Source organism: Cyprinodon tularosa, unplaced genomic scaffold (genome assembly GCF_016077235.1).
Source record: "Cyprinodon tularosa strain WSP-4 unplaced genomic scaffold, ASM1607723v1 ctg484, whole genome shotgun sequence".
Lineage (NCBI taxonomy): Eukaryota > Metazoa > Chordata > Actinopteri > Cyprinodontiformes > Cyprinodontidae > Cyprinodon > Cyprinodon tularosa.
The window spans coordinates 395-144,573 of record NW_024039212.1 but is presented as its reverse complement, the minus strand read 5'-3'; the positions used below and the strand labels follow the sequence as shown (position 1 = coordinate 144,573).

At 39.0% G+C, this 144,179-nt stretch overlaps 5 protein-coding genes and 1 long non-coding RNA gene across 10 annotated transcripts; 4 read left to right on the top strand and 2 right to left on the bottom strand.

Moving 5' to 3' along the window:
- Positions 1-13,064: 13,064 nt before the first annotated feature.
- LOC119794596 (solute carrier family 22 member 5-like) lies at positions 13,065-35,811 on the bottom strand. 2 transcript variants are annotated; one of them, XR_005282232.1, is made up of 11 exons: positions 35,343-35,811; positions 25,354-25,457; positions 24,217-24,371; positions 23,954-24,125; positions 22,402-22,528; positions 21,448-21,545; positions 17,538-17,752; positions 17,260-17,442; positions 14,649-14,784; positions 13,234-13,393; positions 13,065-13,141 (listed from the first exon to the last, which is right to left on the bottom strand). XR_005282232.1 is itself a non-coding variant. In XM_038302218.1 (10 exons), exons 1-10 carry the CDS (start codon positions 35,772-35,774, stop codon positions 13,306-13,308), a joined length of 1,710 nt encoding a protein of 569 aa, XP_038158146.1. In that variant the 5' UTR covers positions 35,775-35,811; the 3' UTR covers positions 13,200-13,305. The 2 variants fall into 2 exon arrangements, 1 of the variants encoding a protein (XP_038158146.1); XM_038302218.1 differs by lacking the exon at positions 13,065-13,141 and having other exon boundaries at positions 13,200-13,393.
- A 5,604-nt stretch (positions 35,812-41,415) lies between these two features.
- LOC119794594 (solute carrier family 22 member 5-like) lies at positions 41,416-78,810 on the bottom strand. 2 transcript variants are annotated; one of them, XM_038302215.1, is made up of 10 exons: positions 78,327-78,810; positions 73,507-73,610; positions 71,441-71,595; positions 71,184-71,355; positions 69,842-69,968; positions 59,461-59,558; positions 57,787-58,001; positions 57,522-57,617; positions 53,973-54,108; positions 41,416-41,769 (listed from the first exon to the last, which is right to left on the bottom strand). In XM_038302215.1, exons 1-10 carry the CDS (start codon positions 78,756-78,758, stop codon positions 41,640-41,642), a joined length of 1,665 nt encoding a protein of 554 aa, XP_038158143.1. In that variant the 5' UTR covers positions 78,759-78,810; the 3' UTR covers positions 41,416-41,639. The 2 variants fall into 2 exon arrangements, with proteins under 2 accessions (XP_038158143.1, XP_038158142.1); XM_038302214.1 differs by having other exon boundaries at positions 57,522-57,704; positions 78,327-78,783.
- Positions 55,542-57,241, top strand: LOC119794608. Its single transcript, XR_005282237.1, has 3 exons — positions 55,542-55,586; positions 55,675-55,931; positions 57,175-57,241. It is a non-coding gene; the product is annotated as an uncharacterized LOC119794608 (long non-coding RNA).
- Positions 78,811-85,552: 6,742 nt separating the features above from the next.
- On the top strand, positions 85,553-97,655 carry LOC119794597 (solute carrier family 22 member 4-like). Its single transcript, XM_038302219.1, has 10 exons — positions 85,553-86,412; positions 86,511-86,614; positions 88,047-88,201; positions 88,361-88,532; positions 88,616-88,742; positions 92,523-92,617; positions 92,801-93,015; positions 93,921-94,103; positions 94,260-94,395; positions 97,350-97,655. Exons 1-10 carry the CDS (start codon positions 86,023-86,025, stop codon positions 97,453-97,455), a joined length of 1,683 nt encoding a protein of 560 aa, XP_038158147.1. The 5' UTR covers positions 85,553-86,022; the 3' UTR covers positions 97,456-97,655.
- A 12,610-nt stretch (positions 97,656-110,265) lies between these two features.
- LOC119794612 (solute carrier family 22 member 4-like) lies at positions 110,266-120,933 on the top strand. Its single transcript, XM_038302233.1, has 10 exons — positions 110,266-110,780; positions 113,608-113,711; positions 113,825-113,979; positions 114,615-114,786; positions 115,937-116,063; positions 116,761-116,861; positions 117,034-117,248; positions 117,553-117,735; positions 119,121-119,256; positions 119,389-120,933. The coding sequence occupies exons 1-10, from the start codon at positions 110,355-110,357 to the stop codon at positions 119,462-119,464; spliced, it is 1,695 nt and encodes a 564-aa protein (XP_038158161.1). The 5' UTR covers positions 110,266-110,354; the 3' UTR covers positions 119,465-120,933.
- Positions 120,934-121,830: 897 nt separating this feature from the next.
- Positions 121,831-134,084, top strand: LOC119794613 (solute carrier family 22 member 4-like). Of its 3 annotated transcripts, XM_038302236.1 has the most exons (12): positions 121,834-122,252; positions 124,044-124,467; positions 126,891-126,994; positions 127,082-127,236; positions 127,425-127,596; positions 130,285-130,411; positions 130,633-130,733; positions 130,824-131,029; positions 131,569-131,575; positions 132,994-133,178; positions 133,356-133,491; positions 133,675-134,084. In XM_038302236.1, the coding sequence occupies exons 2-12, from the start codon at positions 124,060-124,062 to the stop codon at positions 133,727-133,729; spliced, it is 1,656 nt and encodes a 551-aa protein (XP_038158164.1). In that variant the 5' UTR covers positions 121,834-122,252; positions 124,044-124,059; the 3' UTR covers positions 133,730-134,084. The 3 variants fall into 3 exon arrangements, with proteins under 3 accessions (XP_038158165.1, XP_038158163.1, XP_038158164.1); XM_038302237.1 differs by lacking the exon at positions 131,569-131,575 and having other exon boundaries at positions 121,831-122,252; positions 130,824-130,975; positions 132,996-133,178; XM_038302235.1 differs by having other exon boundaries at positions 121,831-122,252; positions 126,891-127,236.
- Positions 134,085-144,179: the final 10,095 nt, after the last annotated feature.

The window sequence follows — 144,179 nt, the reverse complement described above, 5'->3', positions numbered from 1 at the left end:
TATCAATCTACACCGGCCCACTTACTTATAGGGAAACATCCTAACCTGGCAACAATGCACGTAAGATGGGAAACATTAGCCTTTCGATGATAAACCCCATCATGCACCGCAACATATTTTTGCTAAATATTCAAATATAAATTTGTCAAATATAAGAGGAACATCGTAGTTTGGTTTAAAGAAAGCATTTTATTTTTATTACTATTTAGTTTGTTGCAGCCAGTGTACAAACCCCTGGTGCGCAGAGAACCAGTTGTGAAACAAACAGTGATGAGATGGTCTGTGGAAGTTTCTCCAATACTGTGTGGGAAGAGCTCTGTGCTCTTAATCAACAGGATATTAATAGTATCACAGACTGTATCAACCAGTACATTAACTTACCGGTATGTGTGGACAACACTGTGCCTTTCAGAAAGATTAATCACTTCTCCAATAACAAACCATGGATCAACCCTGAGATAAAGGTACTGCTGAAAGAAAAGAGGAGATCCTTTGGATCAGGGAACAAGGAGGAGTTGAGAGCAGTGCAGAATGAAACAAGGAAGAAAATCAGGGATGGGAATAACAGCTACAAGAAGAAAATGGAGGATCACCTGCAGCAGAACAACATTAGAGGGATCTGGAAAAGCCTGAAGACAATCTCAGGTCAAAATCAGAATACCCAGGCTGCTGGAGACTTGAAGTGGGTGAACAATCTGAACCAGTTTTTCAACAGCTTTGATCAACCACCCACTCCTCCCCCAGCCAGAACCCACTACTGTTACCTTCACCTTCTTCATAGGCTGACTACTTCACACCTCCCGGCTCCAAACCATCACCCAACCCCCCAATCCAAAGAATTCCATCACACAGCCCACCACCTCCCTCGCCATCTTGTCGTTTTCAACAAAACAGGTGAGGAATGAGCTGCAAAAGCTCAAGGTGCAAAAAGGCTACTAGTCCAGATGGCATCAGCTCCAGGCTTCTGAGATCAGACCCTGACTGGCCATAAGGAGAACCGGGAGTATTCTCGAAGCACCGGCCTGGGATTGGCCTGCATCTCTCCCTCTCTTATTTTTTTGGGGGGTATTTTACGTCCGCCGGTGCAGCCACAGCACGCCCCAACAGTCCGTATCAACCACACAGACAGCAGCGTGTGGAGGAAGGGGGGTTTGACATGTGTCGGATGCCGGCTGCTTTGATTTGTGTAGGTAGCGATCGGTGCAAGTAAGAATAAGGTAATGGACTCGGTCTACGAGTCTACTAGATATACATTAATGTTTTATATAAATATATTTTATTATATTTTAATATATTTTATTATATTTTATCTTTTTTTTTTTTTTTACAAAGGAACTCATTAACTGATGAATAGACCTCTTCTTAGCTACAGCTTCCAAGCAACATTTTTAACATAAAAAAACATTAAAACAAACAAACTTACCTACCAGAAAAGAGGGAGACAAACGCAACCTGCCAACATGAAGTGACTTGAAGCAAACTCCAGTTTCTCAAGAAGAATGCCAGCAGGGGTAGAAGCATGCAGCCCACAGCAAAGAACAAACACACCCCTGCAGTGGAAAATAATGTTCGGTCCATTAGGCCTAAAAGTTCTAGCCTGGGTGCCATTACGAACTTAGTCCCGCCCACAACGTTTGAGGTCGGGAAGTTCGGTCTGGCATTGCTCCATAGTAGCGCAAGTATGATCGCCCACTCTCTGGCGAGCCAATCAAATTATCAGGGCGGGCTTTATACGATGATGGACAGATGATCAACAGTAACGTAATCAACCACGTGACCAAAGCGCGTATGGGTGACAACAACAATGGCTGCCGCTGGAGAGTTTAGGTGAGTAGATTCTGCTATTAGGTCTGTTCTAGAAGATATTTTTCCTGATTCCTTCGAAACACGCCCCATAATCATAGCTCCATGGAGCAGTATCAGACTCATATTCTGACTAGAATTGAGTAGGACTACGTCAGGCTATAAAAGTTCTGCTCCTGAATAGTACATTTAAATTCATGTTACATTTATGCATATTTTGGGATAATGAAGACTAGACTGGAAATAATACAAAAGACATACTGTACCTAGAACAAATGCAACCAGATAGTTAGAAATTTGCTCTAGTCCAAGAAGAAAATATAAAGCAACAAACATGATCCAGCTTGAAAAGGAAATCTGAATCAGTGTGGTTACGACTTGTAGTGCTATGGTGGCAAACATTATTGGTTTCCTTCCAAATCTGAAATGAACAGAAAGTAGAATCAATTAACTTGTGGGTAAAACAATGATAGGCTGTATAGAGTGGCAATGTTGTGTAATGAAGATTAAAAGTACAAATTCCTTCATCTGTACTGCCACTTTTATTATATACAGACAGAAGAACACTCAGAAATATCCAGTTTTTTGGAAAAACCTGGTTACAAATAGGTTACTTCATGCAACCCACGATTCTGTCACCTGACATCCCAAAACACCTGGATTTAGCAATTATATGGTAAGACTAACAAATAATTTAATTTCAATCAAATTCATCTTTTGATCTAAATATTATAAAGTGCCAAACAGACAATAAAAAATAAGTTTATCAAGGCTTTTGGAAATATTTCTGTATCTGTAGAAGCATTTTTTATTTATTGTTTGGTGATGGTTTTTGGGACCGTTGGATTATTAAGTCAATTTCTGCAGCTCATCAAACTAAATCGAAAATTTTACCGGTTTACCTGGTCAGTGAATTCAAATAAGACCAGTTGTTTTGAATACACTAGTACCATCCCTGCCCTCTGATTTTAAATTGTGAAACTCATAGATTAAACCCAATACAAAGTGATGTGGAATACTTAAGATATAATTGTTAGGAATCCAATTTGTGCGGTCTGTTTTTGTGGTTGTTTGTGTGTTTTTCTCCCTCCACCACCAGGTGGTCCCCTGTCCTCGTTGGCCCTCCTGCATACCTGCGGCTCGTTGGATCATTATCTGGAGGAGTATTTTAGCAGTGGCTACCTCGAGGCCAGACTGTTTGCCAGTTTTGGTTAGCTTTCCTGTGTTACTGGATTCCTGGACCTTCTCTCCCCTGGAAGGAAAAACCGAGTTACACTGAGCAGGGGAAAACCTCCACATATTCTTTTCCGAGTGACAGTCCACTCCATTACTCCTCCTGGTCCAACGCGTGCCTCCAACGTGCGCAGTATTCTCTGGATTTACTACACAGTCTGGATTCAGGGACTAACAAGGCCCCCCTCAGATGTGAGTCCCATCCTTACAAAATCTAAGAGCCTCCAAGATTCCCACGGCACCTGATCCAGCCACACTCCCTCTCTAGTTCTCCTATTGCTGATCACTAACCTGTTGTCTCCGCCACAGGGGATTTCCTGACTGTCGGGTTCATTTTCTTAAGAAGAACTGAAATACAGACTTATCGATATTATTCCTGCAGGAAGGAGAGACAGTTGAACCCCAGACTCAAACATACTGTCTCCCACTGGACCTCCTCTGCAGAGCGTTTATTAACAGAACATGGCACATGGTTACAAAAAGAGTATTGTTCTGACAGAACAATTGATCAGTTCATGAAGACAGAATGCTCCATCAGAATGACAAGGCAGGATGGTCTCCTGACTGAATCAGTAGACAGGAGTGGAGCATCCCCTTGCACAAATGTTTCATAAGCACACATTAATTTTATAATCATCATTGAATAAACCTGACACTGACTAAGAGCCGCCTGCGCATTCCCTGTGCCTCAGTCATAAATAAAATCCGTTGCATTCCACTGACCTGTCTGAGTTGTTTCCTGGGTCCAATTTCCTGTACGTTACAGGTTATGCCCCATGATGCAGTTTCTTTGAAGTTTGTCAAGCTGCTATACTGGTTGTGACACAGGTGGAGACAGGAAAATACAGAACCTGAATCTTCCCCTCCTTACACAGTCAGGCAGCAGTCTGTCACTTTAAAATGAAGGGTACAGCTGCTCTCACCCCATAAGAAGCAGACTCAAGCCACATGAACAGCTTCACGCACTCACCTGCAAAAGCCTGAGAACGCAGTCATAGCTTGTAAGCACTCTGATGGAGTAGTTTCTGTCAAGGGTTTGTTCCCTGTCTTTGCAAATGAAGTTATAATTAAGATTGCACCAATGGGTATTGTTAAGAGGTGAGATGTTTGAATAAGACTGACGTGACTACATGGCACGTCCACAGCTACAAAGTGAAAGTTCTGGTTAAAGTGAACAAACAGACAACCCTACTGTACAGCCAGAAAGACTTTGATTTTGACCAGAACATTTTTGTTGTCCAATTTAAACATGTCACACAAGTAGAAATCACACTAAAAATCTATAAATGGGATCAAATGCGAATGGAGCAGGTATGGAAAGCCAAATGTGCCACATATTTTATAAATGGAAAAACTGGAAAAATCTCTATATGTAAATGTAAACATTGAAATCTTACTTGAGATGCATGCATTAAATAAATAAATATACTTTTTTAATAAACAATTTAATGTTTTTCACATTTAAATTAAATATGTTACTCTAGTCAGTTCTTTAGATTTTGTCCCGGGCCAAAATAAGCCTGTCAGCAGGCCTGGTTGTAACCTTTGTCTAATTTGTTTCACAACTCACAGGGCCTGATCTTCAAGAAAATTTGCATACTAAAAGGTGTCAAAATAGTTTGCATGCACAAAGCTGATCTTCATACACGGTAAATACTGTTACTAGTACTCAAAGTTATGAGGCAATCAGTTACATCAAAGTTTCTAAGCTGATCAAATTCAAATCACAGATTACCAGAAATTACTTTCTTCGTACTTCTCCATTAGATTTCACTTCATAAAATTGTTAATTACGGAAACTCAAAACATTTCAGTACTGCTATTTAAAGTTTTTTTTTTTTTTTTATGAAATCAAATGTGTTCATTTGCAAGGAGTTTTTTTTTATGTTAATGTTTGTTTTGTTTCTTTACCCTTAAAGCTGAAGTCTGTAAGTTTTTAAAATCACTTTTTTGTCATATTGGCTAAAACTGTCCCTATGCCCAGACAGCAGTACATGTGATATGTAACCTGTGAAAAAACTGCTTCAATTGGTCCCGCATACTGCCTGTATTTCAATCTGGAAAGAATAATTCGGGACGAGTCAAAACAACCAATCACAGCCAGGGGAGCGTCTGATGAAGTGTCAATCACAGCTCCCCCCCCCTCACCGCTTAACGTGCCGCAGCGCCCGGCTGCCGCAGTCAGGAGGACGCGTGTGGAAGTCATGGCGGAGCGACAGCCACCAGCAAAAGAGAAACTGCCCTTACTGCCCCTGCCGACAACTGCTTACACGGCAAACTTCGGTATAACCAGCATCTTATATCTAGCTGCTTGGAGGTGAGTGTTATCGCTCTTACCGGTTCACACTCCATGCCGCGTACGCTGCTTGGATGCTTGTGGTCGCTTGTGGTGTGAGAGGGGTGGAGCTTGGAGGTGGGGCATGAGTGAAGCAGAGAGGGTGGGGGAGTGACGTGAAACCTGTTTTTCTTCAAATTTTCAGTCGAAGTCTGCTCTCTTCTCAATGTTACAGACTGCTGCTTTAATTGGTGAAGATTCTCATTCATCCAGGTCACAGTCAGTCCAAAAAAGTTAAAAAACCATCCACTGGAAACAAAGTCCAGTGGATTGTTTTTTGACTTTTTTGGTTTACCCTTAAAGGAATAGTACACCCAAAACATGATTAGCCTTGATTTTCTACTCACCCCCATGCTGAACAACACTCTGGAGTACTTTTTTGATATCTCAAATGCATCTGGAGATCTGGGAGGCTTCTTGCTGTCTGCTGACATTCAAATAATGGAGGTCTATGGTGCCCGAGGCAGAAAGGTCCATAAAAGTCCACAAAAAACGTGTCAATATTCCTCCATACTGCTTGTCCAATGTATTCCAAGTGTCCTGAGTTGGTAGCGTCCAAAATTTACTGGAAACAAAGTCATTTAGAATGTTTTTAGAGCATAAACAGTAGTGTATAGGATTTCCTAAAAGCGCGCGCCTGCGAGTTCACGAGCCTACGGAAACTGCGGCAGACCAAGCCAGATGAAAGAAAAAAGTTATGCGTAGAGACAAATTTAAAAAAGACAACCAGTTTATGAATGCTGCTTTTTAAATGGGTGTAAAGCCAGTGACATTTTTTTGTTGTGAAATTTAATTAATAGTGCATTGATTTACGTGAGAACTGATTAATGTGGTTAAAGATGTCTGTAAGTTACAGACCCTGGTTGCATGCACTTAAGTATATATGACAATAAAGCAGTTAATTTCAATAAATTTATTTATTTATTGTATTTTAAATAGGCCTAGGCCTTTGTGAAAAAAAGAGCATCCCCTGATCAAAATTACTTCCAGCAGCCCTGGGTATTTTTCACCATTGCATATGATTTGTCTACAGTTCTGCTGCATTAAACTCAACCTGTGCAGATGTATCTCTTTCCATTACCATTCTGTTTATTATTCTGACAGAAGTTTACACAAATATCTTCAAGTGTTTAGATAGTCTCTCTCTATCAGCTGTCATAATGGTCTCAAAAACTAATTACCGATATAAACACTGCACCCGTGATCACAATGGTTTGGCCGTTTGAATGATCTGGGTTTTTTTTCACTAAGATACATGAAAAGAGAAAAACTGTCTGCTACTTGCAACCGAAGAACCTTTATTGCACCTAATGGGAAGATCTGCTGTGCATACACATTCTAATCCTACATGCAAACCTTGATGAGGTCAAAGACTCTTAAAGCAGACTAAATGACTGGTTAGTGCATTTGCCTTAAGTAAGTGTGATGCTGGGAGCCCCCTGTTTAGTAAGTAAGAGAGTCACCATTTTCTGTACTTTGAAACCCATGCTGAATTACAAAAACATAAAAATTTAAAATTGCTATAAAACACACAAAACTACATTGCAAATTTTAGTTTTAACTTTCATTAGGGGATTCTAAGGAAGTCAGAATCAATAAATAAATAATTAAATAAATAATAGATTAATAAATATTTAGGTTAAAAATATAAAGTTAATAAATAAATACATTTCTAGAAACAACTGAAACAACAATTTTAAAAGCATAATTTCATGTATTTCATGTATATTGTTTGTTTGATGTGGGGAAACGAGTCTTAATTAAGGGGGGAACCAAAAATTGGCTGCTGCGGGTTTACCTTTGAGGGTCGGTACCTTGGGATTAGTAACGTGGTTCTGGTCCAAGCTATCAGGCAGACACCTCGTTGATTCTTCTGCCTTAGTCACCAGCAAAAAGGAAATTGGATAAAGTGCATAGTGCAATAAAGGACTGAAGGTACTAATTTTCTCTCAAGGGAAAGCAGCCAATGAGGTACATTGTTCTTATTTTACTGTTATCTTTGTTTGACCGTTAAGACGTAACTGTTGGGATCCTCAGGCTTGCCCACCAGAGGGCGCCGAGGATCCTCTTCTGCTCTCTTTGTTTTTCCCTTAGGTTTGGAGTTACTGTGGGGATCTGGAGATTACCCTCTGTCTCCAGCAGGATGCGCTGTGGGTCTTCTGGAGCTGGAACTTTCCTGCACACCTGTTCCTAATCCTCTCATTAGAAGACCTCTCCTTTATAAGCTCCTGCCTGACCTTGATCCCACGCCGCAGTGTTGATCTTAGTTGGTTAGCAACCTGAGCCTCTGTTACTGGAAGAATCTTGGTTATCCCAAGCGAGAGATCTGATTCTAACTCTTCCCTGTTTCTGCCTCACAGGAATCCTGTCTCCTCGTGAAGCTCTGGATGAGCTTAACCCCCTGTCTCCTCGTGAAAGCTCTGGATGAGCTTAACCACCTGTCTCCTCGTGAAGGCTCTGGATGAGCTTAACCTCCTGTTTCCCTGTGAAGCTCTGGAAGAACTGTCTCTCTGGCAACCTGTCTCTGGCCTGCAGCTCTGGGAGAGTTGTATCATAGGAAGCCAGTCCCAAGCCTGACGCTCAAGGAAAGCTAACCTGCTAATCTGCCCTTGTGAGCCAACCCAAGAGGTCTACGTGGATGCTACCTGTCGACTCCCCTGTGGAGTTTCCCTAAGAGGTTCCCATGTGGATTTCCCCTGTTGTTTCCCTGCTGTGAGCTGGAAGCTCAAATCTAGCCATCTCCCTTTCCCTGCACAGACCCCAGCGAATCAGTCCCCTGCCTGAACTGTGATTCATATGCTTGTGCCTTAAAATAAACTCTTTGGACTTTTTACCAGTGCCTCTGTGTGTGTTCTGCATCTTGGGCTTTACTCTAAGAGAACCCATCATGACAGTAACGTGAAGAATTTCTGTTGAGTCATACCGGTATATTGTATGGTTGCGTTTTTCCAGGGAAAATATTTAGTTTTATTTGCTTTTTTGTCTGTATGTTTTAGCAGTTCTCATGGCACACTATCATGCTTCTTGTGTGATTAAAGCCAGTAACTAAAAGAACGACTTGGTTTCGTGATTTCGACTTGAGAGGGAATTAAAACCCTGGAAGGAAAACACAACAGAGCTCAATAATCCACGCACCTCAGTCACAATAGTAGATGTATACACGCTGTGGTCAAACTCCTATATGTCCAAGCAGGCTTCTTTCGGCACATTAGACAGATTAACGTCCACTCCAGGTAGCAAACCTGTTTCCAATAATTCATCAAATGCTCCAGATTGTATCTGAAGCATTTGCTGGGCACCAGATCCCCGCCGTGGCTCGCAATCTCCTTCAGAGGGATTTCGCTGTTACTCCATGCGACGCTGAGGTTCAGGGGCGCATGCAGCGATGGGGCGGCGTGTCCTCGAGAAACACCAGCGATGTGAGTCCGTTAGGGATGAAGCTCAGGCAGAGCAGGAAGAACACCGGCTGCTGGAAAGGTCCCCATTCTCCCAGAAATTAGGTTGCAGTCTCATAACAATTCTGCTGGCATCAGGAGTTAAGGTGAGCATTGTTAAGTTGTACATGAGTACAGAACAGGTGAACAGGTGGGGAACATCTCATATCTCTCAGGCCTGAATGTGGTGGTTGTGTTTCTGAAAAATCTGTAATCCTTTAGTCAACTCAAGCGGGCTGGCCTTGAATAATGAGTTTTTTTCCGTTTTCCCTGCTGGCGGTGTCTTTGGTTCGGATTACCATGTCTGGTGTTCTCCCGTTTGTTTCCGGGTGGTGAGTTTGGGCTGTAAGGACACCAAGCTGGAAAGTGTTCATGTTTCTGGACTCTCTAACTGAAACACTGGAGGTCTCATTCTGTGTTAAACATGAGCAGGGATACTGCATGGTGTATGATAGCTCCGATAACAAGAAGTGTATTGAGTGTGGAGATGTGGGCCACAAGCGGATGGCATTTCCCCAAAGACAATGTCCGGCAGGGCCCGCAGCAACCTCTGCAGCGGAGTACAGCAGGGAGGCGAGCAGTGGACAGCGGATGCTGCCCGAGGCTACTCCCCATGATAATGCTGAGAGAGACGGCTCTGTGGTAAGAGCTAACAGTGGCTCACTGGTTGGGGCTGACGGTGATGATGGTGGTGACAGTGGCTCCATGGCTGGGACTGATGGTGCCCCCCCCAGGTTAAAGACAGTGCTGTAGGTGACGAGGAGGCTGTGGTCAAGACAGGGTAGAGGGCGGATGACCAGGGGAGGCCAGGAAAAGATGCAGTTATGTCCCCAGTGAAGGCGAATACACCTCTGAACTTCCCTTCGGCTCCTTTTCTTGTATAATTATTCTTAACTCAAAACTGGGTAAAACTATATAAAAATGACTATAAAAAAATTTTTCAGGTTTATTCCAGTTTAGATCGTTACAGAACAGAGAAATAGTTTGGAGTCGGCACTGCTGTGGGCTCAAAACATTAGCAAGCATTGGCATCTGGCAAAATGAGCCCCAAACAAGGTTATCTTCTGTTTCTTATACCTCATGAGTCTTTGTGTAACATAAGGTGGATGTGTTGATTTTTATCTCTTGGGGAGAATATTTTTGGAAAAAAAGTAAATGTCAAAGAATATTTTCTTGATTTGGATAAATTTATAGAGTCAGTCACAACTTTGCAGAGAGTTGTAGGGTTCGATTAACTGGACAGCAAGAAATGTTTTCGTCTCAAAACGCATGTCACTGGTGTAAGGAAAACTCTTAAAACCAAAAAGAGCAAAATGTCAAAAAAATTTAACTAAAAAAAAGGAAAGAAGTACCATGATAATATAACACTGTGTGTTTCAACTCTGTTGGGTTTTCCTACTGGTCTGTCTCTACTTTCCTAACATGCGGGGTGTAAGGGTGGCCTCGTTAAACATAAATGGGTGTAGAGATGGAAAATAGAGGGCTATAATAACAGATGTAATCATACAGAAAAGACTGGATGTAGTTTTCTTACACTAAACACACACCAATAGCACGAACGAAATAGATTGGGGCTTATGGTGGGGAGGGCAGCATGTCCTTAGCCGTGTTTGAGTGCAGTTTGTTTTCCTCCAAGTTAAATATAACAGTTACATCCAGCACAGGGGTAGTGCAGGGCTGCATCTTTATGGTGAGAGCTGTAGTAAAGGGATTCAGCTTTATTTTCATTAATATATAAATATGCAACAAACCAAGGCCATAAGGAGGAAGAAACTTTAAAAATATTGAAAGATTAACTAAATAATATTGGTACAGGAGAGTATATTGTATTGGGTGGTGACTGGAACTGCTGCACTGATTTTACATTAGGAGGACACTGGAGAGGAGCCACATATTCAGTCCTCCTCATTTCTGTCTCATGCATTAAAAAAATTATTTGGTTGATGTGTGGAGAATGAAACACCCTAAAGATAGGCAGTACACCTGGGTCAAAATATTTTTTCTATTTTTTTTCTTTTGTTTTCAACATTCAGCTGTCTGATGGCGGTGGGGAACAAGCTGTCTCGGAATCTACTGGACCTGCATTGAATGTTGCGAAGCCTCATGCCATTTACAATTGGCATGATGCTATCAGGCTTGCAAAACTATACATTTTTTTGCAAAGTGTGTCTGTAAATTCGGCCAGATGCTTTTAGCTCCGGAATACAATAATAGAAATGGATTAAGCCATTTCTTTTCGTCTGCTCTGCATTTTCCTTCTGATTAGTTTGGCAAATTTCTTTTTCTTTTTTTGTGGTTTCCAAATCATTAGCATTGCTCATCTTAACTCATCTTGAATTTACCTATTAGATCCCTATAAATGAATGACCTAAACATCTCAGCTTTCTTAAGATGCTTAAAAGCATCTTAGTCTCTTATGTAAATTTAAGAATATAAAAACAAAAAAAAATATTTAAAGTTCTCTAAGTCATTCTACTGGCATTTAGCAAAAAGAAACTAATTTGCTAAAGATGAAGGTGAGAATATTTTTTTTCTAGAGTGTATTAAATATCCTCTTTTAATTGTATTAAGGTGATTCTGTCCAAAACAAGGAAACAATGAAAACTATCCACCCAAACGTTTTATTTATTTAATTTTTTTTTTTCAGTCTATGCTGATGAGAAATCCCAACCAGAAAAAACCTAATCATAATTGTATACATTGATGCTGTTTAGAGTAATGTATGATTCTACATAATACATACAGTAAATTAGCCTGGGTGCCATTCCGAACTTAGTCCCGCCCACAACGTTTGAGGTCAGGAAGTTCGGTCTGGCATTGCTTAATAGTAGCGCGAGTATGCTCGCACAATATCTGCCGGGCCAATCAAATTGTCAGGGCGGGCTTTATACAATGATGGACAGATGATCAACAGTAACGTAATCAACCACGTGACCAAAGCGCGCTTGGGTGACAACAACAATGGCTGCCGCTGGAGAGTTGAGGTGTGTAGATTCTGCTATTAGGTCTGTTCTAGAAGATATCGACAGCAAATTAATTTTAAAAGAGGAACAGAGAAACGCGATCAAGGCTCATCTTTTTATTCTAGGCGTGCAACTGCACGCTTTGATTTTTGTTGACAACAACTATGCGTCGCTTAACATACGTCACGCACTTATTGGTTGTAGGTCTATCCAATTGAGGCATTTTTTTTCCTCGTTCGTTTGAAACACGCCCCATAATCACAGCTCTATGGAGCAGTATCAGACTCATATTCTGACTAGAATTGAGTAGGACTACGTCAGGCTAACAGTAAATAGGTTGAGCAGTGCTTTCTTGTCTTTACAGAAATTTCTCTTATATGACTGTAGAGAAAAATTCTCCCTTATAAAACCTAAATCCTACGTTGTAAAAGAGCAAGTCTTTAGTCTTGGTCATCTTTACCTGGGGTATACATTTGTGAATTCTGTTTTTCTGTATTTTTGTTGTCATTTTTTAGTTAGTATACCAACTTTAAAATGTAAATTCCACATAATATTATCATCACTGCCACTCTACTTTAGAGGAGAACTGCTAGTTCCAGAGGTATTGAATTTACTCTGCATGGCACCTGTCTGCCTGTTTGTTTGTCTGTCTGTCTACTTTCCTGTCTGCCTACCTGACTGCTCAGGTCCTCTGAGCATGAGGATTTTGTGCAGTATTTTAGCTGCTTAGCTGTTCCTAGTACTGCAAACTTTTGCACTAAGATGTCCAATGTTTCTCCAGGTACCTGTTTACGCTACTTCCCCAGTATATGGGTTACTTTACCCTGATGACCATGTGCACTTTAGTTGTCTTCACCTTCAGGCTCTTTCTGGTTCTCCCCTGAATATTTGGTATTTCTTCAGTTGCTTGTGTTTTTTTTTTGTCCTGATGTTTCCATCATCTGGGAAGGCCACGTCAATCACCACAGCTGTCCAGCTTGTGTTCTACACAGATGTTTCTGTACATTTATCCAGCCATTTGGTTATGACATTCCATTTATTTCTTTCCTACTATCCTACACCCAATAGTTGTCGTGTGTTTCTGAAACCTCTTTGCTTAGTCTTATGATTGATATATTGCTGTTTATGTACCATATTTACAGAGTGTATGTTCAACAGATATCTTTACCTTAGAAAACATGTGCATTTTAAGTAACTTCATCATTAGCCCCACTGAATTTATTACTACAAAATACATATATATTTTTTATTCGTATAATTAAACTTAATACCCAAAAATATCCATGGGGTATAATATTGTTTACAAATCCATTATTTATTGGAGAATGGATGAAATCATACTGCATAAAAGGCAAGAGGACCATGCTTTTAAAATTTGAAGATGTTTTAGAAATGAACCTTTTGAGTATATAAACTGTCAAATCATAAAAAATTATATGTATATTTTACATATTGAGGGATTGGAGTTATTTATTGTCTTTCTGTGCAGTTTCTGTTTCAGAGATGTGAACAGAATTTATAGCCAGCAATAATCATGTTAGTTTTTAATGTCCAGAGAATTATCTTCATCTGCATTTTCCTCTTCTTTAGTATTGGTGAGGCCATAAGTTCTCTTCTGAAAGCATCTGGAAGGGAAAAGATGCATATTTAACAGGTTACTGACTTGTGATAGTAAAACACTGTCACCACTGCAAACACTATTTTAAATTTCTGTTATGGAATGGAAATTTTTTAAAATATGCTATAAGACTGAAAAATATATAAAAATATAAATCTGTGTATAAATTGTATACTTTGGTTAGATCTCTAACTTTTTTTCAGTGAACTTTTTTTTCTAATGCTATTTTTGTAAATTTGATACTAAGACTTATGCAATTACTGCAATGTTAGATAATTGCTGTTTGACTCATTTAATATACAGGTTTTATGTGAATCTTGACAGATTTTTGTTTATTGTAATTAGGTTTACCAAATTATATGAATAAGGCTCATTGCCACATTGAAGGCTGAGATGGCCTAAAGTATTTCTAAATGTTTATTTTCTACAGAAATACACTATGGGCAACCTACAGCCAAACATCATGGTGCAACAACGTTGATTGTTGCAATATTGTTAGGGGGTCAAATGATTATAGCTAAATGCTCCGCTTTGCTCCCTTATATTTTTTATTTTTTTTACTTTTCACAAATACCAGCCAATAATAATTAATTCATCTAATTGTTTTTAGTCTTTTTTTAACATTGGCTTTGTTGGAGCTCTAACGTCTTAGAGAGCCAATCTTTTACCTGTTTCCTTCTGTAACAATTACTGTAGTTTGGATAAATTCTAGAATATCACAAAAAAATTGAAACTGGGAAGATAAACCGTAAATTACCTATCAAATGTAATTATATTTTTCTGAGCTCTTTGCACTAACGTACCACACTGACTGGAATGTTTTTCAATCAGTTTGGTTGTGGGATGGATGGGTATGTATTTAAGAATGTTGCTAGTTAGTTATGAGACAACAGAGGTACTTGTGCAATAGTTCAGCCCGTGGCAGTTTTATCCTCAGGGTCTATTCTGACTGGTGATGTTAAACAGTAAAACATCTTCATGTAAATGTTGGCAAAAAATAGTGCTCAGACATTTTTTCGCATCAGTCAGAAAACATGTTGTAACATGTTTGCTGTAACAGGACATATATACTGTATATACCCCTGAGTCTAATTTTTAACTTTTGTCTTTGGGATTTGTTTTACCTAAACATTATTTAAAAATATCTGAGTACAATAACACGGATTTGGTGTTTTATTTAAATAATGCCCTAAAACATCTGACCTACTACTAAATTAATGGCAGCTAATCTAAAGAAGAAGTAAGAGGTGGTTTTCATTTACCCAGGAAAGCTTTGCATATGGCTGATGGTGTCCGGCAGAGGCATTCCAAAGCTCTCAGGGAGAAGGAGGCTAATCAGTCCAGTCAAAGCTGTGAGACTTCCAATAAGGATGTAAGGCAGGGAAACAGAATATGTTCCTGTGGTGGGACATAAAATAACAGATTTCACACAACAAAATTTTTCTACAGTCACAGAAAAAGAGTTTCTAAAAACCACTAAAAACAGAACATCTTTCATTTTGGGAGATAACATTTTTCTTTGTATTAAAGACCCAGGACAAAAAATGTAAAACCTGATGCTGTCCAGCATGTATGAGGCATCAAATGAATGTTCCAGGGGTGCTGAGTTTATCATTCCAGACTTTCAGACTGTTCCTGATCTTCTGGTCAGTAAAGTACTCAACCGCTGTCACAAATCACACCTGTTCTGTTACCCTGGGGTAACCAAAACTACTCAAGTTGTGCAGACAGTTTTTGTTGCCCACCCTAATCTCAGACATAAAGGTGTTTGTTGTAACCTGTACCCAGCGAAATCAAGCCAAGAGCTCTAGACCACCTCCCTCTGGATAGCTACGACTGCTTTCTGTACCCTTGGCCTTGGTCCACATCTCCATGGACTTCATCACTTGCTTGCCTGTCTCTGAATATAACTCTGTCATTTTCACCATGGACAGATTTTCGAAGATGGTTCACCGGTTCCTATAATGAAGCTTCCCACTGCCAAAGAAATGGTCAAATGGCCTGTACTTATATAGCGCTTTTTCAAGTCAAGAGACTTGACCAAAATGCTTTACACTACATTCAGTCATTCACCCATTCACACACACACTCAGACACTGATGGCGGCAAGCTACATTGTAGCCACAGCTGCCCTGGGGCTCACTGACAGAAGCGGGTCGCCGTACACTGGTGCCACCGGGCTCTCTGACCACCATCAGTAGACAATACAAGTGAAGTGTCTTGCCCAAGGACACAACAACACTGAAAGTCGGAGCCGGGGCTTGAACCGTCAATCCTTCGATTTCAGGGCAAACTCCTACATCCGACGCCACTGTCGCCCCTATATCCCCGAATTCAGCAATAGAAATGTACAATATTATCTCAAAAGAGGTTTTTAATTTACATGCAATCCCCACAGACATCATTTTGATGGGGGGTCCCTAATTCGTGGCTCAGGACTGGAAGGAGTTCTGTTCTCTGCTGGGGATCTCTGTTAGCTTGTCATCTGGTTTGCATCCTCAAACGGATGGAAAAACCGACAGGGCCAACCAGGAGCTCGAAACAAATCTCCCCTATTTCTTGAGTCAGATTTCACCAGATGGGAACAAAACTTACCCTGTGTCAAGCATGAGATTAACCCCCTGCCTTCTAGTACCACTGTTCTTTCTCCTTGCTATGTTGTTTTTGGATTTCAGCCACCAATGCTCACCTTACAAAAAAAGGATGCCAAAGTTTCTTCTGATTAGCAGGAACGAGGTGCCAATGAGTCTCGAGAAGAGCAAGAAGAACCACGTGCAGGATGTCAGAGGTTCAGTCTCATGCCATCAATCTTCATTGCCTGCCACCACCACATTACAGAGTAGGTCAGAAGGTGTGACCCTCCACCCAGGACCATAATCTTCACATTTTGGACAAAGAAAACAAGTGGTTTGAGAGGGGCGTGAAGGGAGCTATCTATGATAAGAGAGAAAAAAAAACTTAAACAGAGGGGAGGACTAAGATTTTTAGCTCCCATAAACCTATAATTCAGTGATAGAGTAGATCCCTTCAAGCTATCATTGCAACCCCACCCTGATACAGGGTTACAAAACACCTCGCCTGTTCAGCCAAGCCAACAATTCCCGCTAACAACCCTCATTTCAGGGACACAGACAGATATCGGACATTGCAGGCTAACAAAGCACCCAACGACTGCCCATTCCCAAGGGGCGGACCCGTTTGTCCTGTTCAATTTGCATGTTTTCTGAGCCAAACTAAGCCCTGGTTTTTGGTACACTCCATAAAGCTTTGAACTCAATGCTATTCCTGACATTTCAATTCTAAAAAGCTACCTGGATGGGAAGGGAAACGTCTTCAAACTTGGGAACAAAGTCAGTGGATCGTGGAATGATTATGACCTGGACGACTGAAAATCTACACCAGCTTACTGGGGAAGCTATGGAATGGAAGACGGAAATCCCAAGTGACACAAATTCAACAAATAAAAAGTGGTTATATTTATTTTAGTAATAGTGAAAGTTTTATTGTAACTAGATGCATTCATAAAATTTATCTGTATACATGATTTCTATTTTTTTTTTATTCAGTCTGGTATTTCATGATCCTGCACTGGAGATGTCACAAATTAAGTTAATCTATGTGCCTTACAAATCAAAGTCATTTGTCTTTTTAAGATTGTCATTATGTTCTTTAGCACAGTAAACCAAATAATTAAATTGGTTGATAGATTCCCCAAATTTGTTACTGTACTACTTTTACTGAGCAATCAAAACTTTCATTAATATATAATTACTTTAATTAAGAAAAAATATATAATTTGAATATAAATAGAATTTTTAAATCTGTGTTTTTTTTTTCTTTTTCTCAAGACTTGGGTAATATGATGGCACTAACCCAAGTAAATGAAGTATGGTGCTACAATACTGCCTATTCTGGAGGCCGTTGAGGAAGCACCAATAGCTGTGTTCCTAAGTACAGTTGGGTACAGCTCTGCTGTGTAAGCAAAAATGACAGCAAATGCAGTCGATACTGCAAACTTCCCCATCATCTCAAATGTTATGGAGAGAGCAGGCAAGTCTGGAAGAAATAAAATCAAACCAACAAGATTAGATATAAAATTCTGGTATTAAAAGTGTATAATAAAAACATAATCACAAGCATTGATGTCATACGTGGTGGTATTAGCTGTGTGATGAATATAAAGAATCCTCCTGCAAAAAGCGCTGAGCTAAGACTGAGCCGTCTGGAACACCAGCGGAACATAACCCATGACAAACCATAGGCCGGAACCTCTACCACAGCTGACAGGAAACAGTTGAAGAAAGGATTTCCATGCAGGTTTGCAGTGTTCAAAGAAAGAGCGTAGTAGGCAACAGTGAGGGTATTCCTGTTGGGGATACATTTGAAACACAAATGACAGAATGATTAGATGCAAATCAAAGTTTGATTCAAATAGTTTTGTTTGTATTATGCTTGCCAAAAGATCGATGTTTGGCCAATGCTATGATCTTATCTACCAATGTTGACTTCCCAATCCAAGATGGCAGCAAAGTCAGTTCCTGTGTCAGGTGTGCATTTTGTGAGCTTTGTGGCAAAACAAATGATTTTTCTCCAATGCAAACAAATAACCTGCTGTGTGGGATTTCTTTAGATTTTGTTTTGTCTGAAGAGACTTACAGATGGCCTACAGGTGACAATCAACTTTGCCTCAGTCATAAATATAATGATGGCCAAATGAAGCCTAACGAAGCAGTCCAACCAAATGCTGTGCCCAAATATCAATATTTGATGTACAAAATGTTAAATTTGTATGGATAAGTATTTGGAAGTTAGTTATTTTTATTAAAGAATTTAACTTTTTTACAGTGTCTGGTCGAATGTGGTTTCTTTGTCAACTATTTTAGACTATTTAAACAATTAATTTAATTAAGACCATTTACATTAGATAGATACAACTGGGGGAGTGTTGGCGTAGTGGTTAGAGCAGTGTGCTTGTGCTCTGAGAAGGTTGCAAGTACCTGGTTCCAAAGCCCCACAGCCTCCACTCTGGGTTCATGAGCAAAACCCTGCTCCCCAGGCACCACACAATGGCATCCCACTCCTCTCCAAGGGGATGCGTCAATTGCAGAGGTGAATTTCCCCATTGTGGGACAATTAAGGAATTAACATTTAACTATAGAGATCGTTTACCTAGCTATTATTAAAGCCTCCAAATGTGTAATCATACCTTATTCTAAATGGAAAATGGATTTAAAACACAGTAAAATGAAACCTGCATTTTTAGTAGGTTTATTACTATTGCTATCAGGAAATGCTGAGACTAATCAAGGCTCAGATACACCCACACAATGCTCTACTCCTGCTGAGTTTAAAGCTAGATCAGCTCTTGGCATGATTCATACCAATGTTCATTGTCTACTTCTTAAGTTAGATATTATTAAGGTTTTGATAAATTCATCATATGCTGATATCATAGTATTATCAGAAACTTGGCTCAAGCAATCTGTACATGAAAAATATATTCTTATTGATGGTTATAATATTTAAGAAAATGTTATAATACCTTAAGAAAAGGTGCTGAAGTAGCTATATATTTTGAGCGGAATTTGAGAGTAAAAATGGCACTTTTGCAGTCAGTAAGTAAAGAGCTTGAACTGCTAACACTTGAAGTGTAATTGCCCAGCGATCATTATGTCATGTTTGTTGGGTGTTATAGGCCTAAATCTCCCACTAGCAACTCACTAACTAGGCCTACTCTAATAAACCTTTAGGCAGAAGTCAAATATAATGAAAGAGTGTTGGTTGGTGATTTGAACTTGGATTGTTTTATGTCTGCTTTTGATCCTTTAAAGGCACATTGTGAATCCTTAAACCTTACATAATTATTAAGCTCTCCTACAAGACCCCATCCAAAATCTTTCAAAAATCCACTCGCTGAAAAAATTTCAACAAATATTCCTTTTAAATTTCTTGCATCTGGTGTTTTTCCCAATGATATAAGCGATCACTGTGTTATTGTGCAAGGCACCAGGATTCCCAATGGTGCATTCTAACTGAACATGTTTACGGCGTCAAAAATGCTTAAATGCTGAAATTTGAACACTGGGTCTAATTCTACACTGCAAAAACGATCTTGAAATAAGTAAAAAATTTCTTAAATTGAGTGTATTCACCCTTAATTTGAGCAGGTAAATGAGACAGTTTGCCAATGGAATGAGTAATTTTACTCTTAAAATAAGATAATTAGATAAAATGCACTTGAAATAAGACAATGCAATTGTGTTTTCTTATTTTAAGTGTAAATTGTCTTGTTCCACTGGCAAAATGTCTCTTTTACCTCCTCAATCCAAGAACAAATGCACTTATTTTGATAAAAAATGACTTATCTAGATTCAGATTTTTTGCAGTGTAGTTCTTTAAAACTTTGATGCTCTGGATGGTCTGTGCTCTGGTTGTTTTTGTTCTATTGTTACAAGCTAGAGAGCTGAAAGTCCACCTCAAAACATCATCAGGGAAGTCAGTTCATCAGGACTATGATCCCACTAAAATGTGCAGTAATTTTTCTGAGCTCCTGACCTCAAGAACTAGGAATCCACTGTGAAAGCTCTGTAAATGGCTCTGTGGGGCATTTGCTGTTGCCATTTATAGCTGCTGAAGCTGAATACAAAGAGTTTTTGGTAAAAACTGCAAGGACTGGAATATACAATCAAATATTTTTCATCGGCAGGTTTTAACACATTTAGCTAATTCAGGTATTTAGAAACTGTTCCGCCATAGTTCATAAAAAATGTTTTAGTGCTTTGATCATTATCAAAAATGTTTCTATAAAATAATTTTTAATAATGATTCTAGAAACCAATTTGATATAGGATTTAAATGATGTCTTGATCAAAAAATGAAGTGACTGTCTAATTAGCTTCTTTTTTTTTTCAAAGACTCTGGTCCAAAGACTATAACTTCTGTTTTTCTGCATTCAGAAGATGAAAGTTAAGAGTCATCCAGGTTTTTCTCTGTCTTGCCCTGTGACAGACTGGTGACCTGTCCAAGGTGTACCACACCTCTCACCCCTGCCAGAGATAGGCACCGGCCCCACAGTGACCCTGACAGGACTAAGCGGATGGATGGATGGATGGATGGATGGATGGATGGATGGATGGATGGATGGATGGATGGATGGATGGATGGATGGATGGATGGATGGATGGATGGATGGATGGATGGATGGATGGATGGATGGATGGATGGATGGATGGATGGATGGATGGATGGATGGATAAATGGATGGATAAATGGATGGATGGATGGATCTGACATGCTCAGTCAGGATATTGTTTTGAAACAGAACATATCATTCAGATTGGTCTTGGAAGTTGCCTCTGTAATCATTTTCAAAGTTGCAATCTAAAGAGTGACTCAAACATAGACAGCTGTATGGAGTTTGTATTACTTTACACCAGAACCCCTGCAATGGAAGAAATGAGGACTGAACATCTGTCTTTCTTTTTAAGTGTGTGGTGTCAGAGTCCTCGCCCTTAAAGGCACTGCCCTTACATTGGTTAAGAAAAAAAAACCAGAAAACTGTAGTATAAAGGACATAAAATTATGCTTGATCAGCATATACAAAAATAAAATCAGTCCGTATTTAAAGTAGAATAAAACAATTGGAGTAAGTATTATTCACACATCTACTAAATGTCTCTAAGAACAGTTCCATTTTTAAGTGCCCTAGAGTTATAAATAATTGGCCAGCGGCCTCTTCTTTTCAATCTGCTCCTCAGTCGTGTGCAATTCTTTCTTTTTTTTTTTATCAAGTTGAGCTACTGAGAGAGGCAAAGATTTTTCATTTTCTAAAATTCAGTTAAGATTACTTTACAGATGTTGACTCCTATACTGGCACCCATGCATTTGTATTCAATTTAATGAGTTTGTAACAGTAAGATATGAAAGTTTTTTTTATTTGTTTTTGTTTTAGGCCATTATAATATACTATTTATTATTTTATTGATCAAAATTATTATATTTATTGATCAAAGAACCAGTGGGTCTGTGTGCATAGTTGCTAAGAAACATCAGCAGACTTACCAGATGAGCCACATTGTGACAGAGAGCCATCGGATGTTTGGAAAACGAAGAAGGTCACAGATGTTGTGGGCCTTTTTTTTTTCATTCTTGCTTCCATCCTGTGGGAAAGCAGAGCATTAGGAACAAAACACACTTCTTAAGTAGAACTTAAATTAAATAATAAATTTGAGGGCTTAGCCCTATCTTGCCACCTGCACACACTGCACATCTGCAATGAGTATAGAACTGTCTCTTATAAGATGGTAGCAGAAAGTTGCCCGGAAGAAAAAATTACATATTTTTTAAACTCTACATTTATAGTTAGAGTCCTTTGCATCCTTTAAACTGATAATAGTGGCGATGTATGTAGAACAGGATCTTTGTAACCCTAATGAAGGTCTTGCAAAATTTCTCAGAAGGAGAAAAGTGCTGCATTCTAGTTTGGGGGGTATTGTTTAATTTTCACATATTTTTTAATTATTATGAGGCTGAGTCATATTAGGTGGAGAATGTTCCAACAATAAAATAAGTAAGTACAACAGATTGTCGACTGGTCTTAGTGCGTGCTTTGACTGGGCCATTCTCACACACAAATAAGGCTTTGATCCAACCCAAATCTGAATCTTTGGCAGTACATTAAGGGCTGTTACTTTTTAACAGTCAGTAGGAGATTAATGTCTAAGAATAACCTGATTTAGCTCCACCTCTCTTTTTAAAGCAAATCTTTACAACCTCTGGCCCCAGCTGATAAAAGCATCCCTATCATACTTTGGTAAACAGCTGTAACTAGAAAAAAACGATGTATAGCAATTGTTACAATATCCAAATAGTACAGCTGTAGGACAGGGAAATTTGATTCATATAACAAGACTATGAAGGGTCGAAAGTAATTTTAATTTTTTTTGGTTTACTTTGGTTATTGTATCTAATATTTTATTACACAGCTAATGGTTGGTAATACCTTTGTGCTCTTACCATTAGTGGGCTAAAGATGAGAGCTGGTGGTTCAATCTTGTTTAGTTTGGCGGCGTTTCTGATTATGGCCTCAGCTTCCTCTACTTTACCCTGGGAAAGCAACCACCGAGGAGACTCTGAAATGAACCTGTCTCATTTTGAAACAATGAGTGAGAGAGAAAAAAGCGTGAGAGAGAGAGAGAGAGAGAGAGAGAGAGAGAGAGAGAGAGAGAGAGAGACCATGAACTCCTTTTATTGGTCCAATATTTCATTATTATACAAACTCACAAGTGAATCATGTACATACACTCATCCTAACAGTCGGAAATCCCCCCCCAAAAAAATTAAAACCCTCCAAAACTGAGAGCAAGCAATTAATCACTTACAAAACATAAAGTATCTCTACCTCCCCATATAAAAATGAACTCTTTCAAGTCTGACACCATTTTATAATAGGCAAACTCTGTCCTAAGATGTGCAGCTACCAGCCCTCTGAACATCAGGTCAACATCTACAGAACCTTTCTCCTTCATTTTGTTTCTCCTGCTGAGCCAAATGCTCATCTTTGCTTGACCAAACAAAAAATTAACCAGACAAATAGAGAAAGAGAGAGAAAACGAAGATATCAGCAATGATATAAAAGTATTATAATCACAGTATGCGATCATGTTTGATCTGCCTCACTGCTTATGTGGCCGTTTTATTTTGTATCCATGGAAACTGAGAATTTGAATTAACAATAAACAAGTGAGGCAGTTGGAGACAGGAAAATACAGAACCTGAATCTTCCACTCCGTACACAGTCAGGCAGCAGCCTGTCACTTTAAAATGAAGGGTACAGCGGCTCTCTTCTGAAGAATCTGCCTCAAGCTATATGAACAGCCTTACTTTAGATCGCACACACCTGCAAAAGGCTGAGAAGGCAGTCATAACTTGTAACGACTCTGATGGAACAGTTTCTGTCAAGGGTTTTGTTCCCTGTCTTTGCCAGATGATTGTTAAGAGTTTCAGATGTTTTGAATATGTTTTGAAGAAAGATTTTGACCTAGAACATTTTGTAGTGCAATCTAAATATATCACACAGGTAGAAATCACACAGGTAAAATAAAAGGGATCAAATGTGACTGGAGCAGGTATGGAAAGACAAATCTGCGTATTTCATAAATAAAGATCTGGAAAGATCTCTATATTTCAAGGGCCCGTCTTCCTCCTGAGGAGTGTCAACGCCCTTTTAGGGAGGGATTGTGCCTGTAGAATGTTCTTATAAACCAAGACTTAGATCAGACTGGGGAAATGTTGCGAATGTAAATGTAGCCAATGTTCTTTTATAGGTGCCACGTGAAGTAAAGTTGTGCTTTATGAACTAATTGCAGGCCTAACTTTTGTATTAGTATTTTGGGTCAAGCTGCTGTTGTGGCAAGTTTTATAAAGAAGTAAAAAAATATACATAAAAAATATACATTTATATTGTTTTTACAAACAAACTTATTAACTGATTAATAGACATCTTAGCTACAGCCTCCAAACAACATTTTCAACCTACAAAATAATTCAGAAAAACAAATTTACCTACCAGAAAAGAGGGAGACAAACGCAACCTGCCAACATGAAGGTGACTTGAAGCAACCTCCAGTCTCTCAAGAAGAATGCCAGCAGGGGTAGAAGCATATAGCCCAAAGCAAAGAACAAACACACCCCTGCAGTGGAAAATAATGTTCGGACCATTGGGCCTAAAAGTTCTGATCCTGAAAATGAAAGGTAAAATTCATGTTACATTTATGTATATTTTGGGATGGTGAAGAACAGGTTGGAAATAATAGAAAAGACATACTGTACCTAGAACAAATGCAACCAGATAGTTGGAAATTTGCACTAGTCCAAGAAGAAAATATAAGGCAACAAACATGATCCAGCTTGAAGAGAAAATCTGGATCAGTGTGATCACGACTTGTAGTGCTATGGTGGCAAACATTATTGGTTTCCTTCCAAATCTGAAATTAATACGAAGCAGAATCAGTTAACTTGTGGGTAAAACAATGATAGTCTGCATAGAGTGGCATTGTTGTGTGATGAAGATAAAAAGTACTAATTCTGTACAGCTACTTTTATTCTATAAAGACAAAAGAACACTCGGAAAATATCCCTAAATGCACCAAGGAGCGTTATCACAGATAACGCTAGCAGCTGGAAGACTGTATAACCACCACCTTTCCCAACAACCTCAATAAGTTGTTACATTGATGCTGACTTTGCACATTTTCTATTTTAGTCAGTTAAATAACATGCTGCTGTCATTTTGCACATCTTTGATGTTGTTGCTATTTTCAAATATCCATTACTGTAAAAATTTCCATAGCTGTATGTGGGTTATTTATTTCCCAGGTGCATAGTTTTATATTACTAAAACACTTTACAGTAAAGTAATTTATTGTTTATCTTTTAACTCTCCACTTTTATTTTATTCTTATACAACAATAATAATACAAAGCATTATTATTATTTTTGGTGATGGTTTTTGGGACCATTGGATTATTAAGTACATTTCTGTGGCTCAAACTAAATTGAAAATTTTATTGGTTTACCTGATCAGTGAATCCAAATAAGACCAATTGTTTTGAGTAGACTAGTGCTAGCCCCACCTTCTGATTTTACATTGTGAAACTTAAGGATTAAACCCAATATGAAGTGATATAATTGAATGCCATTATAAATTTGATAACATATCTAATCAATCATCTTTGAATTAAATATGTGCACAGAGAAGTAATCATGACATTGGTTTTCATATTTTTGATCTCCATTAAGTTTTACATATACTGTAAATAAACCCTAACCAGACACTCCATTGAATTAAAATTAAAGTTGTTGTCAAGAATTAATTGGATGTGAAAAAAATATATCATGTAATTTTAAGAGTAGGCCACGGGTAAAGTCAGTCCATTATTGTTACCAACTAAATGTTTATTTTTCAACCTGTCAGAGAGTTGTCCAGAAATGAAGGAGCCTGCAAGAATACCACCGAAATACATAGAAGAACTGAATGGCTTCTTCCAGCTTTCACCACACACCAGGTTCCACTGCGAAAAGCAAACAAATCAATAAATAAAATCATGTATGAGGTCAAGACATAATAAAAGAAATAGTGACATCTAGTGGATCTATATTCTAAGATCGATATTCCAAGATTTTCCCATTATTACTTTCTTCCACTGCAGGATTGCGAAGCACATGACATTCATTGTAACTGCTTATGCCCGTTGATGATGCAGTTTGTCAAGCTGCTATACTGGCTGCGAGGCAGGTGGAGACAGGAAAATAAAGACACAGTCAGGCAGCAGTCTGTCACTTTAAAATGAAGGGTATAGTATCAGAATCAGAATCAGGAATTCACAAACTAGGAATTTTATGGTACAATCGTGCAACATGAAACATATAATATGGAATAGGTAAATAAAATTATAAAAATATCTAAAACACTGTGGGTATAAGGCATGCAATAAAATAGACTAATATATACACTTAAGACAAAAATATGGATATAAAATCTAAAAATTAAAATAGCATCTTATAAGGAGTGCAAATGAGTCTTATGGCAGAGGGGAAGAAGCTGTTTTTATGGCTGCTCTCAGCTGAAGAAGCCGCCTAAGGCAAATGAACAGCTTCACTTTAGATCGCACTCACCTGCAAAAGCCTGAGAAGGCAGTCATAACTTGTAAGCACTCTGAAGGAGCAGTTTCTGTCAAGGGTTTTATTCCCTGTCTTTGCTAGATGAAGATATGATTAAGACCACACCAATGGGTATTGTTGAGAGTTTGAGATGTTTTGAATTTGCTTTGAAGAAAGATTTTGACCAGAAAATTTTGTGGTGCAATCTAAACACACAGGTAGAAATCACACGGGTAAAATCAAAGGGATCCAATGTGACTGGAGCAGGTATGTAAAGCCAAATCTGCATACTTCATAAATTAAAATCTGGAAAGATCTCTATATTTCAGGGGCCCGTCTTCCTCCCGAGGAGCGTCAACGCCCTTTTAGGGAGGGATTGTGCCTGTATTGTGGTCAGTCGGGCCAGCTAGTCTCCAGCTGCCGAACAAATAGAAGCATCCCTCAAAAGAAAACAACCTAAGTGAGTTGTTCTCCCTTTCCTATCCCAAGCATGCACATCCCACTATTTTACTCTCCACTTCTACAAAGCATGTTCTTATTGACTGATACCAACCTGATTGATGTTCACTTTGCAGAACAATTAACTCTGAAACGTATCCCCCTTGAGGAACCTCTGCAGGCCACGGCTCTGGATTAACATCATTTTTGCTCAGTCTCTCATCACACTCAACCTGTCAAGATTACATTCCCTGAACATCATTCTGAGATGATTAAGTTTCTTCTAACAGACTTCCCTGAGCATACAGTAATCTTAGGTCATCCCTGGCTAGTTAAGCATAATCCAAATATTGATTGGACTACAGGTTCTATTTTGTCTTGGAGCTGTGTATGTCTCCAGAACCAGCTGAGTTCTGAAAATGTTTTTTCCACTTTATTAGCCACATCTGCCTTAAAGGAGATGGACTCTGATTGTCCTGATCTATCCAAGGTTGTTGCCATGATCTTAAAGAAGTGTTCAGCAAGTCATTCATTCACTACTTCATGGTCCCCTCGTCAGCCATATGACTGTGCCATTCATTTACTGCAGAGAAACGTTCCCCCCAAGGGACATCTTCATTCATTGTCCCTAACAGAACAGCACAGCAGGCCATGTAAGATTGCATAGACTCTGCTCTCCAGTCTGGCATCATTCGACCATCTCCATCCCAAGCGGGTGCTGGGTTCTTCTTTGTGACAAGTCCTTGTGGCCATGTATTGACTATCGGGGACTTTATGACTTCACCAAAAAGAATGGGTACCCACTCCCTCTGATCTCTTCTGCTTTTGAAATTTTGCAAGGTGCAAAGTTTTTTAGGAAGTTCGACTTAAGATTGCTTATCATCTGATTAGAATTAGAGAGGGAGATGAGTGGAAGACTGCTTTTAATTTCCTGAATTCCGCCCTTCACTTTCTGAGAAGTTTTCTGGAATCCAAAGTAAGTGCAGAGGATTTTTGTTTCAATACAAACTGATTTTTGAACATTCCCCGTCCAGTTTCCCAAATGACAGAAAGAAAATAGCCTTTATTCTATCTCAGTTATCCGGAACAGCCCTCGATGGGCGTAGGCCAGATTTCCTTCTGAATCCAGTTTTTCTTGCACTTTTGAACAGTTTTTCAAAGAATTCTCTCAAGTATTCAACCAAGACACAGATAAATCCACTGAATCTCGAGGTCTGTTGAATATTAAACAAGGAAATAGAACTGATTTTTCCATCGACTTCCGGGTCAAAGCTGCTGCTTTCGGATGGAATGAATCCGCGCTTAAAAGCGCTTACTTCCACGCCTTAAAGAAATTAAGGACGAACTGGCCACAATTGATGAGCCAGCAACCTTGCAGGAGTTTATCAGATTAACTATTCGCCTGGATAACAGATTAAGAGCCAGATTAAAGTCTAGAGTAAGAAGCCACGTTTTTTCTGTTCCTGCCCCAGCATCTAACTTTAACGACACCTCTGCCCTTTCAGTGTCCTCTGAAACTGATTTTAGACCAAGGAGCCGAAATAAACCTGTATCTGTTCCTGTTTCTAAGACACTTTTCGTCTCTCCCTCCACAGAAACCTCTGAAGTAGAGCCCATGCAGATTGGTTATACCAGACTCACAACCGAGGAGAGGCAAAGAAGAATTAAGGGGAATCTTTCTATGTATTTGTTTCTTCTCTCAGATTTAATGCTTCTTGCACAGATATTTTCTCCTCTCGCTTGCCTCCTTCTCTTCGCGCACAAACCACGCTCTGTTACACTCTCAAACCCGTAGGCTCTGCTTGCGGATTTGTTTTGCTCTCTCAGACTGCAGTTGGATCGTTGCCTAGCAACCTTTCCAGCCAATAGAACGACAGCCTCGGAAAGGGTGCGCTTGTTTAACCCTACTGAGTGCGCCTTAGCCGCCAGAATTATTCGGCCTTCCTCATCTCCTCTTGGGGCCGGTTTCTTCTTTGTGGGTAAGAAGGATGGATCTCTGCGGCCGTGTATTGACTACAGAGGTTTGAACCAAATAACCATTAAAAACAAGTACCCCTTACCTCTGTTAGCATCTGCTTTTGAACCCGTCCAAGGAGCCACAGTTTTCACCAAGTTGGATTTAAGAAACGCCTACCATCTCCTCAGAATCAGAGAAGGAGATGAGTGGAAGACTGCATTCAAAAGTCCTCTAGGGCAATTCGAGTATCTGGTAATGCCTTTTGGTCTGACTAACGCTCCTGCCTGTCTTCAAGCCCTAGTTAACGACGTTTTGAAAGATTTTCTCAACATCTTTGTCTATATTGACGACATCCTGATATATTCCAAGAACTTGTCTGCGCATAAGAAACATCTCCATTTGGTTCTCCAACGACTCCTCGAAAATAAACTTTTCGTCAAAGCTGAAAAGTGTGAATTTCACCGACCTTCTGTTACCTTTCTACGATTCGTGCTCAAAGGGCGGGCAGGTGAAGCCGTCCAAAGACAAGATCAAAGTGGTTCTGGACTGGCCTACCATCGAAAACCGCAAACAGCTACAAAGGTTTCTGGGTTTTGCTAATTTCTACAGAAGGTTCATCAGAAATTACAGTCAGACAGCTCAGCCCTCACTGCCCTGACATCTGTCAAAAGAACATTCCACTGGTCTGCAGAGGCTGAGGCTGCATTTAATAAACTCAAGGCTCTTTTTTCCAGTGCACCCATCCTGGTCCAACCTGACCCCTCCAAGCAGTTCATACTGGAGGTGGATGCCTCTGATTCTGGGGTGGGGGCAGTTTTGTCTCAAGTGTCAGATTCAGATCAAAAGACTCACCCATGCGCCTTTTTCTCCCGCAGACTTTCACCTGCAGAACAAAATTATGATGTTGGCAATAGAGAACTCCTGGCAATAAAACTGGCTCTGGAAGAGTGGCGGCATCGGCTGGAGGGCGCAGAGCATCCCTTTTGGTATGGACAGATCATAAGAACTTGTCATATATTCAGTTTGCCAAAAGATCCAATCCCTGTCAATCCCGTTGGTCACTGTTTTTCTCCCGCTTTAACCTGATTATTTCCTACCGACCTGGTTCCAAAAACATCAAACCTGACTCTCTCTCTCGCCTGTACTCACCCTACAAGCCTGAAACACCGGATTCAGTTCTCCCTGCCAGCTGCACAGTGGCTACCGTTTCCTGGGAGATCTCCGACCTGATCGAATTGGCCCAACCCGACCCAGGAAATGGACCACCCAACAGGACGTACGTACCCATTTCTGTCAGGTCCCGTCTCATCCACTGGATGCACTCAGCCAAATTCTCAGCTCATCCCGGTGTAAGTCGAACCATAGCCTTGATCTCTCACCATTTCTGGTGGCCATCCCTCCACAAGGATACCAAAGAGTATGTCTTAGCCTGTCCAGTCTGCGCTCGAAACAAACCCTCTCATCAGCCTCCCTCTGGTCTGCTCCATCCGTTACCTGCTCCATCTCGTCCCTGGTCCCACATTGCTGTGGATTTTGTTACTGGTTTGCCAATTTCCAAAGGTATGAAACCATCTTCATTATTATTGACCGATTTTATAAAGCCTGCCATCTTGTTCCCCTCAGAAAGCTTCCAACTGCCTTCCAAACAGCCCAACTTCTCGTCAAACATGTGTTCAGACTCCATGGCATCCCCCAGGAGATCCTGTCCGACAGAGGCCCTCAGTTCACTGCTCAGGCCTGGAAACACTTCTGCTCTGCTCTAGATACCAAGATTTTTCTCTCTTCAGGGTATAACCAACAATCCAATGGACAAACAGAGCGCATGAATCAAGAACTGGAATCCACCCTCCGCTGTTTTACATCTACCAACCCCATAGACTGGAGCCAATATCTTCCGTGGGTAGAATATGCACATAACTCTCACACCTCATCTGCAACCGGTCTGTCTCCCTTTGAAGTATCCTTAGGTTATCAGCCACCCCTGTTTCCCGCTGATGAAAAGGAGATCTCTGTCCCTACTGTCAACCATCACATCCGCCGCTGCCGAAAAGTTTGGAAGGGCACTGAACAGAACATCTGCACAAAACAAGAAATTCTCAGACCGCAGACGACGCCCTGCTCCCACCTACACTCCCGGTTAACAGGTTTGGCTTTCCACCCGAGACATTCCCCTCAAGTCCATGTCCCGTAAACTCTCTCGTAGGTTCATCGGCCCATACAAGATAGAGTCTGTTATCAACCCGTCTGCCGTCCGTCTGCATCTGCCATCTTCACTCGGAATCCACCCTACTTTCCACATTTCCCAGATCAAGCCTGTTCTGACTAGCCCTCTTTGCCCTCCGTCCAACTCCCCTCCACCCGCCCGGGACATTGACGGTCACCCTGCCTTCACTGTTCGCCGGATCGTGGACTCCTATCGCCGGGGCTGCAGTTGGCAGTACCTGGTCGACTGGGAGGGTACGGTCCGGAGGACCGCACTTGGGTTCCTGGATCCTTCATTTTGGACCCGTCCTTGATCGATGAATACCGTGAGTCTTTGCCATCTACTTCTTCTGGACCGCCAGGAGGCGGCGGTCGTTGTGGGGGGGTACTGTTGGGATCTGGAGGTCTGTCCACTTTTCTCCACCGAAGAGGGTGTTCTAGGTCTCCTGGGGCTGGAGCTGACTGCACCACCTGCGGCTCCTTTGCTCATCAGGAGACCAGTACTTAAGGAGGCGGAGAGCTACACCCCGACGCCAGAGTGTTTGCCAGTTATGGTTAGCAAGCCTTAGCCGACCTGCCTGTCTGAATCTCTAACTCCCAAAAAACCTGAACCTAACCTTTTTTGTCCTCTCTGCTTCCCAGGTTAAACCTGCCTGAAACCAGAAACCTGGAATAGTTTCCCAGTTGGAAATCTGTCAGTCTGATTTCTGAAGAACCCTGGAGAATAAAATCCGTCAAGACCTGCCTGCCCGCTCTCTGAAGAATCTGAAAGGGAAACTCAAACCTGTTGCCTGCAAACTCTCAAAACCAAACTCTGCCTCCGCCAAGCCCTCTGCCTGCCGACAGCCTCTGGACCCTCCTGGTTCCCCCTCTCTGTCGTTCTGCTCAAACTCTAGATCAGGTACAGACCTGCACACTCAAACTCTGCAAAATATCTGGACTTCAGCTAACCACTCTGTCCCCCTCTGCAGTGAACCCAGTAGTGACCAGTCCTGGATCAGATAACCCTTTGGATCTGTTCATATTTATTGTGTTGTTATCAATAAACCTTTGAACTTTTTCCCTTGAGTCCGTGTGTTCTGCGTGTGGGTTAGAAACCTTAAACCGAACATGACATTAATACCCCTAGAGGATATTATGAGTATCTTGTTATGCCTTTTGGGCTCACTAATGCCCCAGCTATTTTTCAGGCTCTAATAAATGATGTGCTCCGAGAAATGCTCAACACATTTGTTTTTGTGTACCCTGATGAGCAGTCCCACACTATGCCTGTTTGCAAGGTTCCACAGCATCTTCTTCAACACAAACTCTATGTGAAAGAAGAGAAGTGTCACTTCCATGTTCCCAAGGTGTCTTTCCTTGGCTTAATCGTGGGTCAGGAGGAGATGCAGATAGACCCGGCCAAGGTGGAGGCTGATTGGCCTGTCCCAGCTTCAAGAAAGGAGGTACAAAGGTTACTGGGGTTGGCAAATTTCTATGGGAAGTTCATAAGGGGTTTCAGCACTATTGCAGCACCTCTGCATGCCTTAACTTATCCTACTTCTAAGTTTCTGTGGTCTACTGGATAATGCTTTCCAGGAACCCGTTTTAGAAGGTAACACCACCATTCTCACTGTGGATGACAGATTTTCTAAAATGACTCACTTCATTCCTCTTGTTAAGTTGCCTGCAGCAAAGGAGACTTTTCAGGTTTTGATGTCTAATGTGTTCAAGATTTATGGTTTTCCTGCTAACATGGTGTCTTATACAGGTCCTCAGAGTTCCCTGTTAGGAGCTCTTGTCTCTTGTCAGGTTACCATCCTCAAACCAATGGGCAATCTGAATGAATAAACCAGGAATTAGAAACTGGTGTGCACATCCTGGCCTCTAGATGTCCTTCTGCATGGAGCAAGCAGGTTATGTGGGTGGAGTTTGCCCATAACACCCTACCCTGCTCCTTGACTGCCCTGTCTCTGTTTCACTCTGTTCATGGCTATTAACCTCCTCTGTTCCCGGCCCTTGAGAAAGAGGTTTGTGTGCCTTCTGCCCTTGCCCTTATCCACCACTGCCATAGGACCTGGGCCTTGGTGCGCCGCTCTCTCCTAAAAAAGATCTTGACCAACAAAAGGGCAGCCAATAGACGCAGGGCTCTGCCACCTGTCTACCGGGCCAAAAGACCAGAGAGTCTAGAGGATATTTTGATTTATTTTATTTTTTATTTTACCTTTATTTTATCAGGAAGTCCCTTGAGATAAAATCTCTTTTTCGAGGGAGACCTGGCTGTTCACTCAGAATCTTGCCCTTCGTACGGACGGACGTAAGCTATCTCCAAGATTTATTGGACCATTTCCTGTCCGTCTGGAGCCAGACTTTGTGAGAGGGGTAATGTCAGGGACAGTCCTGACTAGTTAAGTTTACATGTGTCACCAGTTGTTTTCACTTCCTATTTTATTTTGTTTTCATTTTCTATCTAATTTTAAGCCTCTTCACTTCCTCAGTTCCTCCCTACAATCGGGATCTACCACACCTTAATGTGAATTACCTGGAGTTTTTGTTCCTCCTTTGTTTGTTGCCCTATTTGTTTTTCAGTCAGGCAGCTTCCATTTGCCAGTTCATTTTTGTCCTTTGAGTCAAGCTTTCCAGCCTTTTGGATTTGAAATGAGCTTCTTTGCAATTTTTTTTGTGGACCTTTCCCTGCCTCTGTTTTTGCTACTTCTAGTTACTTCAGATTTTTGATGTTTGACCACAGTGTATTAAATAAATATTGAACTTTGTTCCACTGTGTCAAGACTTGCATTTGAGTCCTCTGTTCCTGAGCCGTAGGACACTACATGTAAATGTAAACATTGAAATGTTACTTGAGATGCATGTGTTAAATACTGTAAATAAATAAATTTAACCAATCAAGCCTGTCAGCAGGCCTGGTTGTAACCTTTGTCTAATTTGTTTCACAACTCACATGGCCTGATCTTCAAGAAAATTTGCATACTAAACGGTGTCAAAATAGTTTGCACGCATAAAGCTGATTTGGAAACAAAGTCCAGTGGATTGTTTTTTGACTTTTTTGTTTTACCCTTAACTTTTAACAGTTTACTCTGAGTTGCTGTGGGAAGAGGAGGATGCCGCAGCCCTCCCCTGTGGTCTTTGTTTTGCTCTATGTCTTTGGCTTCTTTTGGAGCCTCTTTTTGCATCTCTTCCAAAGTAAGTTAGAATATCCACGTTTAAGTACTTACATGTTTTACATGTTTCACATGTAAGTACTTAAACTTGGATGCTAGTCACATCCTTTGAAAATGGGATATTATTGTCAAAATAGAAGAGGAACTGACACTGAGCACTGAGCATTTAATATATTAACCTCAGCTTACATGTTGTACATCTAGGATGTAGTTACTGTGTTTAACCCATTTCATGTATTTTATTTGGGCTGAAACAATTAAATGGATTAATCAATTATTGAAATAATGTCAACAAATTCAGTAATCAATTAATCGTTAACTGGAGTATAAACTGGAGACTCTAAGTCTAAAAAATGTCTTTAGCTCACAGAGCGACCCACTTAGATCAGGAATTATACCACCATTGAAAAAAAATTAATAACTTTGCATTTTAGACAAAACATGTTTTCGTCTGTCGATATTCTCCATCCAGAACTCCTCTACTGCTGCAACAATGCTGTATTGTAAATTATAAACATGTTATTCACATGTAATTGTTGGTAGGGACAAGTAGACATGTCCAACATTTTTGTAGGGACATGTCCCTATGGTCCCTATGCAAACCTACGACCATGCTTTAACCCAGCTTTTAGTCACATTAAACAGTCCTCAACAAACCTAACAGCAATACCCATGGTGTTGCGACATCTGCACAAGTTAAGTTGCTCCTTAATAAATAATTTATGTAATGCATAATAAATACAGCAATTATGCTAAGTAATTCATTGGACTGAGAGGAGGTATGTGCACATGTAAACATATTTGGAGTGTAAGAAATAACAATAGTAGAATGATATCAGTGGGGAAAGCACCACAAAGTACTAGAGTGCTTAGAAATTACATGTGTGGTTAAACCAAAGTAATAATAACAATACCTGGACTTAAATTCTGCAGCATTAAAAAAAATTAACAGTTGTTAACAGCCACAAGAGAACGTCCATCATCACCCCACAAACTGCTCTGCGATATAATTTTCTCCCATAAATCTTCACATTTTCAGATAATCTCTCCCCGTCACCTGTCATATTGTCTTAAAAATGGCTAACTATGGATGTAAACACTGCACCCGCGATCACAAGGGTTAGGCAATTTTGGACGATGTACAATTTAATTAACACACAAGAAAAGTTGGGGAAAATGTCTTCTAATTTGCAACCGCAAGATCTGCTCTAAGCAAACACGTTTGCAAATGTTCCAATCCTACATGCAAATCTTTTAAAGGTCAGGTGAAAAGACTCCTGAATCACACAGCATGACTGGTTAGTGAATTTGCCTTACGTAAATTCTTTAATGAGTAAGGGATCAAGCAGATCTCATTTATTTTGGATTAGTGACCATTTATCTAGCTTTCTGCCAAAAAAATAATAATAACAAATTACTATAAAGCATACAAAAATGAATTCTATATTTTAGTTTTAATCTAATTATCGAATTCTTTTTTTTTTTTTTTTTTTGTTAAAAGTCTGGAAGGAAAACACAAGAGAGCTCAATAATCCACGCACCTCAGTCACAATAGTAGATGTATACAAGCTGTGGTCAAACTCCCATCCGTCCAAGCAGCCTTCTTTCGGCACATTAGAAAGGTTCACGTCCACTCCAGGTAGCAAACCTGTTTCCGAATAATTCATTAAATGCTCCAGTTTGTATCTGAAGCATTTGCTGGGCACTAGATCCCCGCCGCGGCTCGCATCCTCCTCCAGCGGGATGCTGCTGTTTCTCCATGCGGCGCTGAGGTTCAGGTGCGCAGGCAGCATGCAGCGGTGCGCCGGCGTGCCCCCCAGAAACACCATGGACAGCGCCGTGAGTCCGTTAGGGATGAAGCTCAGGCAGAGCAGGAAAAACACCCGCTGCTGGAAAGGTCCCCATTCTCCCAGAAATGAGGTTGCAGACTCATAATCAACAATTCTGCTGGCATCAGATGTTACGGCGGGCATGGTAAAGTTGATAATGAGTACAGGATATCAGAAGGTGTGGTTTAGTTCCAACTTTAGTCCCTAACTTATCCAATCCAACTGGTCTGATAGGATTTTTTTTTTTTTTTCCCTAGACTTCTGCCTTAGATAACATTTAGATCAGATTTCTTTATTTCTTTTTCCTTCTTACTAATGATATTGATAAATATATTATTTTTAATCCTACACAGCAAATCCAACATGCTCAAATCAGCACTGTCAGATTTGATTTTAACACCCTTGAAGTGTTTATATGGGTCCAGACCAGCAAATGTTAATTTGACTCTTTTTGGAGAGTTGGCATTGTAACTCTTATTTAGTATTAAATATTAAATCTTTTCTGGAGTTGATGATTTAACACTTAATTACACCAACTAGGTGTTAGAATTGGAATGTTAATACTCTCATGGAATGTTTTTCTAACTACATAGGAGTTATTCTATAAATATAAAACAATTTTACTTTTCTGAACATATAAAAATCCCTTTGGAAAAATAAATAAGTAAAGACGCAATGTTTGTTTTTTTTCAGCAAATATGTATTTCAAAAGTACATCACAATTGGGAAATATTTTTTCAAAACATGTAACAATGTGGAACCTTTGCCAATTTCAACTTTAATACTTTGCTTTGTAACAAAATTCTGAAGAGCACTAAATTTAAACCCAAAAATATTTTCATGCACTGCAGAGTAAGTTCATTTCTACAATTAAATCGCTGTTTGCTGCACCGATTTTTATAGGAGACAGTCTTCTGATAGATGGGGATTCACACAGCTCTATGTGTTCAAGATAACATTTCCCAAATAATTTTAGATGTATCGATGTTGATGAGTTTAGCCAAAAAATACATAAGATATTCGCCTATAAACCCTTTTTTCAACACTATAGTTAACTCAAAGCTGAGAAAAAAGGCAGAGGTTGAATCCTCGAGTAAAAAAACGAATATATATATATATAATAGCACTAATTTTACAGCAGAATATACTAAAGTATATCCACGTCTAGTGAAGGTGGGGAACAGTGGCGGATCTAGACCAAATCTACCAGGGGGGCAGCATATTTTCATGGGCGCACAGAAAAGCATGAGATAAAAAACAGGGCAAGGGATTCAAATATATTAAGAGAGCTGCATGAAGTGAATTTCTTTCCAATTAGGTTCAAAAGAAATTATATTTCTTATGTCAACATAAATTTATAATTTAGGAATTTTACATATTTTTGACTTAATTTAAGTTAAAACTACTGTGATCTATGAAATTTGAATTAGAACTCAAGAAAAACGGTTAAATTCATCTTTAAAAATTAGAGCATTTATTGTTGTGAAAAAAAAAAAAGTTTTAGATGAAAACTGTGATCCTATCTCAATCCCACTGAAGCTATCACTTTATTGTTTTTGAATAATTAGTAAAACAGAATTTGTAAAGAAAAAATGAAATAGATCCAAAGGACCTATCAGTAACCATGTCTGTTCCAGCTCATTTCATCATTAGAATTTCTTTTAAGTAACATGTCTTCAGTACAGGGGCCATAACAGGGGACAGAACATGATCTACAAGGGCACTGGCCCCCATTGGCCCCTGTCTAGAAACGGCCATGGTGAGGAACGCTGACATCGTGGTGAGGTGCACTGTATGCTGAAGTCCCATGAACAACAGAAAGCACAACTGATGTTCAAGGCTACAAGATTGAAAGTATTGAAAAAGTTGCTTGCCTTAAGTGTGTATGAAAGGGGCACGGTGCAGATCCGTTGTCCCCGGGGGGGCGGGGGGTTGGGCTATAAGCATCTCCCTGAAATAAGTTTTTGGAACTTGGGATGTCTGATAAACGCCATAGAATTAGAAAGCAAATAAAAAATGTAAACCATCTGAGAGAAATTATTTACCAGGCTCGGTTAAAGAGGTCTGTATGAGATTAAAGTTTTCCTCAGCTTTATTCAGTACTTGTAGCATTGGAGGCAGAGTCTGTGAATGTACTTTTTGGGTGTCAAATCCACTATAGGAGTTCAGAGTTGATAGAAAAAGAGTTACTTTTCCATTTAAACACCTCCAGATTTATATACCAAAGAGTTATATTTGTATAATATAACTCTATAAAGAGCTAAATTAACACTGTCTTTGTACAAAGTCTACTAACACCACATTATTTAACACTTTTCAATTTGCTGTGTAGCTTGGGGAACTTAATTAGGTCCTAATGCAGACCATGTTCATGTATCAGTCTAACATGGTCAGTTTTTCTGATAAATAATACGCCTGTTTTCTTAGGGTGTCATGCCTCATGCAACAGACACCAGTGCCTATAAGCAGCCTAATTTTCATCCATGACATATGACCTCATTCTCTAGGGACTTTGCAAAATCCATGTTTGTTTTTTGTGAACAGAAGTAATCTTAAAAAAAAAATAAAAAGCTCAAATGTGTGCTAACCCTGCTACACTGAAAACAATAATGCAACCACTTTTGGCATTTACTTAATCATATTTAGTTACTTTAGCACAATTGTTTCATGTTCAGAGGGTAGGATATAAAACAGTTGTGTTAAAGTAAGTTTTTTTCAGTGTACTAGCACTTTACCTAATGCTTTTGCTTCACCATTCACTGAAAACAGTAGTGCAACCACTATTGACATTTACTTAATCATCTTTATTTACTTTAAAGCCATTGTTTCATGTTAGCTGGATAGGACATAAAACAATTATGTTAAAGTAACTAAATATGATTAAGTAAATGCCAAAAGCGGATGCATGATTTTTTTTCAGTTTTCAGAGGTGAAGCTGAAATCCTTTTTGTGCTTCCTTGACAAAAGATGATTAAAGCTATTGTTTACAGGGTAAATAACCACATGGCTTGGAGTAGTTAGAGTTGAATTTCATCAAACAGCTCATCCCTAATGTATATCTCAAGCAAATAAATATTATGTTGAAGCAGTTCTGGGAAACAAAAAAACCCCAGTAAGTGCTATTTCTAAGAATTCCAGAGTATAGTAATGACATACTACCCATAAATCATAACATTTGTTAAAGTAGTCATTTAGCCTGACTTACATTTTAGCTGCCTTTTCTTTTCCCTATTTTTATGTCTTTAGTTTATTCCTACACTAGTTCAAACAAGTGTAAACCAGTAGTTCAGACAAATCTGCACCAGTTCTTGATGAATGACTTAATAAACAAGTTTTGCAAGTGCGCTTGCACTTAAAGGAAAGAAAGAAATTCTTCAGAAATTGTTCCAGAAATTCTTGGAATGTAATCTTTTCTTTAAACCCAAACTGATCAGAAATGCACAAAAAAATCCAGACTGAGGACACCTTTACTGATAGAAATGAGAATTTCCAGCTGCTAGTATGTTAGATAGAAATCAGATTTTATTAAACGGTTCATTGCTTAACATTGAGAAATAAAATCCATGTGCAAACCGGAGTATAAACAGAAATCAAGGAGCAGTTCTGTGTAAAAAAAAATACATGATGTGTCCTTGAACAGAAGATGCAGTTGACGGATAAATCTAGGATCAGTTGTGTCTACTTACAGCCTGTTTGTGGGGATTTGTTTTTTATGTTTGGGTTACAAAGCTGGCTGAAAATGGCAAGTAATAATACCTGTTTTTAGCATTCCCTGTTGAAGTTTAGAGACATTTTTCTAAGTCCTTTGAAACAAGAAGAGACTTTCTTTAACATTGTCATAGAAAACTTTTTTGATGTTTTTTTTTTCCCTTACTGACATAACACACCATGACCTCAATTTAAAACATCACATTTAAATGGATCCTTCCGTACAAACATAACATGTAAGAAAAACACACAAAAAAAAACAACTTACAACTGATTTATATTCTCCCTTGTCCCATTGTCCTTAATGAGTTACCAAAATATCAAACTTTTCTTCTTGAGGTCACTCTTTCTTCCATTCTAACTGTTGCTGGAGTGCAAGTGCAAGACAAGCAGATAGTTGCCACCTTACCAGTAATATCTTATAGTTTTAGTCTTCTTCAGTTCTAGATGAGGTTTATGTCAAAGGTAAAGGCTGAGGTCCAGTTGAGCTTTAATAATACATCATAATTTTTAATAATTAAGACAACAACCTACAGTATGTTACAGTTTAAGATTTGTCCCTCAGTGGATCACACTCTAGGCCTATTACAATGCAATAAAAAACAGCATTTATTTAACTAATTTCATTTAACTTCCTAAATAATATCGTAATATTACAACTGTTCTAAAATCCCATTCTTTGATAACTTAACATTCGCTGTACATTTCCTGTACTTGTTTGACAAGACAGTTAAGCTTTACCCCAGATAGTGCAGCTGACACTACTCTGTTTTTCATAACTCCTTACACATGCATTCGTTTCCCTATATCGCCCCCTGATGGTGATTTATATAAAACGTCTCTATTATTTATAATAATGGGCTTTAAAGAAAATGATGGTTTTAAATGATTTAGTCCTTTTTATTCTCATAGTGACTAAATGGAGCTAAAATACAGGCAACACGATGATGTTGCCATCAAGTATGTTTTGAACAACGAGGCTTTTAAATGTTTTTGGAAAATGTAAGTATGTGTGATAGACCATAGTTTTTTCATCAGTATTCATTAAAAAAAAAAAAAACCCTTCCGTTAAATATAGATTTTGATGGTTTGTTTTTTTTTTTTTTGGTGGTTTGTATTTTAATTCAAATGTATTGCCTTTCTGTGTTTAACATTTAAAAATACTTCAACTAGACTCCTGAAAGTACTTCTCTTCAGGGCTCTGCATGTAAACAGAAACTAGCTAAAAAAAACTGTAGAGTTGAAGGAGGTTCAAGCCACTGATGAAGGGATCTAGAAGAGGAATATATTTCTAGCTTGACATATAAATACAGTTGTATGCAGTTTTGGATATACCCTTTTGACATTAACTCATAACCTTTGTTGTAAATAGTTCCAAGAATGATGCAAATGTATATAAGAAAACAGATAACAGTTCCACCGTAATGTGGTTACTTTGCAATATTTCTCATCAGCTGATACAAGAAAGCTACCCAGCTAATTATCTATGTTTTTTCTTTGTTTCTTTGCTCAAATATTTTTTTTGCTTAGTGAAAAAAATCAGTTTGAAATTAATAAATTTTACAATAAAAGCTTTTTTCTCATTAAATGTGTGACAATAGTAATTTATATTACTCGTACAATCCGTACAATACATAAAATAAAATGTAAAAGATGAGTAGGAAGGAATGGTATCAAACTGAGATTGAAAGTAATGAGAATTGTCCCGTCTCCCATTAAGATACGATGCAATCATGCAAAATCCCCAAAAGGGGGGGGGGGGGGGGGGGGGGGGGGGGACATAAGGTGGTCAAGTTGAGAACTAAACATAAATTCTATGAAAGACCCTTATTAGAATAGTCCTCCTGGTTGGGCAGTATGCAGCACACCTACCACTACAAAAAAGTGTAAACATGAGTCATATTGGGGGGTTTTTCTAATCATGGTTTGGGATGGTAACCCTTAAAAGTGAACACAATTTTTATTACTATTTTACAAATGCATGTTCTACAATAGAAGAGTTAAAAAGTAAAGGTTTATTTACCCCACTCTATATTCAATCAGAAACAATGTAGAAAAAATATTGACAAGAAATGTGTGACAGTTGTACAGGTTTATATAACAAAAATTTAAGGTAAGTTGAAAAACTTTCCATGCTAACATTTGTTTATATTCCCGTACCATTTTGAGTCTATCAGTGCAATCAACTATGGCAGCGTTACATTAATGGAGAAAAAGGATGTGGACAAAAGAGAAAGCCCTTGTACTCATACAGTGGACGTATGATCCCTGTATGGTTTTTCAAATCAAAGAGGGATTTTCTCATACATGAGCTTCATCACCGCTCATTTGTTTGAAGTCAGATTTGCTCCGTCTGACTAGAGACCTCACTTCAACAGCTTTTCCCTCCTCCTTAGTGTGTGTTAGGATGTAAGGTGTCTTCTGACAACACCTGGAGAAATAAATGAATGCAAAGTTATCAAACAGCAGAAAAAGCAAAATTTCTCCATTCTTTAGTATCTAGTAGAATGGACCTAAACTGCATCACATGATTAAAACAATTTGGATTTGTCTCCACACATTTCTCAAATTAAAAAGAATTTTGAAGGTTACTTTGCTTACACACACCTTCTCAATTATGCCTAAATATTGTCAATCGGATGGACTCCTAAAACCCTGACTTATTGCCCTGTATCCACCTTGTGCTTTAATTCATATTTGTCAATTATGATTAGGGACACTGGTCATTCTGGAAGCCCCATCTGTACTTCTTTCCATATGAGGCCATATATTATGTAAAGTGCAACAGTTACTACTGCAACAAAACACCCAAATAATGTACTTTACTGCTGGGTCGGTGCTTTCAAGCTTTAAAACTTTTAATTTTTTCTCCCTAAAAGTAGTGATTCTTGTTAAACCTTATTATATCTTATATTATAAACACCTCAATATTTTGTTCATTGGAATTAGTCTCCTTGTACTTAAACAAGGGATGCATTGATCTGATGTTGATATCTGAAATCGGTCTGATATCAGCCAAAAAATGAAAATCAGAATAGATTAGTCTGCCTCTAAAATCTCCATTATTAGAAAGCTTATAGAAATATTTGACGTCTACCTGCTTTTATTTAAGGTTTATGTAACTCTTTGGAGAATAATAAATGGGTCAGTTCTGTTAAATGATGTTAACTATTCTTCTCTGTTTAAGTAATACCATGTGATCTAGCATTTTCTATTATTCCACACTATTGAATGGGAAATAAACATGTATGATTCATGCTGATTATTGGGTCAATATCAGCATTGGTCAATACTCAAAACTGCAATATCGGTATCGCATCGGAAAGAAAAGAGTTTAATCGGAACACCCCACCTGTAATCTGAATTAATTTTTTTTTTTTCAAGAAGTGGCTTCTTCTTTTCTGAGTGCACATTCAGTCTACAAATTAATTGTTTATGTGGACAAAAACTCTTAGCAATATCAGTTGGTAAAAGATAAATGGTTATTCATGCTCAAACTCAGTGTTAGGGTTTACAATTAAAAAGATGATACATTGAATAAAAATGAGAAAAACAGTGCATTTGCTTTGCATTCACTGTAAAAACTGAATTTAGTCATTTTAATCCTTTTTTTTTGCAAAAATATAGGGCAAACTGTTTTAGCTTTTTTAATCTGATTAAAAAATTAGGCTTCTGAAACATTTGATAAATTTTAGATTAGATTTGATTCAACTTTATTGTCATTACACATGTACAGGTGGTCTAACCAGAAGTGCAATAGCAGCAGGTGTTGGGAGCTGGAGTAGTACCATCTTTCTCCAGCAGAGTCCGCCGTGGATCCTCCTGAGCAGAGCCTCCTGCACAGCTGCTGCTCATTACCATCATCAGAGGACCCACTATATAAGCTGTCTTCAAACCTTGCCTCAATGTCGCAGTGTTGTATCCAGTTGGTCAGCGCCTAAGCCTAGACTCTCTGAGTATCTTTGTGACTTTGAATCCAGCCAGGATTCTAACCATTGTCTCTATCTTCCAGGAAACCAGTGTCTCCTCTGTGAAGCTCAGGAAGAGCTAACCTGCCGAGCCGACCCTCTGAGCCAAACCTGAAGATCCATAGAGAACTTCCATGCAGCTCAGGACTAAGAGCTTGGAACCCAAGTGTTGGATTAATTGTACAAGTTATTCTACTTTAATCATATTACTTTAATCATATTATTATGCTTACACACTGGGATCATATTATTATGCTCACACATTTTGTTATCCTTATTTCACTTATATCATAAAGAGTGTTGAAGTATTTTACTTGTTTGTTCTGTACTAATGTTTTAAGTCTGTGCAGATGGAGTGCTGAATGAGAGAGCTGGCTGCTCAAGGTCAGGAGAATGGAGGAATGCACTCACTAACACCGGAGAAAGGAGTGAAAGCTCTTATCTCATGATACTGTATGATGTTTTGCAGACTTCTGGTTCCGACTGGGTTTCACCCCTCCCTTAGCAGTCGGAACCAACATTGTAGTTAGGGAGTTCCTTAATAAAAGCTTGGTAGAGCGGAGACTTTTTCAGAGTGGTTTGGAGAATTGTAACTGAACAGTCTCTGATCACTCTCCTTGCAAGTAAATCATACTAAAATTCTCTGTGTCTTTATTTGTACAGGTTGCTGCATAAAATGTTTGGTGTTTAAACCTAACATTAATTGGTCCTTCGAGCCGGATTGCAAGATACCCGACGACCCCCAGCAGGTAAGTGAGACCCAGATAAGCCTGCGGCCGCAGCAAACAGACCCTTTACAGGACTGGTCTCTCCCTTACAAGCTGGGGTCCGACGGTTGAAGCATTTCGAGGACGCAGAGAATTGTGAGTAGTTTTTCTTTTAATAAGGAGTGAGTGAATTATTGGAAGAAAAATATATAAAAATATAAAAAATTTATAAAAATATAATAATATAAAAAAAACAAAAACAAAAGATAGAAGTGAAGGGCGTGGGGTCACGACATTCCCCTTTTGAAGTCCTCTCAGCGTGGGGTCACGAGATTCCCCTTTTGAAGTCCTCTCAGCGTGGGGTCACGAGATTCCCCTTTTGTACTAAAACCCTGACAATTCTAGACTCTATCAGGTAAAACAGAAATTTTAAAACAGTTAAAGTCCGCGGGAGGGCAGGCTCCCCTAGTTTGTAAGGGCAGGCTCCCCGAGTTGTAAACTAGTTAAATTCTGCATAGGATAGCGGCGTCCTCTGTGTTTAAAATAAAGTAAAAGTTAACTGCGCAGTGTGTGTGTGAGGAAATATAGATATCACTAGATATCTGTATTTCATACCAAAAAGACAAGGGTTAAATGGTGAGCTTTTGTGGATGTTTGTAGACAAGAAAACTCCACCTGTAAAGGTTGAAGTGAGTTTTACCACAAAAAGTAGTTGATCACCATCTTGTCTGAAGCCCCAGTGTTTAGAACACGACAGGTGTTAAAAACCCACTGGGCCCAAATTTAGTTCAAAATGGGAAAAGGGCAAAGTAAAGAAAAACAGAAGTTATTAGAGAAACTCCAGTGCAAAGATTGGAAAGCAGTCGAAAATGATGACCCATCAGCGTTAGAGCCATTGTGTCACTGGATAAAAAACTACGGTTTTAATGGCAAATTGAGCACCACAAACATAAAAGATTTGCAACAAAAAATAAAAACAAAGAGCAAAAATAAAGACACTTTGATGCAAAAGAAGGTTACATGCAAACCATGGTCTGGATGAAATTGGCAGGTCAGAGAGAAGAGGGAGAGCGCAGAGCTAAGAGAGAGAGAGAGGAGAGACAAAGAAAAGCAGTAGAAGGAATTCCCCCTCCAAAGAAGGATGTGGAAGAATGTATAATTCAAGAATGGGTAAATCGTCACCACATAGAGATGAGTGGTGGAACGCTCCAAAAGTATATAAATCCCGCCCTGCATGCAGAGAAAGTCATAAAAAGTAAAAAGAATAAAAATAAAGAATCCACTGTGTTTTATCAGGAGGAAGAGGACACTGTGTTTTATCAGCAGTCCAAAGGTAGGGGCCGAGGCAGAGGCCGAGGCCGTGGAAAGGGAAGAGATTTTGATTCACGCTCAACTGATAATTCCCGAGCGTGTTGGTCATGTGGAAAAAAAGGCCACATAGCTAGACACTGTCAAAGTAAACCACAAAAGCAGGAAGCTCAGCATGACTAGATGAGCAACCATTTTCTATTAGAGAGATAGAGGGTGAAAATATGGATGTCTTAAACCTAGAAGATTTGTTTTTTAAAAGAAAAATATAGACCAGAAAAAGTTCTGATGGTCCAGGGCACTCCTGTTAAATTTTGTGTGATACAGGAGCCTGCAGAACCACAATAAAAGAACCCATACCCTTGCACATACCCATCGTAAAGACAGCAAGCACAAGCAGCTGCACAAGCAGCTTTACAGCAAGACCCAAATGAACTTGGTGCTGCTGCTGCTTCTGCTTCAGCCCCAGTCTTGCCAGCTCCTAAAGTTGAGAATCTACCGGCTTATTCTCCTATGCCCAGCACCTCCACAAGGGTTACCCGTTCTGGGGGACCTGTGGGGGCTTGGTCAAAAGATATGGGGGGAGGCTTAATCTCCCCACTGCCAGCCCCTGAACCAAAACCTGAAATTGAGTGTTTCCTTTAATTGAGCTGCCAAATCCTTTGGTCAGGGGCCAGCTGAAAATCCATTTTTTCCTGTCATGATGGTCTACAGGCAGGGGCGGATTTGGGAAATTTGGGGCCCTGGGCATGGACGGGCAGGGAGCCCCCTGACAAAAAAACCTATAAAACAGTCCCATTCTACAGATAGAGAAATGTTAATAGAATAGACATTCATTATTTGTTCTAGGTTTTGTCCCTCTGTTCTTGTCCCTTTTTCCTCTCTATTTATCAGCCTTCTGATGGCATTTTAGCCAAAGTGTGCCATTAATATGCACAAATAAGGATTAGTTGTATTAACTATACATGTGAATAGCACCCCAACAGTTTTCCTGTGTGACAGTGGTGCATGCAGAACAACTGTTAAACAACAAATTCCAGGTGCTGGCCAAGGACCTGAGACTGTCATAGTCCGATTAGCTCAAGGTCATTTAAAGGCTGTGCAGGAGATCCAGCTTGTGTGGTTGAGAGACCCTGAAGGACTCTCCTGCCGGCTGTCTGTACTGACTTTACCTGAATGTCCAGTTAACCTCTTAGGCAGGGATGCTCTATGCTTTGCTTAGACAGAGGCTGGGCATCCCATCCCTGGTAGGGACACTATTGGTCTGGTGTCATTGGTACTATGCATTATGCATGCCTTTCTTTTTTTTATGCTTGATATGAGCATCAGTACTGATAAGAGGAATTCATTGTTTAAAGAAAAAAGGAGCATTTTGCTACATTAATAAACATTTTTAAGCACTACACTAACTAGATGCTGTTTATCAATGTTGGAGTATCACCGGCTCTGATGAATGTGGAATTAGAACTGTTTTCCATTTTGTAAATGATTTTAATTGAACAACTGAGACAGACGGTAAATACAGTACTTTCTTCTGAATATATAGAATCGTGCAGAGTTAAACCCCACTCTTATATTTTTACCTACTATGCTCTCTCTGTATCAAGCAAAATAATACATTCATTAAAATAATAACTTCACTATAAAAGTTGAACATCTGGGCTGTAGTTACTCTGTGTTGCCCATCTCATGTATTTTATCTGTGGCTGAAAACATGAATCATATTCATTGTTTATTTGCATATTCGTAAACAAATTTCGTGATTCATCATTAAATGGAGTATAGAGACTCTAACACATAATATACATGTAAAATCTGGCTTTCCCCGACAGAGTAACCCACTTGGATCGGTAATCATACCAAAACAGTAAAATAAATTTATAAACATTTTTGCAAATACGATTATAAAATGTTTTTGTCTGTCAATACTTTCCGTCCGGAGCTCTTCAGGAGGAGGTGTTTTGGTTTCACCTGGTTTAATGTCATTAGTAATCTTCTTCACAGAACTTTTGGCTAACCAATTAATCGAAAGAATTAACGATAGACTGATCGATTTACGAAATAATTGTTAGTTGCTCTCCTAATTTCATCGTAACATTGTATTAAACATAAAATTTCTTTTTAAATACATGTGAAATGGGGATGACATTCAACGAAACAAACATGTTAATCAGCCAAACTATCTTAAAATCCATGATGGCACCTATATGTGACCAGAACATAAACCAATCCTTCCAAATAAAAAAATTCTTTGAATGAGCTGCTATATTGAGTCATGATTTTACTCATGTCTCAAACTAGGGAATTGTAGGATTGATTGAGCATTGAGCATCATTATACAGCATATGGATTTATATTTTATGCAAAAAAAAAAAATTTTGTAAAGCATGTCTAATATGTGCTAAACATAATCTTCAAGGAAATTTAAGACCTAAAAAAGGTGCTTTCCCTAAACCTATTTATCCTTTCAATTCTGTTTGGTTATAATAGATTTGTTTTCTAAATGGATTGCAAGAAAGTGATAGTTAGATCAGATGAGTAATAAGTAAAATCACTTTCTTAATTATTCTGTGGAACCTTACCGTACTGCTTAGCACTCTAGTAATTCTACTGTGGTACCTGTTATAGAATACACATTTGGTCTCCTTCACCGACCTCCAGAGGAAGTCCATCGTACAAAGGGGGTTGTATTTTTTAGCATACAACCATCTCAAACTGGTGAAGGTTCAACAACTCTGCCGAGAGGTCATAGGAAGTAGACCATTGTGTAAAAAGATTACCCATAGAACACTTTTTGAAGTTTGAACCTAGATGATGTTGCGATTATTCATATTAGTTTTGTCTTTAGCTCTCACTCAGGGCAAGGATTTTTGTTGCCCTCATGATCCAGTTATTTGTAAAAGGGACGTCTATCTCTGCTATAACTCTACTAGAGTAATCAGTTTGGTGACTATTCCTTTTCAAACATTCTCGCAAAGATTTAAACATGACCCGGGAAATTGGCACGGTTATGATTTCTACCTATTTCCTCGCGTAGTTCAAAGAACTTATAATGGTTGGGGAGACGTATTTAGAACCACTGGACAGTGGAAAAAGGGATCGTATGGATGGACACCTTTAGCTAAGAAATGGATGAGTAGAATATCAGGGTTCACTGTTAACCATGCCTCCAAAGTTTTCACTCTGACAATAAACTCCACAGCAGAACCCCTTGAGAAGGAAGGCTGTTCTTCCTCATTTCTATGTGCACGGTCTAGTGGAACCGATCCATGTTGGCCTTTGTATTTGTGCCCCGTAAATATTACACAAGAAAGAGATGAGATACAAGGGATTCTTACTTCTGCCCATGGTGAACAGATAAAAATTCAAAATATTAATGGTCCGCTTAAAACAGATGAATTGTTTCAAGTCATCACTGGAATCTCTGGGCAAACAAACAACTGGCTTTTAATGGCAGAACAAGCAGCTAAAACAGTGTCTAATGATTGTCTTGTGTGTATGGGAGCTAGACCGCTGTTACGTGTGGTTCCTGCTACCATAACTCCTCAATGTCTTCTAAATATAATGAATTATACGGTCCCATCTGATAATTGCACCTATTGGGATAACATCTATCCCCTGACCACAGCTGAGAAAAAGAAACCAATCTTTTTGAAAAAAGTAGCTGTGGCAAATTTCACCTGTGTAAACAGGACCGGAGCGGGCCCGAAACTAGGCATACTAAATGAAAAACAATGTGCAAGTATTTTACTGGTATCCACCTTTTTTAAACCTCAATCCCGCAGCGACATCTGGTGGTGGTATGGAGATGACAAATTGTTTGACAAACTTCCATGTAACACCACTGGATTATGTGCTGCTGTCACCTTGATTTTACCTGTTTCTGTTACATCACCCACAACGGATGAATTGTTAACGACTGCAAACAGCATTTTACCTCACACAGAGCATACTAGAAGGAGGAGGGCATCTGAAAATGCATGGAGTGGAGATGACCCTACTTATATTGATAGCATTGGTGTACCCAGAGGTGTTCCTGATGAGTATAAACTAGCCAATCAAGTTTCTGCAGGATTTGAATCTTTCTTATGCTGGTGGTGTACTCTAAATAAAAATGTAGACAGAATCAACTACATCCATTATAACGTCCAGAGGCTGGGAAATAAAACAGAACAAGGCTTCTCCGCCGTCCATGAACAATTGTCAGCTACCTCTCTGATGGCTTTCCAGAACCGTATTGCTGTTGACATGTTGTTAGCTGAAAAAGGTGGTGTGTGCTCTATTTTTGGAGATCAGTGTTGCACCTTTATTCCCAACAACACCGCTGCAGATGGCAGCCTCACAAAGGCCCTTGAAGGCCTTCGCTCTCTTAACAGCAAAATGAAAGACCATTCTGGAGTTGACACAAAAATGTGGGATGGATTTGGAGACATTTTTGGTAATTACAAACAATTGGTGCTTTCTATTTTAATGTCTATAGCTGTATTTGCCGCCATCTTGACCTTATGCGGATGTTGTTGTATTCCATGTATTAGAGCGCTGCTAAATAGACTGATTACCACGGCAATACAACCCATGAAAGCAGAAATGTATGCCCTCATGCCCACTGAAAAATACCCATCTGATGATGAAGACAGCGCAGAAGATGAGATCTCTTTGCATTTTCCTGACTTTTATCCTAATTCCAATGATATTACCAGTAACCCACCAGTTTAAAGTACCTCTGAGTGTACCCTTTACAGCTAAAACATGATTTCATAGTTGAAAATCTGAAAAGAAGTAACTACTGAATGATAAAATAAATAGCTTAAAGTGAATAAACAGGGGGGAAATGTTGGATTAATTGTACAAGTTATTCTACTTTAATCATATTACTTTAATCATATTATTATGCTTACACACTGGGATCATATTATTATGCTCACACATTTTGTTATCCTTATTTCACTTATATCATAAAGAGTGTTGAAGTATTTTACTTGTTTGTTCTGTACTAATGTTTTAAGTCTGTGCAGATGGAGTGCTGAATGAGAGAGCTGGCTGCTCAAGGTCAGGAGAATGGAGGAATGCACTCACTAACACCGGAGAAAGGAGTGAAAGCTCTTATCTCATGATACTGTATGATGTTTTGCAGACTTCTGGTTCCGACTGGGTTTCACCCCTCCCTTAGCAGTCGGAACCAACATTGTAGTTAGGGAGTTCCTTAATAAAAGCTTGGTAGAGCGGAGACTTTTTCAGAGTGGTTTGGAGAATTGTAACTGAACAGTCTCTGATCACTCTCCTTGCAAGTAAATCATACTAAAATTCTCTGTGTCTTTATTTGTACAGGTTACTGCATAAAATGTTTGGTGTTTAAACCTAACACCAAGCCAAGGTCTGTTCATTACTAGACGTGAGACGCTGAAGCAACAAGCGGACTCTGCTGATCAACTCCTCTCCAGAGCCAACAGTGACTCTCCCAGAGCTAACCTCAAGAACCCTCAAGGTACAAACCAGAAACCCCCAAGGTCAAGCTCCTCTGATTCTTCGCTAACTAAACTGTCTCCCACGCAGACTCCAGTGAACCAGTTTCCCAGGCCCCGAACCTGAACCAGTACATTCTGTGTGTTTGTCCAAAAATAAACTCTGTTAAACCTTTACTCCTGTTTCCGCCTCAGTGGTGTTCTGCATAATTGGGTCCCCTTTGAGTACCCATCATGACAGAACACTGCGACCAACCAACAAACCCAGCGGAACCACTCTGGAGGATTCTGAATGATCTACGGGCCCAGACTCAGAGCCTTGGAACCTCCCTCCGTGAGAGCCACGAAGAACTGGCTAGGAGATTTGAATGCGTCATTCGTGATGTTCACGACCGGCTTGCAGACAGATTCCTTGGTGAGCTCAACACTCTATTTAATAAGTTTTCACAGGAGTTTTCCAGACAATCAGCTCCTAGAGCGGAGCCCGTCCAACTTCCGTTTCCGGAGCCAGAGCCTGTCACGTCACTTCCGGAATTTCGTCCGTCTCTCCCAGAGAAATTTTCAGGTATCCCAAGCAAATGCAAGGGATTTTTGTTTCAATGCCGACTTATTTTCCAGAGTTCTCCAGGCAGCTTTTCCACAGATTACAAAAAGATAGCCTTCATCCTTTCTCAGCTAACCGGAAGAGCCTTGGAGTGGGCTCAGGCAAGATTTCCCTCCGACGAAAGCCTTAATTGCTATTACTCTGACTTCATCTCCGAATTTTCTCAAGTTTTCAACCAAGATTCTGACCAAACAATAGACTCTCGTGCTCTGTTAAATCTTAAACAGGGAAATTCCTCTGTAGCGGATTTTTCCATAGACTTCCGGGTTAATGCTGCAGCCTCAGGCTGGAATGAGAGTGCACTTAAGAGTGCATTTTTCAACGCGTTAAACGAGAACGTAAAAGATGAACTCGCCACACTCGTGACACCTGAGACCCTGGAGGAATTCGTCAGGCTGACGATTAGTTTGGATAACCGTCTTCGAACCAGGTCTAAGTCAAAGATTAAGAGCCATGTTTTTCCTGTTTCATTTTCTACGGCTAAGAGAAGGGACACCCCTTCCGTTGTTTCTCCCGAAGAGGCATTCAGAACAGAGAGTCGTGCCCAGCCTGAATCTATACCTGTGTCTAAAACTCACTTTGCTCCACCAGTTTGTGAACCTACTGAGGGGGAGCCAATGCAAATAGGTCACACTAGGCTCACACCTGACGAGAGGAAGAGAAGGTTTGAGGAGAAACTTTGCTTTTACTGTGGTATACCAGGGCACTTTGTTTCATCCTGTCCAGCCAAGAATAAGATTTGGAGCTCGTCTGCTACTATGGAGAGTCTGGTGAAGCATCAACCAAATAGAAAATCCTCTCGTCTTCTTTTACCTGCTACCCTGTTCTGTTCTGATCAGACTCACACTCTGTCAGCCTTCATAGACTCTGGTTGTGAGAGAAACCTCATTGACTCTAATCTAGTTCAACAGCTAAATATTGAGACCACCCCTCTGAGGAAGCCACTTAAAGTCTCAGCGATTGATGGAAGGAGTCTACACCAGGTTACCCACAAGACTCTGCCTCTTCAGCTTCAAGTTTCAGGTAGTCATCGAGAGACCTTAACCTTTCTTGTTTTCCCATCAGCCTGTTCTCCTTTGGTTCTGGGATATGAGTGGTTGGAACGACACAACCCTCATATTAATTGGACTCATAGACACATTGAATCGTGGTCTCCCTCCTGCCATGCCTCCAGTCAGTCAACCAGTCCCCGCTCCGCCGAACCTTCTGGAGTCCCTCTACGGCCGATCCGAGCATCCAAGGGCCCTCGGTGGGCGCCTCAGGACACCACGGAGTCTGCACCGGAGTCGTCGTGGGCGGCTCTCTCCATGTTGCAGCCAGAGCTGCAGTCGGCGGTTCTCTCCGAATCTGCTCCGGTGCCGCATTGGGCGGCCCCGCCCTGCACCTATTTCTGAGCTGCTACCGGGTGTCTCCCGGTAAAATATCAGAGACTTTCTTTGTTGACGTCCACCTTTTGTGGATTGTTTTTTGTTCTGGGACTCAGTTTTTGTTTTTTCCTTTTTCTTTTCCCCTCCGTCCACCCTGGGTGGGTTGGTTTTTTGTTTTGGACTCTGCTTCTTGCCTACCTAGTATGGTGGCCCCTGCGCCCACCCTTGGTGGGTTGTTTTTTGTTCCCTTGTTTTCCCTAGGTCTTGTCTGAAGCGTCTGGAATCCGCCCTTGAGGGGGGGGTACTGTTGGGAGCTGGAGTAGTACCATCTTTCTCCAGCAGAGTCCGCCGTGGATCCTCCTGAGCAGAGCCTCCTGCACAGCTGCTGCTCATTACCATCATCAGAGGACCCACTATATAAGCTGTCTTTAAACCTTGCCTCAACGTCGCAGTGTTGTATCCAGTTGGTCAGCGCCTAAGCCTAGACTCTCTGAGTATCTTTGTGACTTCGAATCCAGCCAGGATTCTAACCATTGTCTCTATCTTCCAGGAAACCAGTGTCTCCTCTGTGAAGCTCAGGAAGAGCTAACCTGCCGAGCCGACCCTCTGAGCCAAACCTGAAGATCCATAGAGAACTTCCATGCAGCTCAGGACTAAGAGCTGGGAACCCAAGCCAAGGTCTGTTCATTACTAGACGTGAGACGCTGAAGCAACAACCGGACTGCTGATCAACTCCTCTCCAGAGCCAACAGTGACTCTCCCCTCTAAATTTACAGCTGGATATGTACCGAATATAATATACAGATGGATATTACTATTAAAAAAAGGTTTTTACAGTTATGTACAATAGCATAATATACGGATGGGTTTTACTATAAAATGAATAAATAGAGTTTGGCCAGAAGCGATCTAAATTAAAGTGCAGTGGAAGGTAATTGCATATTACAGTTAAAGTACGTTATTGCAGATGTAAATGTAAACAATTGGTGCTATGAATAAACAGTCGGCAGTGCAAATATAAGCAGTCCGCAGTGCAAATCAATAATCAGTCTAAGTTAGTAGTGCAAGATGCATATAAAGAGTTGTTACAACAGTAACAGTCAGGAGTGCAGGTGAACTTTACAGTCTTTAAAAAAAACAGAATAGCAAAATGGTGGTAGAAATACAAAGCAGATAATGGTTTTCTATTAGATGCAGGTGTAGGAGTTTTAGTCTTACCCAGGGAATTGTTGCATGTGACTAATAGTTTCCGGCAGTGGCATTCCAAAGCTCTCCGGCAGCAGGAGACTCAGCAACCCTGCCACAGTTGTGAGGCTTCCCATTAGGATGTAAGGCAGGTAGATGTAATAGGTTCCTGTTTTGTAACATTAAAGGAAAAATAACGATGGTGAAAAACAAGCTTATCTACATTCAATGGACCGTACAGCTACTCGAAACAAAAAGATAAATAAATATTCAAAGACTTAAGTGCATTACACCATTTAGTGGATTACAAAGGATTTTTGTCCCAAAGTGGCTGGTTGTTCAGTGTATTTCTTGTAGGGGCTATTCTAAGTTGTTATGTGTGCTTTCCTCCCGGATCACAGAGGCAAGAAGACTGAAACAAGTAAGACTGGAGATTTTTAAGAGCAGAAGGTTGTGTTACACAAATAATGATTAAAATAGCAAAGGTATTCAGAGCTTTCATATATGAACTCCATAATATACCTATTATTGTCTATATCCACTTATCCATGCAAGGTAAGCTAAGGGTGACACCCTGCACAGTTAACCGGTACATAACAGAACCACAAAGAGACTAACAGGAAAAACAATCCTGCTCACAGGATCGCTCCTAAAGTATTTTAGAGAGACAAATTGGCCTTAACAAGCAGGCACAATGGGAGAGAGGCCAAGCAAACACAGAAAGAAAATGCAAATGCCTTTCAGAAACACCACAAGCTGAGTCTTCAAACCCAGAAATGTTCTGCTTCCACTCTTTAAATATGCAGCCTACCTCTGGTGGGGCTTATTTAGAAACAAACCAAAAATTTATTTATATTTTCGATGTGGTCAAGTTAATTTGGCTGCTGAAGTAACACTTATTTGCAACACTCTTAATGATACTTTTGCAACCTCATTTCCCCAATAGGACAGTATAGTCTTCTAAGATTTCACAAGATTCGTGTAGAAACCAGAGCAGCAGTTGAGATACAAATCAGTTCGAATATAAGTTTGAATGATTTGAGCAAACGCTTTGGATCATTATCCTGTAAAACAACATAGGATTCCAGATTACAAATTGGCATTTCAAAGAGCTCTTTTTATATCTTGCACTGTTAAGGTTCAACGGGACAGTGGAAAACTAGTATGACACAGTTGCTATATTTAACATTATTATTTGAGGTACTGCTCACTCAAAGTTGTGCTTGAAAGTTAACAACCCATGTGATTAAAGACAGTGAAAAATCAGCTGCCAGTAAAAAAAAAAAAGAAATTGACATAAGTAATAATAAACAATGAAATAGAAAAAAAATAGAAATCCAGATTGGCGCATAGATTGTAGTGATTTATATGTGCACCCTAGATAGTTTAACAGTCAAGTAAAGGGCAACCAACCATGGGTGCACACTAAGAGCAACAGTTTAGGACTCGATTCTAAGACTTTCTTGATGCAGGTCTATGACAGGTGTTGGAATCTGGAGGTCTGTCCACTTTCTCTACCAGAGGGCGTACGAGATCTCCTGGAGCCGGAGCTGATTGCAACCACCTGTCGCTCATCTGCTCATCAGGAGATCCGTATTTAAGGAGGCAGAGGACTTCTCTCCAGTGCCAGAGTGTTTGCCAGTAACGGTTAGCAAGCTTGAGCCAACCAGCCTATCTGAACCTCTGACTCCCTGATAACCTGAACCTGATCTGTTCTCTCTTCTCTGCTTCCTAGATTGAACCTGCCTGAAACCTGAAATCCTGAAGAGTTTCTCTGCCAGTTATCTGCCTGTCCGTTCTCAGAAGAACCCTAGAGAATTATTCCTGTCAAAGCCCTGCCTGCCCGCTCTCAGAAGATTCTGGAAGGAAACTCAGATCAGTTATCTGCCAACACTCAAATTAAGCTCTGCCTCTGCCTAGCCCTCAGGCTGCCTACAGCCTCTGGACCCTCAAGGTTCCCCCCCTCAGCCACTCTGCTCAACTCCAGAACAGGTACAGCCTTGCTCTCTCTCAACCTGCAAATTACCTGGATCTCTACTAGGGATGGGGATCGTTAATATTTATTGATATCGATACCTTTATCGATACTCCTTATCGATCCGAGTCTTTATCGATACCACTATCGATACTTTTCTGTTATTTGGTGGAAAGACGATGCGACAATATGTTTTTAACAGAACTGGTATTGCTTTTATTGCTTAACAAGTGAGCATAACAAAAAAGTTTCTAGCCTTCAGTAAACATGGCTAATGTAATAGGCCACTTCTAAATGACATAAAACTAACTAGAATATATCAGCAGCACCAAATGAAAAATAAAATGTCATAATGTATATAAATTAAATGAATAATATGCTGTGTCAGAAAAAAAGGAAATAAAATATCAGCCCATAAATTAACAGGTATTTTTTTGCAGAAAAATTAACATGTCTGTCACTTTTCATCAGGTTTTTAGAGATTAGGAAAATATTTATCAAATAAATAATTTTATTTTAAATTAAATGTAATTTTTAATAAATGTTGGCATCAGTAGTTTAATTATATATTGTAAAATAATTACAGCAATATACAACTGTATTACTCATGTTTCTCGCCAAAAACTCAATTTCCCTTTTCTTTACGTTACACTTGAACGCATCATGATAACCTAATTGTCGTTTTACTGAGCCAACCTGAACACATCATCACGCAGCACGTCTGAAACTTTATTTACTTTTTAAGCTAACTAGCTTGTATGCTGCCGATTACAACACGGATTTCACAATTACCATTTTTAAGTGACCAGACAAGCTACAAAGTCTGTGTGCGCGCTAACCAGTGGTTCTCTGAGTGGATGATGAAGACGGGCCCGACTGTGGTGCGGCGGGGCAGCAGCAGGAGGAGGAGGAGTCTTTTCCGTTCAGCCATTCTCGAGTTGCGAGCAAAGTTAACTGCCAGACTTCACTTGTTTTACTTTTAATATCTGTTTGCTTACAATTTCATTCCAAAACATTGGTAGACATGCTGCAGTGATTGGATTGATTAGATTTAAATGCTGTGACGCGACTCGAGGGACACACAATTATGTTACAGGACCTCCGGGAAAAAAAAAAAAAAGACCAGACTCGATAGTGGTATCGATAAGCCCAAACGTTATTGATTTTCGGGTTTTGAAAAAACTGGAACCGGGTCCTTGATAGAACCGGGTTTCGATCCCCATCCCTAATCTCTACTAACTCCTCTGTCCCCCTCTGCAGTGAACCCACTCGTGGCCAGTCCTGGATCTAATAACTCTGTGTGTTTTCAGAACCCACTCGTAACCAGATGAGTTCCCCTCTGGATATGTTCATTTATTGTGTTCAAACACTTCAATAAACTGTTGAACTTTTCTCCTGCCTCTGAGTGTTCTGCATGTGGGTTAGGCACCTTAAACCAAACATGACAACAGGGAGTTTGGGAATGTATTATTTTTGCTCCCCTACCTTTCTGAATGCGCTAAACCAATTAATTGTGTCAAAGGTTTTTTGCGAAAATAAAGCGGCTGAAACTAAAACTTTTCCACTTGAAGAGTTGTGTTAAATGTGTCAGAGGATGAAAGACTTACTTAAATAAATAAAAAATGGAGCTATAATGCTTCCAATTCTAGAGGCCATGGAGCAGGCACCAAAAGCTGTATTCCTCAGCACAGTTGGGTACAGCTCTGCAGTGTATGCGTAGGCAACAGAGAAGGCAGTTGTTACAGCAAACTTCCCCATCATCTCAAATGTAATGGATAGAAACACCAAATCTAAAGTGAATAAAAACATTAATTTGATCAGCGTTAATCAGACAAAATCTCTAATTAAACTCAGCAGACAGTGGTTTCATACGTGCAGGTACGAGCTGTATGATGAGTAGAAATAATCCCCCTGAAGAGAGTGAAGCGAAGACACTCATTCGTCTAGAACACCAGTGAAACATAGCCCAGGACAGAACATAGGCTGGTATCTCCACAAGGGCCGACAGGAAACAGTTGAAGTAGACATTCCCGTGGAGGTTCGACGTGTTCAGGGAAAGAGCAAAGTAGCCGATGACGAGGGTGTTCCTGTGAGCATGAAAGTGAAGCATGAATAAACTAATTTTGTTTATTTCAACTTAGCAGGTTATAACTTACAGTTATTTTAACAGTTCCAATGGCTCTGAGAAGCTTTTTTTTTTCTACATCAGAAAACCTTCCACTCTTTAAAGTTGAGATTATATCTTATACCTGAAGTGGCTTAAAAAACTGAAGTGGTCTTAAAGGAGAATTCCGGTTTTTAACACTTTTAGCCCATTTTCTGTAGTGTCCAGGATGAAATTGAATGATCGACACCAAAATTTTGACAATTGGTCCTGTCTCTGCTTTTTGGCTCATGCAGAATCCCCCCTGGCTGCTTTAGAATGGCTTCCATTGTGCATGTCCGATAATGTCCTTAAAACAACCTTAAACGTTCTTTTTTTAAAATATGCTACTCATATGTCGTCAGCGCTGTTCAATGACGTTCCAAAAAAAGTTTCGTAAAGAAAAAACGTTCCTGTAGTGTTTTATTTAGCATTTTGTAAATCCCATTGAGTTCTGTTGGAATAGTCAATATTCCCCTGCCACCGGAAACGGAAATGGGGCCTGTTTACACAGTTGTAGTCTTTTCGCTTCACTCTGTGTACTCCGACGTCGAGGTGCTAACGTCTCTGTTAAACACTTTAAAAAACTCTGAAAATGGAATACGAAAGGTGGATTCTTGATTCTCGACGTTGGAGTACACAGAGTGAAGCGAAAAGACTACAACTGTGTAAACAGGCCCCATTTCCGTTTCCGGTGGCAGGGGAATATTGACTTAAAAAAAGAACGTTTAAGGTTGTTTTAAGGACATTATCGGACATGCACAATGGAAGCCATTCTGAAGCAGCCAGGGGGGGATTCTGCATGAGCCAAAAAGGAGAGACAGGACCAATTGTCAAAATTTTGGTGTCGATCATTCGATTTCATCCTGGACACTACAGAAAATGGGCTAAAAGTGTTAAAAACCGGAATTCTTCTTTAAATGTTTTCTATATATAAAATTTTTTGTTTATTTATTTGTTAGTTTATAGCTTTGGAGTGTCTGATATATTGCTAATGCTAGTCACTTTTAGATTCTCCTTAAACTTTCAGAATGAGAGACAAAATTAAAAAAAAATTTTTTATGAAAGTTATGTATTTAAAAAAATGCAGCATGACGCTTGGTATGTCTAGCATGGTATTCGCTTGTAATGTTTCACTAATATCAAACTGGAGCTGTTTTCTCCACTCAATAAACAAAATGAATCCATGCTGTGCAATAGGATAAAGCTGGTTTGATGAGAGCGGTTGCTGGAGACCATTTAACATATCTTTGATGTTTAAAGAAATGTTATGAAGTGCAATTCAGATGACACATGGACAAAAGGTGACACAGCGAAGCACAGTGCTGTATGTGAAAAAATGTGTCCCTGTGTATTTGTAACTGTAGTTGCTGGGTGGAATGTGGAGGCCCACTGGGACTCACCAGATCACCCACAGCGTGATCGAGATCCAGCGGATGTTTGGAGAACGAATCAGGTCACAGATGTTGTAGCTCCTCCTGTCCTCTGTTTTAACTCCATTCTGTGAAGCAGCAGAGCATGAAGAACAACAGACATCTAATTAACAAGCTGAGAAATCTGTCAAGAGGGAAAGTAATTAAAGGGAGGGTTTTGAGTTCACTAATGCATCCTGAGTCATCTTGTGGTTTCAACCTGCATTGTAAAGTTTAGAGACTGATTTCAGTTTTTTTCTTGTGCAAAAAAGCACAGGAATCTGAAATTGAGAGTGTTACAAATCCTATTTCACGTATTACTTGTGAATCTCCATAGGGTTTTAATCTAGGCTTTGACTAATTTAAACCATTCATTTTTAACTCTTGTTCTAATTATTGCCCCACTGTGTATATATACACACATCACAAGAGTGTGTATGTGTGTGTGTGTGTTTTTCTTACATTGTGGGGACTGCTCTAGTGGGGACCAATGTTCATTCCCCATGAGTACAAATGCTGTTTTAAGGTAAGGTGGCAGGTTTAGGACTAAGGTGTGAATTGAATTTAGGTTAGGGATAGGGTTAGGTATGAAACCGTAATGGTTAGGTTTAGGATAAGGTTTAGGGTAAGTTTTTAACCTTAGACGTGAGAACAGTTGTACAAAGTGAGGACATTTTGGCCGGTTCTCACAAGCTATTTTGCTAACAGTTCGGTTTAGGGCTAAGGTGGGTTAAGCTTAGGGTGAGGTATGTACTGGTGAGGGTTAGGTTTTATTTTTAGGGTTAAGAAGTAGTAGAGATTGTCAGCACATGGTCCACACTTCATATAGCAAGACGAGAGTGTGTCTATGTGTGTCTGCATTAAGGCTGCACAATATATTGGAAATGTAATTTTATTGCAATCACAAGCTGTGCAAAAAGCATACCCCAAAAAACAGCATAAACTGCATTCGATGGTTGGCTCAACTGTTTGCATTTATGCTCTACATTATTTTTTGTCAATCACACAGAGGGTTGAATTATTTGAAAAATAAAATTAAGGTTTCCACAAATTTGAAAGCACATGGAAAGCCATCTTGTTCCCCTCCTGATTCAGCCGAGACTGACTCGAAACCGAGCCAAAACGAATCAGCCAATCATGTTGCAGTATTATGGTTTAATGCAGAGCATAGGGCTATAACAAAATCAATACTCAAGCCCACAGTCAAACGACAGGCGCGTTCGAATTCATGGGCTTCGTCTTCCAAGCGCCCAGTCTACCTGGGTCTACTGGGCCCTTGGAAGCTTTCACCACCGTACGCTCTGTCGCTTTGCAACCATGACAGTTGATACACAAAGCAGGAAAAGAATAAATACCAAACTTTTCAAAACTGTTTCCTTTTAATTTTTTTAAATTGTTTTGATATTGTAAAGTGAACTAAAACTACACTAATGAGAATACCGGGTTGAAATAATGTGACAACCACCGGGAGCTTGAACAAATAAAAATAAACCTTAGTCAGTTAAATAATATTATGCGGTCATTTTGCACATCTCTGATGTTGCTGCTATTTTCAAATCTCCATTACTGTAAAAATTTCCATAGCTGTATATTGGTTATTTAATCTCCAGGTGCACAGTTTTTTATATTGTTATAAAACTTTACAGTACCGTATTTTATTGTTTATCTTTTAACTCTTCACTATTGTATTACTCTTATATATTTTCTAAGGTCTACATTTGTGTGACCATTTTTTCTATAATCTTTTTTTCTGCTTGACAACACCAGAATTTCCCCATTGTGGAACAATATAGGGATTTTCTATTCTATTCTATTGTATAAAAAATATATCTGCAAAATCTCTTATATTTAACAAATAATACTTAGTTAAACAAAGAGTGCAAAATAGCAATTCAAAAATAGAAATCATATCAGATTTCTAGTCCCCACACTGAAGATATATTAGAATTTGTCCTTAAATTACAGCCAAACCCATTTATAAAAACTTTTAGATAAATCAAACACTACCTGCCACATATCTGACTCAATAACCATTAAAACAAGTATTTTTATTAATTTCAGACGTAGCTATTCACATTCTTGTATTATATTAAACTGAACTTCCATTATTCACTATTCACTGATGCCAAGTACCTTTTTCCTCAGAGCACGGAACAGCTGGCTTGCTTTTGCGCAATGAATCCTGGAATAACCAAGGCTACGTAGGATACACCTGACCCGTTGATGTGTCCTTTTGGGCAAAAGGAATGACGCATTTGTAGGTCACATAACGAGGAGTGTTGGAGTCCGACCAGGCCTTGGCATCACGCTATGACATAATCGGCCTACCAATCTGGCCTTCGGAGGACGCAGCCCATGAATCCGAACGCACCCTACAACAAACATGGCACTGCAGGAGGATGTGCTGTACTTCATTTATCACGTCTGTTTGAACCAATCCATGGATTGCTTCTTTCAAAAAGGAACAAGTGTGCAAATAAAAGTTCTTTTGGTTTCTCGGCATCTACAGATATTTAATTTGTTGCTGTGATTAGCTGAAGCCAAACTTTGAAAGACAGATTTGGCACTAGATGTAATAGGGTTCTGCTAAATGTCCCCACTTTTCCCAAACAAATTTAATGGGATCAGGCCTAGATTTGTCTTTAAAACTAAACCTAAGTGTTACACATTATTAACCTGGCTTTCCAAGAGCAAATGCAAGACATGCCAATAACATGTATTGCACACTGCTTACAGTATTTACTGAGATTTTTGCTTTCCTAATCAAGCCTGTCAGTTTCCTACACAGTACTTTTGTGTGATAAACTCCTAGATTTCCTACATGTTCTGTTGAAGGATAAAGATGGGAAATGGATGGCAGCAAGCATGATGAGTTAGTTGGGTGTCGAGGAGTTTTTTTTCTCCAGGTCACCTTGGCTCACCTGTCAGAAGGGGGTGTGACGAAGCACTTCCTGCTGACTTCCTGCTTGGATTAGCTCTGTAAATGGTATGTGTGTCGCTACCTGATCCGTCTCAGAAGCACGATCCATCCTGCGCATGCACCATCAGCTCATTTGCGCATGCGTATCCAGATATACGCCCTCATTAAAAAAACCTAAATGATGTTTTTCCCTCCCCAAAAATAGTTAGTGTACTAAAATAATATATGTTAAAAGTTAATTATGTATTTCCTGAGAAAATAAATGCCTTAAAATCTTTTGTGTTTCATCACTCGTCTCTGCCTGTGTTGGGATCTGGAGTTCTGCCACCTTTCTCCAGCAGAGGGCGTCCTGTGTCTCCTGAGCTGAGTCACCTGCACACCTGAGGCTCATCCTCTCATCAGGAGACCAACTACTTAAGCAGCGGCCAGACCTGTCTTCAGTGCCAGAGTGTTACCAGTTATGGTTAGCTGAACCTGAGCCAAGCCTGCTGATCTAATACTCTGAGGAGTAATCTGATCCTAATCTGTTTTTGTCTTCTCTGCTTCCTAGACCTGCCTGCCTGCCCTGACAGCCAAACCTGAAGAACCTCAAGCTGAGTCTGTTCCAGTTCTCAGGAGAGAACCTTGGCTGACCACTCAAAGTCTGAGCTCAAGTCTGAAGTCAAGTTCTGCCGCTGCTAGCTCTCTGCTGAACCCTCAAACTCTGGACCCAACTGGTTCCCTCTCTCACTGCGTCAATCTGAATCTCTCCAGGTACAGATCAGTATCTGACTGTGTCAAGATTCCCCAGACCTCTGGCTAACCTAATTATCCCTTCTCTACAGAGAAACCCTTGTGAAGTCATCCCGGACCAGAATCAGTATCAGTGATTTATTCTGTGTGATTCAAAATAAACTGTTGAACTTTTTACCCCTGTCTCCGTGGTGTGTTCTGCATTTGGGTTTGATCCCCATACCCAACATGACAGAACACTCTGGCCACAAACAAGACCCAGCAGACCACCTCCGGAGGTTAATCGAGGAGCAAGCTGCGCAGATTCAAGGACACGCTCTAACCCTCCGTGAGTTAAACACACGCCTGGAACACCAAACCCAAGTTTTTCAGGATTTTGCAGGCTACGTGAAAATGCTAACGCAGCACCTGCTCAACTTCCGTTTCCGGAGCCACATCCGCCTCAAAGGTCAGATTCTGTCACGTCACTTCCGGAATTCCGTCCGTCTCTTCCAGAGAGATTCTCAGGTACCCCAAATAAATGCAAAGGATTTTTGTTCCAATGCAGATTAATTTTTGAACATTCGCCTACCAGTTTTTCAAATGACTATAGAAAAATAGCCTTCATTTTGTCTCAACTTTCTGGTCGAGCCCTGGAATGGGTGGAGGCTAAATTTTCTTCTGAATCCAGTTTTCGCTGCACTTTTCCGAGTTCATAACTGAATTTTCTCAGGTCTTTAACCAAGATTCATACAAATCTATTGATTCCCGAGCTCTGCTCAGATTAAGACAAGGAAATCAGACGGTGGCAGATTTTTCTATTGACTTCCGGGTCAAAGCCGCCGCTTCTGGTTGGAATGAGTGTGCGCTTAAGAGTGCTTATTTTAAGGCTTTAAATGAAGACATCAAAGACGAACTTGCTACAATTGACGAACCAGCTAGTTTGGAGGAATTAATCAAGTTAACCATTCGGCTGGATAACAGACTTCGAACCAGAACCAGATCAAGGCAAGGAAGCCATGTTTTTTCTGCTGCTGCCTCCACATCTAACGGCACATCTGTTTTTTCTGAATCCCCAGAGTCCAGTACCAGACCAAGAACTAAGAATCAGTCTGTATTCGCCCCTGTTCAGGCTACTCACGTTGTCTCCTCGTCCACAGAAAGGCCCGAGGTTGAACCCATGCAGATTGGCCATACTAGGCTTTCCAATGAAGAGAGGCAGCAAAGATTCCAAGGGAAATTGTGCCTTTACTGTGGTGAGCCTGACCATTTCATTTCCTCGTGCCCAGCTAAATCAAAAGCCGGGGTCCGTCAGGGGATGTGAGGAGTCTGACGGACCATCTACAATCTGGAAAATCTCCTCACCTCCTGTTACCTGCAACTCTATTCTACTCTGATCAAACGCTTACTTTGTCAGCCTTCATAGATTCTGGATGTGAAAGAAATCTAATTGATGCTAACCTGGTTCAACAGCTCAAGATTGAGACTGTCCCTCTGAAGAAGCCCCTCAGAGTCTCTGCCATTGATGGAAAGAAGCTGCACCAAGTCACACATCAAACCCGGCCGTTAGAGCTCCTGATTTCTGGTAACCACAGAGAGACTCTAACCTTTTTCGTTTTTCCTTCAGCATGTTCATCCTTAGTACTGGGATACGAGTGGCTGGAGCTTCACAGCCCCCACATCAACTGGGCTGAACGCCACATTGAGTCTTGGTCTGCTTCTTGTCATGCCTCCTGCCTCCGTTCTGCAGCTCCTGCTATTCAGTCTCCTAGAGGTTGGGGGGGAGATGGACCCTCCTGACCTTTCGTCCGTTCCATCTGAATATCACGATTTGGCCCCAGTCTTCAGCAAGGTCAGTGCGATGTCTCTTCCACCTCACAGACCATATGACTGCGCCATTGATCTGTTACCAGGAGCTCCCCTTCCCAGCGTTAGACTGTTTAATATCTCCAAACCTGAGAGAGAGACGATGGAGAAATACATAGACGAGTCACTGGCTGCCGGTATCATCCGACCGTCTTCGTCCCCTCTCGGTGCTGGCTTTTTCTTCGAGGGAAAAAAGGATGGTTCTCTTCGACCCTGTATAGACTACAGAGGACTGAATCAAATAACCATCAAAAATAAGTATCCCTTGCCATTGCTAGCATCAGCCTTTGAACCAGTCCAAGGGGCTACTGTGTTCACTAAACTTGATCTAAGAAATGCATATCATCTTCTTAGAATAAGAGAGGGAGATGAATGGAAGACGGCATTTAAAACACCCATTGGCCAATTTGAATACTTGGTCATGCCTTTTGGGTTGACAAACGCTCGAGCCTGTTTTCAAGCCTTTGTAAACGACGTTCTCCGAGATTTCCTCAACGTTTTTGTTTTTGTATACATTGATGACATCCTGATCTATTCCAAGAACCAGTCTGAACATAAGAAACATGTCCGTCTAGTTCTCCAGAGACTGCTTGAAAATAAACTTTTTGTAAAAGCTGAAATATGTGAGTTTCACCAACCTTCTGTCACTTTTCTAGGGTTTGTGCTCGAGGGCGGGCAGGTGAAGCCATCTGAAGACAAATTAGAGCAGTTTTGGAGTGGCCCACCTCCGAGAACCGCAAACAGCTTCAACGATTCCTGGGGTTTTCAAATTTCTACCGTCGATTCATCAGAAACTACAGTCAAACAGCTCAGCCTCTCACAGCTCTGACTTCAGTAAAGAAAACATTCCACTGGTCCGCTGAAGCCAATGTGGCTTTCAACAGACTCAAGGCCCTTTTTTCCAGTGCTCCCATTTTGATTCAACCTGACCCCTCTAAGCAATTTATACTAGAGGTGGATGCATCTGACTCTGGCGTAGGAGCTGTCTTGTCTCAACAATCTGACTCAGATAAAAAAACTCACCCTTGTGCCTTTTTCTCACGCAGACTTTCTCCAGGAGAGCAGAATTACGATGTTGGTGACAGAGAGTTACTAGCCATAAAACTAGCGCTGGAGGAGTGGAGACATTGGCTCGAGGGCGCTGAACACCCTGTCCTGGTTTGGACAGACCATAAAAACCTGTCATACATCCAGTCTGCCAAGAGATCCAATCCTCGCCATTCTCGTTGGTCCCTGTTTTTCTCGAGGTTTAACCTAATAATATCCTACAGACCCGGTTCCAAGAACGTCAAGCCCGACTCACTTTCTCGCCTGTATTCTTCTGACAAACCTGAGGTACCTGAGCCTGTTCTCCCAACCACCTGTACGGTAGGAGCCGTCTCTTGGGAAATTACAGATTTGATTAACCTGGCTTTGATTTCAGAACCCGACCCTGGAAATGGACCTCCTAATAAAACATATGTCCCAACTTCTGTCAGATCCCGGCTCATCCAGTGGATGCATGCATCTAAGTTTTCTGCCCATCCAGGTATCAGCCGAACTATTGCTCTCATCACCCGACGTTTTTGGTGGCCGTCCCTTCACAGGGACGTGAAGGACTACGTGTTGGTCTGTCCCATTTGTACCAGGAATAAACCGGTCCACCAACCACCTTCGGGCCTGCTTCAACCTCTGCCTGTTCCGTCTCGTCCATGGTCCCACATTGCAGTGGATTTCATCACTGGTCTTCCCGTTTCCAAGGGTATGTCAACCGTCCTAACTATTATTGATCGCTTTTCCAAGGCCTGTCATCTGGTTCCCCTTAGGAAACTGCCGACAGCTTTTCAAACCGCTCATCTTCTGGTGAAGCATGTCTTCCGTCTACATGGAATCCCACAAGAAATATTATCTGATCGAGGTCCCCAGTTCATCTCCCAGGTTTGGAAGGCTTTCTGTTCAACCATTAACTCTAAGGTGTCTCTTACTTCCGGTTACCATCCACAGACTAACGGTCAAACGTAGAGGATGAACCAGGAGTTGGAGGCCACTCTCCGTTGCCTTACGTCCACGAACCCGACTGACTGGAGTCAGTACCTGTCTTGGGTGGAATACGCCTATAATTCTCAGAAATCTGCTGCTACCGGCCTGTCACCCTTTCATATCTCTATAGGTTATCAACCCCCTCTGTTCCCCGCCGACGAGAAGGAAATCTCAATCTCCAGTCTGTAAATCATCACATCCGCCGCTGTCATAAGATCTGGAAGGAAACGATAGATGCACTCAACCGAACTGCCACTCAGAATAAGAGATTTGCCGACCGGAAAAGACGCCTCGCACCTGAGTGCACACCAGGCCAGGAGGTATGGCTATCCACACGCGATATCCCATTAAAATCAATGTCCAAGAAACTGTCTCCCAGATTTATAGGTCCATACAAAATAGCCCAGATCATCAACCCCTCTGCTGTTCGTCTGACCCTGCCTCCGACCCTCCGTATTCATCCCACATTCCACGTTTCCCAGATCAGACCTGTCCGTACCAGTCCTTTGTGCCCTCCGTCCGACTCCCCTCCACCCGCCGGTGACATTGATGGCCATCCACCATTCACAGTCCGCCGAATCGTAGACTCCCGTCGCCGGGGCCGCGGTTGGCAGTACCTGGTCGATTGGGAGGGCTACGGTCCGGAGAACCGGACATGTGTCCCGGGGTCCTACATCTTGGATCAGTCATTCATAGATGAGTTTAACGACTCCCGTCCGTCCACTTCCTCTCGTTGAGGGGGAGGTACTGTTGGGATCTGGAGTTCTGCCACCTTTCTCCAGCAGAGGGCGTCCTGGGTCTCCTGAGCTGAGTCACCTGCACACCTGAGGCTCATCCTCTCATCAGGAGACCAACTACTTAAGCAGCGGCCAGACCTGTCTTCAGTGCCAGAGTGTTGCCAGTTATGGTTAGCTGAACCTGAGCCAAGCCTGCTGGTACTCTGAGGAGTAATCTGATCCTAATCTGTTTTTGTCTTCTCTGCTTCCTAGACCTACCTGCCCTGCCCTGACAGCCAAACCTGAAGAACCTCAAGCTGAGTCTGTTCCAGTTCTCAGGAGAGAACCTTGGCTGACCACTCAAAGTCTGAGCTCAAGTCTGAAGTCAAGTTCTGCCGCTGCTAGCTCTCTGCTGAACCCTTAAACTCTGGACCCAACTGGTTCCCTCTCTCACTGCGTCAATCTGAATCTCTCCAGGTACAGATCAGTATCTGACTGTGTCAAGATTCCCCAGACCTCTGGCTAACCTAACTATCCCTTCTCTACAGAGAAACCCTTGTGAAGTCATCCTGGACCAGAATCAGTATCTGTGATTTATTCTGTGTGATTCAAAATAAACTGTTGAACTTTTTACCCCTGTCTCCGTGGTGTGTTCTGCATTTGGGTTTGATCCCCATACCCAACATGACAGCCTGATCTGATCCGGAAATGGGATCCTATGCTAGTTCCAGGAGCTAACTTTTTTAGCTTTGGATTTAAACATAAATCAAGTCTTTTTGAGTTTTATGTTTTCCTTTCATGTTAAAATTATCGTATAGAGTGCATAATCTAAAGAAAGAAACAACAAAAATGCAGATAAACACGGTTTAATCATATAATGCCAGACTGGTCTGAGTATGAACAATGATGTCAGAGAAGCAGTTTAACGAAGAAAATGTAAAAAGCATCAAAATTGTCTCACAAAAGGCAAACATTTTTTAAGATATGTATAAGCATTCTTTAAAGAGTTACGGATAGAAATAAGTAATTTTAGTACCATAATTACATTATTTATGGACACCAGGATGTATATTTGTTCGTGCATGCGCAGGACAGATTGTGCTTCCTGGATGGATCAGGTAGTGACATTGTGCTCAAATGCACTGCTTGGTATATTAAACCGTTGTAGCGTAGCACATCAGTGCAACAACTGTCTGGGCATCAGCCCTCCAAATTTGTGTGTAGAATTCTACACTCAAGTATGATCTATTTGTTTTAAAATTCATGCAATTTTTGTGAGGAATCAAATTTGAGGAAAGAAGGGGATATTCTACTGTTTGTAATTAGGCTTCAACAAAAAAAATTAAAAGTACAATGAACGTCAACAGTAATATGTATTCATGTGTGAGATCAGTCAACTGAGTGTAATTTATGATACCACAATGTATCACTTATCGTTTAAAAAGGACTCTTTCTCTGCACATTAAGCCAGGCATACACTGTACAAGGTTTTTTTTTCCCTTTTCGTGACGATTGTTCAGTCATGCAAGAATTTTTGAATCGGGCCAAGTTTAAGCGTCATTGTGCATCATTACGTCATGTAGTATACAGGGGGTAACGAGGGGCGATTAGCCTCTTATGCCTACCTGCTGATCAGGAATCATAAGGTCGGAAGGAAATCAAGTATCGGCCCTCATGAGGTGCTTGTGGGCAAATCCTGCTGTTGAACGAGAGCTACGAGCCAATTTATCTGAACCTCGCTCACTGCGCATGTGCAAACGAAGAGTTATTCTTCCAAACTGACGAGTCCGACCAGCACCATCTCTCAGCGCTGAGTCCGATGTGTGGTGTTTGGACATGCACTGTGAGCAAGTGGATCACATCAGAGCATCGGGTCGTGCAGTATAAGAACATACATGAGCTTTAAACTTTAAACAGTGCGGTTTAGTAGTATAGTCTGAGCTGTAGCTTTATACAACGACTGAAAATATCATACAGTGTATGCCCGGCTTTAACCAATTAAAGTCATCAGCAATTGTTTGAAAACAAGAAATTCTGCCAAAGACAGACATATTTGCCTTTACAAAATATTTGGGTTATTGGAAAATGTGATAACTATTTTAGTCTACCAAATTAACTCAACCGTTTTGGATATTCTTACCTGTAAAGGGCAAAAGATGACAGCTGGAGGCTCAATGTTGTTCATTTCAGCTGCATTTCTTATGATGGCCTCAGCTTCTTCTATTCTTCCCTGGGAGAGCAACCATCGAGGAGACTCTGGGATGAACCTACCACATTACACATCGAAGTTGACATGGGGAAAAGCAACAACAAAGATGGGTGAAAATTATTTTGGAAAAGCATTAGTTGATTTTATTCAATCTGTGTACTAAATAACAAACAATATTTATCATTCTATGTCAACAAAGCTGTAATTTATGTCTAATTAGCAAGAATGGCATTTCTTTCCAAGTTTAAACCAAGACCAGATCTAGAAAGGCTGAGAATAACCCAAAACCCCCATTGCAGCATTTCTTAAAGTATAATTCAACTCATGATCCCTTTTTTCAGTTAAACCTCCATTTAGAAAACTAACCTAAACAATACTGCAAAGCGTAAGAACCAAGGAATTACTTAAGGTGATCTGCCTGTTCAGTCTAAACACCTGGGCAGCTACTGTTAACTTCATTTTTAATTAACACAGCTAGGCCGTGTTTTTCAGTTTTTAGTCTTGTTTCTCTCCCACTAGTAGCTTTTGGCTATGGTATGTGCTCTCTTTCATCTATTTGAACTAGAAACCAGCTTAAAGCTTATGTTTTTGTTCTTCTTGACAGAGCCACCTATGGAACTTGTTTACTGTTACCTTCTCTAACATATAAGGTATTTGTAGTTCAGAGCCTCTTTATTACCTAAATCCCCTGTCAGTCGTGGCAGAACCTAGCTTGCATAGGTTGATTCTGTTGGAAGTTTCCTGCTGTTAAAATTGACATTTTCTCTGGAGTAAGCTAATTGTGAAAAACATGTGGGCTAAATACCAAATACTGCATTCATGTATTCTAAAGTTCATCTTCAGATTTGTATGTCAATGAAATGCAAAATGCAGCTGAAATACATGTGAGTCTGAGAAAAATGGTGGATTTTTGGTGGTGGAAAAATTGGGATTGTTTTTATTTCATAACTTGTGTTTAAATCCAAGTAGGTGTAGTGGGTAGCACAGTTTGATGGAGTTTGAATTTTCTCCCTATGCAAGGGTTCTCTCTGGGTACTCCACCTTCCTCCCACAGTCCAAAAACAGGTTAATTGGCTTCTCAAATTGTCTTTAGGTGTGAGTGTGTGCATGGTTGTATGTCTTAGTGGGTCTCTGTGTTGCCCTCTGACAGACTGGCGACCAAAAACCATTTCAAATAGAGGTCTAAAGTGTAGGATCCATATTCATTCAGCATAATGACTTATGATAGCTTTCGAAAAGATGGACAGAGACAAGTCAACATACACCTACCTACCACCAGAGAGGCAAACATAGGCAACTTGGTAGCGTCAATACAAGAATTAGCGTCCTCCAGTCTCTGATATAGAATGCAAGCAACGGCAGAAGCATGTAGCCCAAACAAAAAAACAGGTTTGTTCCAGCCGTGGAGAAAATTGTTCGCGCACGAAAGCTTAGTATCTCCACTCCTGAAAGCAAGTTCATGAAAACAAGACTATGTCACACTGGGTTTATATCATAATGAATAATTAAAAAAAATATGAACTGATTTACCTAAAACAAATGCAACCATGTAACTTGAAATTTGACCCATCCCCACAATAAAATACAAAACACAGAAAACGGTCCAGTTTGGAGAGAAAATTTGAATGAATCTGGATACTCCCTGCAGGGCTAAGGTACCAAACAGCGCTATCTTTCTCCCAAACCTGTAATTGACAAAAACAAAAAAAACACAAGAAATTAAGTAAACAGTTTGCAATAAATGGAAAGGTAACAAAAGTGAAACGGTCTGCTACAGTTATACATTTTGAATCATTCTGTAGTAGAGGAACAAAGACATAAGTCATAACTTGACTACTGTCACTAAAAGAAAAATATATCAGTTTAGAAATAAATTAATACGCAAAACTCTTACCTATCTTAATCTATAAACATAGAAAGTAGACATTTTTATCTTTATTTTTTCACTTCTGCAAAAGAGATCAAGGAGGTCTATTTTATGTAAAATGAAGCACAAAAAAACAAACAATTTCCTTGTTTTTAAGAACAGAATTGGCTTTTCAACTTTATTACTTGGGTCTCACAATCAATGCATCCTGAGGCATTGATTTTATAATAGTTTTTTAGGATTTTGGTCCTTTACATCAGCTGGCAATGACTCATGTCTGTTTAATTTGCTCACACACCTTTCAGCTAAGCCCAAATACTTTATGGGACTGAGATATAAAACATGACAGCTGTTTTCTTTAAAGATATAGTGGGGGATGTTCTTTTCCTGGTGCATCATCAAAATAGGTCGTCCTCCTAATTGTCAGTCATTCTGGTGATATGTTTATGTAAGGCAATCCTACGTGCTTGTCCGCATTTTCACTTACTGGTTGTGAGTCTAAAATAGTGATAAAATTGCAAATCTTCTCTTGGAAAGTAAGTTTGAATGACCAATGCAAAGAGCAACTTTTAAACAGAGCGTGAAATGGGCTCATGCATGCTATCGCCGGCGTTTAATAGGTGTTCCCTTTCGGGAGAGGGTACAGGGTTGTGCATGTGCTTTTTTTTTTTTAAGTGGAGATGGCGGATACTTTCAAAAATTTGCAAAAATCCTCCACTATACTTTTAAGATGCTTTGTAACTATTACTAATTTGGCAAGAAGCTTGCTGTTGTCCTGAGATGTAGCTTCAGTATTTTCACCTTAGCTTATTTTCTAATAATGTAATTTTTATTTATAAATTGCAGCAGTCCTTCCTGCAACAAAACAGTTTTATTTGAATTTTATATTGCTTTTGTAGTTACTTCTTCTTCCTCTCTGAGTGTTCTACAGGTTCACGTCTGTGCATAACTCATTAATGACACTCTTAACAGCTTCATAGTCAGTTTCTTTACAAGATGCTTTTTTTTGCTTTTGTTCATTTTACACCAAAACATTACAGACTGAACTCTCATTTTCCTGATTGCTACAATTGTGTTTTGGAATTTTATTCAAAATTCAACTATAGTCGTCTACAAAATGGTTGATGCAGACTTACTGATGTCCACTCTTATCTTCCTGACATCCTAATAGATCTGTCGTGCAGGCAGAAATTTGACCTGGATGTTCCCTGATTGAATACCCTAGTGATTGATTAACAGCAGGACATCTTGTCTTGTCTATCTTAGAGAGACAGCCGGGTCCTAAAGGTTGAGTAAACGTGCACATAATATAATTATTTTAGCTTGATGGTAATCTCACGAATGCACTGATCAGGCTTTTCCTGAATTTGATTTTCGTAAAACGTCTTAACAGCAGAATCAAATTTTGACCATTTAAATATCTAGTAAGTTATTTTCAAAGGACTTTATATACATAAAAGAGAAAAACATATAACGTTCTCCGATAAAGGTTGAAACTCAAAAGCACATCTAGTTGTTTTCTGCTGGATAAATGCTTTTATAGATCAAAAACCCAGGCCCTAAAATATGTTTAATTTAGAGCTTGTAATCACCTAATGAGAGCTAATCAAATCAAGCAGATTTATTTGGTTTTTGAAAGAGTGCATTTTAATCTGTTATCACTTCTGTATTCAAAGAATCAGATCATGTAGCCCTCTCTCTCAAAAACTAAGAAAATCAAGTCCACAACCTGTCAGAGAGCTGTCCTGAAATGGAGGAGCCAGTGAGAACACCACAGAAGTAGATAGAAGATGTCAGTGGAGTCTTCCAGCTGTCATCACACACCAGGTTCCACTGCGTAAAAAAGAAAAGAAAATGCAGAAAGTAAAACACAATTTAAAAGCAAACACCAAAATTCAAGCATGATTATCAATAAATGTAAAAGAATGGAGCATCACAGACAAATACTATATGTGAAAAATGCCACAATACTGACTCGTGTCCTCACAGACATTTTTAACACCTCACAAGACCAATCTACAGTGCCAGTATGCTCCAAAAAGGCCTCAGGTCCCCGCACTCAACGACTACCGGCCTGTCGCACTGACTCCTATCACGATTAAATGCTTCAAAAGGCTGGCTAAAGAACACATCGTCCCCAGTCTCCCACCCAACATTCGATCTGTTCCAGTTCGCCAACCAACGAAACCGCTCAACTGAGGGCGCCATCTCCACTTGAGCCTAGCACACCTAGAAAAACGTACCCATGTACGGATACTGTTCCTGGACTTCAGTTCAGCTTTCATCCCACAGCATCTGATGGGCAAACTGGAACTGCTGAACTTCAATACACCCCTCTGCAATTGGCCGTTAGACTTCCTCACCAACAGACCTAGGTCAGTCCGGGTTGGACAGTAACACCTCTGATGTCATCACCCTAAGCACAGGCTCCCCTCAGGGCTGCATCCTGAGCCCCCTGCTGTTCATCCTGATGACATATGACTGCATCCCCAGGTTCAACACCAATCACATCGTCAAATTTGCAGACAACACTACATTGGTGGGCCTCATCAGAGACGGCAGTGACAAAGACAACAGCAGGGCCGGTTCTAGCCCTTTGGTTGCCCTAGGCGAGATTGAGTTTTTGAGTTTTAGTTTTGTGAACTCAGTGAGTGGATTTGCTATAAGTATTAATAGTTTTAGAAATTGTGCTATAAGAATCAAGGTTGTGTTTAAGCATTCAGAAAAAACTGTAACTTAGCATGGAGTGATGCATAGACAAATACCAGAATAGGTTTCAGTACCTTTTCTTTTTTATTATTTTAAATAATTTATTACACACTCAAAGTTAGGACTGTGCAAAAACACTTTTAACCATCTGTAAGGACACTTAGGTAAAGTATAACTAAAAAACTGGATTGAATCAATGAATGAATTTATTTCAGACAATTAACAAATTTAACACACATTAAACAAATATTCAATAAATCAAGTTCACAGACCAGTGAGATGCATAAACAAAAAAAACAAAAAAATACAATACAGTTTAGTAAAATACAGTTCTGTTTTATGCCTCATTTTTGTAAGTTTAAAATGTTCCAATGCTCCTGAATGCACCATAGCTTTCTGACGCGCAGCGAACGCATCTCACTGGTCTGTGAACGCTGTGCTGTGTAGATGCGCGTTTGATTTTCCACTTAAGAGAAACCTTTGCAAACTCCAAATTCACGTCGGCTATCACGGTTTAGTGTTGTGTGTAAATAACAAGAGACCACAACAAATAAATCAGCCGTACCATGGTCAAAATCTTTGGATTTAATGTTGTTCAAAAAATCCGTACTTTTGTAAATTAATCTGCCAAATAACCACAACTTTTTTCCCACGAGAGGTATTCTTAAACGTTTTTATATCATTAATATGAGAACCTAAGCTCCATTGAACATATTTTAATCCGTTTTCCTCGTCGATATGCAGTTCAACAGAGCGAGGCGCGCTCCCGCGACTGGGGATGCATATTTCGGCAGGCATGCACTTTTGGGCATAACACCTGTTGACGTCCAATCTCCACTCATGGTCCGACTCGCTGTTGTTCGTCCGCTGCCTTCTCTTCATCTGAAACATCTGGGTCGAACATGTGAGGCTCCAGACACAAATATTCTTCCTCCGATACATCAGAATGGTCTCCTGGTAGGAATCGCTCGGTTTAAGTCGAAATTTTGCTTTCAGATTTCTCGTTTTGGCTATCGCATTTAGTGCAGTAGATCGCCATGAACGCTCCCGTTCTGACGTCACGACTTCCGGGTTGGAGGGCGCTTGAAAAGTGATCAGAATCTTTTCCGATTTTCTCTTAAATGTGAAAAAATAAATATAAAAACGGTGGTATATTTATTTGTTCATATTTTGCTATTTATATATACGTAAGGTTAAGTCAAACTGACGGACGCTTCATTACCGGTTTAATTCGCTTTTTTTTCTAATTCTATGATTAATGGGAAGTAAGCCTAAAGGCGACGCTAGAGGGCGCCCCCAACACATTTGTCGCCCTAGGCAATTGCCTATCTCGCCTATAGCAATCGCCGGCCCTGGACTACAGAGAGGAGGTGGAGCAGCTTGTGGACTGGTGCAGAGACAACAGCCTGATCCTGAATGTGGAGAAAATCATGGGGATCATCACCAGCCCAACCACGCTTCACTGCTTCTCAACAGCTCAGTTGTAGAGATGGTTAGCAGCACCAAATTCCTGGGGGTGCACATCACACACAACCTCCCCTGGACTATAAACACCACCTCACTGATCACAAGGGCACAAAAGTGCATGTACTTCCTGCGGAGGATGAGGAGAGCCCACCTGCCCCCACCCATCCTCACCACCTTCTACAGATGCAACATAGAGAGCATTCTGACCAGCTGTCTCACTGTGTGGTGTGGAGGCTGCAGCACCTCAGACTGGAAGAAGGTTAGAGGAGTAGGTAGAACTGCAGAGAAGATCCTCATGGCTCTTCTTCCCTCCATGAAATACATTTTATCCCAGCGCTGCATGTCCCAAGCCCGTAACAATATCAATGATCCCTCATACTCCCACCATGGTCCCTGCCGCCGTCTGGGAAGATGCCTCACAGCATTCAATGCAGGTCCACCAGAGTCCAAAACAGCTTCTTCCCTACTGCCATCAGACAGCTGGATGTTCAAAAACTCGAAATCATGTCAGAGTCTGCATTAAAATGACATTATCAATGCATTTTTTGCACCATGTTTTTTCTCTCACAATGTTTAGCTGTACAAAACAAAATTTCATAATTCAACTCTAAACACAATAAATAAATAGCTTATCAAATAATTATACAAATGTAACTTTAATGTATTTACACTAGGAATAAATGCCTAATATATTGAATAAATATTTTATTAAATATATTTCATAATTATCTTATATTATAAGATAATTACGAAATAATTATCTTATAATTATTTCATAATTTAATTAATCCTAAACCAAAGCCCACCCATCTAATATGAGAAAGTCCTTGGACAATAAAGTAAAAAAAAAAAAAAGACAAAATTGGTAATATTATGAGAAAAACATCATCTTATGAGAATTAAGGAGAAAAAACGTCAGAGCAGTCACAGTTTGCAGAACTATTTCATTCCTGGAGTAATAGGGCCAGGTTAGATTGTTTTAATAATTTTTATTCTTTTCGAGAATAAAGTCAGGAGAATGAAGACAAAGGGATACGAATATAAACTATATTACAAAAATAAAAATATTACAAATATAAAGTATATTCTGAGATTAAAGTCTCTCTGATTAAGTGTATAACAGCAGATTTACCACATTGAACATGGCGGACACTGTGACTCATTCACAGCATAGGCAGACCCCACCCAAGAGGTGTCTATGTATATAATGTTTATGGTCACAAATGCATGAAATTCAAAATGCCAGGACTTTCCTCATGACTGTAGAGTAAGAGAAAACCAGAAGGAAGTTTTCTTCTCTTGCTAAGTAAGTTTGGAAGCAAATTGTTACCATATTTCAAATGAAAAAGCATTTTCATTTTAACAATGTGGCTGCATTGTTTGACTCATAAATTAAGTTAGTAATCAATAATCCTGTTTGCATTTTCATTTTCTTCTTTAACACTGCTCATCCTTTTACTTAATTAAAATGAGAAACAAAAATACACTTGAGATTTATTTTTCAAAATGTACCCCAGCAAATACATACCAAAATTCAATTTGAAATGTAAAATGTGAAAATGAAAAAGCATTTCCAGAAATACTTTTCATTTTAAGAATGTGGCTGCAATATTTGACTCATAAATTAAATTAGTAATCAATCATCCAATTTGTATTTTCATTTTCTTCTTTAAGACTGCACATTTTATGCCATAATCAAAGAGAACACACAGCGGACATTGCTTTTTCGTTTTCGTGGTCTGCCAGCAAAGTACTGTCCATAACTCAAAAATGAAAAAGCATTCTGAGCGGTGGGCGCTGCAGCAGCTCTTCCTTAGGTCCTTGCTGACCGAGCTACCCATCTTAGCAAACAGCCTTGGTCCCGCCTCTTTGGCTTTGATGGATGTGAGAAGCAGCCAATCACATCAGGGTTTCTAGGGAAGCAGACCTAGTCCTGCCTCTTTGTCTTTGATGGATGTGTGACAGTTTATATGATGTCATCTGTGCTTCGGTGCAGGATTGTGAATTCATTTATTAAATCAGGAATTTATATTTGCTAAATAAAATTAAAATTTTCTAAATAATTAGACAGCATAATTTCAAATTACAATATTTATTTAATAAGTATTGTATATGTATTAAATAAATATACTACTAACATCTTATTTCCACTTTCAAAAATTTTTTTGACAGTTTTATTATTAAGTTATTTAATTATTGATTTTTGACACTCCTTGCCCTCCATATAGGTACCCAAAGCATTTTTACTTTTGTTAGTTTTTTAATTTATCTTTTTTTTTTTACCATAACAAAAATGGTTTTAATACTTCATACATGACCTTATCAAATGGATAAGGTGATAATATTAACCAGAAGGTTTTAAGGTAAACCAACCTCAGTCACAATAGTAGATGTATACACGCTGTGGTCAAACTCCCATCCGTCCAAGCAGCCTTCTTTCGGCACATTAGACAGATTAACGTCCACTCCAGGTAGCAAACCTGTTTCCGAATAATTCATCAAATTCTCCAATTTGTATCTGAAACATTTGCTGGGCACCAGATCCCCGCCGCGGCTCGCATCCTCCTCCAGCGGGATGCTGCTGTTTCTCCATGCGGCGCTGAGGTTCAGGTGCGCAGTCAGCATGCAGCGGTGCGCCGGCGTGTCCGCCCAAAAAACGATGGAGAGACCAGTCAATCCATTAGGGATGACAATCAGGCACAGGAGGAAAAAGACGCGCTGCTGGAAACGTCCCCATTCTCCAAGGAAGGAAGTGTCCGCTTCATAATCAGCAACTTTATTTGCTGCAGAGGGCTCTGAGAGCATGATTAGCCTACAGTAAGGAAGCAGGAATGAAAGAGCTCAGATTGAGGATTTTCTGAAGCTTTTTTGTGTTTCAAGAAAAAAAAAATCAATCCCTCCCTCCTCTTTGAAGGAGTGTGATTTTTACTTCTTTCTGAACAGATATCTGCCAAACTCTAACCCATCACTGTAAATCTTCCAATTATTAACCCACCTCACAAACATACAGCTGTTCATAAGTAGCCAATCATAGCCTATTGTAATTCACTGTTACATCATCATGGAAGCATTGTAAAATCAATTTATTGTTACTGTGAAAAACTTACGGCATTTGCTTTACTGTATTGTGCAATATTTAGCTTGGAGGCTTTGTTTATTTTAAGGTGAACAAAAAAAGATCAGTTTAACAGGTAAATGCTACCTGATTATTTTAATTTCACTCATAATATCCATATTTTCTTCACATTTACAGGAATTTAGCCCTTGATTTTATCTTAATAAGTATTTAATCCCCCAGACTGTGTGTTATGTATTCTAAAAATTGGTTTTAATACATAACTTTTTGTTCATATCAGAAAGTGACAGATTTCACCATATATGTAGGGTTATCTTTCAAGCTGGTTATGATTTATGAGAACACTTTAAAATTTAGCCTTGCCGTTTTTAATGACTGACAGAAAAACAGAAGATACTGTCCTCCCTCTGGGCTATTCACTCAGCTGGTACAGAGTTCATATAAAGACAGCGAGGAAAAGACAGAAGGAAGTTCATCAAGCCTATCATTTACCTTTGAGCCTACTGGTTTTCTAAAGAGCAACAGAACAGGAGGACTCCCAGAGTTTGTTGCAATCAACAAAGAGAAACATTAACATTACAAAGGCAAATTGGTATTTTGACAGCTTGCGTTTTGTAATCATTAGACAAAGAAAAACTGTAGCCTTAAGATAAGAAGAGGCACAGTGTTATTGAATTTACAGGTTTCCAGGAAAACCTACTACATTATTACATTGTGGTAATGTAATTGACTGCATACTGTCTAAATAAACAGAAATTAATTGAATTGTGTTTTATCTCATTATTTCCATTGGAGGAGTTAATTTGCTTCCGTTGGTGAAACCTTTGCCTTTCCCAGGTGACAAAAAACATACAAATCCATTTAGACATACTGTTAGGAATCCAGTTTGTGTGGATTATGTGTTTGCGTTTTCTCCTTCCACTACCAGGTGGCGCCATGTTCTCGTAGGCCCTTCCACACACCTGCGGATGGTTGCCTCATTATCTGAGGACTCTTAACCTGCTGACTGCCACTACCTCGACGCCAGAGTGTTTGCAAGTTTTGGGTAATCTAGCCAAGCTGAGTTTAGCAGAGTCTAACTGAGTCTTTGTCTTCCTGAGCCCTAACCTTATTGTTTTTGTCTTTGCCTCTCGGCAGGTAGTCATCCTGCAAACTGGATGTTTTGGCCCTCTCCCCCTGGAAGGATCGTTTGAGCTTCTTACTGAGCAGGGGATGCAAACTGGATGTTTGGACCTTCTCCCCCTGAAAGGATTGTTTGAGCTTCACACAGAGCAGGGGACAAATTTCCACACGAACCGTTCAAGTACTTCAGGAAATTGAAGTGGCAGTCAGCTCCATCGCTCCTCTGAACCAACCAAACCCGAGTAAACCCTGTCCGCCCTCCAACGAGCCAACCAAGTTCTGGAATAACCCATACCAACTGGATTCTGGGAAGGACACCTTTTCCTTGGAAACGTGAGTCCCGTTTCAGTCTCTGTTTTTGCAAGTCGTCCCTCAAGTTTCCCACTGAGCCTGAACTAAACACTGAACTTCCCTTCTCACTTCCAGTTCCGGTTCACCAGCGTTCTGAGAAACTCTGGATCCAACTCATCGTGCTTTCAATAAACCTGCTAAACCTTTTCTCTGGTTCTCTGAGTGGTTTCCTGCATGTGGGTCAGATCCCTTAAAAAGAACATGACACATACATAAAAAAGCCTTTTAATTTAAAAGAATACATTTTTCTTAATCAAAAACAATCTGTATCAACCTGTATCAGCTATATGCTAACGGCTTTGGGAAACCTTTCAGTGATTTTAGTTTGGAATTGATATAAGATGACCAAAATCCTATCCTTCCACATAGACACAACCATCACAGCAGCTTCATTCATATTCAGTCATGAAGTCCATCAGGAAACCAACACATTCCCATTTAACAAGAAACCATTGAATCGTATACTTTCAGAAATAGCAGTAAAGTGGTTGTTGCATTGCAAACAAATTTGTTTCTGCAGTTCAAGAATCGACTCAGATCCCCTTAACTTAAATACCAACCTGATTTCATCTTAGCATACTGTACTGTATGTAATGCAGGAGAATGAGGAATCCTAAAGTGTGAGCCACTGCTGATTTGCAGGTGATATCAGCCATATTAAGAAGGCATCTTTCAAATATGCACATTTTATTATACTGTAATAAAAAGGTGACATTCTTCATGCTAAGAGAAATTCTCTGTATGAAAGATCAGTAGAAAAAAGTTTCTACTTCCATCTGGAACCACAACTTGTATCAACCCCAGTTTGTTTTTTGAATTGGTGTGCCCATATAGACATTTTTTTTCTTGGGGAATTTTGTTAATTTTGTCTTCCAGTGTTTGCTTTACCATATTTTGCTTTTACAGATGGAACTCGTATTCAAACAAAGAAAGTATAAATTGTTGAGAACCAAGGCTGTGACAAAAATAAGTGTAGTCATCCACATGGGGGTGCTGTAGAGCAGTTAGAAAGATGTTCAAAAAAAATTTTTAAAGCCAAAAAAAGAATAAATAATGTATTATAAAACCCTCTTTATATATTTTAAATTGATAGAAAAAAAAGAGTCATATACTAATTAATTATTGTTGCATTGGATGCCACACAATATGAAAAAAAAAAAAAAAGTGTGAGAGATAAGGGTTTTTGGTACCGTATATGGATATGTATGGATATATGTGTACGTATATGTAGATAGAGATATGTGTATACTGTCTATAGTTATGTGGGTGTGTATGTATATGCATGTATGTGTGCATGTGTTTGAGATACGGGTGTATGTGTAAGTATGTATGTGTGTATATATATGTATAGATATCTATGAGTATGTGTATGTATATATATATATGTGTGTGTGTATATATATATATATATATATATATATATATATATATAGATATGTATGTATGCTTAAACATAGGTAGATGTTAATATAGAACAGGGGTAGGATTTAATAAGTTTTATTACTTCTTCCTACTCCTTTTCGAACATGATGGTATGTACATATGTTTTTTTTCTTTTTCTTCTTTTTTGTTTTGTTTTGTTATGACTTTATTAATTTACTTATATTTGCTTTTTATTAAGTGTTCGAAATAAATGATCAACAACAATATGTTAGAAAGGTTGAAACAAACAAGCAAAAGTGAATTATATAATTCTTTACAAGTTTATAAAAACACACTCAAGCACATAAAGTTAAGCCCAAACTATGACAAACTACAGATTTAGGCAAGAGTGTTTATCTAAGTCTGAGAAAATGTATGCTTGGGGCTAAAATATAGTCTAGGAAGATAGCAGTGAGGCAACACTTGAAGCTCATCCCAAAAGATGAGCTTGAGAAAATCCTGCATGCATTAAGCAATTTAACTGATATAACAAGTTTCTAATTGCTGAAATGTTAATAAATATTTTTTGTTGATTATTTAGAATGCGGACGGTGTGCTTCGGCACTCATGATTTACAGCATGATATCAGGAAAACTTTACTCAAGGGTAGAACACGATCTCAGTCCTTTTTCAGAAAGGTAGAACCATTACAAAAATACCATGTGGCTGACTTCAATCTATTATTTTGAATAATTGTACATATTCAGAATTTATTAAATGGTTTATTAGTTTATTCTCTTTCTTGTGTTTTTTCTTTCAAAACTTTTAAAATATGTTACATAACTTTAAGAGCCTTTAACTTTTCAAGCTTTTACGCAGACCTAAAAATATGTCCTTACAAACCAGGCATAAAGCTTGAGCCTTAATGTGTAAACTGGCTGAATACGTGCACTCTTATATTATGTCATGTGGAGGCAGTCAGTCATTTACACCACTGACTGTGTGCACTATGATCCTCTGTATCAGACCAGTAACATCTGGTGTTAAAGCACATGTTAATGATTACACAGCCTGCTACAGACATCATCTGTTAACAGATAAAATAAGCCTTGCTAAAACTGATGCTATTTATCAGACATTTTATTTGTTGCATAAATTAATCTCAGATTGAAAACAATTTTAAAAACACAAATACTTTTGTTCCCCGTGGCGGAAAAAAATAACCAAAAGCTTGAGTTCCTCCTACTGGAAAAGTACAGAGGATATTACCAGCTGGCTGCAAAATGTTTAACCCCAATTGATGCAGGGAGTAGCTTTTCAATCCTTAATCTTATCAAACATGTGAGGCTGTTGTTTAAGGAATTATTGGGCAATTGCTGACAACTTTAGTATTCATTAGGGATAAATTGGGAAATACTGGTTCTGGAACCACAAGGCTCTTTCTAACACATTTGCTTATCTCAGTTTCATTAAGAATCTGGATTAAAGCTCGCATCACCGTTTAACCTTTTGAATCATGATACAAAATTGTGAGGAAAACACAAAGAGTGTTTTATGAGGCAAGTTTAAGTTTTTTAAAACAATACTTTAGGAAATTAAAAAAACATGAATTAAACTGAATGTAATCCAAACAACATTAGAGTCAGCACTTTGGTTGCCGGCCTATATCAATAAATGCCTTCAAATGTAAACAAAAAAACAAAACAAAAAAACTTAAAAAATTGCATTGAATTCTTTCTCAACACTGAGAAATTCATACCGTCCAATGCTACAATAGAACAGTAAAATGTATGATTGTTAATGAGTTATGACACCCCCATATTTAATCGTTTGCTCAGGTATGAAGTATGATGTGCTTCTGGCCTTGTGAGCAGGTAATACTGTGGGGAGATTAAACAAGCTGTTTACATTAAAGCTATTTCTTTGTAAGAAGTCTAAAAAGAGGTCGGCATTTAAATCATTTGCAAACATGAGAAGATTTTAATTTCAACAAAAAACAAAAACATAAAGGCTAGACTTAAATTTGCCTTTGAAAATTGTTCTTTGGAAGGATGACTGCAGGCCTGCATTGATTGTACACCAAAACTGAAAATCTGTATGCCATAAAAACAAATAACAATTCCTGCAGATTAACCTTGAGGTATGGAGGAGGAAGTGTCATGGTCTCGCAATGCTTTGCTAAAACTGGACCTGGCCAGCTCAACAATACGGACTTTATTGTATAATTCTGCTCTACATAAGGGGAGTTTAATACAATTCTGAGAAGGTGAACAAAATAAAGTTAATGCAAGTAAATCTACCAAGAATTGGCTAAAAAAAAAAAAAAAAAGTAACTCCTGGACTTGATGGCAACCTACTTCTTGGTATATTGCTGCAAAAAGTGAGTTGTAGAGCAAAATATTCTCAGTGGGATGTTGGAGAGAAAGCTTTAAAAAGACACCTCTCCTAAGTAATTTCAACCAAAAGGTAGGCTCACATAGTCCTAACTTGTTTCTCAGCTACATATTTGTATTTATACAGTCAATACATTGATTGAAGCAAGATCATTTTACTGGTTAATATGTTTTGTTTTATAGAAATAAAAGGCCAGATTAGACATTGATCAAGGAAACTTCCATGTTTCTTAATTTCACGTGACACTAAACTAAGTTTTTTAAACATTACAACTTTGTAGTACCAAAATCTTCTGATGTGATCAACTCAAACTCAGATAACCAATGTGTTTGTCATCCATACTTTGATTGGTCATCTTAGGAGAATAAAAGACTCAAACGAGCATGATCTAATCTTCTTAAGTATCAATGAAGCTTATAACGGCTGAAACACAGACCGTCATGGCAGTAATCAAACTGGAAGTGGAAATAATGCAAACAGTTTAATATCCTTTGGGTCTATTTCAGATTTCCTTTAATCAATGGATTGATTAAATTACTTAACATGGTTGTAACTGGTTTACCATGGATAAAAATGATGAAAAATGACTGGGAAATTCCTGAAAGTGATCCTGACTTCAAGGTTTTCTTTTTTTTCACAAGAGTTAGTATGCATTATCATAGCTTATATGCCTGAACTCTTGGTGTTTCCTAAATGTTTGTTTTTAAGAATAATTTAAAACCACAAAAACATGTTTTCCTGTTCTCCAGCAGAATTTACAGAAACCATTTTGTCTTTCAAGCTTATTACGTTAGTTTTGGGGACATTACTTAATCTTTTTTTTTTTTTTTTAAGAGAAGCAACACACTGTTGGTGATTTCAACAGTGCACACCGCAAAGGATGACTTAACTGGATACATCTTTTCTCTAATTTTGCAAATAAACCACCAACACAGGAGCTTTATTTAGTTTAAACTGGTTATGTAATACAGCAGCAGCAGCAGCATTGCAAGACCAAATATTGAATGTCTCCCTCTAGAGTTGCAGTCCTTAAATGCAGAAATACAGAACTATACATACAGTTATACTATTTTAAGTTATTTCCAAAAATACAGTTAGCAAACACTGGTTCACATTAGAAGGCAACATATTTATTTGTTCTTCTGCAAATACTGCCCCACAAAATGTATTTAGCTTCTTACTACCCAGGTGAGTTAGAGGTTTATCTTTAAGATAGTAAAACAAACATCCAAGATGATACAGTTTTAGCAGAACTTTCCATAAAGGCAGGTTTTGCTCAACAGTCTGTTTTAACACGGTCCAACCGCAGTCTTAAGGCTACTTAGCAATATTTAGAGTACAGTCATGTGGATTTCTTGGGAGTATTTAAAAGTGAGGAATGCTGTTTAGAAACAAGTACCACAGCTGTACCTTTTTCACAGTAGCTTGGAGTAGCTGGGTATATACCGTATGATCAATACTCTGGAGCTTTAGATTAGTTTACTTTCAGCAAATCCAATCACTTGGTGAATGGTCGTAGTGGGTCAAACAGCCTTTAAGAGGTTTTTGATACAGGATAAAATCTTGCACAGCTGGTTTAATGCTCTTACAGAACTTGGAAATGGAAATTTTTTGATTCCGACTCCGGCCCACCCAGGGACCAGTCCATTCTACCCCACAGAGAGCTCGACCCTATAACTTTGGCACTGAGCTGAAGACTTGAAGAGGGACACCACGTCTCACTCAGTAAAGGAGAAAAGGAGGTTATTTTATCTAGAGAGAAAAATGGGAGACTATGATGTGGAGACTGCGTTTCTTGGACAAATGGGTCCCTACTTCTGGGTCACTTTCTTCCTTTTGAACACAGTTTTCGTGTCAACTGGATTCAACGGACTATACATAATCTTTGCAGGGGCAGCCCCAAAACACAGTTGTCTCATTCCAGACGTCAACCTGACAGAGGAGTGGAGAAATGCCATCATACCATTAATAATGATGGGTGGTGAAGAAGTTCAGAGCCAGTGCAGCAGATATAATCTGACTGTGGTTAAAGATTTTTCTGATGAGGGTTATATACCTGGAAGGGATATTAATCTTACCACACTGCCTCAAGAAGGATGTTTGGATGGATGGAACTACAGCAAAGACATCTACCAGTCCACAATAGTCACTGAGGTCAGTATGGAAGAGCATTTTTAGTTTTTCTTCCTCTTACTGCTGTTCTTCATTGTTGTTGTTTTTTTCATGGCAAATCCAAATTTCTGTCTTAACAGTGGAATCTTGTTTGTGAGAACCATTGGAAAGTTCCTTTTGCTTCCTCAACTCTCTTTGTGGGATATCTTTTTGGATCGCTTATCTCTGGACAGCTTTCTGACAGGTATTTCATCCTTAATCACACTTTAATAAATCTGTTAAGCCACTTTTTCATGCTATATTGGCCCATTTATGCAATGCATCATTCTCTGTGTGCATAATTCGGTCTAAAAGAACTGACAGAAAACTGTTGCAACATTTAGCCCAATTCACAATTTTGACATGTAGTGAATGTTAGTGAGGAGTTCTCATCAACTGCTGACAAAGACAATAGCGCCATCTCCTGTTATAGTGAATGCATACACAAGCAGGTCATTTACAGTTCTGTGAATTGGATCATTTTCATATTTCCACTTTATCTCGATTTTTGTTCTTCTCGATTTGACCATATATTTTTTTTTCCTTTTATTGGAGGATATATGTTAAGTCTTTTAGGCAGCATATCTGTAAGATATTTTATTTTTTGATATTTTTTTGCTCTGTATAAGAACATAGGGAAAGGTGATTTATTTTAATAATTAAAATAAAAAGGGAAACATAGTGATTCTGCATTAATGTTTACAAAAAATTGTATATTTCAAGGGTTGGTGTTAATTTTGATGATTGTTACAGCTAAAGTAAATCCAAAAGTCCAATTTTACACCATTTACAGCACTGACCTGACAGAGAGGTCAACAGTAGATGTTATCATAACTAAATGCAAAGGAATCATTGAAAACAACTAAATTAATATTTAATATAGTTAATTTTTGTATTCCAGGCAGTTAACCAGTTCCCATGTTCAGTTGTTGACACCACAATGTTTATTTAAATCTCAGGCTTTCTTCAGCAGTTCTATATTTTGAAGATTTTGTAGCTACATGGTCATTTTAACAGTTTGTCACCTTTGGTAGACTAGGCAGGTACCAACTACTGTTTTAATAAACACAACAGGATTCCACCAGTGCTAACTGTGGTGCTAACTGTGGTTTTGATCAAATAGATTCTACCAACAACAGCAGTTAATGGGAATAGAAACGTCAAACTGGAGCTCAAACAATCTGAATTCTGTGTCCCTACCCCTTTGTCATTATAATTTTTAAATGACGTGCAAAATTTTACTACATTGCTTCAAATGTTTTGGTAGGATGATTTCGGCTTAGAACAAAAAAATAGAAATATAATGATATTTGTGTGGGTGTTTTTGTACTGCAGCACACATTTTGTCCAGATTTTAAGCCACATGTTTTTAAACACTCCAAAATCTTCAATTGTATTGATTGCAGATAGTGGTCACAACTTTAGAAACAACTTTTATGCCAACAGCCCTTCAATTGGTCATATGAGCCCTAGCATTAGCAATTCTAAATAAAATAAAAACTGCCTGATTTATTGGTCTAATGTGATTTTTAAAACAAAAGAAATAAAATGCAGTTGTATGGTTAAAAAAAACAATTTTTTTTTTACCTTTTCAGTCGTTAAGACTTACCTGTAAATAATTTGCATTATCTTTTCAGGTTTGGGAGGAAAAAAGTTCTTTTCATGTCCCTTGCAGCTCAGTCCTTCTGCGTTCTGCTTCAGTCGTTCTCTCAGTCTTGGAGAATTTTCTGCGTCATGTTCCTCTTTGTTGGAGCCTCTCAGATATCCATCTACATTTCTGGATTTGTACTGGGTAAGTTCACCCTGTCCTTTTGAAATCTCTAAAAGATCTAAAAGCAACCAGTATACAGCAGGAATTATATTAAAATAAATAACAGTACTAAAAGAAATGAAGTAATAACATTTACAGGTCATTAATATGTGCAGTTTGTGTTTTTTATTTTTTTGACAGGTACAGAGTTGTTGAGTAAAACCATGCGAGTTCTCTTTACAACTCTTGGGGCTTTCCTTTTTTACTGCATCGGCTACATGACACTACCTTGGATTGCATATGGCATCAGAGACTGGAGAGCTCTCTTAGCAGTTTTGTCAGCAACATCTGTGGTTTACATCCCTTTGTGGTGGTATGTATGTCATAGGACCCACTGATTTTTTAGTAAAGGAAATGTGTAAACTTTATGTACAAGCATTTTTTTTGTTTGCATAGGTTCATCCCAGAATCACCTCGATGGCTGCTCATTCAAGGAAGAAAGACAGAGGCAGAGGCCATTGTGAGAGATGCTGCCAGGAGAAACAAAGTGCAGGCACCATCTGTACTTTTTAAAGAATCTGAGGTGAGAGTTGTATCTTTATTGCTGTGTAATTCAATTGGTTCACATATTTTTAATGTTGATGATCAATTCTGTGTTATTTGAAGAAATGTAGAGAAAACCATTTCAATTATGTGTTTTATTCACCTCAATCTGTCTATAGCAAGGACCTTCAACCCCAGTCCTGGAGGGTCACTGTCCTGCAGCCTTTGGATGCATTCATTATCCTACTAAACTGAGCTAAAAAGCTAATTTACCTCATTGGCATTTCAATAGGCTTTTAGAAAAGCCTGTTAATTTGGAGTTAACCTGATTTAGGCTTGTTCGAACAGTGATGCATCCAAACGTTGTAGAAAAGTAGCATTCAGGGACTGGAGTTGCAGAACCCTGTGTTAGGCCTTTTTCTGAGATATGTTCCACTGAAAGAAAATAGTTAAAAACTGTACAGATGGAGGACATTGTAACTGCTAATTTCACTTAAAAGCACTCCTCTCTGGCTGAGTGATAACGATGATTGAATTAACAGACTTGATCTGATTGTTTTTTCGACTAAATCACTCCAGTTTCCTTTATAGATTTATTCTTGTCTGCTAGTCTAAGTTAGACCTAAGTTTCAATGGTTATTCACCCTATAACTCTGTTTCTGAGATAAAACACAAAAAGTAACTTCCTTTTAATCTTGAATTTCCAATAATCAGTTAACTTAAAGAGGTATTATGGGGATTTCTAATGATACTGCCACCTGTGGCCAAAAAGAGAACTGCATCACTCTTCTGTTCATTCTCATAGCACGTGCATGTACTTAACAACTTCTTGCTTGTTTGTTTTTTATGTTTTCCACCTTACCTTTAGTTGCCATTGGTGTCTGAGTTAAACTGGATGCCAGTCCCTTCTAAGTTTCCACAAAATCCATTTTGTATATAAAGTTTCGATTGTTTGCCTGGTCGGACCCTTTTAGCATGGGCCCCCATGACATCACGCTGCCAAACAGGACGGGATCCTCTGACCCGAAGTAAATTAAGGAAAATAGGCCACAGGCATATAGATGCATCGGCTCTGAACCATTGAGGTGTAAGTCTGCTCATCAAATGATGTAAAGGGTCACATAAAAAGGCCTTTTTTAAATATATTTTTTCAGTAAAAGCTTAAATACTGTAGGTGAAATATAATTAGAAAAGTATTTGCTAGAGTTGTAGTCAATGCCCAGACCTTTTATGGCCTCTAAAGGTCCTTGGTTTCTGTTGGTGTGGTCTTGACTACAACACTAGTATTTGTTTTACATTCTTAGGTTTACTTAATCGTCGTCCTTCAAAAGACACTGAATAACACTGTTCCAAGCCGAGAATGGTTTAATTTTATAATGATGCACCCACAGACAACAAAGTGCTGTGTTTTGCTGTTGGTTTTTGGGATAGACCATTGAAAAGATGTACTTGTTAAGTTAAATTAAAAGTGGCTTTAAAGCTCTTTACAAGAAAACGTTGAAAAATGTGGCCTGTTTAGGGTAAGAGTTCGGTCTCCTTGCTCAAACACCCCCGAAATGAAAACCAGAGCAACCCAGTTATTTCTAAAGCCACCAAACAAGTACATAGAGTCCACCTTATTCATCTCAGTTCTGTTGGTGGTCAGGGGGCCTGTTGGTGCCTCACTTCTGTCAGTCTGCCCGAGAGCAACTATGGCAACAGTGTAGCTTACGTACATGTACCACACTGTAGCCACATCAGCGTGTGAAAACCCATGTGAACAGGTGAATCATTGGATAAAGTGTGAATGGTTTTTAGTCCTCTTACTTTATTAAGTGCTACACAAATACTGTCTGTTTAACAATTAACCACAAAAAAAGGCTGTGGCTGTTAAAGTGTTAGAGGTCTATTAAAGGACATTGGAGAAGGAACAGCATCCTGTGGAACAAAGGATTACAACCATGAGGACGGGGACAATGTTGTAGAGAGTTAAGAAAAAATAATTGGGTTTAGAAAATTTACATCTTTAAATATTTTAGTAATTTCAGGTATAAGACTTTAAACCGAGATCTACTTATATACCAACATTTAGATCTCACAACTTAAGTTTTGCTCTATCTCTACATTTATACTTGCGCTTAAGTTGTGCAGAGGACATGCTGTGCCTGAGACAACTGTAGTGTAGACTTGCATGGAATCCTTGACGGAATAATAATAAATTGATCAATTAACTTGTTACCTTTAAATTTATGTTAGGTAAGACCAAACTTAAAGGAATAGTACACCCAAAACATGATTAGCCTCCATTTTCTACTCACCCCCATGCTGAACAAAACTCTGGAGTACTTTTTTGATATCTCAAATGCATCTGGAGATCTGGGAGGCTTCTTGCTGTCTGCTGACATTCAAATAATGGAGGTCTATGGTGACCGAGACAGAAAGGTCCATAAAAGTCCACAAAAACGTGTCAATATTCCTCCATACTGCTCGTCCAATGTAATCCAAGTGTCCTGAGTGGGTAGCATCTAGAATTTACTCGAAACAAAGTCATTTAGAACGTTTTAGAGCATAAACAGTAGTGTATAGGATTTCCTAATAGCGCCCCCATGCGCGCTCACGATTCTACGGAAGCCGGCAGACCAAACCGGAAGAAAGTGCGCATTCAGCGTCTGCTCTGCCGATAATGCAAGCGTAGAAGAAGAAATGTGCTGTTTACCTGTGCAAAGAAAGAAACAACGAAAGAAAAATGTCTGAGGACTTCAGTGTTGAGGAAGAGCATGAGTTCTTTGCCGAGCTGAATGCGCTGGTTTGGTCTGCCGGCTTCCGTAGAATCGTGAGCGCGCATGGGGGCGCTATTAGGAAATCCTATACACTAGTGTTTAGGCTCTAAAACGTTCTAAATGACTTTGTTTCGAGTAAATTCTGGATGCTACCCACTCAGGACACTTGGATTACATTGGACGAGCAGTATGGAGGAATATTGACACGTTTTTGTGGACTTTTATGGACCTTTCTGTCTCGGGCGCCATAGACCTCCATTATTTGAATGTCAGCAGACAGCAAGAAGCCTCCCAGATCTCCAGATGCATTTGAGATATCAAAAAAGTACTCCAGAGTTTTGTTCAGCATGGGGGTGAGTAGAAAATGAAGGCTAATCATGTTTTGGGTGTACTATTATTTTAAGTCTCAACCTACATTCAAAAAGGTGTGTGGAATCTTTACAGTGAATCCTCGTAAAGGCAGCGTCATTCTATGAGGATTATTTTCTTTAGCAGTGACAATGAATGAGGTAAATGTCACAGTAAGATGGTAGATATAACTACAGGACAAATAAAAAAAACAAGATCTGTTGAAAAATAGCAAAAAATTCCATCACAAAGACAAACATACAACCAGATCTTCAATTTTTTTGTGTAGACAAAGGCACATTTGTGTATAAATGGCCTATCAACATTTTTGGGACATAAAAATAATGTTCAAATACAGTATATACAAAGTTATTCTTACCTAAATGAATGAACAACATTTGTGTCTATATTTATAAAGCCCATAAAGCAAAATAAATGCCCCTTAACTGCTTTAAAAGGAAGTTCAGCAAAGTTTTTCCTTTTAAATTCCGAATTGATTTCTAAATTACACAAATCATTGTCGTTCAGCTATAAAGCTATCACTGCTTTGTTTGTATTGCATGGAGTTGCATTAAGACATATTAAGGTGTTGGTGGTTTGATTACATATTAAATTTAACTCTTATATTTGTTAACCCTTGAACTAAAAATAGACTTGTGTGACATTTTTTTCTTTTTTTGTGTGTGTGTCTTTAAATGTAACTTATATTCCAGGTTGAGAAAATTCCTGCTGGGAAGAAATACACAATGCTTGATGTTCTTAGGTCCAGCAAAGTCAGATGCATCACAATGATGTGTCTCCTTTTATGGTAAGCAACAGTTTTAAATGCAGGTTTTAGATAGAATGAAACCATTTTACAGCTTAGTTCATATAAATATATGCATAAAGAGATAAGATATAGACATAGAAATGACTTGCTGTCTCTTTTGATGTCTTAGACACTCAATCTTTGGTGAAAAGTTCCCCCCTAACAGACTTGTTGTCTTTTCAGGATGGCAATTAACATCGGATATTTCGGCTTATCCCTGAATACTTCCAACCTGAGTGGCAACCCTTATATGAATTGCTTTATATCAGCCATCACTGAAGTACCCGCCTATATTGTCTCTACTTGTCTGCTGAGGAAATGTCCACGACGAGCAATTCTATCGACGTTCCTTATCATCGGAGGAGGAGTTCTTCTGCTCATACAATTTATTCCTGATAGTAAGGCGCTATATTTCTGATTATAATATCAAATAGAGAAAACATCAGTAGCCCTAATGGGAATCCATACGCTGTTTTTTGTTCTAAATTAGAAAATAATTCAAAATCATTTAACATGTATCCAGTATTTAGTCTTTTAAAAGGAGAAACATAAATAAAACTACCTATATAGGAATTATTTTTTTATATACTCACCTGACAGGCTTTGTAGTCATTTACTTCAGATTACTAAATCATGTTAAAGCTCATAATGCCTGTCCGAGCTGTTTATTAGGTAAAGCCCAATAAAGTTGAGCTGGTTATGTACACATGCAGAACTCTCAGCTTTATCAGGTGAAATACTCAGACATTGCACATCAGTGTTGCAACTGGTATCTGAGCTGCTGACTGTGCAAAGAGTTTACCACAGGGTGGAAAACGTGACCATTGTGCATGCCACATGTGAGGTGACTTAAGTTTAAGTAAAGTAGCAATAAGGTAACACATTATCTGTTTTTTTGTTGTTTTTTTAAAACAATATCATACATGCATATATATTCTAAAAGCATGTTGTGTCAGGTATGAAACCAGAAAAGCAAAATTTTCTTTTACATGTTAAAGCAAACTGAAGCTTAACAATAAACCAGACCATTACATTTAACTGGACTGTAATGCTAAGTGGCAGTAAATGTCTTGCTATAATGCTCAATGACACCCAACCTGTCATTTGGCAGGACTTGCACCTCAGTATTATCATGTTGTCGTCTTTCTTTATCTTTAGATCTTGCCTTGTAGAGACATATCAGCAGCTTGTTATTTTTTATCTGCTTTTGGTCTGAAGCCTCATGTTGGCATGTTTGTGTTGCTAAAAGAACCTCAGACTCCTTACTGCTTTTATTTATTTATTTTTTCTTATTCTTTTTTAGCACTCCATTATGTTGCTCTGGCACTGGAAATGACCGGCAAGTTTGGCTTCACTATGGCTTTCACCATTGTTTACATCTACACTGCTGAGATCTATCCCACCGTACTGAGGAATGTAGGCATGGGAATGTGCTCCTCAGCTGCTCGTATTGGCAGTATCACAGCTCCTTACGTCATCTATTTAGGTACTTCCTATCTCTGTTGGTCACAAAGCCATTATATGCACAGATATCATAAAAATGCAAAAAGCATCTACAAAGAATACTTAAAGTAAAATTTCCCCTTAGAGAGGAATACTAGTTTATTATTATACGTGACTTTTATTTCTTATCATTTTACAGGCACATATAATAAGGTTTTACCTTACATTTTAATGGGAAGCCTCACCATCGCCTCTTCTGTGGTTAACTTCTTCCTACCAGAGACCTTCAACAAAGATCTCCCAGAAACAGTGGAGCAGATGCAGGAATGCCGGGGGTATTTATTGGTTGTTCAATCATTTTTGGATTTTAACAAGAACTACAAGCAGTTCATACGAATAAGGAATTTTAAAGCATCTCTTTTATATAGGAATTTCCTCTAAATATAATGTTGAATATAAGAAAAAAAAATTATATAAAGACACATAAAACCATTTTTAAAAATAAATATTGACGGGTGAAAAATACGACAAATGGCAGTTTTTATTATTGTAAATGTTTCTATGAGATGCAATACGAACCATTCTAATTTAAAGTTATATCATAGCCTATCCTTGTAATGGACCAGATTTCAGATATCACTTCAAACAGCTCTACTTTGAGATAAGACGACTATATATGTGACGACTATATAGTGACCTAAATTTTTCAAAGGACAAAAAAAATAATTAATCAGATTTTCAGTTAGCTGTTTAGAACTGGTTTGAAATACCAGAGTTCATTTTAAAAGTATTTTTTATCAAATTAAAACTCTGTATAAATTAATTTGATGTGCCCTTCACAATTTGAGATTGGATGATCCTGTGGCTATACAAGCTTCCAACTCTATAATTTACAACACTTGAGGTAACTAGAGGCACACTGTGCTGACATGCTACTTCTTTGTGTGACGTTCAAGGATAACTGAAATTCAAGGATATATCAAAATAATAAGAGAAAAAATCAACAGGTTCCGAGAAGTGATTTATCCTTTGGTAAATTTCTCAAAACAAAACAATGTTAATCTTTTTAAACAAGATTATGGAAATGTCAAACCTTCCAAAAAGGATATAGACTCTGTATCAAGAATCAAAACCTGCACTCAAACACAAGGATAAATGTGGCAACCTTTGGAGACACATCATTAGGCTGATGAAAATAAAATAGTTTGGACATTCTAGTCATTTTTACTTTCAAATAAGAATAGGGAGCCTCACAAACAACTTCTCCAGACATCAACTAGGAAATACACCCATGAATGCAGATAACAACAAACAAAATTACACTTACAAATACTTTAAAAATGGGTAGAGGACAAAAAAAACCAGAGTGTTTGAAGTAACTATCATTTATCTCTGTGTAGGCAGAACAAACTACAGGTGCTGGTCATAAAATTAGAATATCATGAAAAAGTAGATTGATTTCAGTAATTCCATTTAAAAAGTGAAACTTGTATATTATATTCATACATTACATACAAACTCATATATTTCAGATGTTTATTTTGTTTAATTTTGATGATTACAAATGACAACAAATGAAAATCTCAAATTCATCATATCAGAAAATTAGAATATTGTGAAAAGGTTCAAAATTGATGGCCCCTGGTGCCACACTCTAATCAGCTAATTAACTCAAACCACCTGCAAAAGCCTTTAAATGGTCTTTCAGTCTAGTTCTATAGGCTACACAATCATGGGGAAGACTGCTGACTTGACAGTTGTCCAAAAGACGACCATCGACACCTTGCACAAGGAGGGCAAGACACAAAAGGTCATCACTAAAGAGGCTGGCTGTTCACAGAGCTCAGTGTCCAAGCACATTAATAGAGAGGCGAAGGGAAGGAAAAGATGTGGTCGAAAAAAGTGTACAAGCAAGAGAGATAACCGCACCCTGGAGAGGATTGTGAAACAAAACCCATTCAAAAATGTGGGGGAGATTCACAAAGAGTGGACTGCAGCTGGAGTGAGTGCTTCAAGAACCACCACACACAGACGTAAGAAAGACATGGGTTTCTGCTGTCGCATTCCTTGTGTCAAGCCACTCTTGAACCACAGACAGCGTCAGAAGCGTCTTGCCTGGGCTAAAGAGAAACAGGACTGGACTGCTGGTGAGTGGTCCAAAGTCATGTTCTCTGATGAAAGTAAATTTTGCATTTCCTTTGGAAATCAAGGTCCCAGAGTCTGGAGGAAAAGAAGAGAGGCACTTCATCCACGTTGCTTGAAGTCCAGTGTAAAGTTTCCACAGTCAGTGATGGTTTGGGGTGCCATGTCATCTGCTGGTGTCTGTTCATTGTGTTTTCTGAGGTCCAGGGTCAACGCAGCCACATACCAGGAAGTTTTAGAGCACTTCATGCTTCCTGCAGCTGACCAACTTTTTGGAGATGCAGATTTCATTTTCCAACAGGACTTGGCACCTGCACACAGTGCCAAAGCTACCAGTACCTGGTTGAAGGACCATGGTATCCCTGTTCTTAATTGGCCAGCAAACTCTCCTGACCTTAACCCCATAGAAAATCTATGGGGTATTGTGAAGAAGAAGATGCAATACACCAGACCCAACAATTCAGAAGAGCTAAAAGCCACTATTAGAGCAACCTGGGCTATCATAACACCTGAGCAGTGCCACAGACTGATCGACTCCATGCCACGCCGCATTGCTGCAGTAATACAGGCCAAAGGAGGCCCAACTAAATACTGAGTGCTGTACATGCTCATACTTTTCATGTTCATACTTTTCAGTTGGCCAACATTTCTATAAATCCTTTGTTTTTATTGGTCTTCAGTAATATTCTAATTTTCTGATATGATGAATTTGAGATTTTCATTTGTTGTCATTTGTAATCATCAAAATTAAACAAAATAAACATCTGAAATATATGAGTTTGTATGTAATGTATGAATATAATATACAAGTTTCAGTTTTTAAATGGAATTACTGAAATCAATCTACTTTTTCATGATATTCTAATTTTATGACCAGCACCTGTAACTGTAAAGTACAGGACATATGGGTCAAAACCCTTTCTAAAGGAACAGAGAGCAGTTTAGCAATGTTCCAAGGACATTTCTGAAACTTCTGAATTCAAAGACATGATATGATTTTAAGTATTCTGGCAATAAGAAATAAGAAAGATTTTTTGTAATCACCACTGACCTAAATAAGAAAAAGATGAGTTAAGAAATTTGATGTTTGACAGTGAAAGAACAATCAGGACTGTTGTTCATTTTCTGTTTTTTAAACACATTGCAGGTTCTGTGGACGGTCTGAAAAGAAGAAATATTTTGAAAACGGAGCATCACGTAAACGACCCATTCTACAGGAAGAAGCATCTGAAGTGCAAACACTCAGCCTTTAAACTTTTTTCATTCTAAGGATGGACATTTTTTTCCTGATCTAGGCAGAGATCAGATGAAGTCTGACTATTTTCCCACTGTGATATGCCCACTGGGGATCCAGGAAACCATTAACAAAACCAAATGTTGTGGTGTTGTTTTTTAGGCTAAGCTGATGGATATGACTATAAGACATTTTCTAATAATGTTACAAAATTCTAAGTGAATAAATTATTTTTATCCACTTTAACCGTGTGTTTGATTTGTCTACCCAATTTTTTTTTAGTATAGGGGTTATATAAAGTTGTACAGAAGGCTAATTTTTCCTAAAAAGAGATTTTTTTATTTATTCCTCCAGGTTATAATTTTTTATTTTTTTGTACAGTTTAGTAAAAAATGTGATATATTATGAGGAAACATAACTAAACTATGGAGCATAATAATTACCCAAATTTAATCCTACACAATATATGCAGGATGGGCTAAATTACCATTTAACTCCAGTAGACAGAACGCAGACAGAAACTTCAGGGAATGGTTTAAAATTCTTGACAATTATACAACGAGGCCTGATGTCTGCTCATAGGTTTTTAGAATTTCTACTAAAGTAAATAACTAAAGTAGCAGAGCATTAATGCTTTGTAGTTGTTTTTTACACTAAGTGAAATTCAAAAGTGTTTGAATTAGATGTTACTGTAAGTGAGGAGTGGAAACCCTGTAAGATAACTATACAGATGACGCACAGCTCTACATTACAATGTCACCCAGAGCCTTATAGATAAAAAGAATGTGTAGCCTTTATCACTTTAAAAGTTGACGGTAGGGAGAAATTTTCATTTTTTTAACTTGCCTCAGGGAGATTTCAGGCAGCCGACCATTAATTAATTAAATGACTTCAGCGACCCTCTGAGAAAACCAGTTGAAAATAAAAAGTCTACTGTTTCATACTGCTATTGTTCTAATTTGATTGTATATAATCCATACAGGGCTATATAGCTATAGCTTAGTGCTGATGATGCAATCTTTAACAAATTCTGATAAGACATTAATATAACCCCATCTTCATATAAGGAACATTGTCACCACACTCACATAAGTGCAGTAAGTGTTCATAAATGAATAAATAAGATACCTATAAGTCAGTCTGCTTGAAGCCTGTTCTCAATACAAATATGAAGTAGAATTGATGTTATTATAAAATGAGGAATCGTGATTTGAGCCTGCCAACTTAACACTAAATTTATGAGACATGTTTGCACTTCACAAATAGGTTCACAGCTTTGAAAGTGTTTTCTATTTATAAAAGCAAATAAGATATTTCCAAATTGTGCCCCTAGAGCTTTATGAGTGCAGTCAGCTCAGATTAAATTTGGAAATTGGCTCCTTGATTCCAGCTGTAATTTGATGTGGATCTATTTAAGCAAAGTTTCAGGGAATGATATATATCAAAGCAACATACTGATGACATATAGAGAACTCATGGGGACTGTTAATTACCAAACCTGTCAATCTGCACCTTCTAAAAAAAACTACAGTTGCACATAAGAGTTTTTAGAAGTTGAACTGTCCTGACAGGTGACGCACAGTTCCCTAGTGACAATCTATCTAAAACCAAATAAACTACCATCCAGCATCCTTATCTATACTTTGTCCACCTGTTACATCAAAGGAATTAATATACTTATACACAATTTTTTTTCCCCAGTTGAAATTGAAGTACCATTTTTAAATTCCAGGTGGTTTTTATGCTCTGTAGGGCAGAATTCTCACAGCATCTCAAAGGTTTGCACTTTGATAGCACATTTTGTCATGGTTTTGGTTTTTTTCAAGTTTTATTTTGAGTTTTCATTGGTCTTATTTTGATTTTTGTGTTCTAGGTATTTTTGATTGTATTTGAGTTCTTGGATATTTCCTGTTTGCCCTCTTGTGTCAGTTTCCTTTTTCCTAGCTCCCTTCTTGCCTCTGTTCAACCTGCTCCCAATCTGCTAATTAGCCTGGTCTTTGTTTCTCTCTCCCATATAATCTCCTCCTATTCAGTCACTCTTTACTGGTTTGCCATCATTTCTTTGCCCCCTTGTTTTGAGTGTTCCTCACCTTCAGTATTTTGGATTTTTGCTTCTGTTGAACTTTTTTGTTAATTAAACTTCAAGAAAACTTCTTCAGCTTCAGTCTGCATTTGGCTCATGTCAAACCTCCACCCCCACTGTGACACACTTTGATACTAATTTATATTTATCGGGAGTTCTGCAGAAGGCATTGTAGAAACAAATGAGCTGACACCCTAAATTTGATATAAATTAGGGTTAAAACCCCATTTGTTTAAACTTCCATATCAGTGTTTTATTTCAAATGTGTGTATTCAGGTCCAACTTTTCCTTACTATCCTTTTAATATGTAACTGGAACTTGTTATACTTTTTTCCTTTTCTTTTTTTTTTTTACATCATGAATACCAACACCAACTAGATTCACTTAAAGGAATAGTACTCCCAAAACATGATTAGCCTTCATTTTCTACTCACCCCCATGCTGAACAACACTCTGGAGTACTTTTTTGATATCTCAAATGCATCTGGAGATCTGGGAGGCTTCTTGCTGTCTGCTGACATTCAAATAATGGAGGTCTATGGTGCCCGAGACAGAAAGGTCCATAAAAGTCCACAAAAAACGAGTCAATATTCCTCCATACTGCTCGTCCAATGTATTCCAAGTGTCCTGAGTGGGTAGCATCCAGAATTTACTCGAAACGAAGTCATTTAGAATGTTTTTAGAGCATAAACAGTAGTGTATAGGATTTCCTGAAAGTTCATTGTAAAGATGAAAGATCATATACAAAGGTGATGTAGTTTTTCAAGGGTGCTCCATGGTTTAGTTCTTTTCATGCTACTATTTTACAATAGTAGTAAGATGCGAGATACACGAGCTTGTTCATTTGCTACCTATAACTGTAATCCCATTGAAAAATTCTGAGGGAATTTAAAGTTTAATTTTTAACTAAATTTCAGAGGGTTTAAGCATAAATGTATCTTCTTTGGTTACTTTTATGTTTTTAATGAATATCTCTCCCCATTTCCAAATTGATTCTAGGAACGCAATGACTCCATGGTTAGTGTGTATCGGAGGGCATGTCTTATTACCGGGAGCCCTTTATAGACAAAGCATGTGCTGTGCACATATATAAAAACATGTGACATTTTCTGCATAAGTCAGCATGTACAGTATAAAAATTAACTTGGTGTGAAAGTGCCCTGCTGTGAAAATGTGCTCCAGTGACACAAACTTTTTTAATCAACAACAATAACACACAACAACTCAAAACTTAAATAAATTTAAATATTATGTAGTTTAGTCTTATTTACTTCAAGGAGCATTATATGTAATGTTTCTTTATGAATGTCTCCTTTTGAATGAAACCAGAACATTGACACTCAATCACATTTATTCACATATAATAATATAGCACTCCTAAGAAATCACAGAAACAGCCTCAGTCAGATGTAAACTTTACATACTATGTAATGTAAATGTGCATCTGTCTGTGCACCAAAGAGTATAAAATCCATGTGTATTCTTAATTTCTTTATCTTCAGTTTTCTTGGTTAAATAAAGGTTAAATAAAAACATTTTAACAAAGCTAATTGCACATAGCTGCAAAGAAAACAGACTTAAAGTAGGCTCTGAGGAAGACGAAAGATTCCTAGGTATAAAAAAAAAACTACTTATTTTTGTAATGTCCTGAATAATTTTAATATTTATTTTACTTCCTATAGTATATGTGGTGATGTGTTCCTAGTAGAAATATGGGGGCATACTTGGATCATTATTATGATTTGTTAAACATTCAAGAATTCTTTAGAAAATGAAGAATACTATGAACAACCCTTAGCATCCTGTTCAGCAGCTAGACAGGGCCTCTTGAACTTCATACTGTCATGATCTACTGTTTTTGTCATGGTCTTAGTTCTGCTGTTCTTTACTTTGCTCCTTGTTTTCTAGATTTATTGGTTTAATTCCAGTTTTGTTGTATTTCTAGATTTATATTAGTTCTCATGTTTTCCTGTTGTCCCCTTTTGCCCTCTTGTGTGTGTGTGTGTTCCTTTCCCCTTGGCTCCCTCGTTGTCTCCTCTCACACCTGTTCCTTGTCTGCTCGTTAGCCCTCCCTTTGTCTCTCTCTCCTATATATGCTCTCCCTCTGCTCTCACTCTTTGTTGGTTCCTTGTCTTTGCTGTCCTCCCGTGCTGTTGTCCACATTCCTCATCTCTCCCTGGCTTCTCGTGTTTGGTTTTCCCCAGATGTCTCCTCTGTTCTGGTTTGCCTTTTTATTATTAGTTGCATTTTTGGATCCCTGCCTTTGTTTACTGTTTTGCCCCATTAAAACTCCCAAGAGTTGTCCTCAGCCTCTGCCTCTGCATTTGGGTCCAAACCACAACTAAACCCTGACAATAGGAACCAACCACAATGGACCCAGCAGAGCCCAGTCTGGACACCCTGAGGGACTTTTTCCTCAACCTAGGCAATACTCTGGACTCAATATCCAACCTTACACCGCCTTGGAAGAGGGTGAGTGCAACTAGCCAACTTAAACAGATTCTCCTCTCAAACTCCACACTCATTTCTCCCCCAGTATTATATGAACTGTTTGAAGAGTTGGAGTGGAACCACCAAGCAGCCAGCGCCCAGCTCTTCAGCAGACCTCCACCACCCAAGCCATCTCTTCATCTCCTCCCTACCCTGCTGTCAATCGCCTCCGGTCCAGTTCCACCACCTTCACCAGCTGTTGGTCCCCCCATGCCGTCTGCCTCCTCCAGGCGTAAGCGCCGCCGGGGGAAGAAATCCACTCCCTCTCCGGCGGGTCAGCCTGACGCCTCCACTCCCTCTCCGGCGGGTCAGCCTGACGCCTCCACTCCCTCTCCGGCGGGTCAGCCTGACGCCTCCACTCCCTCTCCGGCGGGTCAGCCTGACGCCACCACTCCCTCTCCGGCGGGTCAGCCTGACGCCACCACTCCCTCTCCGGCGGGTCAGCCTGACGCCTCCACTCCCATGGGTCAGCCAGCTGACAGCCTTAGCTCCCCTCTTAACCAGGTCAGTTTCTCCCTAAATCTCAGTCGTCACCTCCATGACCAACAGCTAGCCCCATCCTTAAAGAAACTCATTATTACACCCCCTACAGTCAGTGCTCCCCATATTGAGGAGTCTCAATTATGGACCTTCTTTTATGGGGAGAGGGAGGATCTATTCCCTTTCCTTCCACCTCCATCAGTTCCCTGTCAGCCAGCACATCCCAAGCCCTTTAGCGGGCCGGTTTCCCTAGCTCCAGAGCCCTTTAGCGGGCCGGTTTCCCTAGCTCCAGAGCCCAGTAGTGGGCCAGATTCCCTAGCTCCAGTGCCCAGTAGAGGGCCAGATTCCCTAGCTCCAGTGCCCAGTAGAGGGCCAGATTCCCTAGCTCCAGTGCCCAGTAGAGGGCCAGATTCCCTAGCTCCAGTGCCCAGTAGAGGGCCAGATTCCCTAGCTCCAGTGCCCAGTAGAGGGCCAGATTCCCTAGCTCCAGTGCCCATTAGAGGGCCAGTTTCCCTAGCTCCAGAGCCCATTAGAGGGCCAGATTCCCTAGCTCCAGAGCCCAGTAGAGGGCCAGATTCCCTAGCTCCAGTGCCCAGTAGAGGGCCAGATTCCCTAGCTCCAGTGCCCAGTAGTGGGCCAGATTCCCTAGCTCCAGTGCCCAGTAGAGGGCCAGATTCCCTAGCTCCAGTGCCCATTAGAGGGCCAGATTCCCTAGCCCCAGAGCCCATTAGAGGGCCAGATTCCCTAGCCCCAGAGCCCATTAGAGGGCCAGATTCCCTAGCTCCAGAGCCCATTAGAGGGCCAGATTCCCTAGCTCCAGAGCCCATTAGAGGGCCAGTTTCCCTAGCTCCAGAGCCCATTAGAGGGCCAGTTTCCCTAGCTCTAGAGCCCATTAGAGGGCCAGTTTCCCTAGCTCCAGAGCCCATTAGAGGGCCAGTTTCCCTAGCTCCAGAGCCCATTAGAGGGCCAGTTTCCCTAGCTCCAGAGCCCATTAGAGGGCCAGTTTCCCTAGCTCCAGAGCCCATTAGAGGGCCAGTTTCCCTAGCTCCAGTCCCCATTAGCGGTCCTGTTTCCCTAGCTCCAGTCCCCATTAGCGGTCCTGTTTCCCTAGCTCCAGCTTCCCCAGTGCCTGTGCCCATTAGCGGGGCAGCTTCCCCAGTGCCCATTAGCGGGGCAGCTTCCCCAGTGCCTGAGCCCATTAGCGGGGCAGCTTCCCCAGTGCCTGAGCCCATTAGCGGGGCAGCTTCCCCAGTGCCTGTGCCCATTAGCGGTCCAGCTTTCCCAGTGCCCATTAGCGGGACAGCTTCCCCAGTGCCTGAGCCCATTAGCGGGCCGTTTTGCCTAGCGCCAGAGACTCCTGAGCCCATTAGCGGGCCGTTTTGCCTAGCGCCAGAGACTCCTGAGCCCATTACCGGGCCGTTTTGCCTAGCGCCAGAGACTCCTGAGCCCATTACCGGGCCGTTTTGCCTAGCGCCAGAGACTCCTGAGCCCATTACCGGGCCGTTTAGCCTAGCGCCTGAGACTCCTGTGGCCATTAGCGGGCCGTTTAGCCTAGCGCCTGGGACCCCTGAGCCCGCTCCGAGTCATCCTGATATCCCTGAGCACACAAGTAAAAGGCTCTCTAAAATAAAGCTCAGCGGGCGCTCCAAGCCTCCACGGCCCCTCAGCGGGCGCTCCAAGCCTCCACGGCCCCTCAGCGGGCGCTCCAAGCCTCCACGGCCCCTCAGCGGGCGCTCCAAGCCTCCACGGCCCCTCAGCGGGCGCTCCAAGCCTCCACGGCCCCTCAGCGGGCACTCCAAGCCTCCACGGCCCCTCAGCGGGCGCTCCAAGCCTCCACGGCCCCTCAGCGGGCGCTCCAAGCCTCCTCTGAGGCTGTTCCCGTGCCGCAGTCGGCGGCCCCCTCTGAGGCTGTTCCCGTGCCGCAGTCGGCGGCCCCCTCTGAGGCTGTTCCCGTGCCGCAGTCGGCGGCCCCCTCTGAGGCTGTTCCCGTGCCGCAGTCGGCGGCCCCCTCTGAGGCTGTTCCCATGCCGCAGTCGGCGTCCCCCAAGGTTCCGGCAGCTGCGTCTGAGACGGCGTCCCCCAAGGTTCCGGCAGCTGCGTCTGAGACGGCGTCCCCGGTGTCCTCCAGAGGCCCTCCTGCGTCAGAGACGGCGGCGTCGCCGCCGGCGACCTCCAGAGACCCTCCTTCGTCAGAGACGGCGGCGTCGCCGCAGGCGACCTCCAGAGACCCTCCTCCTTCAGAGACGACGACGGCGTCGCCGCCGGCGACCTCCAGAGAGCCTCCTTCGTCAGAGACGGCGTCGCCGCCGGCCCCCTCCAGAGAGCCTCCTTCGTCAGAGACGGCGTCGCCGCCGGCCCCCTCCAGAGAGCCTCCTTCGTCAGAGACGGCGTCGCCGCCGGCCCCCTCCAGAGAGCCTCCTTCGTCAGAGACGGCGTCGCCGTCCTCCTGAGCTTCTACCTCGCCTCCGGCCTCACGGCCGCCCTCCAGAGACTCTTCCTGGCCACCGGCCTCACGGCCGCCCTCCAGAGACTCTTCCTGGCCACCGGCCACACGGCTGCCCTCCAGAGACTTTGTTTGCCCTCGCCCACCTTGGGTGGGTTGTTTTGGTTTTGTTTGGACTCTGCGTTTGGTTTTGTATTTCGTGCCCTCCTTCCTGGTTCCCCCTCCGCCCACCCAGGGTGGGTTTTTTGTTTCTGGACATTTTAGGGCGTCTGGGATCCGCCCTTAAGTGGGGGGCACTGTCATGGTCTTAGTTCTGCTGTTCTTTACTTTGCTCCTTGTTTTCTAGATTTATTGGTTTAATTCCAGTTTTGTTGTATTTCTAGATTTATATTAGTTCTCATGTTTTCCTGTTGTCCCCTTTTGCCCTCGTGTGTGTGTGTGTGTATGTTCCTTTCCCCTTGGTTCCCTCGTTGTCTCCTCTCACACCTGTTCCTTGTCTGCTCGTTAGCCCTCCCTTTGTCTCTCTCTCCTATATATGCTCTCCCTCTGCTCTCACTCTTTGTTGGTTCCTTGTCTTTGCTGTCCTCCCGTGCTGTTGTCCACATTCCTCATCTCTCCCTGGCTTCTCGTGTTTGGTTTTCCCCAGATGTCTCCTCTGTTCTGGTTTGCCTTTTTATTATTAGTTGCATTTTTGGATCCCTGCCTTTGTTTACTGTTTTGCCCCATTAAAACTCCCAAGAGTTGTCCTCAGCCTCTGCCTCTGCATTTGGGTCCAAACCACAACTAAACCCTGACAGTTTTGGATCTTTGATTCTGTTCAGATTTTTCTTTTTAGAGTCTTATTATCTTCTGGATGCTTTTTTTGGCTGTTTGCTGCATTTACAGTCTGTGATTTTTGTCTTTCTGTGTTTGCTGTTGAGATTGATCTTGTTTTGAATTATATCTTAGCTTAACTTTTCCATTGTGTTTTTCTTAAGTTACTGCTAATGTTTTTCCGAGTAGTTTATCTAAGTAGGACAGTTCCTCTGTCAGGATGAAATATTATCTTCATTATGTATATGGCAAAGATTTGGGAATGTAATCAGAGTGGTGTCCTTTATCTAAGAACATAGTGTAATATTTTGATAAGGCTGGAGCCATGGATGTCTCCTCATTTACAAACGTGCATAAAATAAGGATGTGTTGTGGCATACTGGAGTTGTAAAAAAATGCTTCTTAACTGTGATTTAAGTCCACTTCAACAAGAGGCAAGCCCGGTTGGCAAGCGCTGCCTTCTGTAACCCTAAGCAAATTCTCTGGTCTGAGTAAAATTACAATGTCTGTCAATGTCTTTTGTCAGGACACATGGTTATTTAATACATATACATTTTGAAGTGTTATTTAAAGAGTTTGTCCCGAGTGATCTCTTCTCTCTCAGGTAAGAATCAGGGAAAGAAAGCCTATAGGTGTAAACACAGAGCTTTCCTTCATAAGTATCTTGTATCTTATGTTTATCCATTGTATAAGTTATCTTAAGTTTTTTTCAGTCTATTTCCCCTTCCTGTACTATTTCCTTGGTCATCCTGTGTTTCTTAGTTATTAGTCCCATTTCTTTTTTGTGTCGTCTCAGTTTTTCTCCAAGTTACATTTAAGACCTGTTGTTTTTCCTGGTTGCTCTGCCTTGCCCCCTAGTGCCACTCTCCCTTCCCCCTTGTTCCCTTCTAGCTCCTTCTATCCACACCTGCTCCCAGTTAGTTAATTACTGCATGGCATTCTCCTCCCCAGTATTTATGCTCCTATCATTCTTCTGCTCAGTGCTGGTTCCTGCTGTTTTGTTCCCTGTACCTGACCCCCAGATTCCACATACTCCGTCAGCGCTCCGCTCCGCCCCGCTGACGTACGTCGTGCGGAGCGCTTGTCTTTCATGGAAATCAATGAGAACGGTTCCACATCCACCGCTGCTCCTCCGCACGTCTCCGTCCACGTACGTCTTCTCCGTCCGTCACCGACAAATTACGGAGCCGAGCTATTTTTTGCTCCGCTCCGGTCCGGCCAAGTCAAGATCCGCAATTGCAATCGCACCAAACAGGAAAAAGAACCTCGACAAATTCCGGTTCGTCAAATTAAAATATAGTAGCAACAGATTGGTGACTTTGCGTGGAACTGTTTATAAAGCCGTATGTTCGGAAAGGAAGCTCGAGGCGGAGAAAAAGCTAGAGAATATATATACGTGTATATATATGTGTGTGTGTGTGTGTGTTTACAGTCATGGAACTCTGCTTACAGCTCCTTCATATTTCATGTACACTAATAACCTTTGTACATGGTTCTTGTTGATGGCATTAAAATCATTTCAAATAGCATTAAAATAACATTAAATTAGAGTCACTCACTCCTGTATGAACCCTGTGAGCGCTTGATTTAATATGGCATATTAAAAAAATCCCACCATCATCCAGCATATGTTCAGTTTCTGCCCAAATATATAAATATATATTTGTAGATTTTTGTAACAGAGATAAGGATAATTCAAAACTGCTTTTTTTTTAATGAACTTGTTCTCTACAACTCAGCATCTCTTTTCATTCCTGTAATAAGAAGTTTCTTTTGAATGGATTTGATTAAACTTTAAGTCCCTCGGTATAAAATAAATATTTTAATGGAGATGAGAAATCTGCGTCCTGGTTGGTGAATAACCAATAGTTTGGATCCAATCATTTAAATAAACGGTGTTAGTTTTTTTTTTTTTTTTTTTTTAGATATTTATATATATTTATGGATATTTTTTAGATAATATCTGACGAAATTGTTTTTAGAAGCATTTTTATTAAAGAATCATAAATGCAACGATAAACATATTTAATTAATTTTAGTGCCAATTAAGGCCTTGATTAAAAAAAGAATTATGAATTGTAATTATTTTTTAATGATCCGCGGAAACCCTGGTTCATCTGGCGCATGCCCTCTATGATCTCCAAGGAACTCAGAGCGGAGGGGACGGAGCAACAGCGGCGGCTGTAGGCTTTGCTTTGTGCAGGCGGTCTGGAGCGCAGCGGAGCGGAGCGGAGCGCAGATGGAGTATGTGGGATTTCGGGGTGAGCCTATGTTCCTCCCGGTGGTTTATATTTCTTCTTTACATTTCTGTTTTTGTTTTTTGTTTTTGTCTGGCTCCTTTATCATCTGTAGTTTTTGTAAGAGCTTCTCAATTCTTTATCAAAGAAACACCAAAATCACTTTCTGCTCTGCCATTATGCATTTGGGTCCTCCCCTAATCAAAACACATACAAACAAAGCAAAACAAAACCTGGATTTTTGTACATGAGGCCCCAGGTGACTTTTTAAAAAATGAGTTTTTGCAAACTTTTTCATACTGCACCTTAATCTCTCCTCTTTCTCAGGATTGATGGTTGAAATATATGTGCAGTAGAGCAGGCATCCCCAATCTCGGTCCTCAAGGCCCCCTGTCCTGCAGGTTTTAGAGGTTTCCTTGCTCCAGTACAGCTGATTTTAATTGAAAGCTGATTAACAGGCTTTTGGTCTACTGCAATCATTATAACCAGCTGTGCTGAAGCAGAGAAACCTCTAAAACCTGCAGGACAGGGGGCCTTGAGGACTAAGTTTGGGGATGCCTGCAGTAGAGGATATCAGTTTGAAGTTTTGATGGGAAAAGGGTTAATGCTAGGCCTTCCACAACAAGAAATGTGTGGGGACAAAGGGTATCCCAACACCGAATCACCTTCGAAGAAGATTATGCATCTGAGGAAGCAAAGAATTTCAAGACTTAGCTGAATCATATTAAACCTTTGTGTAAACATTTACAATAATAGATTCATCACACTGCCAATAGAACATCCTGTGTAACTTCCCCTGCAGCCTGCAAAGGCCCAACTGCTGACATGGTTGCTGTGTTCGTTTTCAGCTGCTGCTTCCTCCAAATGAACCAGCCTACCTGGACTAAGTCCTTCGAAGGCTTTGAAAATAAGGAGACTGAAAGAGGCTATAGAATTGGACAGGTAGAGCTTTCCCTAGCTGTCATTGCCCTCACTCATCATAAGCTCTGTCCCATAGAAACCATGACACTTCTTACTACCCTTTTCTGTGCCAGTTTCATTTTTGAGGAGCTTCAGCAGTAGTACCGTTGTGGCAGTAATCAGATTGTAGTCCCCCACAGTGCAATTTGTGCTTAAATGTCAGCCAAATTCATTTGCACAGGTACAGATAAAACCTCTCAATAAACCGAATATTACCTGCAAGATATCTGACTCACTAATTATTCAAATTAACTTTTATAATTAATTTAAAAAGAAACTATTCACATATTTGTTTTATATTAAAATTCACTTACAATTTTAACAGCTGTTTGTCACCATTTCCCCTTTTCCTCTGAGCACGGAGCAGCTGGCTTGCTTGGACACAATGAATCACGGGATACCCAAGGATACAAAGGACACTTTGGACCTGTCCTTCCATCTTGGACAGAAGAATGCTGAATTTGTCGACCACATTTGAAGGAGTCTTCAAATCCAAACAGGCTACAGCACCACGATATTCGAACACAGAAAAACAGCATCTGTTTAAATTTAATCAGCAAGTGCAGGAGAGGATGTGATTCTTAGGCTGTATTTTCCAGAAACCTCAGACTTACTAGGTATTCCTGTAACTCAATTACTCTGTAGATCATCATTTCAGCACAATGGAATTTGATCAACTAATTTACAGAAGATTAACTTCCACAATTTTTACAAAGTTTTTTTAAAAAGCATAAGTGTGTAAAAGGTCAAATTCAGGTCCTTAGAGAATGAACAAAGTGAATAATCTATTTAAGGGTTACACTTTCACTTTTTACGTAGATGTTAGTAACTTGGAAGGTTACAGAGTTCATTTGTCTTTTCTATTTTTCTTGCTGCTGAAAAGAAGCAAGAGCTGCTGGTAAAATTCCTTATGATTTACTTACCTTGAGGACTTTGTTCATTGTACCAGTTTATGAACAACCACAACAAAACTCTTATGCAAAAAGTCATAATCAGTGTCGTTGCAATAAAAAGAACAAGTATCCATGGAAATTGTAATGACAGGCATCATTAATGTTTTACTTTTACATGAGAATGATTTGCTTTTCTTAGAATCATGTACTCCTGTCTAAAAATGTTCATTTACTGTTATTTGTTTCATTAAAAGAGCACAGCAGAAATATGTTTTTAAATAATACATTTACACTTTTAGCACTTTTAATCATAAACATTAAACTGAACCAAGCAAAGATAAGTCTGAGATAATTCTGTTTTACAGCCCTGTTGTAACTTTGTAACCTCCCACATTTTAATGGAGGCATCTCAAAACTGTGAGTTCAGCTTCACAGTTCAAAGCACTTTGTTTCACAGTTCAGAGTGGGTCTGTTTTGTGAATATCAGCACTTATAGAGGCGTTATTATTATTTTTGATTATGAAAATTTGCCAGACAAAGGAGAACCATGAAATCAGGGACTATGATACCATTACATCTTTCCTTGAATCCTGGGGAGCATTTCAGAGGAGGATTTTTTTGGCATTGGCCATCAGCATCCTACCGAATGGATTTACTGGAATCTATATTGTATTTGTAGGTGACACCCCAACTCATGAATGCCGCATTCCAGAGAACAACAACATCAGCGAGATGTGGAGAAATGTGACAATTCCCCAGGAAACAATTGATGGTGTCACAAAGCGAAGCTCTTGCTGGAGGCTGAACCTACAAACAGTCAGAAACTACTCTCACATGAACATTACACCCAATGTTGATGTGAATGCGAGTGAAATTCCCTGGGAGAAGTGTCTAGACGGATGGACATACAGCAAAGAAGTCTACCAGTCAACAATTGTTACAGATGTAAGCCTTGTTCTTTTCTTAAATATTTAGCAAATGACTGAATTTTGTATTTGTCCTATGTAATAATTTTATTCTGTACGATTTGGTCAAAAAGGTTGGAGATGTTTAAAATCACCTGATAGAATTTTAATTGTCAGTAAACATAGATTTACACAGACTGTTAATTAGAGACCATTTCTTGCCCGCAAATGGTGAGGCTGACCTTTGAAATTTGATCTATGAAGGTTTTACAAACAACTGCACATTTTAAAATATAGTAGGGTAATACAGTCCTTGTAGATGTATACCATCTGGTTAAAATCGCTAAATTACCTCCTTAGAATGTCACTAAGTTCTACAAAGTTTAATTTAATAGCAAAAATTCAAAACCAACAAAAATTTGATAAAGATTTGCTTAAAATCAGAAAAAGCATTTAGTTCTGGTAAGGCATAAGGTGATAAGCATTCATTTGATTCAAATATGTTGAAGAAAGGAGGGATTTAAAAGTTGCAGAAGAAGTAAGTAAGTCAAAAAAAAAATTTATTATATATATTTAAAATTATATAACAGCAAAAAATATTGACAAATAAATAAAGGGTATTGAAAATAATCACATCAGAACATTTTCCCACAAAATCACTTTACCACAAAATCAAAACATTTTGATTTTGTGGGAATCTGTTTGATTCCGCCATTAAATCGTGTTTCTTAATTCTCAAAATCCTCCTACAGCATGTTTAGTCCAGTAGTTTTCTTATGATTTATTTTATTTCTTTAGATCCTGTCATATCGTATCAGTGTTGCCATTTTGTTTTCTTCCTTATTTATGTTCCTTTATACCTGTGCTTAGTTCAGTTATTGTGGATCAGGTCTTTAGTATTATCTTATCTTTCATTTTAGATTAGGGCTCCTTACACATAGTACACATTAGTAAGGACACCTAAGGAAAGTTGGAGGTGTGTCAGCTGTCGCCTTGATAAATGCTATCTGAATATTGCTAGCTAGAAAGAGGAAGCAGGATGTTTGCTATCACCTGTTTAGTTAGCATAGGGACCTCCCGCACTTCCTAACTGCCTCTAGGAGCTATACAGTTTTCCAAAATCCTTTGCAATACAGGATGTATAGGCACAGCTCATCTCATGGAGTTGAACAACAATGCATTTCATTTTTGTGACACGTGTGGCACGCGAATGTATAAATCGAATGTATAAATCTTATTGTATGTTTTTGGTTTCATAATGAAGAGTTTCAGCCATTCGCTACATCTGTGTAATTGTTGTTTCTTGAGGTGTTTTTCAAAAGGCTGCAGCAGTCTTCCGAAAAAGGACAAGTATTATCCAAGTACGTGTCCGTCATGTAATGAACTCCGTAAGTCTAAAAGCTGTCCAGATTCAGCACAACAGTCCAGAGCTCCCTTTCTCCTCCTTGATAGTGATCTGAATGATTCCCCACGAAAGGTGAAGGGATAGGAAGTAGAACACGATCATTAAAAATCCGAGAACATTTTTTCTCTCCACCTTGAAAATTCAAATACAGTATAAAACACGGAGCCTGGATCGATATTTATTTTTGTTTATGGTCATGGTGGGGAATCCTGCTTCACAGCAGTAGGTTGGGCCAAACATACTCAAAATGTGCAGGGTCACCTTTGAGCACGCCAATTCACTTTTCTGTCACCGGTTCAACGCGCTTCTTCCAGCAGTCCACACTTTCTCTGCTCTCTTTTTCTCATCGTCTTCTCCTTCTTTCCCATCGCCCAACTTGCCACAGGTTTGACTGCTGTGTCTAAAAGTAGCAGCAGCAGCAACCCAGACTGAAACAGCTCATTGGCAAATTTGTATCATGTACAGCCTGGTGCTGGACGCTCCAGATGGCTTTACCATACAAACACAAGAAGCGGCGGTAGTGACATTTAGACACTGCCGTCGGTCAACATGCATTAATTCATAAATGTTCTAAATCAGGTTGGGTCCGGATCCGGACCCTGGTCCACTAATCCATGACCTCTGTTATATAGTGTGTATATATATATATGTGTGTGTGTATACTATATATACTATATACACACAGTGTATATAGTATATATAGTATATAGTCCTTAGGACCCTCTGTCCTACATGTTTTTGGTGTATCTCTGCCTCCACACATCTGAACTGAAAGAAAAGGTAATTAACAGGCTTTTGCAACATTTGAATGCTGTCAAGAAGGAAATGCAATGCAAGCATATATTTGTTCTGCCCAGCCACTGGACCAGGTGAGTTACTCTGCAGATTGGACTCTCCTGGTTCAGTGGCTTGGCAAAAGAAACACATGACATAGAGACGACTTGTTGCCTCCAAATCCCCATTTCTGAGAAACCACACAACCATGTAGTCAAGCCAAGCTAAAAGTGGCGGGACACTGACCCACCAGCACCTGTGTTTTAGAACATTGATTTAAATAGTTCTTTGTTGATTTCCTATTGTAGAAGCTTTCCATTATTGTTCTAAATTGCACACACCATGTTTCATGCTCTCCCTGTAAGTTTTCAGTATTTGATTTATCCTTTATCAAAAGAAACTCCTAACGTTACGAACTAGATCTTTTTTAACTCATTTTGTCCTTTACAAGTCCCATAAACTTGTCATGTTAACTATAGAATTCAAAATCATTCATTTTATGCTAATTAATTTCAGATAGTAAAATGTGCCTCATTACCCAGAAGTCACGCAAGAACCATTTCCATGTAGAAAAAAAAAAAACATTTTCTCAAGATATACACAGCTCTATTATTGCATAACATACTGATTGCATTATATCTTGTGACAAAATAAACCTTTAAACCTTAAATAAAATCTGTTTTTACAGTGGGACTTGGTATGTGATGACGCTTACAAAATTCCACTGACAACCTCTATTCATTATGTTGGGGTTCTAATAGGAGCTATGGTATCAGGCCACATGTCGGACAGGTATGTACGTACACATGTAGCATATATTTATGTGTCTTTTTAAACAACATTTAAACTTCAACTTTTTGTCTTAGGGTTGCTGAATGAATGACTCGTTAGCTTGTCTCCTACAGGTTTGGAAGGAAGCCTATTCTCTTTGTCATGATGGCTGTACAAACCATAGCACTGACAGTACAGATCTTCTCACCCAGCTGGGAGATCTTTACCTTCATCTTTTCCCTTGTGGGGGCTGGATCCTTCTCCAACTACATAATAGCATTTGTTTTAGGTAATATAAAGTCAGCACCAACTATTGCTTAATGTTAGGAATGTTTCTGCCCTCTAGGTCTCTTCACACTTCCCACAAAATCATTGAATTTATGTATCATAATCACATACATGACTGTAGGAGTGTGGCGCCACATCGACCCGGGATACGGATTGCATTTGTGACATTTATTCCTCTCAGGACCTTTGTCAATTAGAAAGTAATTTCATAGAAATATGAGACCTGTGAGATGAGTCTACAGTTGACTTTTCAACACTATAGAACATTCCACAGTCTGTCGACGGTCGACTCTTAGAGGTGTTAAAACTGTAGAGGATTTTTTTGAGTTTTGCAGTAACAAAACTATAAAGGCTTTAATTCCCTTTGTTTTCAGTTTGACTATTAACTTTAGAGAAGAGGAGAGGTTTGTCTTTTCTTTTTAATTCACAGTGTTTTAGTCTGCCTTTAAAATATTTTGAACATACAGTTCGAAAGGACCTTATTAAAACCTAAGTCAATAGGTACAGCCTTGTGCAAAGTAAAATACAAAGCTATATGAGTTATTTATATTCATATATAAATAATCAAAAAATGGTAATAATTGACCAAGACAACAGAATTTCCTAATTGAAATTTTCTACTCACATAACCTACAGGATCCGAACTTCTCAGCCCCAGAACCCGAGTTGTGTTCTGTTCCCTTGGTGTTTTTATGGGCTCCGCTGTAGGTTATATGGCCATGCCTGCCGTGGCCTACTTCATTCGTGAGTGGAGATTGCTGCTGATTGCAATGGCTGCATCTGGACTTATCTACATTCCTCTTTGGTGGTAAGAATACTAAAAACACATTTTAGATGAAATCATGCAAAACAAAGGTTCTGATCAGATTGATATATAATATCCTGTTTGTTTTACCTGCCAAATACTCTGTGTCTTGAGGTAAAAATCATCAAAGAAACAAATTATTTAACTTGAAAACTTGGGGGTTTCACCCCTCCAGCCTCTTCCAGGCATCTTGATATCCTGAAACTCAAAGGGAAATATTTCAAACAGTCTGTTTTGCAGTAATTTGGTTCTGGTGTAAGTCACAGGGTCTGCTTAGCCATTGGTCAGCCTGGAGATTTTGTCCCTTGGCAAGGGGACCATGATGCTTTCCTCTCTGATGTGAACCCCATGAGTGCCATGAAAAAGAAAACAAAGGCATGAGGCAATTGCTTTGTCCTCAAAGGCACACCCTTGTAGTAGTGTCTTGTGAAACTGTCTTTGGCTGTGAGAGAGTTACAGAAGCTTGAGTGTCCAAACAGCAGGCACACTTTAATCCTCCTAACCCAGTGGTTGTTTTAAATATCGGTATGGACACTGGTCCCTCCTATTAAATATCTTCATGCTTCCCTTAGCTCAGATTATAATAAACAACAAGATCAGTTACCACCAGTCACATCAAAATGTCACCAGGTGTCTATGAACCCATCAGAGTATTGGCTAGATGCTTAGAACAGATCAAGTCTCCTGACCTAAAAAGGCTCTATAAATGTCTAATCTATTTATGATTTTAATTAACATAAAATTGCCATATTATATTTAAAAATTGTGCTTCCAGTGAAATTTAAATTTCCAATTCAGGCAATTTATCCATATTCTTAGACTTTTTAGATCATAAAAAGTAATTGCAGTCACTTTATCCAGTAACTAGTTTAGTTGTGCAAACAGAGTTACTTTTTTGTAGAAGTTACAAGTAACTATTTTATCCTTGTACCCTTTTATTACTAAAGAACTTTTCTCATGCCAACCACAAAAAAAAAGAAAAACAGCAAAACTTGCTACACTTTTCATTAATATACAACAAAAAGGTAGGGCTAAAAGCTAAACTCTGTTGTACAATACAATGTCCTAAGATGCAAATGAGAAATTTCACAGCAACTTTGCAAGCTGTTATGTTCTAACTAACTTTAACCTGTGTGCACATTTGTCTATCCAGGTTACTCTCAGAGTCTCCTCGCTGGCTGCTTTCTCAGGGGAGAGTAGAAGAGGCTGAAGCCATTCTTAGAAAAGCTGCAAAGATGAATAAAATAGAAGTCCCTCAGGAGATTTTTAGTCGATTCGAGGTAAGTTTTTGTCACAGGGAACTGTTTGGATAAAAGGGGGAGGGACTTAACAGGCTTGACTAGTCCTACTAGTCCTAAAAAATGTTTAAAACAAACAAAAGTGCTGTGTTCAAAAAATAAGCCTAAAACTAAACATTGGTAAACATGAGCGCTGATGTCAGGCAGAAGTAAACAATCATACTAATAAGAGCTAACTACAGCAGCACCATTCGGGCAATGCACAGTTTCTCCTACTTTCATCAGGAAAACGATTCAGGATTATTGCATCAGACACACATAGATCCAAGAACAGTTTGTTTCCTAAAGCTGCAAAGGCAATTATTCCACTGCACCTCCAGCCTGTTTTATAGACTCTTTCAGCTCAAGCTATGCTTTGTGTAAATACAACATGCTACAATTCATGGAAACATGTCTATGTTCAGTCTTGCTAATGATGCTAGTTCTTTATATTTTTTCCATCCATATTTTCCTGTGACCATTGTTCATTTTTCAGATTTTTTTAAAGAGTCACAGTCTGTCAAAGAGGTTAGACAATCTAAATTTTTAAACTAAAAGTTGTTTACCAAACCAAACTTTTGCATCGAGTTTACAGTCATAGAACATATCCATGACTACTAATTCTTCTAATGCATTTTCATGACTCTAATACTTTTTATGTGTATTAATAGCAATAACAATTACATTTTATCTTACATAGATTGAAGATGCTTTGTCCAAGAGAGAGGAAAAAACAAATCCACTGGTCATCCTGAAAAGCTGCAATATAGCATCTATTACAGCTGTGTGTGCCAGTCTTTGGTATGTCTTTAGCTTTCTTAAATGGCATAATGCTATCATTGTAACACTTTGTTCACGGTTGTGTTTAATGGTTAGCATCTATGTGACTGCAATAAATAACTGTCTAGTTTCTAAATAAGATTCTTGTTTTTTTATTCTGTCATTAAAAGCATTTTTTTTTTATTTCTTACAGGATGGTTATCACCATCAGCTATTATGCTTTGATCCTCAACACTTCAAATCTTCACGGTGACCCCTATCTAACTTGCTTCCTGTCTGCTGTGACAGAGGTTCCTGCATATATATTTGCCTTGCTGCTGCTGCGGTTCTGCTCCAGGCATATTTGTCAGTCCTCCACTCTTTTCCTCGGAGGTGTAATGATACTCTGTGTTCGGCTCATACCATTCGGTAATCACCAATTCGCCAATTCCACACACTGTTAATAAGCAGAAATTGAGAAAATATTAAAAAATGTCAATTTATTACAAAACTAGTTGATTTTTAGAGAGACATTAAGAAGTTTGTCAATACATTTTAGCCTGCCTTATATCTGCCCTTCTATTTCTTTAGAAAACATCTTATCATAAGCCCAGATAAAAAACAAAAACCTTAATTGTTAGTGCCTTTTCCCAAATTCGGTCCTTTGTTCCACTTGTTTTAATATTAGATATAATAATATTGTAAAACATATTTTTGTTGTCCATTTCTCTAGATTTACCCAGTGTGGCTATAACTCTTGAGATGTTTGGTAAATTTGGAGTGACTGCAGCCTTCTGCGTGGTGTATTCAGTCACATCAGAGCTCTTCCCTACTGTTATCAGAAATACAGCAATGGGTTGGTGTTCGATGGCTGCCCGTATTGCAACCATCATCTCTCCTTTCATCATTTATCTAGGTAAATGTATTACATTTTTTTTCTGTTTTCTACTCATTAAATTCTTAAAGGAAATGTTTATAAAGACCTGATGCCATCACATAGTCACTCTATACTGTTATTCAGAATATGAAAAGATTATTTGATCTAAAAAATTTTTTCTTTAGGTTCAGTTTAAAGTCAAAACAATTCAATCTGAAAAACTTAGAAGACATTTTTTGATAAGATTACTTGATATTTGGTGCTCAGACCTCGGCAGGAAACATAGCGCTGAATTTTGATTGATAATCATCAACAGGGCTGTTTCTCCCCAGACCTGAAACTGGTGAGGGAGTGGAGATAGATGAAGTTAGTCAGTCTGTAGACTGCTGGTTAGCAAGACAGTATGCTAGGCTTTATGGGGAGATTCAGTGGATTGCGTGATCTGATACTAGAGCTTCACTCAGGGACCTGGAAGACAGAAGTCCAGTTTGGATAACACAGGTTGAGAGAACCTGTATATGATGAGCAAGCATGAAGCAACAGTGGAGAGGAAAAACTCCCCATTGGGAAGAAACCTCTGGCAGAACCACGCTCAATATGGCGGTCTTCTGCCGGAGTGCTTGAAAGGAGATGCGTAATGCAGTAGGGGTCCGGGAGGAATGAAACTGATGAAGTTTTAGTTACGATGGTGGAGGAGGGGCTGGAGGTGCGGTTAAAGGGGGTCATCTGAATAAAGTCACACAGTGCAACCAACACCTGCACACTAGGTAGCAGACGAGTTGAGAATTGGAGGCCTTTTAAGATGAACTTTGGATGCTAATTGGCTTTCAAGGAGGTGTGGTTCAAAGCTGATTGGCTGTGTCATAGGCAGATGAAGAAGAGTAATCCGTTTATTCTGCTGAACCCCCACCTACAGTAGGCTCTATTTGTCCAACTGCCCCAGTTAGTGGATTCCTGGTGTAAATGCCCTAAACTTCCCAGGTGCCATTGCACCTAGATCAATCCATCCTCTCCCGCTTTAGGTTCACATTGGGGTGGGTGCCTATCTCTGGTCCTCTATGGGGAGAAGCGGGGTACACCCTGTACAGGTCGCCTGTCTATCTCAGGGCAACACAGAGATATACATTCACACACACACTCACCCCTAAAGACAATTTGGAGATGGCAATTAACAGTAATGTTTTGTTTTTTTTCGGGGGCGAGAAAGCTGGTGTACCTGGAGAGAACTGACGTATTCACTGATATCAAACATATCAAAACAGTAATAAAAAGTTTAGCCTTTTTTTCGGGGAGGGCTTCTGGTATCATAAATGAGGTTAGGGTTAGATAATTCAGGCAAAATGTAATAAGTTTGTTTTTTATCGTCGGCATTACAACTGTTTTCTTTCCTCTCAATATATCTTTACCTTCTTTCTTATTTAAAGGCAAATACTACAATGCCCTCCCATACATTGTGATGGGTGTTTTAGCCATTTGTGGTGGAATAATCTGCTTCATACTGCCAGAGACCTATGGGAAAGCACTGCCAGAGACCATCCCTCAAATGCAGCACATGTGCGGGTCAGTCTGAAACTGTGTTTGATTCTTTCAATTAAAAGTTGATCCAAATACATTCAATAAGTGTAGGACCACCAAAATATAATTCTGAAAGCTATTGCTTTCTAATGTGGCGCATTGTTTTCATTCAAACAGGAAAGGAAGAACAATGAAGGAAGCTGAGACTGTGGCAGAAGAATGTATTTCCCAAGCTAGAGAAACCAAGTTATAATTTGTTATTAACAACTATGACTTAGTATGACTATAGTCTCCATTGGTATCTCTGTTTGCACAGCTGTACTTTTTTTTATTGTATTTTAGATAAATAGATAGATTCTTTACTTACTTTTTCATTCCTAAATATCAAACATATCACGTTGCAATTTAACTAACAATGTTTCTGTATCAATAATTTTCCTTCCTGATCACATCTGTTAAATGAACAGTTCACATCCAATAGTAACAGAAATGGAAGGGAAAAACTCAATGTTTGGCAGCAGGCAAACAAATTTAATGTAATGTAAATGTAAAGTTTTTGGTTGGTTCAAAGAAATACAGTTTTTGTGTCTGTTACATGCATGGACTGCAATGTAGGAATGACTGAATGTCTGACTAATGTATTCTGCAGGATTTTCTTGCTGCAAGGCAACAGTGTTACACACAGTGCCACACTGCGACCCCATTCCGATCTATCTTTGGAGTATTTTAATAACAGTTTAATTTTGTTTATACAACAGCACCATGTGTACTCTATCTGTGAAGATAGTCCAGGCCTGGAAAAGCATCCTTACTCAGGAAATGTCTGTTGCTATTTGGTCACTGTTAAATTAGTTTTCAGTTTTTAATATTAATTTGTGTTAAGGAAATCTCTGCGTTTACACCTTGAAGCTTTCTCTCTCCGGTTCTTATATAAATTGAAAGAAGAGATCACTCAGGAAAGCTCTTTAAATAACTCTTCATAATGTATATGCACTAAATTATAATCTTTCTCAGACAGAGAAGTTGCTTTGAGTTACAGAAAAAAGCACTAACCAACCGGGCTCACAAGTCATTGAAGTGGACCCGAATCACTTTTAAAGAAGCATTTTATACAACTCCAGGTTGCCACATCATCACATTATTACATCATACACATCTGTAAATGAGGAGACATCCATGACTTCAGCCTTATCAAAATATTACACAATGCTCTTTTTCCATTCCTAAAATCTTTACTACAAGCATAATGAAGAGGACTTCTTATCTTGACAGAGGAACTGTCCCAATTAGATCAACTACTTGGGAAAACATTACTTCTGACATACAACATGCATATATGATTAGGGCTTAACACACTTAAACATCCTCAATTAAAATTATCTTAACGGTTTTTTTTATTTTCCTATTGTCCAATTGTCCTTATAGCTTGAAAACTAAATTTCTGAAACACTGTGAAAAACTGTATTTACTTTACAAACATGTTATCTACAAACATAATTCAGAATAAAGTCAGAAAAATGTCACAGAAATCCACCTTGGAATCGCGGCTTGAAAAGATTGGGGTCTCTTACTATCCAGAGTATAAGAATTCAATATGGCAAAAACTTGTTTGGGATGTTTTGGCATCCCATTTCATGCCTGTCAGTTGTTCAGCACCTTGGGCTTTCTGTTGATTGTTTTTAAGTGTGCTCTATAAATAAATAAACATGAAAGAAAAATAAACCACAATGGTAAGAGGAATACCTAATCTGATAAACTTTTTAACAAATAAAAATCCTCTGAAATTCAAATTATGATAGTCGCACATTGCATTTTGACCATACCTCAACAGAATGATAAAAAAATATATAAACTCATAAAAATGACCCTTGAAAAGCAATGATACCCTTAACTTAGTATTTTCCTAACACTGATTTTCCTTGAGCTTGAAATTTACCCTTAATATCTAAAGAAGCTTTTACTGGGCTATTTTGCTATACCCTTCATATTATCCATTTCTTCGATTTGGCACCAATTCCCCCCTTCTTCCAGGTCCAGGAAGGTTGGTCAGTCCAGTCCCATGGATTTTACATTTATGAATAGTATGTGCAACTGTAGTCACATTAAAAAATCAAGCTGCTTGTCTATTTGACATGCTTGTCTATGCTTTTTTTTTTTCAATCTCCGTAGACAGCTCTTTATTTTCCTTCTTCTGGTCCATGTTGAGTGTGGTACATACCATGTCACCAAACAGCCCAGTGACACCTGACACCAGAACCACTGAATAATTACAAGGCTGTAGACACATGTGATGCTAATTAGTGGACACACCTTGATTTAACATGTCCCTTTAGTTACATTATTTTCTTTATTTTCCGGGTCTGATTCATGAGTTAAAAATTATGTTGAAGTATAGTGGAAAATCATTATTTGACTTCCATTTTTTTATTCTCATAGAATGTTTGGTCAGATACAATAATTTCTATGACCATTGTAGCTCTTTTCTTTCATGAAATGCAGGGTACCAACAATCTCTTCCACGTTTGTATATTCTGTAAACTTTTGATGATTGCATAGAAAAATTCATCCCTGTGTAACTTTTAAATTATGCCTCAGGCAAGATAGAATACATACATGTTTGATGAAAAGTTTCCAGATATTATGAATCATGTTGAAAACTGCTTAAATTAATTTAAAGTTCTTCTGTAACTATAGCACCATGGAGACAAACAGGGTGGATTGAAATTACAGATATCATGAAATGTGCTGATGTTTTATATCACATTAGGCCCGGTTATTGTGGGAGAACGACACGTGTAAATTTAGCTGTGAACGCTTAAGATCCAGACGGTACTAAATGGAGAGTGTAGTCTCTTCGTGGTGTTGATGGTCGCAGCGTGAACCAACAACTGGCCACCAGAACATTTTATATCTACGGGCCAAGCAACAGCAGCAACAGTTTAAAAACAATTTCCTCAATACGTCTATCAGTTGCTCTTAATGCTAAGTTATCTCAAGAAATAGGTTTTGAAAGGATATCGCCCCACTGCAGCTCAAATTTGGTAAGTTATTTATAATTTTTTTCTTCATTACTCCTCATTATTTATCCAATCAAGCCTGTATGGTTATTTATTTTTAAAAAAATGTAAAATGGGCTGAAACAGCTAAACATATCTATATCCCAGCCGAATGATTTAGCTGTAATATCAGAAACAACATCTAGATATATGATGGATAATTCAGTAGATAGTTCACTGTGATAATATGTTTTATTACAATTAAAGGATTGGTGCAGGTAATCACTGCACTACAAACAAATGTTGGAAAAGATCCTCTTCAGTCTTCTTTTGTAGTTATAAACTGTTTAACACAGCTGTTGGTTCCTTTGAAGAGCTCATTGTAAGCCAGCATTTCTGCTGTTTTACTCCTCAGTAACATGACCAACTACAGCAACTCACACTGCATAGACACATGCTTGCTGTTATTTTAGATGGTCACATTTCAGCCAATAATATTTTGGACCCAAAGGTATGTATGTGTGAGATAATGTGGGACAACCTTTTGCCATATCTTCAAGGTTGCATTGTAATATGATCTGGAGAGGAAGAAAGGAGAACAAATAGCCAACAGGTGTTACAGGTTTCACTTGTAGTATGAATAAATTGTATTTCTATTTTGCCATTTCCAACCAGCAACTTTGCTGCAACCATGACTCTCAATCAAAAAAATTGTTTTTTTGTAATTTATCATTTTTAAATACAAGTCTCACAAACTGATTAGGCTATTTCTAAATCAAAACCCAAATGTAATTTGGGTTTTCAGAATGATATCAAATTATTTTCCTATTAAGTAAGTTCTATAAAAAAAAAAAGAAAAACTTCAATGACATCAATACTACAATGATGACTTTCAATTCAATATGTACAAAAGCTTCTGATTTAATTTGGATGCATGCCTGCAAACATTGTTCAACAACCCTTGTTTTTTGTGAGTTATCCTTGAGGCTACAGTAGTTATTATCCTTGCTCAGTCCTGTCTCAGCTTAATCTCAAGCATTTATGCCTTTCTAAAAAAAAAACTTAAAGCAATAAATGTGAGAGTTAGAGATGGGATATCTATTTAAGATTTCATAAGCCATAGATTTAAAAGAGCACACTAAGGAAAAAGAATGCAAACCTGCTTCTTTGCTTTTATTTGGGTTGATGATTTGAAATGAGAAAAATGATTAAAAGCAGCTTTTGGCAGATTGTGAAATGGTGTATTTAAAATTCCTTGGATTTACCCATACATGTGTGACCTACATGTCCTATAACTGAATGTACTTATCTAGCTACCATAAACATTACTACTTTAAACATTCATAGTTTTTACCAGTAAAAAGGAAAACAACCTAAGCCCAAACTACTTTACCAGAATGTAACTTTGCTTCTAGCTAACAATCTATTTTTTTTTTCTCTTACTTCTGTCTGGTTTTGACTGAAACAACTGCAATGTCTGTGCTGCACGTGACAACATGGAAAGGCTTCCTGCTGGGACTGGACTCATTATAAGAATGTGCTTTGGCAATAAAGCTCAGTAGAAGCAGCAGGTGATGCAGCAGTTCTGCTAGAAATATCCCTAGATCTAAAATGATCTTCAAAGTAATTTACTTGGCATATCTTCATGCAGCCACTAAAGTTAATCCCATCTACATTTTGTAACAGAGGGCAAATGGGTTCAACCCTCTTAGTAACATTTTGTGTGTAGCAGGGACCCTAAAATAACTAAAAGTGGCATTTAAATTTAAGCTCATTTTGAGGGAATAACATAATTACGAACAAATAATCTGTTTGTGATTTTCTGCAATCTGTTAGGAAATTGAGCAAGAAAATGGATAACCAAAAAGTGAGGGACTATGAAACCATGACATCTTTCCTTGGATCCTGGGGTCCTTTTCAAAGAAGGATTTTTTTAGCCCTTGCCATCAGCATTATTCCAAATGGATTTGTTGGTGTGTACATCGTCTTTGTTGGTGACACCCCTCCTCATGAATGCAACATCCCTGAGAACGTGACCATCAGTGAGATGTGGAGAAATGTAACAATTCCGCTGGAAAAGGTTGATGGTGTCGTAAAGCGCAGCTCTTGCTGGAGGCTTAACCTGGAAGCAGTAAGGAACTACTCTCAAAGGAACTTCATCCCAAATGTTGATGTAAACGTAAGTGAAATTCCCTGGGAGACGTGTCTGGATGGATGGACTTACAGCAAAACAATCTATCAGTCAACTATTGTTACAGAGGTGAGTATAAAAATATTTATATTACAAAAAGGAGTAGTTCTGCTTTATTAAGGACTGTAGTTTTTATTCTTATGCAATTTTTTTATCTTTTTATTTAATATCTTAGTGGGGGAAAAGGACAGCAACGTCTTTGTATTTCTACTTTTAAACCATTGATTACTGGATTCATTTAGTCTTATTAATTTATTTTTTATTTTTTTATTAGAGGCACAGAACAAATAATAAAGAACAATTTATTTATTTATTTACTTGAAAGTTGCGGACTACTGATGGTGAGAACTTTGATCTCTATTCAACTAAAGCTAAAAGGGCAACACCTTGATTTAAAAATCATTATGGCGATAAAACTTTAAAGGTAAATACTGAAATTGTTGCAAGAGACCAATCAGTTACCCATATCATCATAATCATTTATAAATGATTAAGTATTATGTTGTCAGGGTAATAACAAGGGCCAGGACCAGTTCTAGAGGGGCACTAGCCACCAATGGCCCTTGTCTAGAATCACCCATGTGACAAGCTAATTAGATATGTCTCCTCGGACCTACAGTAAGCTGGCTAAGATATAAGAAAGGGATTTTTGTTATATGATCTTAATTCATTTAAATACAAGTGCAACAGTGCCAGTAGTCATACAAGTATTTAGCAGTATTTTTTTCCACAAAATCCATGTAATGCACACTTTTGTCTTTGAGTAGGTAAAGACAATGACCCTAGCTGAACTTTACAAAGTTCTGCACCTTAAATGCATTTAGAACTGCTAAATGACCATTGAAGCCATATTTAGGTGTTAAATGGGTGCCATTTAGCACCTATACATGACTTTGAGAATTTGTGCTTGAAAATATCACAAATGTCAAGGACAACTCCCATGGGCTTTTGCTATGTGACAAAAATATACCATGTCATGTGAGAATCCTTCAGGGTTTTTTATGTTTGGACACTGCTCGGGTCCTGAAGCGACTTTGTTTGTTTAAGATGTCTTAAAGTTTCATATATATTTATTGGTTAAAATCCTTTTTCTTTTTTTTAGGTTCCCTTTTGTCTGTTAATGTTGCCATTAGTTAAAAAAATTTAAAATAAGTAAACATATCAAGGCAGGTTACTCACCCATATTCCATTGATAATTGATGGATGGCTCTAAATTTCCTCAGTTTCGTAGAAAAAGAAGTGAGAGGTTTTGCTTTTTTAATTCAGCAGTACAAACAATGTTCCTCCAGTTAATCTGTCCTCTTTGGCCCCTTATGAAAAATCAGGCACCAAACAGATCCAAGCCTCAAACCGACAACTACAGCTGGTACAGAATGCTGCAGCATCATTTTTGAATGTAAAAGTAACGTGGCACACAACTCCGGTTTTGGCATGGGCTAGCCCCTTCCTATTCATATGAGTTGCTCCATGTCTTCACACCTTTTCTGTCTTCAGCTACTTCTATCTGTCCCAAAGTCTCAGTAAAAAATCCAGAGGAGAGGGCTTTTGTAGTACTAGCTCCTAAATTGCAGACAACATACTGCCGTTGGTGGTCAGGCAGTCTCCAACTCTTAATTTTTTAGAAATGTTTGAACCCACAATTTCTTCCTGACTTGTGAGTTATTTGTTTAAGCTGTGCTTCAAATGTTCTTGTTTTATATATATATATATATATGTATATATATATATATATATATATATATATATATATATATATATATATATATATATATATATATATATATATATATATATATATATATATATATATATATATATATATATTTATATATATGTATCGTGAAGAAAATAAGTATTTGAACACCCTGATATTTTGTAAGTTCTCCCGCTTAGAAATCATGGAGGGTCTGAAATTGTAATCGAATGTGTATGTCTACTTTGAGAGACCTAATCTTTAAAAAATCCAGAAATCCCAATGCATGATTTTTTTTTACAATTTACTTGTATGATACCGCTGCAAATATGTATGTGAACACCTGAGAAATCAATGTTAATATTTAGTATGGTAGCCTTTGTTTTTCATCAGATTTGCACACACTGCAGGAGGGATTTTGGCCCACTCCCCCACGCAGATTTCTCTAGATCAGTGAGGTTCCTGGACGGTCGCTGAGACACATGCACCTACGATGACAACTTCAGACCCCTTCATGATTTCTAAGCGGGAGAACTTGCAAAATAGCAGGGTGTCAGATACCTATTTTCTTCATTGTATATTGGTGTGTGTGTTCTTGTACACCAGCCCTTTACATTGAAGGGCTTTAAAGTGCTAGAAATGAAATGTATTTTTTGGTAATTGTCTTTGACCACTAAATAAAAATCAAATTTTTCAAATTTAGATGTAGATTAAATACACTTTATTTTTGTTTAAAAGAATCATCAAGCCTGTAACAAATAGCTGCTTAATGAATGAGAAGATGTGTCTGACTTTGCAGTGGGACTTGGTATGTGAGAATCGATACAAAAATCCACTGACTACAGCTATTCATTACATTGGAGTGTTGTTAGGAGTACTGTTCTCAGGCCATCTGTCTGACAGGTATGTATATATTGAACATGTTGATATTTATTCTACCAATCACTTCAATTCTTTGGTAGGAAAACAAGAACTTTGCTTATTCAACAGATTTGGAAGGAAGCTCCTCCTTTTTATCATGATGGCTGTTCAAACTGTGGGGCTCACAGCACAGATCTTCTCTCCAAGCTGGGAGGCCTTTCTTCTAATCTACTTTATTGTTGGTGCGGGAGAATGCTCCAACTATGTCATTGCATATGTTTTGGGTATGAATTTTGATTTATTACATAGTGTCTGTTTTGTCTATATATCTGTATTTGTATCACATTTGACAACCTAAGCTGACCTGGAAAGTCAGATCTTTCTAGGTATAACAAAACCTCAGGTTTTCAGAATGCGACATCAAGTTAAAGGTTGTGACATTTTTCCATAAACAAATGGCCTCTCCCAACAGGAGCCGAACTTCTAAGCTCTAAAACCAGAGTGGTTTTCAGCTCTCTTGGAGTATTTATGAGCTCAGCATTGGGATACATGGCAATGCCTGCTGCAGCCTTCTTTCTCCGTGATTGGCGGATGCTACTGATTCCCATGGCTGTCTCTGGCCTGATCTACATTCCGTTGTGGTGGTAAGAATATTGAGTGAGCCTATGATAGTATGACTGTTTTAAGTATTTTTTTTTTTTCTTCTTTTGAAACATCTTTTTTTTTTTTTAGATCATGTGCTCCATCTAGTTGCAAAGGGCTGTCACAGCAAACAGTTTTATATCTGCTGCTACAAAAAAGTTCATGCTTGACAAAGTTTAAAAGTGAAATTTCCATTTATTTTTTATTTTGAGTACTGCGACCTGAACCGCTGATTTTAAAAATTGTTAGATGCTGGAGGAGCAGAGTTAAAGAAATAAAATAAATAAACAACTGATTATGTTAAAAGCTTTGAAGTGGGACTTTGTGGGGTTTAGTAATCATCTTATCAGCTGTTTGAACACCCTTGTACATTGTCTATAAAGCACTATTCTCTCATGTAATAGTTAATTGACCCTTAAATATAAAAAAGAAATATCCAGAATAAGATATACATAAGTAGATTTTGTCACAGTGAAAGCTATGTACATAATTTTGCTGCAATATCACACTTTCTAAAACCAACAATCGAATAATTATAACAGACTGAATCTGAGTCCTTAAAAAAAATATTGTTAGTTTGAAGAAATACCAGTATTACCTCATAAACCTTTCTTCTCTGACTTTGGTTTCATACCCTGAGTTCTCCATCACTTAAATAACATTTCAGAAAAAGACAGCGCATGACACCAGCAATTTAGTTTCTTATGAGTAACGAACTGAATTAAACTATAAACTAAATTGAATTAAACTCCATTCTTAGTTGTTGAGTACCCAAGAATTCAATGCTTGTGCCAATTTTCTATCCTATACATACATTTATATTTTTAAATAAGAAAATACTATATAGGAGCTAATTTTAGAGTTTATTTACACAAGAAAATGCCTTTGATACTATTGTTTGTTCCAGACCAAAACCAGAGTTTTTAATTTTTGATTTTGTTATTATTTGACATTGTTTGCTTTCTCATTGTGCTTTCTGCAAAGCCATACATGAGTCTATTGTTGCTCCCACTGGACATAAATGACTTGAGCAAGGATCTGTGAACATTGAGGAAAACTACTTTGGGGGTCCTACGTCTGTTCTAGATGTTTGTGAGGATTTGGAATGGCATCAGAGAATGGCCAATAGAGGGTGCGCTGAATTAATTGTAAATAATACAAAATATTTCCAGATGTCATGTTTTTCTCTTTGCTTTGTTTCCTTTGTATTAACTTCATCTGGGTTGGCATTTTTTCCAACTTTCCTGGAGGGGGCATTAGCTGATCTGCTATTGCCAACAAGTTAATGTTCGTTAAACAATTCCCTTGCCCTAGTCTTCCATTGTCTAACCCCCCATTTATAACTGAAATACTATCCTGAGCTTTGCTGCAGTTAGCTGCATGTGTTCTATTTCATGTTTTGGACTTGAAAACTGCATCAGAACTTATAGTACTAAAAGAGCAAAAACTGCCATTACCCTTTAAAATGTCATTAATGTGGAAGCCTTCCTGGATCAGTGCTTTTTGTGCATATGTCTTAACTTCTTAAACCCTAACTCGCTCGTGGCTCAGGGTCATTCACTACGCCGGGTCCTGCTCAAGGTTTCTACTTTTTAAAGAGGAGTTTTCCTCTCCACACTTGCAACATGCATCCTCAATAAGAGGGATGTCTTTGAAGCCAACACATGACCAGCGATGTCCTGTGTCATTCTCATCCTGTATTGAGCAGAAAACGGAAGACCTAGAATTCAACTAGAACAATAGAGACATTTAAAAAGTTTGTTGTAATGTGAAACTGCCACAGGGCGGGAAGGATTCACCAGAGTCAGCAACCAGAACTTCTTCTCTGTGTTAGAGAACAAACTTTGAGAGTTTCTGTAGATGCTGGTTGGCGTGTGACCCCACTGGTGAAACTCAGAGGATTCCCAAATCACTCCAGGTTGTCCAGAAAAATGCACATGGTCAGGTTAGTGAAAGCAGAGACAGGCAGAATGATGAAGAGGACAAACCAAAGTTCGGGGTCTGGCTTCCAGACACTAAATGCAGGGGTGAATCTGAGGACAATGTCAGGGTACAGAAAACAGGTCAGAGATCCAAAAAACTCTATGACAGGTCTGATAGGGTTCAGGCAGGCTCAGAGAACCAGGAGGCAGAATCGGTGAGAATTAGGCAGGCAGAAAGGTAACAGGAACGCTGGACAAAACTCACCAATGGCTCATAATAATCTGGCACTAGTGGCTGGGCTGAGAGCTGGTTATGTAGTCAGGTGAGCAGGTGGATCTGGTGGAGGCTCACACGAAATGAGGTGGAGCTGACAGGTTGTTGAAGGATGAATTGAACCAACATTAGTGCCAGGAATCATGACATATCCAGGAAGTGTGAATGCAGTAATTCAATGACAAATCCTACCCAAACCCTCTCTGGTGCTTAAGGAAGGAATATTTCACAAAAAAATACAGTTTTCTGTGAGTTTATTAATTTCAAGCTTACCATATTTTTGTAAAGTATGTCTCGGGGGTTTCGATTGTTTTTGTATATTAGGAGTTTGTCTTTGTTTGTTTTTTGTAATAAAGGAGATGTACAATTATAGTATAACACCTCCATTTTCACTTTCAAATGATTAAAGTGTGTGTATATTTTCACGATAACTGATTTTTAAGCCATCATGCTTGGATAATGTTTTTATATGGTAGTTTTCTCTACATGATCAGGTACATCCCAGAGTCTCCTCGCTGGCTGCTGTCTCAAGGAAGAGTGTCTGAAGCTGAAGCTATTCTTAAAGATGCAGCAAAGCAGAATAAAGTAGAGGCACCAGAAGCCATATTTACACAGTCAGAGGTACATATGAATGCAGTTCCTTAATGTCATTAGAGCAGCAACATACGTATAGATTCAAAAAGATCTTTACCAGTTTAAACAGTACTGCATAGTTCTGTATTTATAATGAATTTACATCTGATGTTTTCTTTCTTGTTGTGGTTTGTCTGTTTTCTCAATTTATACAATTGCTTTTCATCACATTTTACCCTGCCTTTATTGTATCTCATTTGTTGTCACAGGTGGGTAAAGTTTTGACAGTGCAAAACAAGAAGGTTGACATTTTGGTTCTGCTGAAAAGCTGCAATATCTTCACTACAACATTGATTTGTTCAAGTCTGTGGTATGTGAATAATTAAACTGTTTGAAATGTTAATTGGACAATGCTTTTAGTCCCATATGTATTAAAAACTTGTTCTAAATCATTTGACAGGATGGTCATCTCCATGAACTACTATTCTTTAACTCTCAACACTTCAAATCTACATGGTGACCCTTACCTGAACTGCTTCCTGTCTGCTGCCACAGAGATTCCAGCATACCTCAGTGCCTTGTTGCTGCTCCATTACTGCTCCAGACGCCTCTGTCAGTTTTCAACTCTCTTACTTGGAGGCGTAATGATCATTTGTGTTAACCTTACAGGTACACGCAGGATAAGCTGAAGAGAGGCCCTTTAACTGTCATTGTACCATGACACTGCAACCATAATTATGTTAGGTTCTACATACCCTGAGTTGTATAGTTTCAAATATATATATATATATATATATATATATATATATATATATATATATATATATATATATGACCTAAATCATTTTGAGCATCTTTGAGCATCTTTGCAGGGAGTTGAAACATACCGTATGGAAACGGCATGCTTTAAACCTGAGGTAACATGAACAGTTTGCTCATGAGGAGTCGACCAAAATACCTGCTGAGAGGAGCAGAATTTTCATTAACACTCACAGGAATCTTTTAATTCCAGGGATTGCCTCAAAATGTGTGTAACAAAACCTTAAAGGTATAATTACGGTATGTACATTTTTTTAAAAGACCCACCCTCTCCACTTAAAAAAAAATTTGCACACGCACAACCCCTGAACGCATGCTCAAGCCTATTTGTCCTTGTGCACGCTTTGTTTAAAAGTGGCTGTTCTCTTCACACATACAAACATACTTTCCAAAATAAGATTTGCAATTTTTCCTCTATGTCAGACTCACAACCGGTAGGTGAAAATGGGGATGAACATGTAGGATGGCCATATGTAAACATATCAGTAGAATGATTGACAATTAGAAGGACCACTTATTTTGATGATCTGCCTGGAAAAAGAACATTCTCCACTATACCTTTAAGATTAAGGTACCATCATTTTTGTCATGTTTCATGAGTTTAATTCCTTTGAATCAGGATGAAAGGCACTATTTGACTTTGATTTGTTAAATTTCATAAAAGATATTATAAGTTATTTCTGTGACCATCGTGGGTTTATCTTTCCTTAAATGAGAGGTACTTACAACTTTATCCACATGGTTATGTTAAAATCTTAAAAGTGAACAGATTTTTTTTATTTATTTAGCTTCATAACAAATTGTGGCAACTCTCCTTTACTTGAGAAGTCAAGGTATTTTTAATGAGCCCTAGCTGACCGAATAACCTTGAACAGTAGCTTCCCTTCTTCTGCCACAGCTTCAACAAATGCCTGTTTATTAATTAAAACATTCAAATATCAGGATAAAATTCAACAATGTAAACATGCATTCCAGTGAGCCTCGCCTAACAGATCAAAAGCACCTTTTCAAAAGAGCAAAGCCTACGCAGGTAAAGAAGTTTTGAAAGAATACAGCTTGTTAAAGAGGTTTTTGCTTTCTGTCCAAAGTGCTTCCTTAGTTTACAGCGATGTTGTGTGTGTGGGTTGGGAGTTTTAGGTTTTAGACTGATTGGAAAGAGTCATTTAGCACCTGTACATTTAACAACTCATATAAATTAAAGGTCATCACCTACACTGTTGCGTCAGACACAGATGATTTGATCACTTGCAGCAAAGTGTGAATTAGTTTGAAATTAAGTGGATGCTAAACTCAGCGCATTTTTCTCTTCTCTCAAACCATTTATCTTCCCTAACCAAAAATACAAACATTTCTGTTCTGAGCTTAGTAGGGGGTTTTGTTGGTATAATGTCATAAAAGCTTATAAATATAAGTCTGAGATTAATGTGCTATATGGCATGTTTCACTTGCTATTGAAATTAGTAGAAGAAACCAGAATAAATTTTGAAAATTAAAAGTTATTGTTTGCACTGTTGCACATTGTAAAGGCATTCTATGTCAAAATCTCACAACAATATTGATTTAAACTTGAAAATTTTCCAGGGTGCATCCTTTATTTGTAAATTAATCTGTAATGGAGATATTCAGTGATTTCACATATATCACATTTTCATTTTTGCACTTGACATGACAACTTTCCATGTAAGGAAAATGTAACTTTTCTAAGTGACACCTTCCAGAGTGGTTTTAGTTTGCAGGACGGCCTGTTTTGAAATTGATGGTGAATCTCTCCGGATTTTTCTTAAGGGTCTCTATCTTAATGTTATCTCCTCAGATTTACCCAGTGTGGCTGTTCTACTTGAGATGATAGGAAAATTCGGAATCACATCAGCCTTCTGTGTTGTGTATGCCTTTACGGCAGAGCTCTTCCCAACTGTAATCAGGAATACAGCCATGGGATGTTGCTCCACAGCTGCACGGATCGGCACCATCATCTCCCCCTTTATCATTTATTTGGGTCAGTTTTTTATTTTTTCATGTTAGTGAGAATTACTTTAATATTTCATGTTTTATTCTTTTGCATAATAACAGAACAAAGAATTTTTTCAGGGTAGAAAGTTCTTCATATTCTTTAAGAAAACATAAAATAGAAATGAGTCATTAAAATTAAAAGCCTTTCATCTGTTTGTCATAGGGATATACCACAAGGCCCTTCCATACATTGTGATGGGCATTATTGCCATTTCTTGTTCTGCGTTCTGCTTCATGCTGCCTGAAACCCACAGGAAAGCTTTCCCAGAGACCTTAGCAGACATGCAGCAGGTATATGGGTAAGTTCAGACATAATCTTGAAGGTATGAAAAGAATGAAATTATTTTGCAGTCATTGATAACCATATTTTCCGAGACCATGTAATTACAATAGGCAAAATAAAATAAAAATACATGATATTTATTGATGAGATTTTACGCAGCCTCACTTCCCCTGATGTGTCTGTACCTTCATTTCAACAGGAATTGTGGAAAAAAGGAAGAGGAGGCAGAAAACGAAGATAACACACATCTTTAGTGTATAAATCTCTTGGTTGTTATTGTTGGATGGATTATATGCATTTGTTGGACTCGTCTTAAATACTAGCTGAAAATAACTGGTTAAAACTTATATTAGTTTTTATCATAAATTTTTTAGGGGAATTAACATTACAATATTATTAATAGTAATATTAGAACCAGCAGTGTTGTTATTATCATGAGATGATATTATTGTCATCACTATTTTTTTACAACTTTCTCAGGATTTTATGAATAGACCAACAGCAAGTAGTTCTTAATTGGAAAGGGAACTGAAAACCTGAAATCTGTGTATATCATTAGCATCCATACCCTTTACTTTGAGAACCCCTAATTAAAATACAATGCAACCAGTTGACCTTCGCAGTCATCAATAGTAAATATAATACTTTTGGGTGATTTTTAATAGAATAGAATATAGGGCTGTACGGTGGTGCAATTTATTCAAAACATTTCTGTAGCGCCAATTCACAACATGTCACCTTGAGGCACTTTACAATTCACCAGATCATACAGTCAAATTGATTCAAAGTTTTCTATCAAAGGAAAACCAGTTGATTGCATCGACTCATTGACTCTTCAGGCAATCTCTCACACTAACCATGCTTGTAGCGACACTGGGGAAGAAAAACTCCCTTTTAACAGGAAGAAAGAACCAGACTCAGTGTGAGTGGCCATCCGTTGAGGCCGACCGGGGTTAAATGAGACAGAAGCAGAGATAGAAAAAGAAGCAGAGGTACAAAAGGCAACTGTAAACTAGCTCCAAGGCGGCCCCGTCTAGGAAACACACAATCAGGCAGAAGAGCTCTGAGCCAGCTTCCGTGTCAGAGGATAAAGAAAGCACATCCAGCCAGTGACAGTCAGAGAAACAGGACTATACTGAAAAACCGGCCGATCTCGAGCATCTATAAACAAAGGCGCAGATAGGGAGAGATAGAATGAAACAAAATGATGAAAAGAGGTCCCTTTGTCCTCCAGCAGTCTTAGCCTATAGCAGCATAACTAAAGAGATAGCTCAGGATAACCTGAGCCACTCTAACTAAGCTTTTTCAAAAAGGAAAGTTTTAACCTACCCTTAAAAGTAGACAGGGTGTCTGCCTCACGGACTAAAACTGGTAGTTGGTTCCACAGGAGAGGAGCCTGATAACTAAAAGATCTGCCTCCCATTCTATTTTAGAAATTTTACGAACCACTAGTACAGGGATTCCCAAACTTTACCATGCCAAGGCCCCCCTACACCAGTACATTTTAAGCTGAGCCCCCCACCCCCCCCCCCCCCCCCCCCCCCCCCCTATATGAAACATGCGTAAAAACTCGTGTAAGCTACAGCGACAGAATTAAAAAATTAGTGAACAAACCACCTAAATAAAAACACATTTATTTTGTAAAGATAAAGTCACAATTATATTTTATTAAACTTTAATTCATTAATTTAATGCATAAAATATAACAATAACATTGGCCCACCACTTTAATTTTAATAACCTTTTTTAAACGGTAAACCTCTTTATACCTTGCAAAGACAGAAAGATTTGTGAACAAAATAAAAGTTTGTCCCAAATTAAACATGCAGGCACTTTATATAATGCAGGCCTAATGCTTAAGTGTGTATGTATGGGGCCGTTGTCCCCGGGGTCTGCTAATGGGGAGGGGTATAAACATCTCCCTGAAATTAGTTTGTGGAACTTGGAATGTCTGCTTACCGATATTTACGCCATGAGTGTGGAACATGGTGGCCCTCACTGTATGTAGATGCAGCAGAGTATTTCAGTTGAACCTGAGACTGCGTCATCTGTTACTGAGAAAAGGCTGCAGTCATTTCACTTTCACTTCTGTTCTAACACGATGTTTAATATCTACTGTGCAAATGCTAAGACTTTGCACAGAAGATGTTAAACTGTTTTAGAGATTTTCTTTGAATATATATGAAAATATGCTGTTTCCTTTTCGGTGTTCTACAGTGCGGATGGACGGAGTTGGTGAGTTGATGAGCTGCCACAGCTGCTGATCATTAAAACCAAAGCAGATTGCATTTTGGGCAAAAGTAAAAGTGAAACCTGCAGGTTTAGTCAACGGTCAGATTCTTTGTTCACTTCACCGAACCTCTGCGGTCTGGATGGATTTTAAATGTATCAAGACGAAGGATTTGGATTTATTAAGGGTAAGTTTTATTTTTAAGATGTTACACCATCGAGTCCTCTTGGCGATGTGATGATCATGATGCGTTGGCATTTTATTTTCAGCAGCCCTGATGCCTTTTTTTTTACTTCATTTTTGAACAACCTTTAACGGGTTTCAGCCTAAAACATCTTTATGATATAAAAATATCTTTTAGTAATAACGTCTGTATTGTCGAACCTTCATTATTTTAGTATTTTTATGTTCTTCATGTGATGTTTGATCTTTTGTAAGCACAAATCGTCTAACGTCCGCGGTGATCTACATTTCAGCCCAAACATAAAAAAAATAACGTTATTTGACGATAAACGTTAACAGATGTTAACCCAGCATATGTTAACTTCTTTCTGATGAATGGCGATTCAAAAAATTCATAACTGTAATCGCAATATGTTCCACTGTATTTAAAATGACTCATCTGTCCATATATGGCTTTTGCTTCTTTTATAAGCATGGATGTCATATCAGAAATTGCCACGCGATGGCGCCAAACTCCACAGTAACATGAATTATTTACTTTTTTTTGGTTGGTCGTTTATGAATTATTTAGATCAGGACTCTTTAACGTTTTCTAGGCCAAGGACCTCTAGACTGATGGCGAGATGGAGCGAGAACCACCTAATTTGATATATATATATATATATATATATATATATATATATATATATATATATATATATCAAACTGGTCCTATAGTCAGTCAAATACAGATGGAGTCATGTAACAAAAGTAATTTCTCCCTGGGATTATTAAAGTATTTCTGATTCTGATTCCTTTTTCATGGGACAGGTGTTGTGAATGAAACGGTGCCCAGCTTGAAAGAGCTCCTGTGTGTCGCTGAATTGATGACTGAAAGACATCTTCTGCCTCCATTTATCTGTTTACTTCAGTGTGTTGAATTCATGTTAATGTGTATTTTAAGACATTTCATTTAGTGGAAAAAAATGGAGGGGGGGAAATAAAAAAAGTCTAATCAACCAAAACTTTTGTGGACCCCCTGTTGAAGACCTAAGATTTATAGCGAAACTCAAATAAGAGCTGACCTGTACTGATGGAGCGATATAATGAAACACTAACTAAAAAAAATCTTTTTATTTCACTTTACAACATAATCACAGCCATTAATATGCATTTTCATACATGTGTTTTTGTCCCAGTTCTTTCCCATTAAACCTAACCAACACAATGCAAGCCTTCTTAACTAATAAGATGCTGCAATGCAATCTAGTCTTGTAAAACAAAAGAAAAATGAATATGTAATAACAAATATAAAAATTATAGAGAACTTAACTTTACTGCCGTTTTAGTCTTGGATCTTTCTGTTAGATGATTTTTTGTTAGTCACCAAAATGACACTTCATGCATTTTATAGACTGGTGAGAAATGTAGGCTTTAGAAATAATAATAAATGATAAGGGGAGCCTTTGGGTAGCAGTTGCGTGACATCTATTCTGTGAGGAAGAGTGGTGTTCATCACAAGGTTTTTCTATTGATCAGTTTCTTTTCTCATAACAGACAAAACTGATCCCACTCCTTTGGACAAGGATTACACATGAATGGTTTCAGTATTTTTTACTATCAGCATGATATTTGAAATGCATATCTGAGTGCAAGATGTCCCAAGCAGTCTAAGAATGCTTAAAATCAAGGGGGATGTTTACTCTATTCACCCTTAGTCCAATTCTTGAACTTCCTGACCTTCAATCAATTTGGTAATTTTGATTAGTTGATTAAATCAGAATGAATTAACCAATCATTCTTCATTTGATGTTTATCTTGAGCAAAGCTGCAGTTCCCTTCTCTACCCCTGGCCTGTTTCCAAAAGTCATCACCTCATTATGAGTCCACAAAGTCACACACTGGGCTGCACTGCTTTGCAGTTTGTAGCACTGCTGCCTTGTGGAAAGAAGGTTCTGGATTCCATTCTTGGCCCGGGGTCTTTCTGCATGGCATTTGCATGTTCTCCCTGTGCATGTTTGCGTTGTCTCTGGGTATTCCGGGTAAAACTGTCAGGTTAATTGGCTTCTCTAAATTGTCCTTATGTGTGAGTGTGTGAATGTGCTTGTTTGTGTATTCCTGTGTTACCCTGCGATAGACAGTTGACCTGTCCAGGGTGTACCACCCCTCTTGCCCCTACACTGCTGGAGATAGCCACTGGCCCTGACGATATAAGCAGAAGATGGATGTAATTTATTATCAATTCTGCACAATCCCTAATGAGATCTTTAACTTACACAGAAACTAAACACCTTTTTTTGTCCTGTAACATTATTTTGCTGCAACTGGTTGAATGCATTTGTTTTCACAAAGGTTTCAAGCACCACTCCTGTTTAAAGCACCATTCCAGATCTTCTAATTCACTCAGAATAAGAGCGATCTTAGCTAAATTAACATTATTAACAATCAAATTAGCCCAATAGGCTTTATTGTTGCAAGAAAAAAATTACACTACGAATGAGGTTGTTTTTTCCATTGTGATTTTTTTATTCAGTGCTTGTTTTTTTGTTTCATGGTTTCCCTAACATTACACATATAAATGTATAATTTATTTATTTTAATTATGAAAATTCTAAATGAAAAAATTAGATTCCGCATTAACAATTGAATCGGAATATACATACATTTACATGCTTTATCAGTTATTAATCATTTGATCAGATTCATTGATTTGTATTGTCCTTAATATTAAGTTATACATTTTTAAGTTTCCTCCTAATATGCCTCTGCAGTCTACTTTTCTGGGGTTTTTTCTACCGTTTCTTCATGTAAAGCACTTTGAATTGTCCTGCTGAAGTTATTTATATATACAGTAGCTAAGCTCTTCTTTATGGGGCTAGAACAGTCTCAAAGATTCAGAAACTCACATATGTGACTCACAAATGTAAAGGATAGTCCAAATATACACAAGACAAGATCCGCACATGCACATAATGATTCTAACAACCACATAAAATGTACACATTCACAAGATAAGATAAACAAAGGGAATTGTGATGTTTGCACAATTATATCTTTATTAATAAAGTAGCCGTGGTCTGGGCTGCATTGCATTTGAGTGTGGATTTTTGAGACTCATCGGATGTGACTTGATGCACAAATGCATTTTTTTTTATAACAAGCTATGATTGCAATAATTTAGGTAATGTCATTTTTTTAGCCAATATAAGCCAATGACCAGAAGAGTAGGATCTTGCTACATTTCCTGTCAGCTCTCTTCGTCCAGAGTGAAGTACGGTTAGAGAGGTCTTTCTTGCTCTGTCTCTGCACTAACTTTCGGGGGTCTGGAGGAGGATGGCGGTACATATGAGCCAGATGCCTGGCAGATGTCACATCAGCTGGGCAGAGGCGGTAGGAGGTTAGGTCTAGCTCTTGAGGCTAACTGGGAAGTTTGATTGCAGAGTGGAGGTAAGGTCAATTCTGGAAGCAACGTGAGGCAACTGTTTTAGGGGTTAATTTAAACAGACTTATTAAAAGCCACCCACAAACCTCTATAGAATTCCTTAGTTCTTAATTTCATTACTTTATTGGGGTTTTAAAGAGGACCTGTTGTGTGTTTTAATATAATTTTATAAAACATTATCTTTGAAAAATGTAAGCAATAATAGCCAATGTAGACTTTTAAATAAAAATAAAAAAAACAGCAAAACATGAAAAATTGCAGTTAAACAGGATATAGCGTCCAAATATGGTATGGGATGTCCATGTGGTTAGTCTTCACCTCAGAAATCCAACCCTTCCATACAACAAAGTCACCGCCCATGAGGTAATTGATATGACTGGCTTAGCAATGAAATTATAGAATTGGTTGTAAACCATTGCATGTTTAAAAAAAACAAAATGCATTTGTGCATCAAGTCAGTTAGGTGAGTCTCAAAAATCCACACACAAATGCACTGATGTCCAACTGGACAGCTGGTATCTTATAAATCAAATATAATTGTGTATACATCACAATTACCTTTGTGGGTCTTATCTTGTGAATGTGTAAATTGTATGTGCTTGTTGGAATGTGAGAAACTGGTCCTGTGTGTTTGTGAATCACATATGTGACTTTGTGAATATTGAGACTTTAAAAACACAATATTCGATACATATTCTGTATTAAAAAAGCTGAACATGGACAGACACAGGATATGCTCTGTCCAACTCAAATTCTTATAACAACCAACAATATCATTCAAGAAAAAGAAACAGAAAACAGACTATAGAAATAAAATTAGCAACTTTAATTTGAGCAGTCTTAACATAGGAATGTAAATAGAATACTGTTTCGTGGTGCTTATTTAGATATTGCCTCAAATTTGTAGTGTTTTTCCTGACTGGCTGGTCCTGGAGCACTGCAGATGCTGTATCCTTTATGAAGCGAAGAAACAAATCAGCACTCAGCCAAAGTTTCTTTCATCTGTTTGCAGCAAAAATAGAACTTTTTACTGGGCACATTTTGGCCGATGTCGATTAATGAAACAGTGGCTAAAATCGGCCTGCAGATTATATTGAATATATCTGTGCAGTTTTTAGCTTTTATAGATCTTTAAGAGCAAGTTGAATTTACGCTGTTCATTTTAATCTATAGATAATATAATCCACTGTATAAATCATAGTAAGCTATATGTGGAGTGGGATATATATATATATATATATATATATATATATATATATATATAATTCCACTCCACATATAGCTTACTATGATTTATACAGTGGATTATATTATATTAAGAATTGCTCTTGGTCTGTAGACAGCAGGTGCACTCAAAATAGCTATAAAATCATTGCAAATTTATGGACAAACTTGTAAAGATAGTCAAAAATGTAATATGTTCTTTAAACAATGCATATTTTTCTCCCAGTTATAAACTATGGAAGCATTTGAGGATGTAGTCTACTTTTATTTATCTATTTGGGGTGGGGGGGTGTAGTACTTGAAGTTAACTATATGCAAGTTTAACTTTTTAAGTTAAAAATCTGAAAAACACGTCATTTAAAACAGGTTAGCAACCACCAACTGTTACCAAAAACAACGTTATCTCTTATCTAGTGAGATAAGACTTTACAGATTCATGAAAGTAACTTTACAATTTACCAGACGTGTCCTCATTTAAGTTTACCAGCAGCAACAATAAAGTCATAAAGTGACACATGATAGTGTTAATAATTCTTTATCATTTAGGCTGAGTTGAAACTCCCTTATTCTACTTGAAGATTTTGACATGTTGATAAATCGATCATGTCTGCTCCAACACTAGATGGAAAGTCAGGACTTTTGCATTTTTCAGTTAATATATCATAAGAAGAAACTGAAGTAAACAGAAGTGGCCTTTTTTTCCCCACATCTGTCTATTTAGACCTTGAGACAGTTGACCAAAGTGTCACTAGGTGGCGCCAAACTACAGAAAATCACCTACTGTGTCTTGAAACTTTTAAGTCGTGGGAAAAATAGGGTGGCCTCATTTTTAGAGTTGATAGAATATTTTTTTATTTTTTTCATTTGCGTTGTCAGCATTTTTGCGTTTTCTGTTTGGAAATGTAAACAAAATAAGAGATATACAACACTTTTATAACCTTTGTTTATGGCACTGAACTTGCAGATCAAATGAGGTTATCTGAGAGGCATACAGTCTGAACAGGAAGTGGGCTGTGTCGTTAGTTTCTGACTACTTTGAACCCAACAAGCCCGGCTTGATATTTACAGAGCTGCATTCTAGACATGTGAATGTAAAAGGCAGCAAACTTCCTCATATCTCCACCCGTTCATACCTCACCTTTTAAAGACGGCTGTCAGCCAAATGACAGCGAATACTTTAAACCTCTGTCCTCCAGAGGCAGTGAATGTAGTGTTTTTGTCACAGTTGGTAGACTTTACCAAGCTGAGGTATATCTGCATCTCGCTTCCTCAGAATCTGTTTTGCAGTCAAATACTTCCTTATCAGTCCTCATCAGACAGTGGATGACATCTAGTGATGGCGAGGCTCAGGGTAGATAACCGGCTGCCTTGGATACATCAACAATATATGGGGGGGGGGGGACTTATAAAAATAAATACAATAAAGGTCCCGCACCTTTTAACGAATTAGGTCTGTTTGTTCTGTTTTCTTTACCATTTTATGCATGCATCATTCTGTTGAGTGATATTCATTGCATATTAACTCAGTTAAACACTTCAACCGTGGGCTTTAAACACCTCAAAAATATATTACTGGTTGATATGGAGAGGAATTCTCCAAGAACAGCTTGGATAAGATGAAATACCATAAACATTTTTTTGTGATCCATTTTGATGATTTCTAAGGTTTCGATACTTTGTAATAAAATAGATTGCAAAGCACTCATTAGTATAAACAAAGTTATGTAGATACTATAAATACATTAAAAATTGTATTCAATAGAATGGGATGAAACTTCTCTTGGCTCATGGCATGTTGTTTTCTCAATATAGTTTTGAGATAATGCATCTGGTGTAATTGTTTAAGACTGATCAATTGTATTTCTATCCTTTTAAATTCCTTATCAAATATTAAGCTTATATATGATAAATCCTATATTTTGGGGAGAAAATCCATATTTGCATGTGGTACATTTAAGGTAAACTTATTAGAGTCTCGTTTCAATGAAAGCTCCTTTCTTTATGGAAGTGGAAAGGCTGGATTTCCAATTCCAGAGGCATTTCTTATAAATGGTTCAGCCTGCACCCGGCTGCAGCAGCTCCACCTACTGGTGCAAAGTAATACTGCAGGAGTTGTTTCTTTCAAGTCACGTGATTTAAAAGAAATCGAGCCTTCAGCTTGGAGCAGGTCAGGCTGTGGCTTACAATCCTGCTCATGCAATAAGGCTCTTCAGAGTCAGCAGTTTTTTTTGTTTTTTAGAGAAATGCTTTGGGTGTTTTACTTCTTTTTCTTAAGCCATAATGTCTGGTCTGCGGGTGGTGGGTATGTGTGTAGAAGATTAACTTGTCTGCCAGCTCAGGTTTCATGCTTAATTTTATTCAAATTGACAGGATTTTGGATAAAGCATCATGTGACTGCAGCATCACCCATAAGCATTTATACATAGAGGGACTTTTTTTGTCAGCTGCTTATGCTGGAGTTTTGTTAATAACAAAATCTTACAGATGGTCACACAATCTTTGCCATGCAAAAAAACTCTATACTTCCTTTTGGATTGACTATATTTCTTCTAAATTTGCATGTATTAACGACTATTCATTTGCATAACCGGTTTGATTCAGAAGTTCCAAGTTTGTCTCTTTAGCAATAATTTCAAATCACTGGCACCTTTTTTTTTAAATGCCGGGTCGTCAACTGGTGCATTTCGCCCTCTAGCATTGTTGTTTACTACCTAATGTTGGTGAGAGGACTCCATTCTATCTCACCTGTGGCCACACCCTTTGGAGCTGGCACCATCAGAGCAAACACGCCGTCACAAGGATGATTTCAAGTAAACGGGCATTTCATGTCATACAAAGTCTCTCACGCACAGGAGCTAATGTTGCTTTTTTTTTTTTAAGTACATTTTTTATTTTTTTTTAAACGCACAAAGCAACAAATTTTTTAGATGGGTATGCATTTTGTAGAAAATGTTGCAAAAGAAATTGGACCATTTGAGCTGTTTCACATTTTTCTTGATTTTAATTTAACTTTTGACATATTCCCCAAGTAGCATATAATCATAACATGGAAAGGAAAGGATGGCTCATTTCTCATTATTTGTTTTGTTTATTGGTTTGTTGTTTTTTATGAGAAATAATTAAAAATATTGTGTTTATATTCATCCCTTTTAAATGTATTATTACTATCTAAAATTCTTCATAACTAGTTACACTTGTCTTTATTTATTTAGTCCAGCCATTAATAAATCTATTATTTGAAGCCCTCAGCAGTTTGTTGAAGCGCTTAAATGACAGATGAACAAATGGCATCATGAAGATCATGAAATGCGTCACATGTGTCAGAGATAAAGCGGTAAAGACGTTCAAAGCAGAGTTAGGTTGTTAAACAACATTCTTAGCTTTCAACATCTAGTCTTGTATTAAAAATGGAAAAAGTATGGCACAAGATGAACACTAAATTACTGACAGACTGAACAAGGAGAGAATAAATTACATATCTACAGGGGGAAAAGATTAAACCTTTATAGGGCACTTAGTGAAATACTTTGAAATTCAACATTTTTTTTAAGTCAAGAATAATATTGGGAAAAGATCTTTTTACTTTTTAAAATGTGCAAAAAAATGTTTTATTAGAAAATCAGGGTCAATTTGCCCTGGTCATTTG

Coding starts and splice junctions, on each gene's coding strand:
- LOC119794596 (XM_038302218.1), bottom strand. CDS start 35,774: ATGCCCGCCGTAACATCTGATGCCAGCAGAATTGTTGATTATGAGTCT. Junction 25,458..35,342: donor CATCTACTATTGTGACTGAG/GTGCGTGGATTA, acceptor TGCTTTTCGCAG/TGGAACCTGGTGTGTGGTGA. Junction 24,126..24,216: donor TCTGGTTGCATTTGTTCTAG/GTACAGTATGTC, acceptor TTTCATTTTCAG/GATCAGAACTTTTAGGCCCA.
- LOC119794594 (XM_038302214.1), bottom strand. CDS start 78,758: ATGCTCTCAGAGCCCTCTGCAGCAAATAAAGTTGCTGATTATGAAGCG. Junction 59,559..69,841: donor TCATCTTTTGCCCTTTACAG/GTAAGAATATCC, acceptor GCTGCTTCACAG/AATGGAGTTAAAACAGAGGA. Junction 58,002..59,460: donor ATCACGCTGTGGGTGATCTG/GTGAGTCCCAGT, acceptor TCATGCTCACAG/GAACACCCTCGTCATCGGCT.
- LOC119794597 (XM_038302219.1), top strand. CDS start 86,023: ATGGGAGACTATGATGTGGAGACTGCGTTTCTTGGACAAATGGGTCCC. Junction 88,533..88,615: donor GTTTACATCCCTTTGTGGTG/GTATGTATGTCA, acceptor TTGTTTGCATAG/GTTCATCCCAGAATCACCTC. Junction 88,743..92,522: donor TACTTTTTAAAGAATCTGAG/GTGAGAGTTGTA, acceptor CTTATATTCCAG/GTTGAGAAAATTCCTGCTGG.
- LOC119794612 (XM_038302233.1), top strand. CDS start 110,355: ATGAAAATTTGCCAGACAAAGGAGAACCATGAAATCAGGGACTATGAT. Junction 113,980..114,614: donor CATAATAGCATTTGTTTTAG/GTAATATAAAGT, acceptor CATAACCTACAG/GATCCGAACTTCTCAGCCCC. Junction 119,257..119,388: donor CAAATGCAGCACATGTGCGG/GTCAGTCTGAAA, acceptor TCATTCAAACAG/GAAAGGAAGAACAATGAAGG.
- LOC119794613 (XM_038302235.1), top strand. CDS start 124,060: ATGGATAACCAAAAAGTGAGGGACTATGAAACCATGACATCTTTCCTT. Junction 127,237..127,424: donor TGTCATTGCATATGTTTTGG/GTATGAATTTTG, acceptor CTCTCCCAACAG/GAGCCGAACTTCTAAGCTCT. Junction 133,179..133,355: donor CCCCTTTATCATTTATTTGG/GTCAGTTTTTTA, acceptor TGTTTGTCATAG/GGATATACCACAAGGCCCTT.